Raw genomic sequence first — 144,179 nt, 5'->3', positions numbered from 1 at the left:
TGCTGCATCTTCCTCTTCCTCAGCTGCTTCTTCTTCCTCAGCTGCTTCTTCTTCTTCCTCAGCTGCTTCACCATCATCAATGCCACTGTCTGAGAGTCTTTGGATCAGCCGTTCCAGCTCCATTTTCTTCTCTGTGGTGGCTTTGATGGTTGCTTCCAGCACCTTGCATGTGTCTTTGAGTTCAGCAATCAAAGCATCCTTGGACACAGCACCTGAAGCAGCAGCTTTCCCTGATGTCGAGACAATGTCTGGGACATGTGTCCCCTCAAACAGTTTGTAATGCAGGGATAGAGGAGATTCTCTCTTCATCATAGAGTCAATGTTGTTTAAGATATTGGGATGTTGACTCAACATAATGCCACACAATACAGTTGGGAAAGCAATGGGTAATTTGACAGCAAAAGATTCTGAATGCTTAACAGTTTGATCAAAAATATAGTTTCCAAAATTAAATTTGGACTTGGTTCCAACAGCAAACAGAAATTTACCCAAACCTGTGGCAACAGTGGAAGTATGATTGGTGGGTACCCAGTTTGCTGCCCCAATCCTGTGCAGGATTGCATACTTCACACTTAGCTTCCCTGCAGAAAGCTTCCCTTTCTTTGGCCAATGCTGGACTCGTTTGGCAGTGATTTCCTTGGCAATTTGATGCTCAGAAACAGCAATATCCACCACTCCTTCAGTTGGTCTGCCCAGGTACTTGTTGATCACAGCAGGGGAGAATCTAACACATTTTCCTCTGACAAACACTTTCTGATACTCATCACTCTTTCTGTTTGTTATGTCAGAGGGAATGTTGACAATGAATTCCCTGACTAGACTTTCATAGCAATCTCCCAACTTGGTGACAGTTTTCATCAGTCCAGCAGCCTTGATGAGGTCCATGGTCTCCTTGCAATCCAAGGCATTTCTTCCCAGTTCTCTTTCTAAAGCAATCCTGCGTTGATATACAAATTTCCACCTTTCAACATTGCCAATGGAGTGGAATGAGATGTTGTCCAATGGTGCATCAGGGACATTTCCAGGCACCTTTTTCCCTGATTTCTTGGCCCTCTTGATGTCGGGAACATCTAGTTCGACATCATCATCAGAATCGGATGAGGAAATTTCTTTCCTCTTCTTGGAAGGGATTGCAACTTTGCTCCATCTGGATGTGGTAGGAGTGATTGGTGTGCTCTTCTTCTGTGCCATAGTTTTGATTCGTCCAGACCTAGTAATGGGGGTTTTTCCCTTTCTGCTTTGTAGTCTTTCTGCAATGCCAGGTGCCAACTTGTTGGCAATGGGTTCCTCATCAGATTCTACTTCTTCTAGGTCAATGAGGTCACCTGGAGCAGGTTCTGGTGCCCTTGGTGCAGGGGTCTCCTCTGTGGCTTGATCCTCTTCCTCTGTTGATTCCTCTTCACTGGGTGAAGAGAGGACTTCAGCATTTGGGGTGGAGGATGTTGGAACATCTGTATCAGCATCGGGGACAGAAGCATTTTTCAAAATGCTACTCACAATACTGCGGATCTTCTTATCCATCTCCGTGTCTACTTCCCTAGAACTTGTTGCAAGGCTAGGGTTTTCAGAAGTCTTCACTCCCTGTTGTCTTTTAGGGACCAGTTTCTCAGGAACAGGGGCTGAACCAGGAATCATTTGTATGGGTTGGATATTGAATTCACGTCGTTCCTGGTGTGATGGTGCTTTGGTGGATGATGGAGATGATGGTACAGAGGGTGAACCAGGAGCTGAAGTTTCTTTTGGTGAGGTAGCCATGGAGAAGCAGAGCCTTTGGAATGGTTTCGTGAATTTCTGAGAGCTGTTGGGGAATGCTGAAAACGGGATTACCACGAAAATATAAGTTTGAATGAGGAATGTAAAGGGTCGTGTGAAGCAACGGTCGAATTTGTTTTGGCCCAGTAGAGAACGCGCTATTAACGTTTGAGCACGTTCAGATAAAAGTAATTGCTATAAATCCTCTAGCAGACAAATGCCCAGCTTGCCCCTCAGTTTTTCAAACTGATTTGCATCCAATGCCTTTGTGAAAATATCTGCTATTTGTTCCTCAGTGTCAACATGCTCCAGTGTGATAACTTTATCATCAACAAGCTCTCTAATATAGTGATGTCTAATGTCAATGTGCTTGGTTCTGCTGTGTTGAACAGGATTTTTAGAAATATTAATAGCACTCAAGTTATCACAGTACAATGTCATGACATCTTGTTCGACATTGTACTCCTTCAGCATCTGCTTCATCCAAACTAGTTGTGAACAGCTGCTTCCTGCTGCAATATACTCTGCTTCAGCAGTAGATAGGGACACACAGTTCTGCTTCTTGCTGAACCATGAAATAAGATTGGTTCCCAAATAGAAACATCCACCAGAAGTGCTTTTTCTGTCATCTGCACTTCCAGCCCAATCAGCATCACAATACCCAACCAGCATTGAATCTGAACAATGACAGTACATAATCCCATAGTCACTGGTGCCATTTACATATTTCAGAATTCTCTTTACTTGATTCAAGTGACTTATCTTAGGATTGGCTTGATATCTTGCACACACACCTACTGCATAGGTGATGTCAGGTCTGCTAGCTGTTAAATATAGTAAGCTCCCAATCATGCTTCTGTACAGACTTTGATCAACACTGGTGCCAGCTTCATCCTTTGATAGCTTCAAGTGAGTAGGTGCAGGTGTTCTTTTATGGCTGGCATTTTCCATCCCAAACTTCTTGACAATGTTCTTTGCATACTTGCTTTGTGAGAGGAATATGGTGTCTTCCATCTGCTTCACTTGGAGTCCCAGAAAATAAGTCAGCTCTCCAACAAGACTCATCTCAAATTCAGATTGCATCTGTTGGACAAAATGTCGAAGCATCTCATTCGACATCCCTCCAAACACAATGTCATCAACATATATCTGTGCTATCATCAAGTTTTCAGCATCTTGTTTGACAAAGAGAGTCTTGTCAATTCCTCCCTTCCTATACCCTTGCTGAGTAAGGAACTCTGTTAGCCTTTCATACCAAGCTCTTGGAGCTTGCTTCAATCCATAGAGAGCCTTCTTGAGCCTGTATACATGATCTGGATGAATTGGATCTACAAATCCCTTTGGCTGCTCCACATAGGCTTCTTCATTCAGGTATCCATTCAGAAACGCGCTTTTCACATCCATCTGGTACAGCTTGAATTTGAGGATGCAAGCTACGCCAAGTAACAATCTGATGGACTCAAGTCTAGCAACAGGAGCGAAAGTTTCATCAAAGTCTACACCTTCAATCTGAGTGTAGCCTTGAGCAACAAGTCTGGCCTTGTTTCTGGTTATAACACCTTCTTCATTGGTTTTGTTCTTGAAGATCCACTTGGTGCCAATCACATTAGTTCCCTCGGGTCTAGGAACTAGCTCCCAAACTTCATTCCTTTTGAATTGCTCCAATTCTTCTTGCATAGCATTGATCCAGAACTCATCAGTCAGTGCCTCTTTCACATTCTTGGGCTCAATTTTGGAGACAAAACATGAATTGGAGACAATCTCAATCTCCTTTGATCTTGTAGTGACTCCTCTGTTTGGATCTCCTATAATCAGCTCCTTGGGGTGCATCTTCTGGATTCTAATGGAGGGTCTCTTGTCAGGTTGATTGATGTTTGGTTCATCTGTAGCAGAATCAGAGTTGTCTGCATTTTCTGCACTGTTAGCTGTATCTGCTACATTGTCTCCCGATGTTCTGACATCTTCCTCGACATCCTTCTTTCTTGCTGGAGTTAGATCATCAACAACCACATTGATGGATTCCATCACAGTTCTGGTTCTAGAATTGAATACTCTATATGCTCTGCTGTTTGTAGAGTATCCCAAGAATATTCCTGCATCACTCTTGGGATCCATCTTTCTCCTTTGCTCTCTATCTGCCAAAATGTAGCATGGACTTCCAAAGATGTGGAAGTGCTTGACAGTTGGCTTCCTCCCTTTCCAGATTTCATACAGTGTGGTTGGAGTCCCTCTTCTAAGTGTGACTCTGTTGTGGATGTAGCATGCTGTGTTCATGGCTTCAGCCCAGAGATTATAGGGAAGTTCTTTGGCATGAAGCATGACCCTAGCAGCCTCTTGCAAAGTCCTGTTTTTCCTTTCAACTATGCCATTTTGTTGTGGTGTAATGGCTGCAGAGAACTCATGAGTGATGCCTTCAGATGTGCAGAATTCAGTAAACTTGCTGTTTTCAAACTCTCTGCCATGATCACTCCTAATTCTCTTGATGACACAGTCTTTTTCTCTTTGAAGTCTTAGACTCAACTCTTTGAATACTTCAAAGGTGTCTGATTTCTCTCTGATAAAGTTGACCCAGGTAAATCTGGAGAAATCATCCACAACAACATAGGCATACCTCTTTCCTCCAAGGCTTTCAACTTGCATAGGCCCCATCAAGTCCATGTGAAGTAGTTCCAGTACCCTGGAAGTGGTCTGATGTTGAAGCTTCTGGTGGGACATCTTGACTTGCTTTCCAATCTGACATTCACCACAGATTCTGCCTTCTTCTATTTTCAGATTGGGAATGCCTCTAACAGCTCCTTTGTCAATGATTTTCTTCATGCCTCTTAAGTGCAGATGTCCAAATCTTTGATGCCATATTTTGACTTCATCTTCTTTGGAGGATAGACATGTGGAGGAGTAACTGGTTTCCTGAGGTGTCCATAGGTAACAGTTGTCCTTTGATCTGCTGCCCTTCATTAGAACTTCTCTCTTCTCATTTGTCACCAAGCATTCTGACTTTGTGAAGTTTACATTGAATCCTTCATCACACAACTGACTGATGCTGATCAAGTTTGCAGTCAGTCCCTTCACCAGCAGTACTTTGTCCAGACTAGGAAGTCCATCATGGGCTAGCTTTCCCATTCCAGTGATCTTTCCTTTAGAGCCATCTCCAAATGTCACATAGCTAGTGGAGCAAGGTTCAATGTTCACCAGGAATTCTTTAACTCCTGTCATGTGTCTGGAACAGCCGCTATCTAGGTACCAATCTTCCTTAGCTGATGCTCTAAGTGAAGTATGAACAACAAGACAAACAGTCTTGTGTTTTGGAACCCACATCATCTTCCTTCCACTGCTGCTACTTTGAGTTCCATGATGTGGATGGCCATGTAAATGATAACAAAAGGGCTTTATGTGACCATACTTGCCACAGTAGTGACACCTCCACTTCTTTCTTTTGCTCCTTTTCTGCTGCGTTCCATGATGTCGAGACCGATGTTGGGACATCGTGGCTCCAGTGCTATTTTTGGCAGGAACAAATTCTGTCATGGTTGTTCTGCCAGCAGATTTGTGATTAAATCCAAGTCCTCTCTGGTTTCCAACATTCTTCCCAAGCTGTAGCATCTCATCAAGCAAATCTGAGCCTTTATTCAGCATCTTTATTGATTTTGTCATGTTTTCCAGTTTAGAGTTCAGAAAACCAATTTCTCCTTTAAGTTCAGAGATTTCCTCTTCATGTGCCTCCTTCTCAGCCTCCAGATTTGCAATGACCTTCTTTAGTTGTGCTTCTTGCTGAAGAATCTTCTCACTTTTGATGCATAGTTCTCTATAGGATATAGCAAGCTCATCAAAAGTGATTTCACTATCTGTATCACTTGAATCTTCAGCAGATTCAAATCTCCCAGTGAGTGCATTCACATCTCTGTCAGAATCACTTTCTTGTTCACTCTCTGTATTATCAGACCGACATACAGAAAGTCCTTTCCTCTGCTTCTTGAGATGAGTGGGACATTCAGCTTTGATGTGTCCATAGCCTTCACACCCATGGCATTGAACTCCTTTGTTGTGACTGGGCTTTTCCTCTGACCTTTTCTGGTATTCACTACCTTTCCTGATGTCGAAAGGGATGTTCCGGACATGTGATTTCTGCCTCCTGTCCATTCTGTTCAGCACTTTGTTGAACTGTTTTCCAAGGAGCACAACTGCGTTAGTCAGACCTTCATCAGTATCCAGGTCATACTCGTCTTCTTCTCCTTCATCATTGGACACGAACGCCAGATTCTTGCTCTTCTTTTCAGTCCTATCCGAGAGTCCTAGCTCAAAGGTTTGAAGGGAACCAATGAGTTCATCTACTCTCATGTTGCAAATGTCTTGGGCCTCCTCTATTGCAGTGACTTTCATGTCAAATCTCTTAGGCAAAGATCTGAGGATCTTTCTCACCAGCTTTTCGTCTGTCATCCTTTCTCCCAAGGCAGTGCAAGCATTGGCAATTTCAAGAATGTTCATGTGGAAGTCATGAATACATTCTTCCTCCTTCATCTTCAGATTTTCGAATTTTGTAGCCAATAGTTGCAATCTGGACATCTTCACTTTGGAGGTTCCTTCATGAGTGGTTTTCAGGATCTCCCATGCATCCTTGGCCACTGTGCATGTGTTGATCAGTCTGAAGATATTCTTGTCAACTCCATTGAATAGAGCATTCAAGGCTTTGGAGTTTCCAAGTGCCAATTCGTCTTCTTCTTTTGTCCAATCTTCTTCTGGCTTCAATTCATCAGTGGGCTTTCCTTCTGTGTCCAGCATCTTGGGATGTTCCCAGCCTTTGATGACAGCTTTCCAGGTTCTGCTATCCAGTGATTTGAGGAAGGCCACCATCCTTGCTTTCCAGTATTCATAGTTGGTTCCATCCAGAATTGGTGGTCTGTTCACTGGTCCTCCTTCTTTCTCCATGTTCATCAGAATTTATCTCCCTAGATCTCACTCAGTGACTTCGAGTGCCCGCTCTGATACCAATTGAAATTCTGATACTGGGGACAGATGTCGTACAGGATGTCACGACATCGCGCTTCAGAACATGCAGAATGTATATGACCGTATGAACAGATTAAACAAGTGAATAACACAAGAGAATTGTTAACCCAGTTCGGTGCAACGTCACCTACATCTGGGGGCTACCAAGCCAGGGAGGAAATCCACTAAAATAGTGTTAGTTCGAAGATCTAACAGCCACTGTTTACAACCTTCTCACCTAACCACTACCCGTGCAACCTCTACCTAAGAGCCACTCTTAGATATGAGAACCCCTCTCACTCCCTCTCAATCACTCTCCCGTGTTTACAATTAAATCAAATACACACCAGAGATTACTCTCTGAACAATAGAGATCAACTCTACACACTCAGGTCCAACACTTGATGTTAGAGTAACATCAAGGTGGCTCACAAAACACTCAAGTCCCAAAACTCACAAAATAACTCTTCAATCCCGGACTTGGTCGAAAACTCGTGCAGCCTTCATGTTTATATAGCAGTGTGCGTATCTGGGCTGCAACTACTTGTGCTGGATGAGATCTATCATTTTCCTGAAAATCTGCACTTAAAGATCTAAAAGATACAGTTTGATCTTTTAGTTTTTATCTTTAATCTTTAATCCCTGAACGAACTATTCAAGTTTGTAATTCGAACTTTAATTATCTTTTAATTCATTCCTAAAGATAGATCGCCAAATCTGTTGCTAACTGCACATTAATCTGTTAAAGATATAACAGATTTATGTGTCCAGTATTTTCGGGCCGGATGTCAGGACATCGTGTCCGACATCGTGGATCCTGCAGCTTCAATTCTTCATTTGACATTTTATCTTGACTTATGCATTGTGCAGCCCAATCTGATTCCTTGTCATAACGTTGGACATCATGTGCAGCAACTCCAGCTTTCCTTCATTGTCTAAGTGCTTATGTTTTAACAAAATTTTAGCCAATCTTTTAAAGCTCAGTAAAGCTAAGCACTAACAATTCATTTTTTGTGGACAATATGAGTCATGTATATCATGGAGGTAGATCACTTGGGAGAAAAAGTAAAGTTAGGTTCAATGTAAGAAAAGAAAAAGAGTCTCTCGAGTGTCTCTTGATGAGAAAACATTGCTACAAGCACATAGATATATGCTTTTCAATAGCGAAAATGTTGACTCCTTTAAAAAGTAAGATACTTCCTTTCCATATTTATATTTAATTATTTAAATTTATTTTGGTACCTTACTACATTAATATTTTATATTTCTAAATTGTTTTTCCATAGAGAATGCATTGATCATATTAAGAGACAAAATCATTGACTATCACCATATGAAACTGACAAAATTCACAGTCAAACATTTTCTAATTGGTTTCATGAACAGGTAAGTGTTATGGAGAATTCATTTCCATTGTTGAATTTTGTAATCAATTAAAAATTTTCAATTTTTTTTAAAAAATAAATTTTTGTTATAGGTTGCATGCTTGGAAGAGCAAGGTACTAGTGACAAATGATATCAAGAGGTAGACATGTGATCCACTTGAAATGGCTAGAAGATATAGTGACTATATTGTTGATTTGAAATCAATGGGATATGATGCAAGTAAGATTGAGGAAGAAATGGTTGTTACCCTTCCGGATAAAAGAGTTGATCCTTCAAAGTACCATGATTTAGTACATCATTGGTGCTCCAAAAGAGGACATGTGTATGTATATATAAAGCCATTAATATATCATTTAGTATGACATTCATTCACTTTTTTTATTTGCTTTTCTTAAACTTGGTTGTAGAAAACAAGTAACAGGAACAAAAGAAGTCGCCCTGAGTATGAAGATCTACATTGTATAGGTACCAAGAATCTTTCAAGGTTTATTCATGAGGTAATTTTGTTTCTCTCAATCATATTTTATTTTAGTATGTTACATGATTATATGTTATAGTTATTCTATAGAACAAAGAATATGATTGAGACTTCATTGCTTATATTAGGAGAAAAGATAAAGGAATGCAACCCTCACGAGCTAAAATTTATATTGATACTCGGACTTGATGAGACAGAAGCATTGTGACTATAAAGGAAGCCCATGTGATTGTAAGGATTTCTATTTTAAAGAACATTATAACTTATTCATTGTAATTAATTGACCTTGAAGTTGACACATTAAATAATTGGTTTATTTTTATTTAAAATGAGTTTCATTTAGGATGAATTAAAGAAGCTCATGGTAGAGGCACAAAGTTCAAAAGGTTCTCAAATTGTTCCTAATTATACAAATTGGAAAAATGACATCTATTCAAAAGTGAAAGGACCTGACAAAAGAGGGCATGTACGTTATCTAGACAAACTTTCACCTAAAAGTTCATATACTTCATTTCAAAGTTCTACTGCAGAACATAGATTTCAAAAATTAGATAAGGTACTTGGAAATCTAGTTTCTTTTCTCCGAAGACGATTTCCATAAGATAAAAAAATTAATGATATTATAAAAGCGGTAGATCAAGAGGTATAAATCTATGTTCACATGAGTATTTTCTTTTGGTAAGTCATATCGATAATGGTAAGAAATTTCAATAGGAAAACTTAATAATATATAATTGAAATAAATCTATGTTCACATGAGTATTTTATTTTGAGATTCCAAAACCATTTTGTTAACTCGTTGGCAAGTACGCCAATTTGTCCAAGTAGTATTTTAAAATGGTAAGACCGAATGTCGAGTCCACAGGGACTTTGATTGTACTCAGAGTTTGTATATATCCTATTTTAAGCAATCAATGAACTAAATTTGATATTGGTCAAATAATGATATGGAATATAAAATTTGACAAAAATGAAGATAATTAAGCAGAGCACATTAAAGAGATAGAATACAAACACTCAGGGGGTGAGTTCACGACATTAAGGCTTTTCACTATTTAACGTTATTTCGATTATTACCTTTATCCACTAACCTACCCTAACCCTGATCCCTCATGTGAAAGAGCCAAAATTACCAAATTTCACTCCTAATCCCTTATGAGCCACATCAAATAATTTGCTTTAAGAATAAAGATGCATAAATAAGGCTAAATAATACCATTCTATCCCTAGACATGGATTACCTAGATTCTCTTTTCCAGTTCTTAGGAGATAAACATTTTCCAATGCATAAACCCTACAACACTACACGGGCATGGGTGATCAAGCCATAAACATGATATTAAGCACAGAAAAGAAACAATAACATCAAAATAACATTAAATAGATAGTTAGAATCATTACATCAAGAGTGTTTGGTTGCTGAGCTCCCAACAATGAGTGGTTTAGCCTTTCATGACAATGAGCGGCTTACTAATACAAAAAGGAAACAAGAGGTGTGGAAGAAAATGGAGGAAAGGATCCCCAAGTGAATGGATCTTCTCTCTTCTTTCGTGCCCGAGCTTCTTATTTTGGTCCCCCAAAAGAATACCTTTAATTTCTCCCTTTTTTCTCCTTTAAAACGCAGCACAATCATGTTTTTCGACATTGACTATGCGCTAAGCTGCCAGATGCGGGCTAAGCCTGGCCTCCAAGTTGGCTCCTCGTGCTGAGTGGTTGTTGACGCGTTGAGTGCATTGCTCCAGTTTTTCAACCCTCTTTCAGACCTCCTATTATGTAATTCTACAAAAAAGAAATACACCCCAAAACACTTTGAATTAACTAACTTTAGTATCTACTAGACAAAAACTCAGAAGAAGCTAAATTCCTAATGTTATAACACAAAAGAAGCAATAAAAAAGAGGAAAATTAGATAATTGCTATGTGATTTAAATATTCAAATTACGTAAGCATAGAAATTATCAAACTCCCCCATGACAGGTATCAAAGAAAAATCAACTATGCTTCACTCCTCCCAAGGCTAGTGTTTCTCTCAAGCACACAAGTGTTTCAGTTATGTGTATTTCATTTATTTCGTCTGAAGTTATAATCCCCAACTTTGCACATCATCTTATTCAATGCAATCACACACACGCGCGCGCACACACACACACATAATATGGATCACCAAGGACTTTATTAAGCTTGTAACGTGGTCAAGTTAACAAGGAAATCATGGTTTTTCTAGGATTCAAACACTTAGGTTCTAGGAGAGCATTCACCCATTCCCTATCTGCTTAAAGAACTAGTTTTTCTTTGACCTCCCAACCTTTATTGACATGCCACAATTAATAGCACATAGAGGGTTTTTTTGTATATATTTGCTTTCAACTTATATTTCCAATTTTTAGACGACAATAGGTACTACAAAATAATGTAGTTCTGGTTCTCTATGTGCTTGTTACTCATATCCTTGGAACACAATTTACCCAAACACTCCCCCAAATTTGGAACAAATTTGTCTTGATCCATAACAATGCTCTCCTATGGCCTAAGATAGGGTGCAAAAGATAGCATCTGCATTTAGCTCAGGGGTTCAATGACACATTCATTCACATTTAGGCTCAAAAGGGTGCAAAGGATTCAATCATTCATTAACACAGGGTAGTTGTTTGGTTAAGTGGCTGAAATTAAAATAAACAACAAGGCCTTGATCATATCCACATCATGTATGCACTCAAGCAATTTAAGAATCATGCAAAATCAAGAAAATGAAATCATTCGTTCTCTGGCAATTAAGGTGCACACAACTCACACGATAATGTGAAGCATTTAGTTTTTCATCCATAATTTCATGTCATGCAAGCTAACCAACTCACGCTCATTTAATTCACAAAACCATCACTCAACAACAATGCATGCTCACTCAAAAATAAAAATTTCACAACATTAATTACCAGTATGCAATGGCTCAGTCATGCAATCAATTCAACCAAACATGCCTCAAAATGTGTTAACTATCAGAGTTAACCAAAATGTATCAAAAATTAAACATAATAGGGAATTCAAATTTGACTAGTTAGAATCAAAATAACATTAAATAGATAGTTAGAATCATTGCATCCAGAGTGTTTGGTTTCTCAACTCCCAATAATGAGTGGTTTAGCCTCTCATGACAATGAGTGGCTTACTAATACAAAAATGAAACAAGAGGTGTGGAAGAAAATGGAGGAAATCATCCCCAAGTGAGTGGATCTTCTCTCTTCTCTTGTGCCTTAGCTTCTTATTTTGGTCCCCCAAAAGAACTCCTCTGACTTCTCCCTTTTTTTCCCCTTTAAAATGTTGTTAGACCCTAATTTCGTTCAGGGATGATCATTTGCTAATATTTTGGTTCTTGTTGGCCGAATTGAGATGCTTGACACCAGTAGTCGCGCAATCCATAAGGTTTTTTGACGTTTTGGTAAAGAATGCAGAAAATACCCAAAAGGGTCATTTTGAGGCTTTTTCAGACCCCTGGCTCGCCTAGGCCACCAGAAGACTTAGGGGTGAAGTAATCAACTCGCCTGGGCGAGCTGTTGTTCAACCTCCTCCCCTCATTTCCTATAAATAGGCGTGAGGGGGCTGAAGTAATGGGTTTAGACTTTCAAACATTGAAAGATTTAGTGAAATTAAGGAGAAGAAGGAGATTGAAGAAGAAAAAACGAGGCCAAGGCACTTCCGAATCGCATCCGTGACCGATTCCTACATCGTTCTTCGTCTGTTCTTCATTCATCAATTGGTTAATTTTTATTTTGAAGTTTTGAATTCGCTCTATGCACCCTTAGGGGTCCCCTCTTGCTTTTCACATCTTCATCTTCATTCTTCTACCATCAGTGATCTCATTTCTTTGTGTAAAGCGAGTTTTGACCGATCATTTGTGCCGTAATCTCACTTTATCACTGTAAAACAAAGTTTCAACCGATCGTTTATGCTGTAATCTCACTTTGTCACTGTAAAATAAAATTTTAACTGATCGTTTGTGCCGTAATCTTGGCTTATCATTGTAAAATAAATTTTCAACCGGTCATTTACTCTGCAAATCATCTTTTAATGAGTTTGAAAGTAAATAAGTGAAACCAAAGTTAAAATCAAAACAATACCAAGCTTTTATCCATAAAAATCGCTTGAATCCATTCAAGGTCCAACGCCTTAACGGTCTCTTTTACTTTTATCGGTTAAAATGAACCTTTCAAAAGTTTAAAATCAACCCTACGTGTAACTTTCTTCCTTTTAAGAACTACGTAGGTCTGAATTCCTCATCGCACTTGAGGATACATAGGAGCAAGGGCCACGCTCTTGTCGACCCCAAAAAATAAAAAAAACATAAAAAGGGAAAATAAAATAAATATCAAAGTCATGATTTTGCACACTCGATTAAAGGCGGCCATCTCTTGTGATGGATGCGTGGGGTGCTAATACCTTCCCCGCTCGTAAACAACTCCCGAACCTTTATTCTTAAAATTTGTAGACCCCCTTTTGGTTTTTTCTAACATTTTCCTCGAATAAACATTGGTGGCGACTCCTGTGCATTTTCCTTCCTTGGAAGACGCACTCAAGACTCTTGAGTCTCGCATCACCCTCCCACTGAAGGGTAGGTTGCGACAACTGGCAATTCCATTGGCGACCCTTTTTAGAGCGTTAAGCCATTTAATCTGTATGCAATATTTATCATGACTTGCTCTTTGCTTTGTTTCCCTTTCTTTCTTTTATGTTCTTTTATTGATATAACTCTTTCGATGCTTATGTATTTGGTGTGGTTGTTTCCTTATCACATGCATGTTTATAAATATTTGTTCATGCACACATGGGGTACACCTTTGCACACACGGTGAGTTATTAGGGCCATATACCCGGGTCCATGGGAAGATAGGAAGTGGAGGTTGATCTGTGGTCATGCCGAGTCTCCGACTCGCTTGAAGATAATGAAACCTCATCTAGAATTTTTTTTCTTTGATGATACGTTGTCGCTGGTAGTCCCTACCCCCACAATGTTTGATATCAAAGAGGATGACATCTCTAGAAAACTTTGAAAGATATGTGCGTCCACCTTGGGATTCATCACTAAATAGTAAACTTTTAGTCCTTCCCATTAGGTTCCTGAAATAGAGGCTCAAAGCAAACACACTATGTTTGTTTCCGTGATATTTCCATGCATATCTTTATGATGTCATAATTATGTGCGTCTTTCCTGTGCTTGCCATGTCGTTATGTCATTTCGGCAATAATTGATTGCATTGAGATGCTCGTTCTTCCAATATGTTTCTCTTTATGCTATCAACCACGTGCTCTCACGCATGCATACCCATACTGTGTCATCACTCGTGCATTGCATTTTGTCTCGTCATTCTGTCACGGGAAGTCAAAAGGTTCGCATCACCTTCTTAAATGCATGCATGGGGCGCCATGGTAATGACTGCAAATGAACCATGATGCCCAATACGTTGTAAGTAAGAAGAGATGGTCTTCTCGGCTCTTGTGTCTGTAAATAAAATGCATTTTTGTCATGCATAACATAAACGTTCCCTCATGCCAAAAAGAATTCGCCAAGGACTAACCGCCTGAATTCTTTTTGTGTCTCTCTTCTCCCTTTTCCAAAAGAACAAAGGACTAACCGCCTGAATTCTTTTGTGTCTCCCTTCTCCCTTTCAAAATGACACAGTCTGAGAATTCTTTTGATTCTTCCCCTTCCCTTAAACAAAAGATTTCAAAGAACTAACTGCCTGAGATATCTTTTGTTTCCCCTTCACAAAGTTTCAAAGGACTAATCGCCTAAGAACTTTGTCTTAACACATTGGAGGGTACATCCTCTGTGGTACAAGTAGAGGGTACATCTACTTGGTTTGTTGTGACTGAGAACAAGAGAGAGTACATCTCTTGTAGATCAGTTCAAGTGGAGGGTACATCTACTTGGTTGTTCAAAGAGAACAAGGGAGGGTACATCCCTTGTGGATCTTTGCTTGTAAAGGATTTTACAAGGTTGAAAAGAAATCTCAAGGACCGCAGGTCGCTTGGGGATTGGATGTAGGCACGGGTTGTTGCCGAACCAGTATAAAAATCTTGTGTTTGTCTTCTTCTTCCCTACACTTTTAATTTCTGCTGTGTACTTTAATTATCGCTTTTACTTTTGGTTAAGTTTCTATTTCTATTCTTTACTTTCTTAACAACATAGTAAAATCCCAAGAAGGATTAGATTTTTAATTAGTAAAGGTTCATTAATAATTAATTCAACCCCCTTCTTAATTATTCCGAGGCCACTTGATCCAACAAGTGGTATCAGAGTAGGTATCTTGTAGAAATTTTAACAACTTCAAGATTCATGGCCTCTTTAAATTCTTTGCTTTTCAAAAGTATTTTCAGGAACAGGTCAAATCTGAAATCATTTCAAGATTATGATGAAGACCAAGCCAACTTGTGTCTCATGACAAAATCTCATGAAAACAACAAAGAAGAATCTGTAAGGAAGAAGTGGTACATCAACAGTGGATGTTCCAAGCATTTGCCAGAGAGATGTATCTAAATTTACAACCATTTCTCCCAAGAAAAGTGGGCATGTTACATACGACGACAACAATATCAGTAAAATCTCAAAAGAGGTAACATCTAAGCCATATCTATGAATTAATGTATGATTAGTATTTTCAGTTAAGTTATTTTTGTAGCTAATAGAAAATAATTGTTGAAATTGTTTGATTGTGTTTACAATGTTTAATTAACTATATTTAGTTTTAATTTTGAATATGTATGATTAATTGAATTTTGTTTGAATTGATTAATGCTTGAATTGCTTATGTTTTATTTCTAGGATGATTAGATTCTGTTAAAAAATAAAAAAATGTTTTGACAAATTAGAATAATTGAATTAAGTAAATAATTACCATGATATGTGTTGATGATTGTTATTTGATATTCAAAATTTAGTGTTTAATTCTCTGGTAATCAATTACCACTATGTGTAATCGATTACAGTAGAACAGACTTAGTTCTATAAATTGAAGATAAATCCAAAATTATTTGATTATGTTAAAATTTATTATGATTAATTAACTATATTTAGTTTAAAGAATTTCAATATACATGATTGATTTTTTTGTCTTTGGTAATTGTGTCCAAGTAGTTGAAAGTTTGAAAATTAAAATTTGTAAGTTATTGGAAGTTTCAAAATTAAAATTTGGAAGTTATTGAAAGTTGAAAATGGAATTTACTGGAAGTTGAAAGTTGGAAGTGGAAGTTATTGGAAGTTAGAAATTGGAATTTGAAATTTAAAATTTAAAATTTGAAATTTGAAATTGAAATTAAAAAAAATATTTTTTTGGAATAGAAATTATTGTGCATAGTTAGTTGATTGATAATTTAATTAATTTAATTTGAAATGTTTGATGATTGATTGTGTTTGAGAGTTATTATGATTTTCTTTATTTAAAGGATATGTTGATTAAGATAATGAATATGTATTTTTTTATGGGTGCAAAATAGTTTGTTTTAATGTATGTTATGTGTTTAAACTTCATTATCTTGTTTACTTATTTGGTACTTAGTGAATTATGTTTTGAAACTTTATTAATACTTTATTTTCTAAAAGTTTAAAACTTGTTAGTTGCTTTATGTGGTATGGTTCTACTTGGTTACTTTTGATGACTTATTTGATACATATGTTTTTATGATTTGTGGATGATTTATGATCTTGTTTGATTTTTATAAGTTTTTCTCTCTTGTATGAATATATTTATTGTATGTTTATACATTTATGTATGATTTGACATGATTGGATTTTTTGTCAAAATTATATTGATATGCTAAAATAATTGAGATAAGTAATGAGTTACCATGTATATGTTCATAACTAATTTTTGTTACTTAGAATTAAGTTTTGATTCCTTGATAATAGATTTAGATTATAATTATACTTTGATTTCAAGCCGTGTATTTGGCTATGTCTTAAAAACACTTATTAGTATTATTGTTTTTCTTTGCATTTAGTAGTTTTTATTCGGTTATTATGAATGACTTTCTGGATTATATGGCATTCTATGAAGTATTATCTTTCTAAGATTGATAAATGGTTAAGTTATCTTGTTTGATTGTTTTTCTATTCTTTTGTATGACATTTATGTATGGCTTTTATATTTCTTACCTTTCTAAATTTGATAAATGGTTAAGTTATCTTGTTTGATTGTTTTCTATTCTCTTGTATGATTAGTCATTTATGTATGTTTTATATTTCTTACGCACTTTGGCTTTTTGTTGATGCCAAAGGGGGAGAGAAAATAAGGATTAAATTAAGAACTCACATAATTAAATAACTTAATTTCAAGTGAAGCTTAAACTCAAAAAAAAAAGGGGGAGAATATGGAGAGTTAAGTGAGTGATCGACTAGGAAAAAGAATGTGTATGTGTTTCTTGATTTTAGGGTTGTCATCATCAAAAAGGGAGAGATTGTAGAAGCAAGCTTCATGATGATGAATCAAGTTGATTCAAGAAGTTTTGATAATGACAAAGATGATGACAAAAACCCCAAAGAATGATTTCAAGATTAAGTCAACAAGTTCAAGATCAAGTTTAATTTCAAGTTTCATGAGAAGAAATCAAGAAGATTCAAGAATCAAGAGAAGTTTGATTTCAAGATTCAAGAGAAGAAGAATTCAAGTTTCAAGAGAAGAAATCAAGAAGACTTTACAAGGGAACTATTGAAAAGATTTTTCAAAAAACAAACATAGCACATTTTTGTTTTTCAAAAGAATTTTTCTCAAAATTTTCTAAGTTACCAGAGTTTTTACTCTCTGGTAATCGATTACTAGTTTACTGTAATCGATTACCAGCGGCAAAGTTTGATTTCAAAAGTTTTCAACTGAATTTGCAACGTTCCAATTGATTTCAAAATGGTGTAATGGATTACAAGATATTGGTAATCGATTACCAGTGCATCTGAACGTTGGAATTCAAAATCAATTGTGAAGAGTCATATCCTTTCATAAAAAGCTTTGTGTAATCGATTACATGGTTTTGGTAATCGATTACCAATGACAAGTTTTGAATAAAAATCAAAAGATGTAACTCATCCAATATTTTTCAAGTTTTTCTAAAGGTTATAACTCTTCTAATGGTTTTCTTGACCAAACATGAAGAGTCTATAAAAGCAAGACCTTGATTTGCATTTGAATAACACTTACAACCCTTACAAACAACTTTTCCACATATTCTTTTACAACCTTTGAATCTTTTTGAACATCTTCTTGAACTTCTTCTTCTTCTTCTTCCTTTGCAAAAGCTTTCTAAAGTTTTCTGGTTTCCAAACCTTGAAAACAAAAGTGTGCTATTCATCTATTTCATTCTTTTCTCCCTTTGCCAAAAAGAATTCGCCAAGGACTAACCGCCTGAATTCTTTTTGTGTCTCTCTTCTCCCTTTTTCCAAAAGAACAAAGGACTAACCGTCTGAATTCTTTTGTGTCTCGCTTCTCCCTTTCAAAACGACACAGTCTGAGAATTCTTTTGATTCTTCCCCTTCCCTTAAACAAGATTTCAAAGGACTAACCGCTTGAGATATCTTTTGTTTCCCTTTCACAAAGGTTCAAAGGACTAACCGCCTGAGAACTTTGTCTTAACACATTGGAGGGTACATCCTTTGTGGTACAAGTAGAGAGTACATCTACTTGGGTTGTTGTGACTGAGAACAAGAGAGGGTACATCTCTTGTGGATCAGTTCAAGTGGAGGGTACATCCACTTGGTTGTTCAAAGAGAACAAGGGAGGGTACATCCCTTGTGGATCTTTGCTTGTAAAGGATTTTACAAGGTTGAAAGAAAATCTCAAGGACCGCAGGTCACTTAGGGACTGGATGTAGGCACGGGTTGTTGCCGAACCAGTATAAAACTCTTGTGTTTGTCTTCTTCTTCGCTACACTTTTAATTTCCGCTCTGCACTTTAATTATCGGTTTTACTTTTGTTTAAGTTTCTATATCTATTCTTTACTTTCTTAAAAACATAGTAAAAGCCTAAGAAGGATTAGATTTTTAATTAGTAAAGGTTCATTAATAATTAATTCAATCCATCTTCTTAATTATTCCGAGACCACTTGATCCAACAGATCGAACCAAGCACCCTCTTTTAAGAAAAGGTTCTATCATGTCAAAATCAAGAGCCTAGAAGTAGCCAGTTGGCAAGAGCTAGGGCGACGGATGGATCAACTTCAACGTCAATCCTTCCGCAAGACAAATGGAAAAATCTGGGATTTGGCTAAGGTGCTTCACGTTTGGGGACTTTCAATTAGTACTGACCGTAGAAGAGTTTGAAGGGATCTAGGGATGCCCGCTAGGAGGAAGGAAGTCGTATCTGTTTTTTGGGGTTATACCCCTCCATGGCAAGAGTAGCAAAGGTGGTCAAGATCTCGGCGCAAGAATTGGACCGAGTGAAACAAATTAGAAATAGGGTGGCTGGGATACCAAAGAAGCACTTGGAAGAGAAAGCGAAATCTTTGATGGGTCGAGGAGAGTGGACTTCATTCATTGAGGTTTTAGCACTATTGGTGTTTGGGGTCGTCCTCTTTCCAAATATGGATGTGCTAGTGGATCTAGCGGCGATCGATGCTTTTCTTGCTTATCACCACAACAAGGAAAGTTCGGTCATTGCTATTTTGGCCGATGACTATGACATGTTTGACCGGAGATGCGAGAAGAGTAACACGAGAATTGTCTGTTGTACACCCACTCTTTATGTATGGCTGGTCTCTCACATTTTTTGTCATGAAAGTAGACCTGTCTATCCCTTATAAAGTCACCACATGTGTGCCAAGAAAGGGAAAGTAAATTGGGAGCAACTCTTGGCAGGTATGGTAGGGGCGTCTGTTAATTAGTTCCCCCAATGGAAGGAAGGAGGGGTCGGAGTTTTGTCCTCATGTGAAGGATTCCCAAATTTCCCCTTGATGGCAACCAGGGGTTGTATTAATTATAATCCCGTACTTGCCATAAGACAACTAGGCTATCCTATGAGAGGGGCGTCATCGGAAGAGAGTATCGCACATTTCATCACACGAGGCTTCAGTGGCCCCAATGCAAAAATGCTTCAAAGAGTCCGAAAAGCATGGAATGTGGTGCAAATAAAGGATAAGGAGCTTAGAGGAAGCAACAACGGTGTTATTGGTGGATATCATAGATGGTTGAAGGCTTAGACGCAAGAGATAACTTGGCTCTCGAAGCTAAAGAGTTCAAGTGGGGAAGAGGCTGAAGTCCCTAAGGAGAGCGAAGAAGTGCAAGCCTTAAAAGTGGAACTTGAAAGAACGTGAGTGGTCAAGGAAAATTTTAAGAGGATGGCCATTAGGGTTGGGAAAGAGTGTGACAAGCTGAGGGACGTCAACATGGCCATGGCCGAAGCATTAAAACAAGAAATGAAGAGGGCCCGAAAAGAAGAATGGGGCTGAAACAAGTTTCAAGGGGCTTTATGGGGCAGCAACAATGAACTCAAGCTTCGAAGGGCCAAAAGGGACGAGTCGAGGGTGGAAAGTATGATATTAGAGGACAAGTTGAAGGCTTGTCAAAGGTCGAAGAGAAGCTTGACCGAACAGTTGAGTAGGGCGGAAGAGAACATGTGGACAATCATTGACCAGTAAGAGAAGCTAAATCTAGCTGCTAGCCATGAGCAAAGACTAGAGGACGAGCATGCAAAAGTATCGGCTCTGCAAGTAGAAAGGGAAGCAAGAGAGAGAGTGATAGATTCATTACACGGAGAAGCTATGATGTGGATGGATAGGTTTTCTTTCACTCTGAATAGGAGTCAAGAGCTTCCAAGGCTGTTAGCCAAAGCCAAGGCAATGGCGGACGTGTACTCAACTCCCGAGGAAGTTCATGGGCTTTTCGATTATTGTTAGCATATGATCAAGTTGATGTCTCACATAATTAGGAACCGCTGAGGCACTTGTATTTATGCTTTGACTTTGAGAAGATAAACAATATTGTCTCTTAATGAAAATTAGATTTGATTCAACCCTATGTCTCTGCTGAAATTTCTGCATGGGTTCAATAACTTATCATTGTCATGCATTCATGTTTAGTTCGTTGTCGCATTACTCATTGCATTTTTTTCTTTTAGCAGTTATAGTCAAAGTAAACACCATAACCAAAAAAGACAAACGCGTTTTACGACACCCCTATCGAACCCGTTCCAAAACTAAAATCATGGGTGAGATAGAAGAAGTGCAAGAGAAAATGAAGGCCGATATGGAGGACATGAAAGATCAGATAACCTTCATGATGGAGAACAATGTGGCTGCAGTTGCCGCCACCAGTGCCGCTACTGAGGCGGATCCGACCCACCCATCTGCCATAAACCAAACAAGCCAACCAATCCTGGACATGGTGGGTCAGGGAGGAGAGGTGTTAGGCAGCACAGGCGGTCCCCACATGAGGCAAAATAGGAATTTTTTTCCCATATGACTTACCCCCCAACTATACACCACCCAACATAGTGCACATGCCCAACGAGAACACTTACCACTCTGTTCCTATTCCCTTTGAAGGCCAGCAACCCCAGTTGGGGCATACACCCTTCGCTCAGCCTGTGGGGGAAGCCCGTTAGGAGCCTTAGGATCATGCTCTGGGTGACTTCGAACCATACCCAATGTTCACCACTGAAGGACCGACGTGTAGTATGCCTCAGCCCAATGCCACGGGGGCTCCTCAACACCGCTCGCTGCAACCTCTGCACTTATCAGAGGGGAGACTGCCTTTGGTAGTGGAAGGAAGGGAGAAGCTGGATCTCATCAAGGAGAGGCTAAGGACCATCGAAGGGATTGGTGATTACCTGTTCGCCAACATGGTGGAGTTGTGTTTAGTGCCTAATGTCATCATCCCCCTGAAGTTCAAGGTGATGGATTTCGATAAGTACAAGTGGACTACTTGCCCTAAGAACCACCTATAAATGTACTGTTGGAAGATGGGGGCATACTCTAGAGATGAGATGCTCTTAATGCATTTTTCCAAGAGAGTTTGGCCAGGGCGACGGTATCAATACAACACCGACATGGCTCCTGATAGAACCCAATTGCAAAATATGAGCAAGAAGGAGCATGAGTCCTTTAACGAGTATGCCCGGAGGTGGACGGACCTGGCAGCACAAGTGGCGCCCCTATGATGGAAAGAGAAATGATAACCATGATAGTGGACACACTGCCAGTGTTCTACTATGAGAAGATGGTGGGTTACATGCCCTCTAGTTTCACAAATTTGGTATTTGTGGGCGAGAGGATTAAGGTAGGCTTGAGAAGGGGAAAGTTCAATTATGCCGCTCCCACCAGCACAAGCAATAGGAGGTTGAGAGCGAGTGGGGCCAAGAAGAAGGAGGGAGACACCCATGTTGTAACTTCAGCTCCTACATGGCCTAAATCCCAACAAACCCATCAAAACCCCACTTACCAATATTCCCCGCACCAACCAAGCTACTCGGCCAACGTTGGAATCTCTCCCAATCCGACGCCCGTCCAACAAAGGTTGCTCACTCAACCACAAAGGCCTCCCCTACAAAACTCATTTCTCGCATAATCTTGTCCTGCCGAAAACACCAATCTCAGCACAAGCGCCAATCTGGGAAAGAATTTTCCAGTAAAGAAGCTTATGGAATTCACCTCGATCCCAATGCGATATACAGACTTGCTACCATCCCAATGCCAATTCACTAATTGAAGTTCATGGCGTGAGAAAGGGGAAGGGGGATGTGTGCATGCAATTGGTTGATAAGAGCCCAAGAAAATCCAAGCCATTGGTGATCAACTTCACCAGAGATGTTGCCACACAAAAGTCCCGAGGTTTCCAACCTATCCCAGTTGAGAACCCTGCCCCTTTTCCTTACAAGAGTGACAAAGTGGTGGCGTGGAGGTACGCCACACAAGGGCCCGACAAATGGAAGGACGCATTTGTCGCGCGTGCTAAAGATGATTTATCCTCCACTAAGGTCACAAACATCTCTGGCATGAGCAACATGACTCATAGTGGGCGGATCTTCGCAACACCCGAGCCACCAGTGCGATCCAAGGACCCAAAGGGGAAGGCAAAAAAGGGCATGGAAGAAAGCGATAAGGCAGGCCCGATTCTGGATGACGAGGTGTCGGCTGGAAGATTTGCCAAGGAAGAAGACAACTTCAGCAAAAAGGGAATATCCGCTGAAGAAGTAACCGAGTTCCTGCAAATCATCCAACAGAGCGAGTTTAAGGTACTTGAACAACTAAATAAAACCCCAACTAGGATTTCTCTATTGGGACTGGTTATGAACTCTGAGCCTCATCGGGCGCTATTGGTCAAGATTTTGAATGAAGCCCACGTAGCACAAGACATATCTGTGGAGGGTTTTAGGGTCATAATCAACAATATCACGAACAACAATTACCTCACATTCGCTAATGAAGAAATACCCATCGAAGGTCGGGAGCACAACAGAGCGTTGCACGTATCCGTCAAATGTTTGGACCCCATAGTGGCCAAAATGCTTATTGACAATAGCTCTTCCCTTAATGTCATATCCAAGGCTACTTTGGACAAGCTGTTGTTTAATGTGTCATACCTAAGGCCAAGTTCTATGGTAGTGTGGGCTTTCAACGGCAGCTGCCGAGACGTAAGGAGGGAGATTGATCTCCCAATTCAAATCAGACCCCACATATGCCAAATTACTTTCCAAGTGATGGACATAAATCCTGCCTACAGCCGCTTATTAGGTCGGCCTTGGATTCAATCGGTTGAGGTGGTCCCTTCAACGCTACGCCAAAAGTTGAAATTTATGGTGGAGGGGCAATTAATTATAGTCTCAGGAGAAGAAGACATTCTTGTGAGTTTTCCTTCTTCTACGCCCTATGTGGAGGCCACGGAGGAGTCCTTGGAAACATCCTTTCAAGCATTGGAAGTGGTGAGCAATGCTTACATGGAGTCTCCCCCGGTACAACCACGGTCATCTGGGGCCACATTGATGGTAGCTCGGGTGATGTTGGGACATGGATATGAGCCTAGAATGGGTTTGGGCTGAAATGGAAATGGCATGGCGAGTTCGGTAGAGTTCACGGGGTACCGCAGAAGGTTCAGACTGGGATATAAGCCTACATGCGCCGACGTGAGGAGGATTGCCCTAGAAAAGAGGGGAAGATACATGGGTCAGCCACAAGGGCTGCAAGTGAAAGGGGTTCCCTTATGTCACATCGACAAAAGCTTTGTTTATGTGGGTTGGATGTGCGAGGGATGAGTCACCATGATACATGAAGAAAACCCTCAAGAGCAACCAAATTGGGTGCGGCCATGTCCTCCGGAATTTGAATTGGGGAACTGGCGAATCGTCAAACAACCCGAAATTTCCATGGCGAACTTAATGTAATTCGTTATTCCTAACCCTATTATTGGGCCTAGGCTTTATGTTTTTTCTCCCTGTTTGGGCATGTATTTTTGCTGTGATTAAATGATACAAATTCAACAATGAGTCCTGTGAAGGTAATGATACCGAGGACCCAGACGTTAATTTTAAGCAGCTGGTAAATCAAGCTGAGGAAGGGGAAGATGAGGATTGGGGGCTTCCCCCAGAGCTAAAAATAATGGTCGAACAAGAAGATAGGGAAGTGAAGCCACACCAACAAGAAACGGAGATTGTAAACTTAGGTGTGGGTGAAGAAAGAAAGGAGGCCAAGGTTGGCACGGGCATGTCCACACATATCCGAGATGAATTAGTGGCTCTGCTACGAGACTACCAAGACATCTTTGCTTGGTCATACCAGGATATGCCCGACTTGAGTCTCAACATCGTATAACATAGATTACCTTTGAATCTTGAGTGTTCCCCGGTAAAGCAAAAGCTAAGGAGGATGAAGCCCAATATGTCCTTGAAGATAAAAGAAGAGGTGAAAAAGAAATTTGACATTGGCTTCTTGGCTATGGCTCAATACCCGGAATGGGTCGCCAACATCATGCCAGTCCCTAAGAAGGATGGGAGGGAAGGTGCGAATGTGCGTGGACTATCGGGATCTAAATCGAGCCAGTCCAAAGGATAACTTTCCTTTACCGCACATCAATATCCTCGTAGATAACAAGACCAATTTTTCCTTATTTTCTTTCATGGACGGATTCTCGGGCAATAAACAAATAAAGATGGCACCGTAGGACATGGAGAAGACGACCTTCATCGCCCTGTGAGGAACTTTCTGCTGCAAAGTGATGTCCTTTGGGCTTAAGAACTCTGGGGCAACGTACCAGCGGGCTATGGTAGCATTATTCCATGACATGATGCACAAAGAAATTGAGGTCTACGTGGATGATATGATTGCCAAGTCAAAGACCGAGGAGGAACACCTTGTCAACTTATGAAAGTTGTTCAAGAGGCTGCGTAAGTACCGATTAAGGTTGAATCCCGCAAAGTGCACTTTTAGGTTTAAGTCGGGAAAGTTGCTCAGTTTTATCATGAGCTAGAAAGGGATAGAGATAGACCCAGAAAAGGTGAAAGTCGTCCTCGAAATGCCCGAGCCACGCACTGAGAAGCAGGTCTGTGGTTTCCTAGGACGTTTGAACTACACAGCGAGGTTCATATCATAGCTGACCGCCACTTGTGAGCCTCTCTTCAAGCTATTGCATAAGAACCAGTTTGTCTAGAGGGGCGATGACTGCCAAGTGTTGTTCAGGAGGATTAAGCAATGCCTCATGAACCCTCTTATGCTTGTGCCACCGGTGCCCGGAAGACCCTTTATCCTATATATGACTATGTTGGATGAGTCGATGGGGTGTATGTCGGGGCAGCATGACGAGTCCGAAAAAAGGGAACGGGTGATTGAGGCCTCACCCAAATCAAATAAACATTAAAATGCAGTAACTAGGAAGTGATCCTAGGTCGTTTCCCAACGAGCAATGATACACCAAATGTCCATAACAAATAGTAGGAAAATAGTAACGAATTGGGGGGGGGGGGGTTGTTTGCTTTTGTAAATTAAACAACGAATAGATGTGAATTAGAAAATATCAGAATTAAAACACATTGTTTCCCCTTGATTCACAAGCAAGTCTCTTATCCTAGGTTACGAGAGTTTGTCCTTATTTAGTTCAACCACTTAATCCAACCCTAAATTAAATTACTAAGCAAAATTTAACATAAGGCATTCATTATGTGATTAAGCAACACATACACCGATTACTCATAAATGATCATTAAGCATGAACATAAATTAAGCACAGAGACAATTAATCAAGCACTAAGCATGCATGAATTAATAGCAACAAATTCAGAGTAATTAGTGAAGAGGAAAAACTGAATAGAATTTAACAGTAATAATAGAACTTCAAAGAGAACTGTGCTTGATCCTTAAGAGAAAACAACGTTGGGGACTTAGCCTTCCATTAATCAATAGAGAATGAAATTATAGGTTGAAGAACGAAAAGTCAGAACTGGAATTGCCAAAAACGAAAAAAAGGAGAAAGAGAAGAGAGACCTAAAACTAAAAACGAAAAATAGGAGAGAGAAAAAGAGAATGGCCTAAACTAGAACCTTGGTGTTGTTATATAGTTTTCCAGCCCCAAAGCTTACAAATCTATTTTAAATCCAAGCCCATAAATAAAATAAAATCAAATCTAGATAAGATAAGATAAGATAAGATCTAGATGAAATAATATCTAGATGAGATCAAATCTAAATAATATCTAGATAAGATAAAGTCTAGATAAGATAAAATGTTGTAGAATAAAATAGTCTGTCCTCTTCAAGTCCAAGCGCAATGCTTCATTAATTCCTGAAATTAGATTAAAAACATCAAATTAGCTGAATGGGCCCAAATAATAAAACTGCCTAATTAATTTGACAATTAAGATTAATCAGTACTTAAAATGGTGCAAAAAGGGTTAAGAAATAGGAGAAAATAATGGCACATCAAAACCCCCCATACTTAGCCTTTTGCACTCCTGGGCAAAATGAAATAAGGAGCAAAATCCAAGGATATCAAAGAGAGACAAACAAAAACATTTACATATTTCTCAATGAACATCAAGGAATGAAAGGAATGGGTAACATCTAACATGAAGAGATCCAAAGAGTCAAGACATTCGTGAAAATCATCCAAGCAACCCAATCATGGCAAAATAGTTAATCAGCTCAAGAATGAAAAGTGATAAAGCCTCACAAGATATACACTCTATCTCTCAAGTGTCGGGGCTACTATTTACTCTCGACGCACCCATGGAAAAAAACACCACATAGACTTGGCAAAATTCTAAAATTGACAAACCACTTGACAAAAACATGCACATGAGGATCAAAAGGTATTTAAAGGTTGTAATGGGGCGAAGGACAAGGTAGGGGAAAAAAATATGAAATAAGTAGCTAAATCCCAAAGGAATAGAGGAACAATGGGGAATAAGTGGAAATTAAGCACAAGTAGTAAATCCAAACCCACTAATATCAACAAAATCAACCAAGGCTCCCAAATCAAGTCCTCATAACAAGACCTCATTTATTCAACTTCACTTCTTTTCTTCTTCTCTTTTTTTTTTTGTTTTTTTTTTAACAGTACGAATTTGCAGCAATTGAAATTTTTTTTCATTTCTTTTCTTTTTTTTTAAACAGTACGAATTTGAAGATTAAAGCAAGAACTAGGCAATATATATATAAATCAAGCATGGCCAAAAATCATATCTTCCAATGAAACATACTCCCCCACACTTATTCCCAAAACAATTCCAAAGCTCCAAATTCCTTAAGGGTAAGGTGATATCATGGTTTTTCACTTAAGGCTTGTAATGAGCTTCAAAACAAAGAAAGGGGAACATAGGCTCAAAGGGGCTATCAAAGGAATTAATTCAAGGTAAGTCCATTTGGCTAGAAGCTTATAAGAACAAAAATGCCTAAATCATTTCCAAATATGAATGTGAATTAGGAAGCATCAACAAGAATCAAGCCAAGGCTATTGTGCAAGCAATCAATGGGGCAAAACACACCAAAAGATTATGATGATGGATGGCTCAAATTCTCACAAAGGTAAACTTATCACTTTCAAATTGAGCTTTCAAAACTATCATGACATGTAGAGGAAAAACAAGGATTTCAAATCACAAAATGTCAAGAGACTTTTATTTTCATAACAAGTACCCGTTTCTTGAACATATCCTATAATTCAAAGAAAAATATGCAAAGTTGTACATGCAAATAGAATTGACCTAAAATATTAAACTAGAGACCCAACAAAACTAACAAAACTAACAAATTTAACACAAACAAAACTAACAAAACTAGCAAAACTAAAACCAAAGAATACTCCCCCCCATACTTAAGCAACACATTGTCCTCAATGTAGCACAATTAAAAGATTAAAATCAATTAAACCATCAAATAGAATCGGACAAATGTAATAAAAGTAAAGAAGGAGATAGGAAAAGAAAAAACTCCCTAAGTCATGGTGGAGGAAGAGTAGGGTGGAGTAAGGAAGTCTCTTCCACCACTATGTCCACTAAAGAAGGGTTTGTGAGGAATGGCTTAAGTCGGTGTCCATTGACCTTTAAGCTCTTGTTTATGGAGTCACTTTTGATCTCAATTGTACCATAAGGAAAAACATTAGTAACAACAAAAGGACCAATCCACTTAGACCTCAACTTACCACTCATGAGTCCAAGCTTAGAATTATACAATAACACTTTTTTCCTAACCATGAAGTTCTTCTTAATTATCATGCTATCATGGAACTTCTTGGTCTTTTCTTTGTAGAACTTGGCATTCTCATACGCTTCTAGGCGGATCTCATCTAAGTCACTCAGTTGCAACTTTCTTTCCTCACCAGCTTGATCCATAGAGAAGTTGTAGGTCTTCACTGCCCAGTATGCTTTGTGCTCAATCTCAACTAGAAGATGACATGCATGTCCAAAGACAACCCGATAAGGAGACATTCCTATAGGTGCTTTGTAGGTAGTCCTATGTGCCCAAAGAGCATTATCTAGCCTAGTACTCCAATCTTTCCTGCTTGGCTGCACAATCTTCTCTAAAATTCTGTTGATCTCCTTGTTAGAAATTTCTGCCTCTCCATTGGTTTGGGGGTGGTATGGTGTGGATACCCTGTGTACAACCCCGTACTTTTTAAGCAAGGCATGCATTGATTAGTTGCAAAAATGGGTTCCTTGATCACTAACGATTGCTTTAGGTACTCCAAACCTACAAAACAGATTAGATCTGACAAAATCTACAACAACCTTAGCCTCATTAGTTCTAGTGGGCTTGGCTTCCACCCATTTTGAAACATAATCAACTGCAAGGAGAATGTAAACATAACCAAAAGATACAGGAAAAGGGCCCATGAAATCTATACCCCAGACATCAAACACCTCACAAAATAGCATAGGTTGTTAAGGCATTTGTTGTCGCCATGTAAGTGCACTTCCTACTCTCTGACACTGCTCACAAGTGCTACAAATCTTCCACGCATCTTTAAAGATTGTGGGCCAATAAAAGCCATAGTCAAGCACTTTGCGAGCTGTCCTTTGAACACCCAGATGACCTCCCGGTGCGGAAGAATGATAGAACCGCAGGACTGAGTCAGTCTCATGATCTGGAATGCATCGTCTAATGACTTAATCATTGCACAATTTCCACAAGTAGGGGTCATCCCAAATAAAATGCTTAGCATCACTTTTAATTTTATCTTTTTGGGCCTTAGATGCTAACGGAGGAAAAACAGAAGCAACTAAATAATTTACAATGTTTGCAAACCAGGGAGTAGAAAGAGAATCAGAAATACTATACAATATATGTAAATGATCATCCGGGAAATCATCCTGAATGGGTGAGTCCTCATCAGACACATGTTTGATCCGACTCAAATGATCAACAACTAAATTTTGTGCTCCGCTCCTATCACGGATCTCCAAGTCAAATTCTTGGAGCCAAAGCATCCATCGGATCAACCTAGGCTTTGAATTAGCCTTCTTCAACAAGTACTTTAAAGCTGCATGGTCAGTATAAATAATAATGCAAGTACCAAGCAAATAAGAACAAAAATTTTCAAGAGCAAAAACTATGACTAGTAGCTCTTTCTCAGAAGTAGTATAATTCGCTTGGGCAACATCTAAATTCCTAGAAGCATAATATATCACCCTAGGCAATTTATCAATTTTCTGAGCAAGGACAGCGCCTAATGCATAATTGGATGCATCACACATAAGCTCAAAAGGGACTGTCCAGTTGGGTGTGTGCATGATGGGGGTGGTAGTCAATGCTCTTTTGAGGCAATCAAAAGCCTCTTTGCATTTATCATTAAAGTCAAACTCCACCTCCTTTTGCAACAAGTTGGATAGTGGAAGGGCTACTTTGCTAAAATCTCTTATAAAGCGCTTGTAGAATCCTGCATGACCAAGAAAAGACCGCACCTCTTGCATGCAAGAGGGGTAAGGCAATTGTGAAATAACAGAAATTTTTGCAGGATCTACTTCAATGCCTTTATTGGAAATAATGTGGCCTAAAACTATACCTTGCTCAACCATAAAATGACATTTTTCAAAATTTAGAACAAGGTTAGTTTCAGTGCATTTATTCAAAACCTTTTCTAAACTATCCAAACAAACATCAAAAGAAGATCTATATATAGTGAAATCATCCATAAATACCTATATGCAATTTTCTAAAAAATCACTAAAAATACTAATCATGCACCGCTGGAAGGTACCAGGGGCATTGCACAGGCCGAAAGGCATTCTCCTATAAGCAAAAGTGTCGAAGGGGCAGGTGAATATGGTCTTTTCTTGATCCTCAGGAGCAATTGTGATTTGCATATAACCAGAAAAACAATCAAGGAAACAGTAGTGAGATTTACCTGCCAGGCGTTCAAGCATCTAGTCAATGAATGGCAGGGGAAAATGGTCCTTTTTGGTAACCTGGTTTACCCTCCTATAGTCGATGCAGACTATCCAACTGTTCTGCACCCGAGTAGGAATCAACTCCTCCTTCTCATTTTTTATCACGGTGAGGCCGGTTTTCTTCGGGATGACCTGGACGGGACTCATCCATTGGCTGTCGGAGATAGGATAAATGATGTCAGCTTGCAAAAGCTTGGTTACCTCCTTCTTGACTACATCAAGAATTACCGGGTTTAGTCTTCTTTGTGGTTGTCTTACTAGTTTAGCCCCATCCTCTAAATTTATTCGATTCATACATGTGGATGGGCTAATACCAGGAATGTCCGCCAGGTTCCAGCCTATAGCCTTCTTATGCTTCTTGAGAACTGATAACAGCTTCTCCTCTTGCTCATCAGCAAGGGAGGCAGATATAATTACTGGAAAACTTTTGCTATCATCCAAGTAAGCATATTTTAAATTTGATGGTAGAGGCTTCAATTTTAGTGTGGGTGGCTGGATAATGGTAGAAAGAGATGGTTTCTGAGCCTATACCTCATAAAGAAAGTCAAAGGTATGTGTACTTCCTGAAACATGGTTAGTTCTATCTGACTCTAGAAAATCAATCTCAAGAGGTAAAACATCACCAGACATGTAATCAATATAAATTTCAGATTCACTCTCAACATCAAATTCAGACATATGATCAAGTACAAATTCAGATTCAATGCATGAAGAGTGACAGGCATGTAGATTAGAATGAAGATCAGTCATGTATTCATCAACAATATGGTCAATTATTTCAACACGAAATACAGAAAGATCTTCAAATGGGTGTTTCATAGCATCAAGAATATTAAAATGAATAGTTATATCACCAAACTCCATAGATAGTGTGCCTGCATATACATCTATCTTAGTTCTAGCAGTTTTCATAAAAGGTCTGCCTAGAATGATGGGAACTGATCCTTTAGATAATCCCTCCTCCATATTCAAAATATAAAAATCAACAGGGAAAATCAGTTCACCAACTCTAACTAAGACATCCTCTATGAAACCAGCAGGATAGGCAACACTTCTATTAGCTAAATTAATTACCACATCAGTTGACTGCAAAGGACCTAAAGATAGAGAATTAAAAATAGATAGAGGCATAACACTAACAGAAGCTCCTAAATCTAGCATGGCATTGTCAAACTTACTATTCCCTATAATACAAGGTATGCTGAATGTACCTGGATCTTTACATTTTTCAGGGATTTGGGGAACAGATTTACCAATCAATACGGAGACATTTCTGCCCATACTAATTCTTTCACTTCCTTTAAGCTTCTGCTTATTAGTGCACAGCTCCTTCAAGAATTTAGCATATCTTGGAATTAGTGCACAACTCCATTTTTTTGTTGGAAATTGCTCTTGGAGGGAATGGAAGAGGGATATGTTGCTTCTCTTTAGATTCACTTGCATAGAAATTGTTAGGTAACTTACTCTTTAAATTTTTGTCATCATCTTTTTCTGGAGTAGAGTGAAGTTGGGCAGGTTCATTTGCAAATGAGGAAGATGCTACTGGTTGAGGTTCTTGACACTGCTTTCCCGACCTCAATGCAATGGCACTCACATTTTTTGGATTCTGGACAGATTGAGAAGGTAATCTGTCAGAATTCTGGGACTGTTGTTGATTTAACTATGTAGCCAATTGTCCCATCTAATTAGTTAAGCTCTGAATGGAGGCTCTGGTCTCTTGTTGAAACTGCATGTTTTGCATAGTCATTTTCCTCACAAGTTCTTCAAGGGAAGGTTGCGGAGGAGCCTCAACTGTTTGTTGTTTCTAGGGTTGTTGTTGTTGTTGTTGTTATTGTTGGATTGGTGGAGGAACGTATGGTCTGCTTGGGCCAGCAGCATTCTGAAAATAAGGCTTGTTGTTGTTGTTGTTGTTGTTGCTACTGTGAAGGATTCGACCATCTAAGGTTGGGATGATTCCTCCACCCGAGATTGTACCTGTTGCCGGAGAGGTCATAATTGTTTTGTTGGGGCTGATTTTGCTGTTGAGGTTGAGGAGGTCTGTTGTAGATGTTTGCAGCATAAGCTTCAGGCTGTTCAATTGCTTCAGATTGTTGCATAGAAGGGCAAAGGTTCGTGTGGTGGTCGGCAGAGGAGCATAAACCACAGAGTCTGGCGACAAGTACAGATTTTTTATTCATGGCCAGTTGGGTTACCAGGTTAACCAAGGCATCTAGTTTACCTTCAAGCTTCTTAGTCTCGGCTGATGAAGATGAATTCGTGGCTACTTGATGCACTCCTCTAATGACAATAGCATCACTTCTGGCACTAAATTGTTGGGAGTTTGAAGCCATCTTCTCAATTAAATTTATGGCTTCAGCAGGGGTCATGTCTCCAAGGGCTCCACCACTGGTAGCATCTATCATACTTTCCATGTTACTGAGTCCTTCATAAAAATATTGGAGGAGAAGCTGCTCAGAAATCTGGTGGTGAGGGCAACTGGCACATAGTTTCTTAAATCTCTCCCAGTATTTATATAAGCTCTCTCCACTGAGTTTTCTAATGCCAGAAATATCCTTTCTGATGGTCGTGGTCCTGGAAGTAGGGAAAATTGTTTTCTAAGAATACTCTCTTGAGGTCATCCTAGCTCATGATGGATCGTGGAGCAAGGTAATAAAGCCAGTCCTTTGCCACTTCCTCTAAAGAATGAGGAAAAGCCTTCAGAAATATGTGATCCTCCTGGACATCTGGGGGTTTCATGGTGGAGCAGATAATATGGAATTCTTTCAGATGTTTGTGTGGGTCTTCACCTGCAAGGCCATGAAACTTTGGAAGCAAATGGATCAGTCCAGTTTTAAGAACATATGGGACATCCTCATCAGGGTATTGGATGCACAAGCTTTCGTAGGTGAAATTAGGTGCATCCATTTCCCTTAGAGTCCTCTCACGGGGTGGAGGTTGTGCCATGTTCTTAGAATGTTCAATATTAGAATGTTCAAAACAATAATGCTCAAAATGATGGACAGGATGCTCAAAAGGTACTGAATGATGTCTAACTAATCTATGAAATGTCCTATCTATCTCAGGATCAAAGGGTTATAAGTCAGATGGATTGCCTCTAGTCATACACTATATTCAGCATGCACAACTAGTTGCCTTCTTATGCAAGTAACAATGTAGGTTTAAACTACAACTACCATTAAATGATATCCAAATGACTTGAAATTTTGTGAGCAACCTTATAAAATGATGAGAATATAGCACAAAAAATTTCAAACGAAAATTCAAAGTCTAACTATAGAAGCTAAAAATGGTAAGTTGAGAAAAATAAGAGAATAATACTTGGAAAATAAAAAAAACTTTTGACAGAATCGCAATTTTTGGAAGAAGGAGACCTCAGCCGGCCTATAGACCGCTGCCATGGCATGGGAAATTTTTTTCTACCCCAAATACATATATAATAATAGTGATTCTGATAACCGAAGCAAAAGTTATGTCTGTTTGAAGTTTTGACAAAAATCAAATTTGCTACTTTTTTGGAACTTTCAAATCTAACCAAACTAAGGGCTCCAGCTATTTTTCCCACAAAATATGGATCAAAAGAAGTGACCACAAAAAAATTCAGCCAAAAATAACAACAATAGCTACCAAAACAAAAAATCCCAATTAATTCAGCAAGGGTGGTCTTTAAAATCTGTCGCTAAGGGATTTCCACTACCACCCTGTTTTCCAGTTCAACAAAAGTGGTCGCTAAATCCGTCACAAATCACTATTCACAGCAACATTCAAAACTGAAACAGGGGAAGCGCTAAACAGAAAAACTAAAACAGAACACCACACTAAACAAAATAACAAGACTCTAAACACACTTAACGCAACACGAACACAACACTAATACAACACACGAAAGCATAAAACAACTAAACATAAAACACAAATTACTAGCTATTATGAACCTTTGGACACTGCTCCCCGGCAACGGCGCCAAATTTGATCGAGGTCATACCCAAATCAAATAAACATTAAAATGCAGTAACTAGGAAGTGATCCTAGATCGTTTCCCAATGAGCAATGATACACCAAATGTTCATAACAAATAGTAGGAAAATAGTAACGAATTGGGGGGGGGTTGTTTGCTTTGGTAAATTAAACAGCGAATAGATGTGAATTAGAAAATATCAGAATTAAAACACGTTGCTTCCCCTTGATTCACAAGCAAGTCTCTTATCCTAGTTTACGAGAGTTTATCCTTATTTAGTTCAACCACTTAGTCCAACCCTAAATTAAATTACTAAGCGAAATTTAACATAAGACATTCATTATGTGATTAAGCAACACATACACCAATTACTCATAAACGATTATTAAGCATGAACGTAAATTAAGCGCAGAGAGAATTAATCAAGCACTAAGCATGCATGAATTAATATCAACAAATTTAGAGTAATTAGTGAAGAGGAAAAGCTGAATATAATTTAACAGTAATAATAGAACCTCAAAGATAACTGTGCTTGATCCTTAAGAGAAAACAACGTTGGGGACTTAGCCTTCCATTAATCAATAGAGAACAAAATTATAGATTAAAGAACGAAAAGTCAAAACTGGAATTGCCAAAATCGAAAAAAAGGAGAAAGAGAAGAGAGACCTAAAACTAAAAACGAAAAATAGGAGAGAGAAAAAGAGAAGGGCCTAAACTAGAACCTTGGTGTTGTTATATAGTTGTCCAGCCCCAAAGCTTACAAATCTGTTTTAAATCCAAGTCCATAAATAAAATAAAATCAAATCTAGATAAGATAAGATAAGATCTAGATGAAATAATATCTAGATGAGATCAAATCTAAATAATATCTAGATAAGATAAAATTTTGTAGAATAAAATAGTTTGCCCTCTTCAAGTCCAAGTCCAATTCTGGATTCAAGCCTAATGCTTTATTAATTCCTGAAATTAGATTAAAAACATCAAATTAGCTGAATGGGCCCAAATAATAAAACTGCCTAATTAATTTGACAATTAAGATTAATCAGTACTTAAAATGGTGCAAAAAGGGTTAAGAAATAGGATAAAATAATGGCACATCAACGGGTTGTCTATTATTTAAGCAAGAATTTCACGGCATGTGAAATGAACTACTCTTTGCTCTAAAAGACATGTTGTGCCCTGGTGTGGGCAACCCACTGTTTAAGGCAGTACATGTTGAACTACCCCACTTGGTTGGTATCTAAAATGGACCCAGTCAAGTACATCTTTGAAAAATCCACTCTCACCTGACGGATCGCTCGGTGGTAGGTTCTGCAATCAGAATTTGACATATTTATGTCACTCAAATGGTGATAAAGGGGAGTGCCTTGGCAAATTACCTGGCTCAACAGCCCATCAACAACTACCAGCCTATACATCCACAATTCCCGGATGAGGACATCATGACCTTGTTCGAGGAGGAAGTAGGGGATGAAGATAGGGACAAATGGATTGTGTGGTTTGACAATCAATGTATACCCTTCATGACTAGGTTAGGTTTTGACTGCACAAACAACATGGCTGAGTACGAGGCGTGCGCCCTTGGGATCTAAGCGGCAATTGACTTCAAGGTCAAGTTGCTCAAGGTATATGGGGACTCAGCCTTGGTAATCCACCAGTTGAGAGGAGAATGGGAGACCAGGGATCATAAGTTGATACCCTACCATGCCTACACCAGGAAATTGATAGAGTACTTCAATGATGTGTCCTTTCACCATATTCCTAGAGAGGAGAATCAGATGGCTGATGCCCTTGCCACTCTGGCATCCATGTTCCAACTGACCTCGTACGGGGATTTGTCGTACATCAAATTTATATGTCGCGGCAAGCCTGCACATTGTTGCTTGATAGAAAAAGAGCAAGATGCTAAACCTTGGTACTTCGATATCAAGAAATACCCACGGGAGGCCTTTGACAATGAAAAGAGAACATTGTGAAGGTTGGCAGCCGGTTTTTTCCTAAGTAGAAATATCCTGTACAAGACGAACCATGATATGGTTTTGCTTCGATGTGTGGATGCCAGGGAGGCTGAGCAGATGCTAGTGGAAGTGCATGAGGGATCCTTTGGAACATATGCCAACGGACATGCCATGGCCCGAAAGCTTCTAAGAGCATGGTATTACTGGCTCACTATGGAAAATGATAGTTGCATCCATGTGAGGAAGTGCCACAAGTGCCAGGCCTTCGTTGATAATGTCAATGCTTCGCTCATACCTTTGAACGTCTTGGCAGCACCTTGGCCATTCTCTATGTGGGGTATAGACATGATTGAAGCTATTGAGCCCAAAGCTTCAAATGGACATTGTTTCATTTTGGTCGCCATTGACTACTTCACCAAATAGGTTGAAGCGGCTTCGTACGCCAGTGTGACTAGAAGTGTGGTGGTTAGGTTCATCATGAAAGAGATCATTTGTTGGTATGGGTTGCCCTGGAAGATTATCACTGATAATGCCACCAATCTAAACAATAAAATGATGAAGGAAATGTGTGAGGATTTCAAGATCCAACACCAAAATTCTACGCCTTACAGGCCTAAGATGAATGGGGCAGTTGAGGCTGCTAATAAGAATATCAAGAAAATAGTTCAAAAGATGACTATGTCATACAAGGATTGGCACGAGATGCTCCTGTTTGCTGTGAATTATGAAGGACCTTTTGTTGTGAAGAAGGCGCTTTTGAGAGGGGCATTGTTGCTTGCCCGCATGGATGATGAAGAATTGCCTTCGCCCGTGAATTCTGATATCGTCAAACGATATTATGCATAATACCTAGGGTAGCTAAGAGGTTCAATACATGATTGTTCTCCAAGGACTCGCTGGGATCTCCAAAGTCTTAAGATCCTTTGTAAACCATGATCACAACATTAATGAATATTGGATTAATGATTTGCATCTTAACTTCCTGTGTTGTGTCTTTTACTTCTTAAGAACATACACTCTCGATCTTGCCCACTGAATTTGGAGCCATTTGGCTCAATCAACAGGGTGCCATAAGCGTTTTAAGTAAAATTGAACACGATAACACTTGTTTAATTGTTGCACTTAAACATCCAAATCATAAGCATGCATGCATTCGCATCTTTTCATCCTGCAAATCGGAGGGAGAATAAAGAGTCTTTTTGAGTGATGGTCAATACCACACCAAAATTAAGACAAGGGTAAGTGAAAGGTAATGCAGGCATTTTGTGGTGTCGTTTCACATTTGTTGCATGATGTTGTTTCCTTTGTTCAAAGCTTAGGGGCAGGTATGAGCAGGTGCTAGGCCCATGATCAATTAATGATCATCCCACATCCGGCTAAAGACGTTAAAGAATCGCTCCTAGGAGGCAGCCTAGTATCTCTAATTTTGCTCTTTAAAATTCCTGCTTTTATTTATCTATTTTCTTGAATTATATTTGAATTTACCTAAGTTTATTTGCAACTATAGGATTTTAGAAAATATATGCCTAACAAGGAATAATCCAACTCTTGCAAAGGGGTTTTGCAAAAAAAAAAAACAAAAAAAAATAGCTCCCCTGGGAGAGCGTGTCTGATGTTGGTTTTAAAAGAGGGGGGTGAAGTCATTCTTCCCCAAAATTCAAAAAACACCAAGTGCTTACAAGAGTGCATGAGTCCAGCAGCCCCAAGCCTCCATTTGTGCATTTTTGCTTTTTGTTTTTCATTTTGTTCATCTCCTACAAGTAAGTACCACCTTCCTTTGAATTTTGGCTTTCCATTGTGGTATTTTGGTGCTCTAGTTGTCTATTTTTTGCAAATTTCGTGAGACAAGTTATGTATGAATCCATGCTTTGTTTGCTAGATTTGGGGGCTGTAAGGGATGGCCATAGGCCTATCTTGGATTCTAGTATGAATTGGCATGTCATATTGTTCTTGTTCCTTATTTTTTCATGCCTGAACATGCGCCCACCAACCGTTCGGTGAAATGCCTCATTGACCTTTGCATGTGATACTGTGAAGTTTGAATTGTGGAATGAATTTGTGCATGTATGGTTGTCATTTGGAAGGTATGGGCAGCTTAAGTTTTTAGAATAACATGCCAAAAGCATGACTTAGGCATAGGAATCTAAGTTTTGTCTTGGAGGCAAAAATGCATGAATTGCATGAATATGGGAGCATCACTGTTTGGATTTTAGACTAATATTCGGACTGGCTACACTATAATAGGCACCTTGCATCTAGGTAGCTAAAATGCTTTTAAAAAAATGTGTATGTCATAAAATAATACATGCACCAATGTATGATTGTATTCTAATTACACATTGACACTTGCATTTGGTGGAAAGAAATATGCAACATTCAAGTTTGTTTAGCTTTTGTTGTGTTTGAGATAAATGAAATGATGACTGGTATTTCATGCAAACTAACTTTGCGAATGTGTCCTCACAGGAAGTGGCTCCAAATAAGGTTCCAGCTAAGAGGGCAAGGAAAGATGCCGCTGGAGAAGGTTCCAATGCGGCCCCATAAGTGGATGTGGAGTTTGACAGACATCGGTTCCGAAGCGAGGAACACCAGCACTGTTTTGAGGCAATTAAGTGTTGGTCGCTCCTCAAGGAGAGGTGGGTCCAGTTGAGGGAAGGAGAGTATGCCGAATTCCAGGAGGAAATTGCCAGGAGGCAATGGACTCAACTTGTAGCACCCATGGCTAAGTATGATCCAAAAATAGTCATGGAGTTCTACACCAATGCGTGGCCCATGAAGGAGGGAGTCAGAGACAAGCTCTCTGTTAGTTTTCTTTTACAACTAACTTTTGTATAGAAAAGTTTTCCAAAATGTATATATTTTCCCCAATTTATGGTTCTTTTGGTAGGATTGTAAATATTTCTTGTTTAGTTTTTATATTTGCAAAGTACAGACCTTCCTTATTTCACTTCAATTTTAGGAAAAAAGGAGAAATTTTGGAAGGTACTGAAGTTGTTGTCTCGCTAAGCCTGATCCATGCGCTTAGCGAGATTCATCCGCTAAGCGAGACATCAGCCCTCTTAGCGAGTAAGAGGAATCTTAGAGAGAATCTGCCTCGTCAGCACGCGCTCAGCGCGTCACCTGCTCGCCCAATGAGATTTTTGTCTCTTCTTGTGCTAAGCGTGCCTGGCTCGCTGAGCCAAAATTCACTTACTCGTGCTTAGTGCGAAAATGGCGTTAAGCGCGCCTTCGAGGACAAAAAGCCTTTTTTAAGCCTGAAGTGAAGAGAAAGAAAGGGGGTCTGAATAGACTGAGAGCTTGGCAGGAGAACAGAGGCAAAAAGCAGAGCAAGGAAGCAAAAACCTTGGCTTTTAGGAGAATTTTAGGTTGAGGAGTAATTTCTAGGTTCCTAGAGGTGGAGGAGATATCCCTACTACTTTGTAATCTGGTATTTTCTCTGAAACCCTTTTGCTGCTTGTGAAAGGTGCTCCCTTGTAATGGAGGGGTAAAATCCATTGTTGGGAAATTCTGCTGAGTACTTGATGTAAATACTTATCATATCTATTTGAAGTTGATTTATGTGTTTGTTGTTTTTATCCGTGCTTAATTATCGCATGCTTGTGGCCTAATCACCCATTTGTATATGCTGTTAGGAGCTTTAGCATTCGAAAATGTATTACATCCTTAGAACTGGATAGAACTAGGCTAGGTTATTGTATAATCTGGACACGGAGTATGGTAATTTAGTTTTTATTATGCTATAGTCGTAACGTTGTTCGGTTAGGCTAAGTTCAACAATAGACATTTGAGAACGAGGTTTAATTAGAATTATTCCAAACTCACAAGACATCGATGTTTGGTATTTTAGCTCTCAGCATAGAACACAAAAATAACTTTGAATAGAGAAATACATTTAATTGCGTCAAGTATCACAGTAGGAGGACCCAACGCTTTTACATATTTGTTTTTACATCCACTTGCTCATATTTACTGTTTTCAATTAGAATGGAAATCACTTTTGTTTTTAATTCATGATAATCAATTCTTTGCATAAATGTCTGCCTATCAAATGATGTTTTGCCAAATAAAACAAGTTCCCTGAGTTTGATACTCGGTTCTTACCATTTTATTATTACTTGCATGACTCGATACACTTACTGGTTAGATTTAAGCATCCATATTAACAAGTAACACCGGGGTGTAAACACTCTCCTAGTTGCGGGGCCAATGGATCTCCTTTGATGAGGATGCCATTAATTAGTTCCTGGGGCATCCGTTGGTCCTGGAGGAGGGCCAATGCTGCGAATTCAGCCAGAGGAGGAGCCAAGCCTCGGGGTTCGATAAGGAGGCCATCAGTCAGCGACTGTGTGTTCTGGGGTAGGACTTTTCCCGAAGCGTGGCAGGGAGACGGGTGCGGATCATGCGCACTAGCATGACCACCCTGACATAGATTTGGATGACATTGTTGCTCAGCAATATCCTCCCCAACGATCATAATTCCGACCTCCCCCTGCCAAAGTGCCAGTTGGTCTATGCCATCTTGACCCGGGTGAGTGTTCATGTGGCCCAGTTGATCTCAGATGCCATATATCAATTTGCAGGGATCACACCTCCTAGACACCCAATGGACCCAGAGAAGTCCAATAGAGCACTGGGGTTTCCAGCTTTGATCACAGGCCTTTGCCAATTCTATGGGGTGTCGGTTACTCCCACCAAGCTTATCTAGCCTCCAATCAACAGGACCTTAATAGAAAAATATTGCATGCCAAGGCAAGCACAACAGCAGTAGGAGGAGTTCCAGCAGCAGCTGACTCAGGATGCACCGCCACCACCTCTACGGCAGCCACCACCTCTGGATTCCATCTCTTCTCACCTGTAGAAGATAGAGCTCCAGATGCACACGTATATGCAGCATGTGACTAGCCAGCAGGCAGCTAATCATAGGGGTCAGGTGCAACTGAATGAGACCTTCTACCGGTACACCCTGCACCAACAGAGCCAAGACCCCAGTCCTTTCCTGTGGCCTACCCCCGAGCAGTTCGGGGCCACAGTTGCATGGCCTGGAGATGAGCCCGATTTTCAGACAGGGGTAGGACCCATAGGGGCCCCTGGAGACAAGGATGGAGCTTAGGAGGATGAAGATATGGCTAATGTATTGGACTACTTCCTTTGAGGAGGCAGAGGTGCATGGCTAGGATCACCTAAAAACTATGATTTTGTCTTTATTTTGTTGTTATCGCTTTCAATTTTTATTTGTTAATTCATTGTGATAAACCTAGACTTTACGCTATCGCTTTCAATTCTTGTTATCTCATTTTGATAGAACTGGACTTTATGTTATCGCTTTTAGTTTTTGTTATCTCATTGTGATGAACTTTACCGCTTCTAGCGTATTGTCGTACTATTGCATTGTGATGGTTTGTCTGAATCAAGAAAACTAAGCAAAAAAAAAGGGTCTTGTGTATTGGTTTCTTTTCATTCACACGTCTTTTGTTCCATTGATAAAGTGTAATCTCGGGTAACAACTTTCCTGGGTTACAAACCTTTTCTATAAAAAAAACAAAAAAAAAAGGATAAGAAAAACTAAAAACCAACATGCTTTTGAAAAAAAAATGATCGCCAGTTTTCTTTGGGAAAATTCATGGATCAAAACACAAAAGGTTTTCGAAAAAAAAATGTGCACCTAGAGGGTGAACGCAATGAAAGGTTTTCCCGAATGTCAAAATGGACTCAGATGTTTGTATGACTTGATTAAAAGAGCGATCTTTGAAACACTGGTTTGATTTGAAAGGGGAAACAAACCCTAAGCCTTAGAGTTCGCATGGCCACAAAGCCTTATGTTTGAGTGTCCACAAGGATGTGTGCGTTGATTAATTTTGCATGAATTTCTAATTATCATAATATGTGTTTCATGGAAATGATTGGGGCATTCCCTTATTCCTGAGCCATTTGCCAAACAAATGTCCGACATAAATCATGTCCCGCCATTTGTAGGCCTTTTAAGCCAAACGTCAACATTTTGGCCATAACCTTGACCTAGGATGGAAATTTCAAACCTTACCCTAAGAGAAGAGAACAAAAGGATTTTCCAAAAGAAGCTTCTCTTACCTTGGTTTAGAGATGTGCGAGAAAAGAAAAAAAATAAAAAGAAAAGAAAAAGAGAAAGGAAAAGAAAAGAATCAATCAATCAAAGATTGAAGAAAGGAAAATAGAACAGAAGAAAAATGGGTCTTTGAACCAAACAATGTCTAAACAATGTGCAGAATTTCCCAAAAAGAAAAATATAAAAGAAAGGAAATAATAACTTGGTTGAAACTTGGGGGGTGTAAAGCGATCACCTACTTTAGTTACAAACTGAATCTTTGTGTCCTCTTTCGTTCCACGCCGAACCAAAGAGAAAAGGAAACAAAAAGGGGAAAGGCCAGAACAACCAAAGCCAAATTTCCTACCAAAATCCAACCCTATAAAGTCCTATTGACCCATGATGATTGTGCATATTATCTTTGATTTGATGGGAAATGACTTGCAAAGTCAATCTATGACATATATGTGGGATGGAATTAAGATAAAACACTTGCCTGTGTGAGATTTTATACACCTTGAGCAGTTTTCCTCTATTTGGTTGGACCCAGTGTCTCTTCTAATGCTCTTTTAGAGATGAAATGCTAATGTCTTAGATCTCATTTTTGGTTATGAGAAATTCTATCCCCATGCTTTCATTCCCCAATAGTCACATTTGTTTTTCTTCAAAAAAAAATGTGTCATTCTAATCGGTTTGGGGGTTTGTTTCTTTACTAAGTGTGTTCGCGTTTTAGTGAAAGATTTCAAAGACTTCAATGTCTTTTGTCAAGACTATCACAGTCTTCTTTACTTTTCAAAGACTATCAGAGTCTTTTGTTTTGCAGAGACTACCAATGTCATCTGCCCTTTACTTTTCAAAGACTATCAGAGTATTTTGTCTTGCGGAGACTATCAATGTCATCCGCCTTTACTTTTCAAAGACTATCATAGTCTTTTGCCTTGTAGAGACAATCAAGGTCATTTGCTCCTTTACTTTTCAAAGACTATCATAGTCTTCTATCTTGCAAAGACAATCAAAGTCATCTGCTCCTTTACTTTTCAAAGACTATAATAGTCTTTTGTCTTGCAGAGACAATCAAGGTCATCTGCTCCTTTACTTTTCCAAGACTATCAAGGTCTGTTGTCTTGCGGAGACTATCAATGTCATCCACCTTTACTTTTCAAAGACTATCAAAGTCTTTTGTCGTGCAGAGACTATCAATGTCATCTGCCTTTTATTTTTCAAAGACTATCAAAGTCTTTTGCCTCTAAAACTATCAAAGTCTATTGGCTTGCAGAGACTATCAATGTCATATGCTCTTTATGTTTCAAAGACTTCAATGTCTTTTGCCAAGACTATCACAGTCTCCTTTACTTTTCAAAGACATCAATGTCTTTCATCAAGACTATCATAGTGTAGAAGCAAATGACTTTGGTGTTTTGATGATGATCATGATGATTTGATGCAAATGATGCAATGATCATGATGATTTGATGCAAATGATGCAAATGGGCTTTTCAAGTTTAAATTCAAGACAATGATTCAAGAATACAAGCCACAACATCAAGATGATTACTAGTATTTTAGGAAGGGAATTCCTAATTGATATAACAAAAGGTTTGGCCAAGTAATGCATGTTAAAAAGTGTTTTTCAAGAGATTTACTCTCTGGTAATCGATTACCAGAGGATGTAATCGATTACCAGTGGCCAAAAATGCTTTACAACAGCTACTAAATATTTGAATTCAAATTTTAGACTGTGTAATCGATTACACAATATTGGAAATCGATTACCAGCAGTTAATAAACGTTTTAATTCAAATTTTAACACCTGTAATCGATTACACAAAACCTGCAATCGACTACCAGAGGAGATTTTCAGAAAATAACTTCTAAGAGTCGCATCTATTCAAATGGTTTATGAATGACCATCAAAGGTCTATTTATATGTGACTTGGAAACACGAATTGAGAGAGAGAGTTTTCATTGCCCAAAACGTTTTATCCTCTCAAAAGATTAAGAGAGTTTTTCTTAATTGAAATGTCTTATCCTCTCAAAGATTCCTTGGTCAAACACTTGCATATTCAATAAGGAATTGTGATTGATCTTCATTGTACAATCTATCTCTTTCAAGAGAGATTTCTTCTTCTCTTCTTCTTACTTCTAAAAAGGGATTAAGAGACCGAGGGTCTCTTGTTGTAAAAGAATTCTGAACACAAAGGAAGAATTGTCCTTGTGTGTTCAGAACTTGTAAAAGGATTTTACAAGAGAGTGGAAAATCTCAAGTGGGTTGCTTGAGGACTGGACGTAGGCACGGGAAGTGGCCGAACCAGTATAAATCAAGTTTGCATTTCTCTCTTTCCTTAAACTTCTTTTATTTATTACTATTTATCTTTGGCTTTAAAGAAGTTTATTTTGAATTGTCTTTTGAGTAATTCATGTTAAGGGTGCATTGTTAATCTAAAAAGAGAGAGTAAAATTTTAATTGGGGAATCGTTCTTGTTATCTTAATTCAACCCCCCCTTCTTACGATAACTGAGGTCATTTGTCCAACAAGTGGTATCAGAGCAGGTTTCTTGTATAAAGTTTAAAAACTTCAAGAATAGATATGGCCTCATCCAACTTTCCATTTCTTGAGGGAAATTCTATTAATAGGCCTCTTATGTTCAATGGCGAGGGTTATCACTATTGGAAAACCCGAATGCAGATCCTTATTGAAGCCATAGATTTAAATATATGGGAAGCCATTGAAGTTGGTCCTTTTATTCCTACAAAGGTAGTGGGAAATGCAACTATAGAAAAACCAAGAGAAGAATGGAATGATGATGAAAGAAGAAAGGTTCAATACAATTTAAAGGCCAAAAATATAATCACTTCTGCATTAAGCATGGATGAATTTTTTAGAGTCTCAAATTGTAAAAATGCAAAAGAAATGTGGGATACTTTGCAAGTAACCTATGAAGGCACAACTGATGTCAAGAGATCAAGAATAAACACTCTTATACATGAATATGAAATGTTCAGAATGTTTCAATATGAGACCATAGAAGATATGAAGAAGAGATTTACTCGTATAGTTAATCATCTTGCATCATTGGGAAAAATATTTCCTAATGAAGATCTTATTAACAAAGTGTTGAGATGTTTAAGCAGGCAATGGCAACCAAAAGTAACAGCAATTGCAGAATCAAGAAATCTCACTAATATGTCTCTTGCCACTCTCTTTGGAAAACTTCAAGAACATGAAATGGAACTTATGAGACTCCATCAACATGAAGAGAATGATATAAAGAGAAAAGGAATAGCACTCAGAGCCTCATCATCTTTTATTCAAGAAGAAAGTGACAAAGAGGACTTGACTGAAACAGAAGAAGATGATGATGATTTCAAACTCTTTGTGAAAAGGTTCAATAAATTTCTGAGAAACAAAAGAAATAAAAGGGAATCAAACATCAATACAAAGAAGAAAGAAGAAGACTCCTCCTTAGCCCCAACATGCTATGAAAGCAATCAACCTGGGCACATGAGATTCGATTATCTTGTCTTTGAAAGAAGAAGTGAAGAATCTGACAAGAGGAATCTCAAAGAAAAGAAAGCATAAATCACTTGGGAAGAAAATGACAAAAATTCTTCAAGTGATTCAGAAAAATAAAATCATAAATCTGGGTATCATGATGAAAGACTATGAAAACGAAGAAGAGCAAAAGCGATACATTGATAGCAATTTCTCCAAACACATGGCATGCATCAAAGTTTATTCATATTTCTCACCAAGATAAATGGATATGTGATTTATGGAGACAACAAACAAAGGCCACTTGATCAACAAGCCCAACAAGTAATATTAAATGATACCAACAGGTCACTTGTCTTTGATTGATTACTTTGATGATTTTTGTCTATAACTGTTAACTTTTGATTGAGTTTTGATGCTTGATTACTCCTTAAATATTTGTTTAACAAGTTGATTTTCATTAATATTTTTCATTGATAGTTATGTTGATTGTCTTTGATTATGTTTTGATGATTGCTTTTGTTTGATTGTGTTTAATTGTAAGTATTTGATTATATTTGATTGGTGTGTGTTAATTGTTTGATTAATACTTGTTTGAATGAATTAAATACATATTAGTGATGATGATTGATAGTGTTAGATGTATTTAGCATAGACATAGGTAATTCTTTTGAGGAACTAGCCTAGTTTATGCTCTGGTAATCGATTACCAATCAGTGTAATCGATTACACAAGAACAGGCAGCCTGTAATCGATTACAACATCCTGTAATCGATTACCAGAAGGCTTATTACTCCTATAATCGATTACCAAGCCTTGTAATCCATTACAACTCGTCCTCGTCTATAAATACCTACAAAACTAGTGTTGCTGCGCAGCCAAGGCTTCTCCTCGTGCCTCCTCTATCCCTAAATCTTCAAACCTTCATATCTTACTCAAATCTTCACCAAAACACGTCCCGTAAAGCCCAATCTTCCTCTTTTTCACTCCTCTTTCACTTCCACCAATTGAAATCCACTAAAACTTCATCAAATGGTAGAACCATTGAAGAAGAGAAAGGGATCATCCTCCACTGCCGCTGCTGTTGCCCATCGCCACCACGGACCATCCGAAGCACCCACAACACCTATTCATCCCTCTTTGTCATCTCCAAGATCATCCATGTTGTTTTCATTTGATGATCAACGTCTACGGTACCTTTCTCAATTTTCTTCTAGGATCATCTTAGACCCTAAGTACCTAGACGTAGATTTCTTTAATGATGAAACGTTTGATTGCTATCAAGTGTTTCAAAATTCTGGCCTGGTTGATTTCATGTCCTTAAAATTGTCACATTATCCTGAACTTGTAAAGGTCTTCTATTGCAATTTAAAAATTCAGGATGGCATTATTTCTTCTGAGGTGCATGGTATTCCTATGATCATTGATCAGTCATTGTTCTTTTCTTTAACTCATTTACCCAGTCAAGGTGAACCTTTTGAGAGCACCATTGTTGATGACTGGAAATTTGATTATTCTAGTCATGATGCTCGCCGTATGGTCTGCAATGACCAGGCTGAAATGACCGGTAGATTGCTGGCCGGATCATTAACTTTTGATAATCGCATCATGCACTATATAATTGTTAGAATTTTGCTTCCCCGGTCTTCAAATTTAGCACAAGCCTCTGAGGAGGATTTGATTCTAATGTGGGCTTTTCTTATTGGTCGTCAGATCGACTAGGCCCACTTGGTTCGGTACCGAATGCATAAGGCATTACGGGCCAATGCACCTCTCCCTTACCCACAATTGATAACTTTGTTTCTGCGTCATTTTCAAATTCCGCTTGATGATGAACCATTTGTTCAAGTCAAGCGTTCCTTTGCAATTGGTGCTGGTGCAGTGACTTCCTTTGGTTACCGTAAGGATTGGAATGGTCAATGGCTGAAGAAAGACGTACTCCCTCCTCAAGATGAGCGTACTCCTTCACCTCCTCCTCAGCGAGATGATTCAGCTCTCATGATTGAAGTTCTTTCTGAATTACGGGGTCTTCGTGATCATCAATTCCAAAACATAGGGGGAGTGAACGCCAATTTTATATATATACATTGCTTGCTTGTATCTTGATTTCAGGACGGTCATCATCAAAAAGGGGGAGATTGTAGAAGCAAATGACTTTGGTGTTTTGATGATGATCATGATGATTTGATGCAAATGATGCAATGATCATGATGATTTGATGCAAATGATGCAAATGGGCTTTTCAAGTTTAAATTCAAGACAATGATTCAAGAATACAAGCCACAACATCAAGATGATTACTAGTATTTTAGGAAGGGAATTCCTAATTGATATAACAAAAGGTTTGGCCAAGTAATGCATGTTAAAAAGTGTTTTTCAAGAGATTTACTCTCTGGTAATCGATTACCAGAGGATGTAATCGATTACCAGTGGCCAAAAATGCTTTACAACAGCTACTAAATATTTGAATTCAAATTTTAGACTGTGTTATCGATTACACAATATTGGTAATCGATTACCAGCAGTTAATAAACGTTTTAATTCAAATTTTAACACCTGTAATCGATTACACAAAACCTGTAATCGATTACCATAGGAGATTTTCAGAAAATAACTTCTAAGGGTCACATCTATTCAAATGGTTTATGAATGACCATCAAAGGTCTATTTATATGTGACTTGGAAACACGAATTGAGAGAGAGAGTTTTCATTGCCCAAAAAGTTTTATCCTCTCAAAAGATTAAGAGAGTTTTTCTTAATTGAAATGTCTTATCCTCTCAAAGATGCCTTGGTCAAACACTTGCATATTCAATAAGGAATTGTGATTGATCTTCATTGTACAATCTATCTCTTTCAAGAAAGATTTCTTCTTCTCTTCTTCTTACTTCTAAAAAGGGATTAAGAAACCGAGGGTCTCTTGTTGTAAAAGAATTTTGAACACAAAGGAAGGATTGTCCTTGTGTGTTCAGAACTTGTAAAAGGATTTTACAAGAGAGTGGAAAATCTCAAGTGGGTTGCTTGAGGACTGGACGTAGGCACGGGAAGTGGCCTAACCAGTATAAATCAAGTTTGCATTTCTCTCTTCCCTTAAATTTCTTTTATTTATTACTATTTATCTTTGGCTTGAAAGAAGTTTATTTTGAATTGTCTTTTGAGTAATTCATGTTAAGGGTGCATTGTTAATCTAAAAAGAGAGAGTAAAATTTTAATTGGGGAATAGTTCTTGTTATCTTAATTCAACCCCCTCTTCTTAAGATAACTGAGGCTATTTGTCCAACACATAGTCTTATTTACATTTCCAAGACTATCAGAGTCTTTTGTCGAGACTTCAATGTCTCCGTTACTTTTCAGGACTTCGAGGTCTTTTGTTTGATGTACCTGATACCTCTTACATTCTTTCTTTTGAAAGGTTTCACTACTTGGGTTTTCGCTAGTGGCTGGTCAGATGGCAAGATCGCTAGGATGAAATTAATGTCCTTATCTTTATTTACCTTTACATTTTCAATAAAAATATAAGTAAATAGGGGCAACTGTCAGACCCTAATTTCGTTCGGGGGTGATCAATTGCTAATATTTTGGTTCTTGTTGGCTGAATTGAGCTGCTTGACACCAGTTGTCGCACAATCCGTTAGGTTTTTCGTCGTTTCGATAAAGAATGCGGAAAATGCCCAAAAGGGAGGGCAAAAGGGTCATTTTGAGGATTTTTCAGACCCATGGCTTGCCCAAGCTAGCCGCTGGCTCGCCTGGGCCACCATAAGACTTAGGGGTGAAGTAACCAGCTCGCCTAGGCGAGCAAGGTTACTTCAGGTTGAAGCAACAGCTCGCCTAGGCGAGCTGCTATTCAACCTCCTCCCCTCATTTCCTATAAATAGGCGTGAGGGGGATAAAGTAATGGGTTCAGACTTTCAAACATTGAAAGATTTAGTGAAATTAAGGAGAAGAAGGAGAAAGAAGAAGAAAAAATGAGGCAGAGGCGCTTCTGAATCGCATCCGTGATCGATTCCTATATCGTTCTTCATCCGTTCTTCGTTTGTCAACCGATTAGTTTTTATATCGAAGTTTTGAATTCGCTCTATGCACCCTTAGGGGTCCCCTCTTGCTTTTCACATCTTCATTTTCATTCTTCTACCATCAATGATCTTATTTCTTTGTGTAAAGCAAGTTTCGACCGATCATTTGTGTCGTAATCTCACTTTATCACTGTAAAACAAAGTTTCAACCGATCGTTTGTGCCGTAATCTCACTTTGTCACTATAAAATAAAATTTCAACCGATTGTTTGTGCCATAATATCGACTTATCATTGTAAAATAAAGTTTCAACCGATCATTTACTCTGTAAGTCATCTTTTAATGAGTTTGAAAGTAAATAAGTGAAACCAAAGTTAAAATCAACACAATACCAAGCTTTTATCCATAAAAATCGCTTGAATCCGTTCAAGGTCCAACGCCTTAATGGTCTCTTTTACTTTTATCGGTTAAAATGAACTTTTCAAAAGCTTAAAATTAACCCTATGCGTGACTTTCTTGCTTTTAAGAACTACGTGGGTCTGAGTTTCTCATCGCACTTGAGGATACGTAGGAGTAAGGGTCACGCTCTTGTCAACCCCAAAAAATAAAAAAACATAAAAAGGAAAAATAAAATAAATATTGAAGTCATGATTTTGCACACTCGATTAAAGGCGACTGTCTCTTGTGACGGACGCGTAGGGTCCTAATACCTTTCCCGCTCGTAAACAACTCCCGAACCTTTATTCTTAAAATTTGTAGACCCCCTTTTGGTTTTTTCTAACGTTTTCCTTAAATAAATGTTAGTGGCAATTCCCGCGTGTTTTCCTTCCTTGGAAGGCGCACTCAAGACCCTTGAGTCTCACATCGTCCTCCCACCGAAGGGTAGGTTGCAACAAACGTTGCACAATCATGTTTTTCGACATTGACCGTGCGCTAAGCCTGCATGTGCTTGATATTGGTTCTTTGATTTAATACTTTGCATAAGTTGTTGGTATTGGTTCTTTGATTTAATAATTTTGTGCTCCTATTGAAACTTGTAGGACTAGACTTAGTTTATGTTAGAGCTTAAGAGCATAAATACGAATATAAAACTGCTAGCATTAAATGCCCTTTCTTTCTAGCATATATTAAGCGAGAAGAGAAGGAGGTATGTGTATTTCTAGCATATATTAAAATATGTACATAGGGATATATTTCTTTTATTATGGTTAAACCATTTTGGTTGTTTCAATTTATATACTCAATTCATAGCCATTGATTTCTCCCTTTATTACCCTCTCAAGTAACATTAAAAATAGCTACCACAATAAGGAATTTTGCAATCCTGAGTAGAGAAGAAAATCTTTAATTAGTCTAGCAGAATATATACTAAATTTAGACATAATATAATCTAGGCTTGATATTGTTTTTGTTGATACTTGATGGTCATTTAATTTGCATAAGTTCGTCAATGAGTTTGGGAATTGTAGTTATTTATTTGATTATTGATGTGTTCATTATGGTGCTTTTTTTTTTATTATTTGCTGGGTTGTTTTGAGATACTCTCATGGACTTCTTGTAACTTCCAGTCCTGCGCAGGTAAAGAACCTCCCTCTCTTCTCACTTTATATATGTTCAATTAGTTTATTCTTCTTTCCTTTTCATTCCTCAAAATTTCTTCTAACATAGTTGAAAATTTGATTGCTGAAGAAAAACCAACAATAAATAATTAGATTTTGATAGACCCAACAATACATATTAAAGTTCCTCACGGATTTTCATTTTCATTTTATGGATCGACGATAATATTTTTTTTTGTTACATGAGATATGCATTTTTTTTGTTACGGATATATGAGACTATAGTATTGCTGTCCTTTTATACGAGACACTAAGTTGATGTTTGTGATCATTCAAGGATTCACTTTATAGATGAATTACAATGTAATATTTTTTTATGAGATATTAAATTTGATGTTTGTAAAACCTCAAGGTTTTTATTTTTTTTGTTATGGATGGATGACAATATTTTTTTATATGGTAATTAAATAGATAGTTATATAATTATGTATGACTTTACTAATAAAATTTAATTTAACTATTTATAATTGTCTTAAATTTTTATAAAAATTTAATTGGATTATAACTATTATCCATAGTTTAGGTGTATGTTATAGTGACACAATACATGTTGGCATATGCAAATAAAATTATTTCCAAAATTACAATAAAATGTAAGTATAGACTATAATGACACACAATACATGTTGACATATGTTAATTATTTATTCCCACATTTGTTAGAAAGTGTAGGTATAGACTATATTGACATATTATATGTGGTTAAATCCCTTCCAAAATTCACACTTAAATTGTGTGTGGGCATATTTCATATAGATTGATACCTACATACATTATGCATATAGTGACATTTTTTGTGTGTCACTGTAGTTAACATTCATTGTAGTGAATTAATGTTGAGAGCAATACTTGAAACTATGTTACTAGACCACCTACAAAACTATATAGCAAACAAGAACAAAAAGAAATAGTGATTATGGAATGTGTGCATAATTCCATGCACTTAGTTTCCAATAATCTCATTTGCACGAACATTATCCTTAATTCTATCAAACCCAATTTGTGAACTTCTCCCATTCTACTTTGACCTAGTTAGAGAGGCAATAAGAATTAAAAAAAAAAAAGGGTTGTGCAATTTCCAGGCTATTTTAATAAAATAAAAATTAAAAAGGAAGTGTATTAGTAATTAGGAGAAGTAGAAATAGCAATTCCCATATAGAATCTTGACATACTTATACAATTTTTGAAACTCCTAACACGACACATTTTTGGATTTGTAACTCTACAATTGATGTAAAAAAATACTTTTTAGATAAATTCTTATTATGATTGATCTAACTCTACAATCAATGTAAACTTAGAATATTTAAGGTTAAATTATAATTTTGATTTTTCTATAATTTAAAATTTTTTTATTTTAATCTCACTATTTATAAATCAAGACATTTAGTCTCCATATTTTTTAAAATGAAACATTTTGTTCATTTTTTCTATTGATAGTTAGTTGAATATCTAAAGTTAAATGTTGACTTTGATGTATTGTATTAGTGTTGAAGTGACACTTATGTCACTCTTTGACACAAAGCTTATCTAACAAGGGGTTAAATAAATTAAAAAAACAAAAATAGGTAGGAGCTGAATTCGTGGCCTTTTATTTAAAGAAAAAACAATAAACCACTAAAACACATGCTTTGTTTACTTAATTTTATAAACACAATTTTACATGTATCATTAGTTAAGAGTTATCAATTTTTTCAATTATCAAAATTTATAAATTAAAATAAAATATTTAATATTTAAATATGTTTAATATTTAATTTACATGTATTTATTTTTATTAGAAAATTTCATTTTAATATAAATTAATACATTATTAAATATAAAAAAAATTATTTTTATTTTATTATAATTTAAAAAAGTTACATAAAATAATATATAGATTATTTTTTTAAAAAATATTATATGTAATTTATACATATCATGTAAATTTAAAATAATATTTATATAAAAAAATGAAATTTTAATACTTTTTATAATTAAAATAAAAAAATTATTATTTACATATGAAAATAAATATACATAATTTTTATAAATTACATAGAATGATTTATGTAAATAGTTTGCATATCAATTTATGTAATTTTTTGTATTTATATAATATTTTTTAAAAAAATTATTCAAATAATTTTATAGTTAAAATGAATATATCAACATGTAAGTTTATTAAAATTTTAAAAATTAAAAGTTTATTAATATATATAAATATAATAAAAATAATTTGCATATTGAAAAAACTTTGCATAATTTGTATAATTTACATATTGATTGATAGAATTATATTGATTTATATAATTAGAGTAAAATTAATTTGTATATTAAAATCAGTTTAAAAAATAATTTATGTAAATAATTTATATATTAATTTATGAAATTTAATTATAAATTGGTAAAATGAAAATAAAAATATGAAAAATATTCATAATAAAAATATATGAAATGATATAAAATAAAATTAAAAACATTCATATATTAAATATTTTTTAAATATATAAATTTTTATAGTTTTAAAAAAAATTAATAACTCTTGAATAATGATACATATAAAATAGTATTTATAAAGTTAACTTACCAAAGCACGTGTCTTAGTTTTTTATTCTCTTATCAAGATTCTTTTTATTTTTCACTTTATTTAACTCATTGTCACATAAGCATCATGTTAGCAACTTACACAAGCTTTAGGTCAACACCAATATGTCATATCAAAGTTAATGTTTGAATTTGAACGATCAACTGACAGGATGATCAAAATTACTTATTGTCAAAAAATATCTTGGTTTTGAAATAGGGAAATCAAAATCACATATTTAAAATTATAAAAAGACTAAAATTATAATTTAACCAATATTTTACCATGTTTAATTTGAACATCACAACACACACATAAAGACAGACATAAACTAAACAAAGATTTTGATTTCAAGGAGGCAAAAAAAAAAAACTACATACATAACATACAAAAAAAGTTGAACATATAACTAACAATTCTTATTAATATAAAACATAATTGTATTGAGTATACAAATAACATGGAAAAGAAATATACTAGATAGACAATTTTTATATATATTTTTGGGAAATTATATATTTATTTATGATAATTAATTTAAATAATCTTCAACAAGTTTGGAGGTGACCATGGTCCCACAAGGTGAACCCATCCCTCCACCACTGGATGGGTAAGAGGGGGTGGTGCTCCGACAGGTGGTGGTGGTCCGAGGCTTGGTAGCATTTGACAAGAAGTCCAAATGTGTCAATTTGGTTTATCAAGTTGCGGGAATTGCTTAGGGCACCTAGCATTTTTGCTGGGGCATCCAGCAAAATAGTGAAAGGGCGAAAATGCCCTTCACTTTTTCACGGATCGACGATCCGTATGATTCATACAGATCACCGTGTGAATCATACGGATCGCCGATCCATATGAGTTTTTTTTTTTACATACGGATTGGCAATTCGTATTGGGCCTATGCATTCCCAATCTGTATGTGGCCCATAAGATTTTTTTTATTTTTTTTTCAAAAATATAATTTATGATTTAATTTAAAATTAATGATCCAAGCAGGGATCAAACTTATGTCTCCTGCATTATTAATAAAACACTTCAAACTAACCTAACTAAGCTAATAGATACATTATGTTTTAAATAAATAGTGTCACTATAAATAATAGGCACAAAAATTATATAATGAGTTTTTGAATATATAAAATATATTTTTCAAATCTGTTTAAATTTTAGTAATCTTGTACTTTATGATGCAAAATCCACTATTAAAATTTAGTTTTTTTTTCTTCAAAAAAACCAATACCCATTAAATCTAATAATCAACTAATAATGGTGTAAATTACACTTGAAAGACACATAAAATTCTAAATATATATTTTTTGAACATAAAGTAATACAATTTTACAAAAATATCCTTAATTTAGTATCAACTCTTAATTACTAGTTTTTTAAAAATTGTTTACAAAATTTCTGGAACTCCACAAAAATAGGGCCTTAACGACCCAGTTTATATACTATCGTGATAGTAAAAAATTTTAAAAATTATTTTTTAAGAAATTTTTTATTTATTTACAAAATTTGATAATTAAACAAATTTGATATGTAATTGAATGATGTATTTAGATGTTTATTATAATGATTAAAAATTAAATAAACATGATATTTAATTGAATGATGTATTTAGATATTTTTTATAGCAATTGATAATTAAATAAATTTGATATTTTTTTACATATGTAAATAGTTATTAAACCTATGATTTTTTATTTATAATTTATATACGTAAACAAATTAATTATTAGATAAAAAATAATCATCACAAAATTTATTATGTAAATTTGCATGTACATTAACTATAAATTAGAAATTTTAGTGTTATATATAACTACACTATTTGTTAATAATATAATGTGTTTATTAGATCAATTGGCATGAAGAAAGGAGGCTTCTCTGCAGCATTCTGCAAAATGAGGAAATAAAATAAAAACCTTAGATAACTTAGGATGCCCCTACACTATGTGTTAATGACAAAAATCCAAAAAAAAAGGACCAAACCATCATGTAAATAAGGAGATTTAACAAGATTTCCAACATTAGTAGAAGGGGCTAAACTAAGATATCTTGGGAGGCCCCTATATACTATGTCCAAATACATGGACTTTTTGTCACTTGGATCATTGTTATAATAATAATTTTAAGTTCCCTTTAAACCTCTTATTATTCTCCTTCTAAAACATTTAAAGAAAGAAAACAATTCTTTGAATTTTAAAATTGAATATATTGATTTTCGTTCAATATTTTCTTTATAAATTAATTAAAGATAAAAATATAATAATAATATATGAACACATCAAAATACAAATACGTATTTAATATTTTTCATTTTTTATTTATTCTCTAATCTTGTTTTATTACTTATTAGGTTTATATTTCACTCTCTTTTCTAGTGCCTGTCTATCAACATGTAAATGTTGACAAAACATTAAAGATATATCAATTGGTCTTTTCCTCAATTGTCAATTAGGTTACTAGTGAGAAAGATTTATCAACTCCACCAGCTCAGCAGAGGCAGCCATAGTGTAATACAATAATTTCCAAATGCAAGCCTTATGCATTTGTACAATTGCTGCTCACCCTCCACCACCCTCTTTCTAATATTTTTTTATCTCTCTAACTCGCTGTTAGTTTGAGAGAAAATAAAATGAAAAGGAGAAACAAAATTTTTAATTTAAATTAAAAAAATGAAAGGAAATTTTGTCTTTAAAAATGTTCTTTTTTCCCTTTATTTTAATTTTTCAACTAAATGTATCAAATTCATATGTTTTCCTTCTCCATTTTCTTTCACCTGATATGAATCTAGAATTCTTAATTAATTTATCAATTATTTATTTTAATTTCTTAATTTAGTTTTAGGTACTTATAAAAAAATAAATTTTATTTCTTTTCTATATCTTTTCTATGTGTAGAATATAGAATTCTTTTATTCCTTAACTTTTTCAGTTAATAAGGTTAAAGATATAAACTGTAAAGACACCACCATTAATTGCATGAGTGCACCTTCTCATATATATGTCATACAATAATGCCTTGACACAGTGAACGTAATTAAACTTGGATAACTAGGTGTGCCACACATTTTTACAAATTGTTATATATACACTTTAGCATGATATTTGTGGTTGTGAATATTAATTTAGATACACATTCAGACTATATGGGTTGATAATCATGTTGTTAGTATAAAATATTTATTAATTTTATTGATGATTAATTTTTATCAAAAAATCTTATTAATCATTAGAGAAATCTCTCATCTCAATCATATTTTTTTCTATCAATAAGATTAAAATCCGAAATCTTACTTAAGGATCCAAATTCAATTTCTTTCATCCAACATGTTATACATTTAAATTATATTTAATAGTTAAAATTAATTTAATTAAAATCAATTCTATCAAAGTTTAAAATAAACACACTAATATCTTATTTCTTAGTGTGAGCCCACTCGTTAAAATCTTGGACACAAGTGACATAACTGGAGATGGTGGTGTGGGGGCAGGCAAAGAGATGGTTAAGAGACGTGGAAGAAGATTTACCTGTCTGGCTGAGGCATCTCTATAAGTGAGCATCTGGGCTAGGGCATGGATGATGTAGACAGTGAAGCTAAGGGTGTTGTTTGGGGCACCCAACAACGTGAGTGAAAGGGTTAAAATTTCCTTCACCCTTTCTTATAAAAGCCAGTAGTGATTCGTCCGTACGAGTCACTATTCATTTTCTTCTTCACGCCGTTTCTTCTTCTTCATACGAACTGCTTCTTCTTCTTACGTACGAACTGCTTCCATGGTTGCTGCTGGTGGCTTTTGTTCTTGTTGCTGCTGGTGGCTTTTGTTCTTGTTGCTGTGGTGCTTTCGCCTTCTTGATCGCCTTCGAGGTTAGTGAATCCTTCTCCTTAGCTATTGTGTATTGTATTATGTTTTGGTTTGTATTCGTTGTGCGCCTTTGTGGTTGTTGGTTCTTCCATGCCCCTGCTTCTTCGTTTTCATTCTCATGCCCCTGCTTTTGTGTTTTCTTTCTCTCCCCCACCATGGTTTTTTTTTAAACCCATACGGATTGTCAATCCGTACCCTTTTAAAAAAAATTGGAAAGCGTTTATACAAAAATTTGATTTTGTTGAAATGTAAATTTTTGCTGTGATTTATTTGTTGTTTCTTATGGTTTAGTAATTTTTTTGAATTGTTAATTTATTATTTGCCTGTAGCATTTGTAGTAGTAAACATAGTTATTTAACATTTATAGTAGTGAACATAGTTATTTAGTTTGAAATAGATAGGATGAAAAGTCGTGTAGGTGAAAAATTTAGAAAAACTATATACAGTTGGTTACTTAGTTCCAAATAATTTTAAAATTGATTTAAAGTTAAATTTATAAAATTTAGTTACGTATTAAAAATTATTTGAAACAAAATTTGAATGATTGAAAGGGAATTTTAATTATTGTTTAAATTGTTAGTTATTTTTAGACAATGAATTTTTAGGAAAAGAGTGAAAACTAAATTGAAAATATTTTAAGATGTTAGTTAGTAAAAAAATAATCGAAAGCAAATTATAAAAAAATTTACAGTTTGTATTTAACTTAAAAAAACGATTGAAAAAAATATACAAAAAAATGTTAGTTAGTTTTTAACAAAGATGAATACACATTTTAAAAATTTTGGAAATTGTTAGTTAGTGAAAATAAAGATTGAAAACCTATTTTAAAAAAAATTAGATATTGTTAGTTATTTTTAGAGAATGATTGAAAACAATAATTAAAATATTTAAAAATGTTAATTAGTCAAAATAATGATTGAAAACCTATTTTTAAAAAAAATTGAAATTGTTATTTTCAGAGAATGATCGAAAACAAAAATTAAAATATTTTAAGATGTTAGAGTTAGTAAAAAAATGATTTAAAGGAAATTGTAAAAAAAAATTACAATTTTAATTTATGATTGAAAATAAAATTTAAGATATGATATGTTAAAATGTTAGTTAGTTAAAAAAATTATGATGCAAATAATGGTTAGAACTAGAGGTCTTGGTCGGGCTTTAGGTCAAGCAATAGGAAAAGTCTTGGGGAGGAGAGACGCGAGTAACAATGATGCCCCCCAACGGCGAAGGCCTACTGCATCAACCCATAGACAGTGACAACAAGAGCGTGTTGTCGAGGACCCTCCTACAGCCGCGGAGGAGTTGAACGAAGAGTAGCCAGAAGCACCTGTTGAAGAAGTTGTTACTAATGTTGAGGGTTTTCAAGGCGGAACCCATGACACGTTAGTTCTCAGAGATTTTGAAAATCACATTACTTTGAGAGTCTAGAATGGAAAGGTATGTAATTTTTAAAAAACATAAAGAATGTAGTTTACTAGTTAATAATTTTTTTACATGATCGATATTTTGTTTGCAGGAATGTCCTGAGCTGAAGTTATCTTCCCATGGAAGGAAGATGGCTAAGTTCTGGAGACCTGCTCCAGATATTGAAGGCCTTTTGGCGGCCAGTGGACTAAGTCCTTTGATCACCTGTTCCCTAGATATAGGCAACCGGGGACTAATGTCTGCTTTTATGGAACGCTGACATAAGGAAACTAGCAATTTCCATTTGCCCATCGGAGAGGTGACTATCACCTTGGATGGCGTCGCGCCATTGCTACATCTGCCTGTTGTAGGGGCGTTCCACAACTTCGAGCTACTTCATGCTGACGATGTTGTCGATATGTTGGTGGAATTACTCGAGGTCAGCGCTGCAGAGGCGAGAGCTGAGACAATTCAGTGGCATGACTCTTATGTTCAACTATCGTGGTTGCGCAACATGTATGAGATGAAGATCGAGGCATGTCACTGGATCGTAGTAGCATGAGCGTATTTGTTGCATCTGCTTGGATGCACACTCTTTGCTAACAAGAGTGCCACACACGTGCACATGGTATTCTTGGATGCAGTGCGTGACTTGACGTAGAGTGGGGGTTACGCTTGGGGCGCTACTGCACTTGTGCACATGTATGATAATTTAAAGGACATGTCCAAGAGCACGGCGAGGAAGCTTGCAGGATATATCACTCTATTACAAGTTGTTGGTTATAGGAATCGTGGTAAAGTAGGCTCTTCAAATTTCAAGTCTTCTGCTAGCTTGGCTAAAGTAGCTTCTGATATAACTTCACAAACTGCTGCTTTGCAGGATAGTTCAACTTGAGATCATTTTCGTTTGTCCAAAGACCAGTACAATGCCATCATAGCTCTTCTTCAACAGACCAAGGATTCTTCTACTATCACATTCAGCATTATGTGGTTAATCAGTCAGGTATTGACCCTTTTCTCTGGATTCTTGACAATGGTGCCATAAATCACATATCTCCTAATAAATCTTCCTTTTCCTTTCTTAAGAAAATCAAACCTATTCATGTTAGACTTCTTAACAATAGTTTTATTATTGCTTTCTTTGCTAGTGATATTCACATAGGTGATTTGCTTTTGAAGAATGTTCTATATATTCCCAATTTTTCTGTTCACTTAGTTTCTATTTATAAACTACTTCATACCATTGATTGCTTAGTTCTTTTTTGTAAATCCTTTTGTCTCATTGTGTAGACCTCCAACTTCAAGATGATTGGAGTTGCTAAGCAACACCATGGTCTTTTTCATCTGCAGGATTCTAGTGATTTGAAGTCTTTTTTTTTTTTTTAGATTCTTGTATTGTTTTGGACAAAAATTCTATAATAGATTCTATTGTAAATGCTACTGATAGGTCCATGTTATGGCATTCTAGGCTAGGCCATACCTCAAATAAAGTTTTGCAACAGCTATGTTCTCAATACAATGAAATTTCATTTGATTCTATTAAGCCTTGTGATACTTGCCATTATGCTAAGCAAAAGAAGTTGCCCCTTTCACTTAGTACTACTGTTAGTTCAAAGTTTTTTGAATTATTCATGTTGATATTTGCGGTTCCTATTTTGTTCCTTCTTTTGAAGGTCATAGATATTTTTTAAATGTTGTTGATGACTTCAGTAGATTCACTTGGATCTATTTATTAAAGACTAAAAGTTGTGGTTAAAACTGTTCTTCCAAATTTTACACTCTTCATTCAAAATCAGTTTGTAGTTAAATTGAAGAAATTAAGATTAGATAATGGTAGGGAATTCTTTTTAATAGATTTTCTCAACTCCCATGACATCTTTCATAAGACCTCTTGGCCTGAGACTCCTCGATAGAATGGTATTGCTGAGAGAAAACACCAACATCTTTTAAATGTTGGACGTGCTTTGTTATTTCAATCTAAACTCTCTATTCATTTTTGGTTTTATGCTATTAGACATGTTGTCTATATTATCAATCGGTTACCATCCTCTTTTTTACTTCATAATAAAACTCCTTTTGAACTTGTTTTTGGTTCTAAACCTGATTTCTCAAACCTCAAAACTTTTGGTTGCTTGGCTTTTGCTCACACTTTAGATTCAGGCAGAACTAAGTTTGATAAAAGGGATTCCAAGTGCATTTTCATTGGTTACAAGGCTAGTACAAAAGGTTATCTTCTCTTTAATCTTCATTCTCATTCCTTTCTTGTTTCAAGAAATGTGATTTTCTATGAGAAAGTTTTTCTTTTTACTGTTGACAACACTGATCATGGAACTTTCAATGGTGTTTCTACTGATTTGTCTAATTTTGATTCCCTTGTTGATGTTGATATTTCTACTCAAACTCAAGATTTTCATCAACATTTATCTTATCAGAATCATGTATTAGACCCTTTGTCCATATCTTCTACTGAATCTGTTTCTCACAGTGATACACTTCCAATCATTGTAGGTCCTGTAAGATTTTCTACTAGACTTAAGAAATCTCCTAGTTATTTGTCTAATTACCATTGTGACAATATTTCTTCTCATTTTGCTTCTACTCATTCTACAACTCCTTATCCTTTGCAATCTAATCTTTCTTATTCTAAATGTTCTTCTAATCATACTTCTTTTTGCATGTCTATATCTTCTCATCCTAAGCCTCATTCCTTCAAAGAGACCGACAAACTTGATTGCTGGAAAGAAGCTATGATGGCATAACTGCTGGCTCTTCAGGCTAACAACACTTGGTCTTTGGTTCAACTTCCTTCAAACAAACCTATTATGGGTTGTAGATGGGTTTAAAAAGTTAAGTACAAAGCAAATGGTACATTGGAAAGATATAAAGCTAGGTTGGTAGCTCAGGGTTTCACTCAAACAAAAGGGGTTGATTTCTTTGAAACTTTTTCCCCAGTTGCCAAATTGACCACTGCACGATTTCCCTTATCTGTTGCTATTGCAAATAATTGGTTTCTTCATGAGGAGGTTTACATGAAGCCTCCCCCTGGTATGCCCATTTTTATCCTAGTCTTGCATGTAAGCTGCAGAAATCATTGTATGGCCTCAAACAAGTTAGTAGGCAATGGAATCAAAAGTTGGCTTTTGCACTTCTTTAACTTGGCTATGTTCAAAGCACTTCAGATTATTCCTTGTTTGTCAAGCAAACTCCTTCTTCCTTTACAACATTATTAGTTTATGTTTGTCATACCCTAATTTCGTCCGGGGACCATTGTTTGATGGCATACAACCTTTGCTTGACCGCTTTGAGGTACTTGGCACCCATTGTTGCACAATACGTGAAGTTCCATAACGTGTCAGAAGTCAAAAGAAAGCATTGTTGCACGAACCGTGAAGTTCCCTAACATGCCGGAAATAAAAAGGAAGCATTGTTACACAATCCATGAGGTTTCGTAACATTCCAAAAGCCAAAAAAGGGATGATTACGTAATCTGTAAGGTTCCGTAACATTACGGAAGGAAAACAAGTATCTGGAGGAAGCAACCTAGCTCGCCTGGGCGAGCTGAGCTCGCTTGGACGAGCTGGGTAGCAAGCTTCTCCGTCTTTTCCCTATAAATAGGGGGAGGAGGGAAGAACAAAAACGTTCAACCCTCCTGGTATCTGAGGATCACTTGAAATTAGTGAGAAAAATCGTTTCCGTGAAGAAAATCTAAGTTGAGGCACTTTCGTAACGCGTCCGAGACATTTTCGTAAGCAAATCCATGAAGGTTTTCCTCCGTTCTTCACCGTTCTTCATCCGTTTTTCGTTCTTCAACGGGTAAGTTTCCAAATCCGAGACTTTTAATTCATTTCTTGTTTTTTTGGCTTTCATCTTTATTTCGTTCAATTTCGGTTTCTTTTCTTCTATTTTTAACGAGCTTTAACCGATCGTTTAAGTTGTTTTCTCGTCTAATAAATGATGAAATGAATTTCAACTGATCATTTATGTTGTAATCTCATTTAATCACTGTTAAAACAAACTCTAACCGATCGTTCACGCTGTAACCTCGATTAAACCAAAAAAAGGCAAAATAATAATAAAATAATCAAAATATCTTTAAATAAAATAATAAAAAAAATCAATCGGACGTTTTTCTTTGGAAGTTTCCTTGAATAAATTGACTAATAACCAAAGTGAAACTAAGGCTAAAATCAACTCACAAATCAAGCTTTGTCCGCAAAAATCACTGAAACCGCTTTAGGGTCCAACGCCTTAAACGGTCCTCTTTGCTTTTATCGGTTAACATGGACCGTTCAAAAGCATAAAATCAACATGTAACTTTACCGCATTCGCGAGAACTACGTAGGTCTGATTTCCTCTTCGATGGAGGATACGTAGGAGCAAAAGCCCCGCTTTTGTCGACCTCGTGAGATGGTTAGAGGTTCAATGCCTTAGCTTTCTCACCAATTAAAATGAATCATTTTAAGGTCCAACGCCTTAAATGACCCTCTTCCAAGTTAAAAGAATCACTTGATTCGCCCCTTTTGAAAGAACTACGTAGGTCTGATTTCCTCTTCGATGGAGGGTACGTAGGAGCAAGAGCCCCGCTTTTGTCGACCTCAAAAATAAAAAAGGAAATAAAAGTTTAGATACATAATTTCACACAATTCTAATCTAAGGCTGTTGTCCTTTGGGACAAACGTGAGAGGTGCTAATACCTTCCTCAAACGTAAAGATAACTCCCGAATCTGGAATATTCTTCATGACTGGTTTCCTTTGGTTTTTCTAACGTTTTCCTTTCAATAAACGTTGGTGGCGACTCCACGCATTTTCCTCCTATGGAAGACGCACCCGTGAGCCTCGCCTCGCTCGCCCGCAAAAGGATAGGTTGCAACAGTTGGCGACTCCACTGGGGACTGTTTTTGTGAGTTAGGCCTATTTTAGGAAAGTGTGGAATTATGAAACTTTGTGTGTGCGTTTTTTCTTGAATTGTGTAAAAATAATAAATGTTGTCTTTTCCACATTTTTACACCACATTCTAAGCACCCACGGGTTTGAGTAAAAAAGGGGCCCTATACCCGGGTTCATGGAAATCTAAGGAGTGGAGGTGGATCTATGGTCATGCTAGGTCTCCGACTTGCTTGATAATAGTGAAACCTCATCTAGAGCTTTCTCTCTTTATAATGTGTTGTCGCTGGTATTCCATACCACCGCAATATTATTATCTTGAGTGATGATACCTCTAGAAAATAGCCATGTGAGATATGGATCGTTGGGAGTAGTTATTAGAGACCCCTAGATATTATCCTATAGGTCCCTAAAATAGGGGCACAAAGCAAACACGTTGCGTGCCTTTTAAACACTACCATGCATATAACCTAAATGTCATGTATGCCTTTGCTGTATGATTATTTGTGGATATTGCCATGCTGTGTACATCCCCGTGTTATGCTTTTGCGCGTCTGCATCATGTCGTTACGCACGCATTGTATGTTGGTCTCGTCTTTTGTCATGGGAAGCCGGAAGGTCTATATCACCTTCTTAACTACACACATGGGGTACTGCGTCCTCGAATACGCAAGTAAGAGATAATTTTCTGGGCTCTCGTGTCCGTAAATGCATCCATATCATGCATCACATAAGCATCTCTTCATGGCATCATAATGAACATATCATTCCTGCATTTGTCCGTTATCATATTCCGGCATCACATTTTGCACGAGTCATTGCATCATCATGCATATGAGTTTAACATACTTTTTGTTCTACAAACCGCATACCTTTTGTTTTCATGTTTGCTCATGCATGATCCTTGCATTTTCCTCTGCAAAACAAAAACAAAAAAGGGAAGCACGAAAATTCATGATGCATTCTTAGTTGGATATATTCGGTACCATGAGCCAACCATGCTGGGATCATAAACCCGTTTCACTTAAAAACAAAATGATTGAACATGGCACCTAATGCATGGTTAACTAGGAAATGATGTTTCTTCGGACATCTCAATTTCATAATTACATTTTCCATGCATAGCTTAAAGGATTCCCGAGTCTTTCATGTCTATGAAATTTTGTTGAAGTATTAGCGATCAGAATTGCTATTCCTTGGATTATAAGGTTGAACCAAGCTCGTGCTTTTACGAAAAGGTTCATCAAGTCAAGTTGAAGTATGGAAGTAACCATCTTGCAAAAAATTGGGGCAAAAGATGGGTCAAGTTACATCGCTGCTTCGTCTACTGCCAAACACATTTAGGACTGTTGATGTCCTTGTTACTTCCAGTTTCACCTTGACAAAAATGTAATGGACCATGTTAAAAATCTAAATTGATTCAACCCCATGTCCTGCGTAAAAATTCGCAATACTTCAACTGTGCATCATTCACATACATCCATGGTTTTCAATTGTTGCATTGTTCATTGCATTCTTTCCTTGAAAAAAAAATGAACTTAATCATTGTTATAAAAAAGAAAAGAACATGCTTCACGGTGTCCTTACCGAACCCGTGCTAGAGGTAGAGTAATGGGTAAAGTAGAGGAGGTGCAAGAGCAGATGAAGGTCGACATGGAGGCCATGAAAGAGCAAATGGCCACAATGATGAAGGCCATGATGAGCATGAAGAAGATAATGGAGGCCAATGCGGTTGTAGTTGCCGCTACCAGGGCTGTTGCTATGGTGAACCCGATGCCCCCATCTGATCTCAACCAAATGAATCATCCAACCTCAGATATGGTGGGCAAAGATTTGGGAAGTACGGATGACCCCATGATGTGCAAATTCAAAACGAGCACGCCTTCCCGCCACATGGCTTGCCTCCCAACTATACGCCACCCAATGTGGCGTACACTCCCAATGAGAAGAATGTCAATAACTCCATTCCTATACCCATTGAGAGCCAACAACCCCAAACTGATCATGCACATGTCTCTTAAACCGTGGGGGAGACACATGAAATTCCCCACCACAATCTAGCCGACTTCGAGCCTTGCCTCGGATATGCCACTGAAGGGCAAGCAGTTGGTGGTATACCCCTGCAAAACACTTTGGAGGGCCCTCAGTATCACCCACAACTACACCTCTTGCATTCAACAAGTAAAAACCCTCATGCTATGGAAGAAATAGGAAAGTTGGATCATCTAGAGGAAAGGCTCAGGGCCATTGAAGGAGGTGAAGATTATGCCTTTGCTAACCTAGAAGAGTTGTTCCTAGTACCCAATATCATCACCCCTCCCAAGTTCAAGGTGCTGGACTTTGACAAGTACAAGGGGACTACTTGCCCCAAGAACCATCTGAAGATGTATTATCGGAAGATGGGGGCATACGCAAAAGATGAGGAATTGCTGATACATTCCTTCCAAGAAAGTCTTACTGGGGTAGCTGTTGCCTGGTACACTAACTAGGAACCTTCCCGAGTCCATTCTTGGAAGGACCTAATGGTTGCCTTCGTTAGGCAGTGTCAGTATAATGGCTTCAGATAGGATGCAACTACAGAACATGTGCAAAAAAGGGGCACGGATCTTTCAAAGAATACGCCCAAAGGTGGAGAGACCTGGTAGCTTAAGTGGCACCTCAATGACGGAGAAAAAAATTATGACAATTATAGTAGACACATTACCAGTATTCTACTATGAAAAGATGGTGGGCTACACACCTTCAAGCTTTGCGGATTTGGTCTTCGTTGGGTAAAGGATCAAAGCGGGTTTCAGAAGAGGAAAATTTAATCATCCTGCTTAGACGAATGAGAAAATTGGGGCAAATGAAGAGGGTGAGAATGAAGGAGAAACCCATGCTGCGACTTTCGTTCCTTAATAGAAAATCCCCTACCAGCTCAACAAACATCATTACTCAGCCAATACCGAACCTTCTCATTGCCCACCACCCAGTCATCCACAAAGGCCATCCCTAAAATCAACCACAAAGCCTATCTATCGCGCTTCCAATGACAAACATCACCTTTAGCATAAACCAAAACACCAACCAAGAAATGAATTTTGCAGCGAAAAGCCTGTAGAATTCACCCCAATTTCAATGTCCTATGCTGACTTGGTCCCATATCTACTTGATAATTCAATGGTAGCCATAACCCCAGCCAAGGTTCATCAACCTCCATTTCTCCGTGGATACGACTCGAAGGAAACATGGAGGAGTTCTGGGACATTCCATTGAGCACTGTATGACCTCGAAGCGAAAGCCTAATTGATGCGAGCTGGCTGAAATTTGAGGAGAACCGCTTGTGAATCCTAACATTGAAAAGCGACACCACACGTGGGGCAATTTTGAAAGCTGTTGTTAGATGTCTCAAATGACTCATTAGGATTTTTCAATTTTATTCCATTATTGTAAACCACAATTACAATGATAAATAATATGGATAAATTTGACATCCTTGTCTCTCTTATCCTCTCACAAACACATCTTTTCTTATCCAACTTCCATCGAAATGTGAGTGCTAGCCATTGGTTTGTTTGCTTAAGCGACCTGTGCTCCTGAATGTTGACTTCCAAGACCATTCAATCAGTGATTACTCGTCTTGCACGTTGGTGGGGGTGCCATAAAACAATGAGTAAAGTTCAAAACAAATAAGTTTCAAAATAAAAAAAAAATAAAAAAAGCATTTGATTGACTGTGTTTTCAAGTAAAGATATAGACATTCATGTGAGCTCATTCTATCATTCCTGAAAGTTTGTCTTTTTGAGAGAGAAGTGAGTTATCAAGAATAGGAGTTATTTGAATTAATCTGCCAACTGAAAAAATCCTTCAACTATTTCTCGTCCTTGGAAAACTCTTTTTTCAAGAATCAACCGCTTCTTTCATTCTTCCTTGCTACCGGGTTGTGAAAACAAAGATGGATACCTCAGAGCCCTACATTGGGGCAATGAGGGGCATCGTGCATGAACCTCAAGTGAACCTAGGGGTAGAGTAGAAGTTCTCACCCAATAGGTTCCCTGCTACAAGGTCATGACGAAAGACAACGATTGGTACCTCAAAGCCTTACACTGGGGCAATGAGGGGCACCGTGCATGCGCCTCAAGTAAACCTAGGGGCAGATTAGAGGTTCTCACCCAATAGGTTCCCAGCTACAAGGTCATGACGAAAGATAACAATTGGTACCTCAAAGCCTTACACTGGGGCAATGAGGGGCATCGTGCATGAGCCTCAAGTGAACATAGGGGCAGATCAAAAGTTCTCACCCGCCGATGTTTTTAAACAAAAAAAAGGGGGACAAACCCTGGAATTTCAATGGATTGATTAAATGTCAAACAACTCCATTGCCGTCACTCCAAAATGGTCAAGTGACTAAATCAAATAGAACACACACTCTGAGGGAGTTCCCGGAGATATTTGCAAAAGATAGGATAAGGTTGCATGAATTATCACCTCTTTCAAAAGGACAGTCAATTTGTGTTTTCCAAAAAAAATTTAAATCAAAATCAAAATCAAAAATAGGGAAAGAATCATGAACATTGTACAACTTTCCATTACATTGCATTGTTTCAAATGAAGTCCGCACTTACCAAATTTCATGACAAAGGTTGCATATATCTACATCCCTAAAAATCATGTTAACTACATAGATTTCCTACATCTAATGTCCAATCTTGTGAGTTTGGGATGACCGACCCTCTCGATGAGTCAATCTCTTGCTTTCTCATAAGGGTGGACCCTTGGGTACTACTACCCTCACCTTTAGAGGGCTGCACACCCTTACCTTCAGAGGACTACACATCCTGGCCATCAGAGGGCTACACGTCCTCACCTTCAGAGGGCTACATGCCCTCGCCTTCATAGGACTACATGCCCTCGCCTTCATTGGGCTACACGCTCTCACCTTCAGAGGACTACATGTCTTCACCTTTAGAGGACTACATGTCCTCACCTTCAGAGGGCTACACGTCCTTGCCTTCGGAGGGCTGCACGCCTCCGCCTTTAGAGGGCTATGCGTCCTCACTTTCAGTGGGCTCCATATCCACACCTTAAGAGAATTTAAGGTCCTCTGCCCTTAATGCTTAATCGAGACTTGTGCTCCCGGTTAAGGGGCCAGTAGTTTCCTTTTATCAGTTCTTGGGCCACCCCCTGATATTGGAGGGCGACCAACTGTGTGAGCACAACCAGAGAGGGAGGCTATCATGCAACTACTATGCATACTGGGGTAAGATTTCACCCGTGCCACTGCAAAGAGTCGAGTTTGGATCATGTGCACCAACATGACCACTCTTACACAGATATGGATGACGTTGCTACTTAGCAACATTCTGTCCAGCGGCCACAATGCCGATCTACCCTTGTGGAGGAATCGCACCCACAAAGACTCCCAGTGGACCCGGAGAAGTCCAACAGGGCCCTTGGGTTTCCAGCTCTGGTTACGGGCTTCTGTTAGTCCTACAGGGTGCCCGTTCCCCCCAGCAAGGTCACGCCATCATGACATAGGTAAGTATGCACATCGCTCAACTGATTTCTGATGTCACCTATTATTTGCAGGGATCGCACCTGCAAGACACCCAGTGGACCCGAAGAAGTCCAACAGGGTCTTGGAGTTACCAACTCTGATTACAGGCCTCTGTCAGTTCTACGGAGTGCCTGTCGCCCCCAGCAAGGTCATCAGGCCCCCTACTAATCGAGCTTTCATCAAGAAGTATTGCGCCCCCAGGCAGGCATAGGGTGAAGCACCACAGCAGCCTGGGGATGGCCGGCAGCGGGCAACAGACTAACCGCCACCACATCTAGAGTTCACCTCAGCTCATCTACAAAAGCTGGAGCGTTGCCTACGACCTGTGGTCGACCAGCAGGCGACTAAGTCCAAAGCCAAAGATAAGCAAAAGTACTAGGTCCGTGACTGACAAGTCATCACGCGTCCAGCTCAAGACGTTAAAGAAGCGCTACTAGGAGGCAACCTAGTACCCTTTAAATTTCTGCTTGTTATTTGATCACCCTTTGTTTCTCAAGTCATAGTAGGACACACCTAGTTGCTCATGATCCTAGGAATTTAACTAAAACAAGCACAAGCTCGGAAGGTAGTCATACCTCACAAAATATATATGTGTATGTTTAGGTAGCAAGATACCTTAGATATGCATGTATATAGCAAAAATACCTCACAAAATATATATGTATGTTTAGGTAGCAAGATAACTTAGATATGCATGTATATAGCAAAAATACCTCACAAAATATATATATGTATGTTTAGGTAGCAAGATAACTTAGATATGCATGTATATAGCAAAAATACCTCACAAAATATATATATGTATGTTTAGGTAGCAAGATACATGGGATATGCATATATATAGCAAAAATACCACCCAAAAATATACATATGTTTAGGTAGCAAAATACCTCATGAAAAAAATAGAAAACAAAAAAATAAGTTGTCTAGCTGAAAAAAAACCAACATGCTTTTGAAAAGAGATAACTTCCAGCTTTTCTTTGAAAAATTCACTGATCATAACCAGTTTTTGAAAGAAAATGTGTGTAATACACCTGAAGAGTGAATGCTGTGAAAATTTTCCCGAACGCCCAAAATGGACTCAGATGAATGCATAAATTGATAAAGGAACATATTTTGGAAACACTGGGTTGACATAAATAGGGAAAATGAATCATGAGCCCTAGTGTCACATGACCATAAAAACTTGATGCTTGAGTGTCCACATGGGTGCAAGCATGACCAGTTTTGCATAAAATTTCCTAATCATCATTGTTGCATGTGTATCATGGAAATAATGTGGGACATCCCCTTTATCCCTGAACCGCTGGCCAAACCCTGACATATATCATGACCATCCATTCTACAAGCCTGAGCCAAAATCCCAACTTATCATAAACCTTGACCCAGGGCGAGAATGTCAATCCTTGCCCTCAGAAGAAAACAAAAAAAATGGAAAAGGAAAATTCCCAATCAAAGAGTGGGAGAAAGCAAAAAAAAAAGAAAGAAAGTTCCTGATCAAAGATCGGAAGAAAATATAAGAAATATGCAGAAAGGTCTTTGGACCAGACAATATCTGAACAATACAGAATTGTCACCAAGTAAACAAGAAAAAGAAAGGAAACCACGACCTAAAGTGGTCCTCTCCCTTTGATTGCCAACCAAAATCCTGTGCGCTAGCGACTTTCTCGCCCCGCACTAAACAAAAACAGAAAAGGAAAAGGCAAAAACACTCAAAGCCAAATTCCCCACCAAAAAATCCATTCCCAAAAAAAAAGTCCTATTGATCTATGATCACGCATGTAATCTTTGATTTGATAGGAAATGATTTGCAAAATCAAGTCATGACATATCTATGGTTCGGAATTAGGATAAAACACTTACCTATGTGAGATTGATACACTTTGAGTGATTTTCTCCTGTTTTTGTTGGACCCAATGTTTCCTCTAAATGGTCGTTTAGAAACGAAATGCTAACATCCAAAATCTCATTTATGGTTATGAGAAAATTTCATCAGCATACTCTCCTTCCCCAATAGACACATTATTTTTCATCAAAAAATCATATGTTGCTCTGATCAGTTGGAGGTTTTGTTTCTTTACTAAAGCATGTTCGTGTTTTAGTGAAAAAACATTGAGATTATTTTAGTCTCAAAGTTATCAAGAACTATGTAGGTCTGAGTTCCTCATCACAAATTGAGGATACGTAGGAGCAAAAGCCCTGCTTTTGTCGACCACCCCACCTTTTGTTACCGTGACCCAAGAGTCCGGTGGCATGCGAAGCCACATGACCGTGGGATCCCCAGATTCGTATTCTTTTCATTTTTATGTCTCTTGAGGGACTAACGTTTGTTTTTCGTTTGTCTTTTGTTTTGTGCATACATTTTGTTTGGATTGTTGCGTTAGTGCTTATTTCGTTATTGTCAATAATGTTTGTTGAGATTCCGGAACCGTGTAGAGTTTTCATTTAGGAACGTCATCCTAAAATAAAATGAACAAACGTCGTGATAATGCCAAGAATAGAAAAAGAAAGAGGCGTTGGGAACAAAATGTCATATCTGTATATAAAGAAAATAAAAGAATTTTTTGTATATAAACAATGTGTGAAAAGAAATTCTTGTATATGAGCAATGAGTGTATATAAAGGAATTTTTTGTATAAACAACGAGTGTATATTGAAAAAGGAAAAGGAAATCTTTGAAAAGGAATAGAGGTTTTATATAGACCATGTCGATATAAAGAGAAAGAGTTTTTCAATGCGTGTGTATATAGAGAAAAAAGTTTTTTTTTCGCGTATATGAACGTAGGTGTACAGAGAAAAAAGCTTTTCTCATAGATAACGATGGATGTATAGTTTTTTGCAAACATGCATAAGAAAAAATGAAACAAAAAGAAAAGAGAAAGAAAGACCTCGAAGGTTGGCATGTTATGGTCGTAGGAAGCACAAATCATTCGTAGAGAGCAAACGTATCTTTTGGAAACAAGAAATTGACACTAAGAGTTTATTTTCCAAAATAACCGAGATAGGAATGGATGGATTCATTGAACCAATGAAAGAACATGATTTGGAAACGTTGGGTCTACTTACGTAAATCCCAAGCCTTAGTATCACAATGCCATAAACTGGATGCTTAAGTACCCACCTAGCTGTATGCATGACTAATTTTGCACGTTGTTTCTAAATCATCATTGTTACGCGTGCCTCATGGAAATAATATGGGAGTTTAACTCAAAACCGACACCCTGACACATGAATTTGTTTTGCCCCAAATATCAAAATCGGGCACGCACGATGAAAAGACCATGTTAAGACACAACCTTAAGCTACTTTGAACCTTGGCCCATGAAGAGAATCCTCATCCTTTCCCCTGAAGAAGAGGACAGCAGAATCTCCTCAAGGGAGAGCGAATAACGAATGCTAAAACCCGAATTCCCAATCAAAGATCGAAAAAAAAGGAAGAAATGAAAAGAAAGAAAAGAAAAGGAAAAGAAGGATTCCCGATCAAAGATCGGAAGAAAGTAAAAAGGAAAAGATCGGAGGAAAACAGAATAATTCCCGATCAATAAAGGAAACCAAGAAAGAGAACAGAAGATCTTCAGACTAGATAAATTTTTGGCGAGGTAAATGACCGCCGGCAAAGGGAAAACCCATTTTGAAGTGGTTCTTGCTTTGGGATTGCCATTCAAGGTCGCTCCCGACTGGCAATGTCCCGCCCCACATAAACAAAGAGGAAAAGACCGAAACATCCAGCTTCCTCTCCAAAAACACTACCCTCGAGAAAATCCTATTGATTCGTGATCGCGCGTGTAATCTTTTAGTTCGATAGGAAATCATGTGCAAAATAAAGTCATGGTGCAGCTATGGTTTGGAATTAGGGTAAAACACTTACCTGTGTGAGTTTTTTATACACCATGAGTGATTTTATTCACAGTTTCAGTTTGACCCGACGTTTCCCTTGAATGTTCATTTTAAAGCTAAACGTTGACATCCTACCCTTCATTTTCGGTTACAAGGAAAACTATTTTTGCATAAGCATATTGTTTCTCTAAAATATGGTGCTCTCGTGAATGATTTATTTTTCCTTGCTAAAGCATGTTCGCCTTTTAGGTGAAAGAACCCGGTGGATCATTCGGTCCCACCATAAAATCTGATTCGGAGCCCCATGAATTGATTGCAATTCATGCATCCTCCACCATCGAGTCCGGAGCCCCACGAATTGATTGCCTAGCGTTTTTCGTGCATCCTCCACCATCAAATCTTATTTGGAGCCCCATGAATTGATTGTCATTCATGCAACCTCCACCATCGAGTCCAGAGCCCTACGAATTGATTGCCTAGCACTGTTCGTACATCCTCCACCATCAAATCTTATTCGGAGCCCCATGAATTGATTGCCATTCATGCATCCTCTGCCATCGAGTCTGGAGCCCCATGAATTGATTGTCTAGCGCTATTCGTGCATCCTCCACCATCAAATCTTACACGGAGCCCCATGAATTGATTGCCATTTATGCATCCTCCACCATCGAGTCCGGAGCCCCACGAATTGATTGCCTAGCGCTGTTCGTGCATCCTCTACCATCAAATCTTATTCGGAGCCCCATGAATTGATTGCCATTCATGCATCCTCCACCATCGAGTTCACAGCCCCACAAATTGATTGCCTAGCGTTGTTCATGCATCCTCCACCATCAAATCTTATTCGGATCCCCATGAATTGATTGCCATTCATGCATCCTCCACCATCGAGTCTGAAGCCCCACGAATTGATTGCCTAGCGCTGTTCATGCATCCTCTATCATCAAATCTTATTCGGAGCCCCATGAATTGATTGCCATTCATGCATCCTCCACCATCGAGTCCAGAGCCCCACGAATGCCTAGCGCTATTCGTGCATCCTCTACCATCAAATCTTATTCGGAGCCCCATGAATTGATTGTCATTCATGCATCCTCCACCATCGAGTCCGGAGCCCCACGAATTGATTGCCAAGCGCTGTTCATGCATCCTCCACCATTAAATCTTATTCGGAGCCCCATGAATTGATTGCCATTCATGCATCCTCCACCGTCGAGTCCGGAGCTCCACGAATTGATTGCCTAGCACTGTTCGTGTATCCTCCGCCATCAAATCTTATTTAGAGCCCCATGAATTGATTGCCATTCATGCATCCTCCACCATCTTATTCGGAGCCCCATGAATTGATTGTCATTCATGCATCCTCCGTTATCAAGTACGGAGCCTTTGGTGAGGGGAAAATAGGGTTTTTTGTTATTTTCCCAATCGGTTCCTTCACCAAACATGTGTATACGTATATATTATGTTATTTTTGTTTGTTTGTTTGTTTTGTTTTGTGTTATACAGAGAAAGAAGAAGGAGAAACGGGAGTCACTTATTTCAAATCGTTTTGGGTTGGGACTATTGTGATTGAGATCAATTAAATTCCCATGATGGGCAAAGGATGACCTTCAGGAGGCATCATAGATTAATTACGGAAAAGGAATAAGACGGACGAAATCAGTGTTTTATCTTTGCTTTCCTCCTATCTCCGATAAAAGGTAAGTAAAGAGGGGCAACTGTCATACCCTAATTTCGTCCGTGGACCATTGTTTGATGGCATGCAACCTTTGCTTGATCGCTTCGAGGTACTTGGCACCCATTGTTGCACAATACGTGAAGTTTCATAACGTGCCAGAAGTCAAAAGAAAGCATTGTTGCACGATCCGTGAAGTTCCGTAACATGCCAGAAATCAAAAGGAAGCATTGTTACACAATCCGTGAGGTTTCGAAACATTCCAAAAGCCAAAAAAGGGATGATTACGTAATCCGTAAGGTTTCGTAACATTACAAAAGGAAAACTAGTATCGTTACGGAATTCGTAAAGTTCCGTAACGTTACGGAAAAAGAATCAGCAAAAAAAGGCAGGGGGTGTATTTAGTAAACAGGGGGTGTAAATAGCAACCAGGCCCACTTGGGCCTTCCAAGAAATTCCTCTAGAAGGCGGTGCCTTTTGGAGGAAGCAACCTAGCTCGCCTGGGCGAGCTGGGTGGCAAGCTTCTCCCTCTTTTCCCTATAAATAGGGGGAGGAGGGAAGAAAAAAAATTTTCAACCCTCCTGGTATCTGAGGATCACTTGAAATTAGTGAGAAAAATCGTTTCCGTGAAGAAAATCCAAGCCGAGGTGCTTCCGTAACGCGTCCGAGACGTTTCTGTAAGCAAATCCGTGAAGGTTTTCCTCTGTTCTTCATCCGTTTTTCGTTCTTCAACAGGTAAGTTTCCAAATCCGAGACTTTTAATTCATTTCTTGTTTTTTTTTTGCTTTCATCTTTATTTCGTTCAATTTTGGTTTCTTTTCTTCCGTTTTTAACGAGCTTTAACCAATCGTTTAAGCCGTTCTCTCGCCTAATAAATGATGAAATGAATTTCAACCGATCATTTGTATTGTAATCTAGTTTAATCACTATTAAAACAAAATCTAACCGATCGTTCACGCTGTAACCTCGGTTAAACCAAAAAAGGACAAAATAATAATAAAATAATAAAAATATCTTTAAATAAAATAATAAAAAAAATCAATCGGACGTTTTTCTTTGGAAGTTTCCTTGAATAAATTGACTAATAACCAAAGTGAAACTAAGGCTAAAATCAACTCACAAATCAAGCTTTGTCTGCAAAAATCACTGAAAACTGCTTTAGGGTCCAACGCCTTAAACGGTCCTCTTTGCTTTTACCGGTTAACATGGACCGTTCAAAAGCATAAAATCAACATGTAACTTTACCGCATTCGCGAGAACTACGTAGGTCTGATTTCCTCTTCGATGGAGGATACGTAGGAGCAAAAGCCCCGCTTTTGTTGACCTCGTGAGATGGTTAGAGGTCCAATGCCTTAGCTTTCTCACCAATTAAAATGGATCATTTTAAGGTCCAATGCCTTAAATGACCCCCTTCCAAGTAAAAAGAATCACTTGATTCGCCCCTTTTGAAAGAACTATGTAGGTCTGATTTTCTCTTCGATGGAGGGTACGTAGGAGCAAGAGCCCCGCTTTTGTTGACCTCAAAAATAAAAAAAGGAAATAAAAGTTTAGATACATAATTTCACACAATTCTAATCTAAGGCTGTTGTCCTTTGGGACAAACGTGAGAGGTGCTAATACCTTTCTCAAACGTAAAGATAACTCCTGGATCTGGAATATTCTTCATGACCGGTTTCCTTTGGTTTTTCTAACGTTTTCCTTTCAATAAACGTTGGTGGCGACTCCGCACATTTTCCTCCTATGGAAGACGCATCCGTGAGCCTCGCCTCGCTCGCCCGCAAAAGGGTAGGTTGCGACAATGTTGTTGATGTTGTCCTTACTGGAAATAGTCTAGTTGAAATCAATGCAGTCAAACAACAACTTCATGATCAGTTTCACATCAAAGATTTAGGTGATTTAAAGTTTTTCTTGGGCTTTAAGGTTGCACGATCTAAGACTGGCTTGATTTTGAATCAGAGAAAGTATTGCTTAGAATTACTTTCTGAATTTGGTCTTACTGGTTGCAAACCAGCCATTGCTTAGATTGAACTCTGATGAGGGAGATCTTATAAAGGATGTCACTTCTTTCAAGAGGCTTATTGAAAGACTTCTTTACTTAACCAACACCCGACCAGACATTGATTTTGCTATGCAATAAGTTAGTCAATTTGTTTCCAAGCCTAGAACTCCTCACTTACAGGTTGTCTTAAGAATTCTGAGATATTTGAAAGGTGCTTCGGGCTTAGGTCTTTTTTATCCTATTGATAATGACCTGAAGATTCAACTTTTCTCTGATTCTGATTGAGCTAATATGACATTTTATCATAAATTGGATATGAATTTAATAATAGAAAGATATGACCTTAAAAGTGTTGTTCTTACAAATAGAAAAATCTATTTGTGTATAATTCATTTTACGAGAGATAAGAAGAGAATAAAATAAAAGTATAAGATAAAATGAGAAATATGATTATAAAACGAGTAATAATATAATAAAAAGAGATAAAATCCCATTAGTTATAGAAGGTATAATAGCTCTTAAAATTACGCAATTTCATTTTTTATGAATTTAATGAACAAAACAGAGAACAAAATGATAGCTTGTTTGACTTGGGTTTTACCTGGTGAATGAGCATGAGGATGACGGCGGCGTCATGAAAGCCATTCTTTGGGAGGAGAGAGAATGCATTGGAGTTGTCAAGGAGCTCATCACCGAATGCCCAATAAACGGCGACGGCGAAAGGAATCGTTAGAGTGAAAACTTACAAAGTGGCCAGACAGTAGATGGATTTGAACTTTCGGGGCTGCCTCATGGCATGCATAATCTCCCTGCAACATTATTATGCACAAAAGATCTAGGAAAAATAATCACAACAAAAGTCGATATAGAAGCTTCTAAATAAAAATAGAGAGCAATAAGTTTTCAAATAATAATATCATTAGTTTCTAAAAGTAAAATATTAATGCACATAGCCACAAACATAAACCGTAAAATCTTCAGATCTATGTTTAAAAGGAAAATGAGGGTTAATTTTGGATCTTACTAGACAAATTTGTATTCACGTTTATTTAAAGATTTTTATGTTGTTAAAAAGTTGCTACTTAAGGCTTTTGATTTTATATTATACTTTTGTGTCATGAACTTGAACACTTTCGTGGAATTAATTACAATTAGAACTTTGTGTAGGTTGGGAACAAAAGTCAAAAGATACAATATGAACCAATCATCCAATAAAACTGCAATTTTTCACAATCCTAAGTTTACTTAATTTAGAAAAGAGAGAGAGGTATAGTAAGAAAGTAGAAAATGAAGAACATTCAAATACAAAATATTCCCAGATATAAGGGGCGATGGAAGTATCACTTTTCTAGCCAAAAGTAGTAAAATAAGAGAAAGTGGGTTTTGCATGATTTTGTTTTTTGAGCAGATCTCTAAAACCGATAGAAATGACAAAAGATGCAAATAAAAACCTTTTAGAAAAACAGATAAAAACATAGTGAAGGAAGACAGAGGATAGATGATAATGCTGCTAAGGAAAAGGTAAACTTACACAGTCACAACATGTCATCCAAACGTGTAGAGTATGTTAGTGGCTCCAGTGAAGTAAAGTATTAGCTTTGTTGGACCTGAGTGTGTCACACTTTCTACCTGCAAACATGATTTGAAAGACGTTGAATATCATAAAACATAATAATTGACTATTTGTTTAGTTGTTTCAATACAATTATGGTATATCACAAAAACTGTTGCTAACTTGCTATAGAAAACTGTTATGTTTCTAGTATTTGAGGCCTAGAGTCCTCCTGAAAGAGAGATAAAGGAAAGGAAAATTTTTATTGTTATTGCTTGCATTTCTATTACATTCTTGATTCTTATATAGGCACCCAAATGCTAAGATGATTATTCTTTCCTCAGCAGGTCCTAAGGTGCAATAACAGACTTGATAACAAAATGAAGATCCTGACAGACAAGATATCCTCCCTATCTAATGAGAACCCGCCAACTTAGCGCTTAGGATCAGAATTGGTTACGAAATCTTCCTGCTTGTTTTCCTTTTGGCTCTGTGGGTAGTGTTTGTCTCCTCCTTGTCTAATTGCAGTCCCACAATGTTGTGTTCTTGTGTGCGCTGCATCATAACATTTCCTGACCCATAAAAAACACCTTGTCCTCAAGGTGTTGGGCTTCAAGCCATGGCCTCAAAAGTCAAATCGGGATCCCAACACTACTAGAAAAAATGGATTTTAAGTCGGTTATTAAGCCCATGTCACGACTGTTTTCAACTGTCGTTAAAGCCGACGTCGTAAAATGTATCAGACAATTTACGATAGTTATAAGAACCGTCGTTGTAGGTTCTGAATACTAAGATGGTTCAAAATAACCGTCTTAGTATGTGGTAAAAATTATGACGTTTCATTAATAACCGTCTTAAAGTCTACAGATTATTTCGGGATACTAAGACGGTTCCGAGGACCGTCTTAGATTCAAAAAGCCATATTTTACATTTTAAGGCGGTTTTTATGACTGTCTTTGTATGAACATAATTTTACGACGGTTGTAGGAAACCCTCGTAGATGGCATCAAGACTGCAACATACTAAGACATTTTGCGGGAAACTTCTTCGTATGTGTTGCCATTTTACGACGGTTATGGAAACCATCTTTGTATGTCTACATTATGTTGTCATTTTACGATGTTTATGAGAACCGTCTTTGTATGTCTATTTTTTTTTATTTTTTTCGTTTTTTGATGCTTTTTTTTTTACGTTGGTCTCTAGTACCTATAAATTAAATAAGACGCACATAATGCCAACCAAAAGCATCATCATGATTTTCAATATTTATATAATCATTTATGTACATATGACAAGTGTGAAAATATTGGACCATTAATTATAGAAATAGATTTGAAATGTATCCTCACAAACATACAAATAAAATGCATCTTACAAGCAAATAAATGGGATCAAGATTCCTGGTATACATTTGAAATCTAAATGTTTATACAGAATCAGATTTTTACTACTATGAATTCTTACATGCATTTCAATTACTTATGTAACAAGTGACCAAGAGCACCATCCAGAAATTAAGGTATTTACCCTATGAGTGTGCTGCTACCTCCCCAACATCAGCATAGTGAGCACATTGATGTGGCAAATGCAAAAAAAATGACAACTTTTTTTAGTAAAAATGAAAAACTGAATTCATCAATTTTAAAATGAAAAAAGTAAGACAAACATTGACTAAAAATATAGAAATCATAGACACTTTTTTTTTTTTGCCTTAGGAGCATTTTTTTAACTTGTAAGATAAGGATTACCTTTTAACAAGATCAGCAGGTAGAGCTTGCTCACTCAAAACACAATCCTTTTCAAGTTGATGCACAAGAGAAATTGACAAATTGAGAAAGAGACACATGAACCTGGTAAGCTGAAGTTGATGCACCAAACACAAAACCAGGAAGTACGAAGATCATATCTAATCAAATGTATCCTAATTACACGATAGTAGGAATGAAATCTGAACAATAGCATCAAATGACATGCATCCTACATAAGTCCATGCAAATTGAATACCCTTTTTTGAATTAATGATCCTCTAATGTATCCAACATACAAAGTTGCAACCATAATTGTTCTAATTCTTTGATGAAAGCACAGGAAAAATGTAGTTGTACATAATACAAATCAAATTTAGCAACTGCTTTTCCTAAAAGTTAAAAAGTAAGTTGCCCATTTCTGCCGAACTGTTGTGATGGCCTCTACGTCTAACGGTGATCCATCAAAAAACCACTACAAAATTAACATTAGATAAAATTATTAGTAACTTAAGAGATATTAACCAAAGTTACAATCGTAACTCCATGCATTATGTTTACCTTGTGCCAGTCATCCTTCAAACTCGCAGTCACGATGCACCACATCCAATGCATCACATAATATCCGCACTCAAACCCTCCACTTTGAACATTACTCTACATATAACATTTTTAATGGTTACTTAACATTCAACACTTAAAGATGTACAAACGGTTCATTACAAACAGGTCCTAATTACCTTGGGTTCAACCCACCTAGGTGCACCTTGATTAGACATGCCTTGAAAAGAATTGGTTATTGTCTTTATTGCACTAGTTAAAAAAAATAGCATATATATGACAACCATTTTTGCTGTATATGTAACAACAATTACCAACTGATGCCATGATTTGTATATTTGAATAGAACCTGTTAATTGCGCCTTTGATGTAAATATCAGGCTTCTTCCTCAGAGAACAAAACCAAACGATCGTGTTTTCCCTTGGGTGGAGAACAAATAGTTGCCGATGTGCCCTGAATTGGACAATTATAATAACATAATTGTACAACAAAAAAAAAAGACCTAAATTCGAAGAACAATTGAACTTACTGATGCAAGTAAGCTCCTAAATACAACTGCCTTTGTGATTCCTTGAACCATGTTTCAATGTATTGTTGGCATTGTTGACGTCTTTCCTTAGCATTTTGCATAGATTGAGGCTCCAGAAAACCATACAGTGACTGATTAGCTTTGCTTCTACCGCACTCATTCATAAATCTATTTGGAAGACAAGTCATGATTATTTTAAATGTTTTACATTTAAAAATAATGGTTATTAGGTAATCAAACATAAAGGTTGCAGGAAAATGACTTACATGGTCCACAACTATAGTATCGCTATGTTTAAACACTTGTCACCTGATATTATTTCCGCTAGATCTACATGTGTGATGTAAAATTTTGCCCCAATATCAGGAAGTCCAAATTGGCTCGCCTCCCACGACACTTCCACTGGATTTTGGTACACATAAAACAATATCTTCATCAACTCTCCCAATGGATCGGATTCACCTGCAAGCTTTGCATCACTACTATGTTCATCTGGCTTCCGCACATTAAGGTCTGAATCCTAAATGGTATCAGAAAATAAGTATTAAATTTAATCAACAACTTAACAAATATTACAAGTGTGTATTCAAATGACAATTTGGCAGCTGGATTATTATATTACTTACATAAGATAAAGGTTTCACTAGATGTCTAGGCCATCCAATGAATGAGTTCACGACGTCCCTGACATACTGAATCTCTGAAGTAGGTAACGGGACAATGGCTTCACCATCGTATACAGTGTCAACACACACCCTTAGTACATCATCTCCATAAGCAACAGTGTGTATCGTGCCACCTACTCCAAAGACCTTTCCCCCTGCCACCAGCTGTGTACTGTCACCACAAACAATGTATAAGCCCATACTACATGTATCAAATGTAGACCGCTCGTTACCAACAACATTATTAGCAGCTTCAGCACAACTCTCTTTCGTGCTAACACGTGCAACAAATATGTCAGGGTTAGACGGTCTTGGGGGAGCTGACTGTTGCGTATGAATTTGGGATAATTCAGTCTTGATCGCATCCAACTCCATTTTCATCTTGTCCATACAGTCTTTGTTCTCATCTTCTACCTCTTTCTTCACTTCTTGCTTAATAGTTTGTATGATTTCAACCAATCTTTCGGCGGTGATCGCAGGCGAAGAACTGTGGGACGCACAGGAAGCATGTCCAAAGTAGCTGGTTATGGTCACACCATGTCCACCAACACGAACACGTCCAGGATGCTCTGGACGGCCAATGGCAGTGTTCAGGATGTCTTGACGACCATGTGGGACTAAAGCTCCTTGTTTAGCTTGTTCTTGTAATTCATCCTGTGACATTGACAACAAATTAACTCGTTATTATGGTTACAAATTACAATTTATAACTGTGGAATATATTCAACTTACAATTTTGTCTGCAATTTCTTGAGCTGCTGTAGATGTCATTTGCCCAAATTTGTTTGTCCTAGCCTTTTTCCACTTCTCATGTCTCGCAATAGGGGAATGGAGGGTCGACGACCATATCTGCATTTTGACTATTGTCACCTTCATTCAGTCTTGACTTTGTTTTCTCGGCCATTAATTTTTTTTCAAGCACATCGTAGCCTCCACGAGAGAGTACGTGGGAGATTCATTGAATTTTTGAATTTCATGTGCTTTTTTGCGTATTCCCTGTCAGCATTTTCAAATACAACTAAAAAAATAGACATTAACAACTAAATTACGTAACTAAAATGTTCTGTAAAAAGATTAAAATTTAAACCTTCCAAGTAGGGGTCTGTCGAGTCTTTGCAAATTCTTCCCATGTATTTCGATCAATACCATACTTAGTAGATGGATCCTTGTTTTGTTCATCGTCATTCTCAGCATATACATATTTGGTTGTCAGGGAGGACTTAAATTGCCTCCATCTGGTCCCAACGGTGGACATAACCTTCTTTTTTGCAGTTAAACCTTCAGGGATGTCAAATTTGGCCAAAAATAATAAATAGACAAAGTTAAATTTGTTACTGCATAGACCACATTTCCACCTCAATTAAATAATATATATACCAGCCACTAGAAGGTTGCAAGCTGCTTATAAAAAGTTGACAGAACAGTCTGGTGTACCTATACCAACCTATCTTAAAGAATTAAGGGAAGTGCAAACAATTTTCTCTTATGCTTTTAAGCTAATGCAAACAATTTTAGACTTTGGCAAACCACACTTTTTTGGTCTTAATGTTTTTCATAATCCCTATTTTCTTTTCATCTCTTCCAGACTGCAGTTGCAAGTGAGAGGAAATTACTGCTGTACATTACTAAAAACTACATATATGGAAGCATTTTTCCCTTGGAAAAAAATGGATTTCTCGTATTAATTAATAAAGTGAAAACGACCTTTTTCTCTCAATTTTTTTGGGGGAAGGGGGTATATAAATAAATATAGTACAATTTGCAAGTTTAAAAATGTAATTTAGTTGCAGTACAAAGGGTGAGATTAAAAGTGACACACAAAGATTCACAACAAAATAACATGGATCCACCTCTGCAGAAAAAGAAAAACACTCCACCAACTATATATTTAATAATCTAATGTAAGATATGTTGCAGGGTGTATGTTTCATTGTTTTTATCGTTTGACCCACTGCACTGCATCTGTTTCTACATCATCATCATCACCCACACACATCATGCTAACTATTCCCACTCCACCAAAGGGTAATTTGGTAGTGGTGGGTGTCTTATCATCCTTTGCATATGATTAGAAGTGGGCCATGCTACAGGAGTTATTAACTTAGATAAAGCATATTTAGAAATTTGTTCTAAAATTACATTTGAAATAAAATTTACTTTTTAAAATTAGTTTGTCATTTTTGCCTAACATATGAATTATGGACAGAGATGGATGCAGTGGGGGTCAGGCATGGGCCTTCCCCCTCCTTAAATTTTTTTATAACTGCTATATGTAATATTTTTGGGTATTGGAAACCCCCTACCCCCAGTTCATGTTGCCCCCCTCTTCTTATGAATTGGGTTAAACAAGTAGAGGGCATGCTTCTGTTTACAAATCCCAGTAGCTCACTTATCAAACTTGTTCAAGTAATAAAATATTGGATTCAACTACAGCTTCTTAAAGTAGCTTACTGGTTGTTGGTATTTCCGTGTCTAAATCAAAGAAGAAGAAGAAAAGAGAGAAGAAAATAACAATACTCTTAAATTAATGGCTCCTGGTATTTTTGAGTTTGTTTGCTTCAATTTCCCTGCTTCTAACTTCCCTCTATTTTCCTAGGAAAGCTTCGGAGTGGGTGGTAGGGGGTTAAAAGAAAATTAAGAGAAAGGTAGTTTTAGGAAAAGTAAAAGTGAAAGTAAGGTTAATAATTAATATAAATGTAAGTCGGGGGGGTGTTTGCATTAAATGTTAAAGTGTTTTATGTATGGGTGATGCTGGAATATTAATTACCCAGCATTAGCAACCCGTTTTTCTTTTCTTTGTTTATTCAAAGTGTGAGGGGGCTGAGGAGGTTGCTAGGAGGAACATGTAGCCCGCAGCTCTGGTGTTAATATTGACATAAATGTATCAAATCAACAAATATAAATAAAAGAATAGCATTTCAGTTGCTATAAATGCTGATTTAAATAGGCTTGTGTGTGTGTGTGAGAGAGAGAGAGAAAGAGGGAGTTTTCTCTTTTTGGTATAATGAAAGTAATAGAAATTTGAATTTCTGATTCCATTCACATCCAAAGCTCTTATACAATTTATCAATTGTAGTGGCTTAAATGGCTTGAGTTATAGGAGTGTGTAGCAACTTGTGTTTTTTTTTTCAGACCAGCTGTTGTAGTTTTTTGTGAAACAAAAAAAATACACAAGTTTATTTCATAACAATGAAATTGGACTGTTAAATTGAATTTCTTTATTCTTTATGAATTTAGCTCCTCTAATTAAAGCATGGACTGTACTTTATAAAACAAAATTACAGAGTAATAACTATTGATTATACAATCAATAGTTAAAAAAGTAATGGGCCATTTTCAAAAGAAAAGTAAAATCTTAGTACACCTTTTCACTTCTCTAGAGGTTAACATATTCCTACTTCAAAGGATTTCTCCTTTACGTAATTACTTCATATGCATTCTTGATTGAGCCCATTTGTCTAAGTCCAACAAGCCTTTCTTAACTCCTATATCCTCAACATTTATGATCTACCTTTGTGATGCCACCCTATTTTGTTAGGTAATTAGTTTTCAATGGTTGATTTCCTAGTCAATTATTATTTCTATACAATTTATCCATGATTTATATTTCAAAAACTATATTTTAAAGGAATCAAATATGTAATTTATATACTTTTTAAATAAAATTTGGAATCCCAAATCAAATTAATATAATATTCTAATAATGCGATAAGGATTAAGTTGCCTAACACAAGGAAGAAAGTATATGGCAAAAAGGTTAATTTGTAAATTCATTATTTCTATTAAAAATTTTATGGGAAGCTAATGCTTAAAAATGGGTAAGGATTTATTAAGTATCGTCCAAAGTTTTAAAAAGTCTTTTTCATTAGTGTTTAAATCCATGTGCTAAAATAATGTCGTAGCATTAAACAATTCAACGTTTTCAAAATATTTGTGATTTTTTTAAAATTAAACATAATTTAACTCTCTTCTTATGTCTTTTTATGGCTAATAAAGTCAAAGTAAAAGAAGACATTAAACTAACAAAAAAAAAATTTCTCTCCACTTTATTAATATCCCTGCATGTTGCAGGACATTAACTTGCTAATGTTGTGTTGCACTAGTGCAATGTCATATGTGAGTGTGTCAATTGGTTCGAGATAAGGATATGGACAATTTAAGTCAAAATATAGATGGCTTCTTGGGTGGATCAAAGGGTCATGAGGTAACACTATTTTCCTAAGTTTTCATTCCCATTAACACATCATAGAGATGTTGGTTCAGCGTCTTCGACAAATAAAACGCAAAACTCTTCGATGCAGCAAATAACCATTCCAAAACAACAACCAGTATTCCGCACAAAATATGAGATTGGTTGCTAAACTATAGCAGTCAATGTTCAGTAGCTTACAAAGTAATTGTTCAACAGCATATGTATAATCCCACCACTTCTAGAATAGTATTTCATTGTTTTATTATATTTAATTTTTTAAAACAATATTGTAGTTGTTATATCATAAATAAATTTCATTAAGTACTTTTAATTTTAATTATTTTTTTATTTTGTTCTCAATGTATATAACTAATAGTCTACGATCTATTTAACTTTTTTGGCTTGCACTTTTATTTAATGTCTATAAATAAGACTTATTTTCTATCAGCAACCCATAATAATTTATGGATTCATCCCAGGGAAGACATGACTAGACATCTAGTTTCACAATACCAGATTTCTCAAAACATTTTATTCTGCAGATAGATGCATTCAATAAAGGGTTCAGGACTGTTTTGCTGCATGAAGGCCATCCAGTAGCTTTCCTGTCAGGCTTTATCAGAACAATCACAAAATAAGTCATACCTTATCTCCTGCAGGCCACTTGCAAATATTACTAATTACCACAAAGGTATTCACGCCACCATTGTCTCTGACCAGGAAGACATTTTTTGGACTGGATTGACAATGTTTCTTATCAGCTACAATTGGACCCCCACCCCCACGGTGTCGCATCCATCCAATATTTCATGTCTCTCTCCCAAAGATGGGTACATCTCCCTATGAGAGATTGATCTCTGCTATTATTCTTGTTTCTAATTGCAAGTTTTCTTTCCTCTTGGTTCAGTAACCATGATAATTCAGATTGAGGAAGAGGAGCGATATTCAATACTAATCTTATTCAATACTAATTCATTTGGGAGCGATATTCAATACTAATCTAATTGCAAGTTTTCTTTCCTCTTGGTTCAGTACAACTGCCAAGTTTGCTTTCCTTGCAGTCCACCACCACATGAAGAGAAAATTAAAGGCACACAAAGTGACAAACAGAGGAGAGGTCGTTTTCTATATATTCTGGATTCAACAATAGAATAATCGAAAATGTTCACAACCATTTACCCAGTTAGAATGTTCTTTTCACACTAGCAAGGCCACATTGCTGCTATTGTTCTTTCTTAAACTCGTGACCAAACTAGTCATAATACCCGTAACTTAATACTTTTCAAGAATACTGCTTAAATGTTCATAGGTACAGTATATTGTATATTGTATGAGTATTTTTTAAATAATATAAAAACACATTTTGTAATTGAAATGAGTACAAATTTAAACCGCCATAAGCTGAAACGATGTGGTGCATCTTATATATATTTCTTAGAATTGAGTTCTGAGAAGAAACTAAGATCGACGATTTAATTATTCATTTGGTTCTTATATATATTTATATAATTTTAAAATTTTGGTTTCTAGTTCCTGTATTCATACTTTTTAAATCTGTTTTAGTATCCATAAAGACTAAAACAGATTAAATAGTGTAAGTGTAGGAAGTAAATCATAAGAAAATATGTAACTATAAGATGAAATGAGAAATTAAATCAATTATGTTTTGTACATAGCCATTTTATTTTGTAGCACTCTAAGACCCTCGTGGATAGTGGACATGATGATGTTGAAGCCATGACAGGGTCTGACTGAATGCTCAAGTTGGCTTCAATTCAACATCACTGTGGGAAGCACAAATGGGCACTCCCTAATTCTCAAGATAAAAACAAAAAAAGACCATGACAAAAGCTGCACTATGAGTGAAGGAATGAAACCCCATTGCAAATTGCAGGAGCACTGAACAAACTACAAAAGACATGCCTTACATGCCGAATCACATTGGTACAAAACAACTTAGGGGAGGAATTGCCAATAATCTTATAATTACTAATTAGAGGGACTTTCATGTTACAAGTTGCTTCTTGGCATGATGAAATGTTTCATTTTAAGATGAAAATTTTGCACCGGTTGGACCCTCCAAGCACAGCACTTTGACATGTGGAGAGCCCCTCCACAATAATGATTGAAGCTAACGAATAAAAGCATAATAATACTACTATATCGTTTGTTTTGTTTTGTCAGACCCTTTCTTTGGGCTCTATAGTTGTGTCAACTTATTTTCTCCACAATCTACCAATAAAAACCCCTCCAATTCCCTTGACTTTTTTTAAAGCTCTATTTTTCGTCTCTTTCATTTCACCAATCCAACGAGGCGATTTAACATCATACAAATATCAAAGCTTCCTCTTAATTTTTTTTCTCTCGTTAACAATCTGCCCCGCAAGTTCCAAATTGCAAGGCTTGATGCAAAGTTGACTTGCTACCATACCTGAAGATAGATAGATATTCTGGCCACGATTTGACAGTTATTTATATTGCCATGTACGTGTATCTTACTCATCGTTTCAGCTTATGGCGGGCACTAGATGCTCTCGCCCAATTGTTTGGTACTGATTGGGTACTCACTACTACTACTACTCACGATTTTAACATGTGCTACCCAACCACCAATCTTCCCTTAGTGTGCTAGCTAGCTACTATCTTTTGCAATATCTACAAAAATTTTGAACTGATCTATACTTTCCCCAAATCAACTGACATCAATAATTTCTGCTGTTCAAAGTAAGTCTGTAACTATAATAAATTATTGTTGTCTGCATTGTTTTGTATTATTCATCACACGGTGTTGGATCCAATTAGATGATATTTCATTAGGGACAAATTATTTTTAAAGTAAATCAATCAAAATTTATCTTTAAAACTAAATTAAAAGTTAAAAATGAGTTATTTTAAAAATAATGTCACCTTAAAAAGAAATGTTCCTTCGAATCCTTTGGATTGGTACATATTTTTTTGTTTTGCTTACATGTTACTTTAAAATTAAAATTTTAAAATAAAATAGAAATTATTTTACGTTCTCTATTTATTTTACGTTCTCTGTTTTGCTTACATGTTACTTCTAAATACTTTGGAATAAGTTACTCCAATAATAAATATCTAGTTACCAGTTTAGCGTACTTACCAAAATGTCATCCCATACAAGAACTTTTAGAGTTTCTGGGACATCCTTCCAAGTAGTATGAACGATAGGGATTTTCTCCCGTGCCACTACCCCCAGGTAACTATGAAATTTTTCTTTATGAGGGCCAGATCCTCTACCAGTAGAAGGGTTGACATGGACAGTTGGTCGTGGTTGATCTAAGCTTTTGGCAGTCAACCTTCGCATCCTGGTAGTTTGTCTAGTCTTCTTTTTTGTGGTTTCCGTAGGAGAATCTGGTGGTGGCGGGGACCTCGGGGATGTTGCCATGCCTGCATAGAAATACAGAAATTAATTAAGCCAACTAAATTACCACAACATACATGTATCAAATAGTAATGAACTACAAATAATAAGAAATTTAAAATGACAATGGATAAGGTAGACAAAATGGTGTTATATACCGCATTCAAGTAGATGTATTTTCCCATAAACCTTCGTCATGATCGATACGATTTGCATATACATCATCCTCCTCATTTTCATCATTTATGGCAGGCATTTCTGTGGAGAAGGTTGGCATGTCGTTAACATCAAGGGTTGAAGCATCAATATCAGGAGAGATACCAATTGTTTTCCCCTGAAGAACAACTGACCATCTTGAGTCGTTGGGATCTTCAACATAGAACACATGTCTTGCTTGTGCTGCCAGGATGAATGGCTCATCCTTATAACCAATCCTTTGAAGGTCAACCAAAGTAAACCCCATTTTGTCTTGTCAGACACCTGCATTTCCATTAACCCATTGGCACTTGAAAATAAGCACTCTAAATTCACCATAATCAAGCTCCCAAATTTCCTTGATTAGTCCATAATAAGGCACGAATGCTCGAATAGGATGGTTATCTACAACACTACTAAAGTGGTCCGAATGAGCATCAATGGTGACTCCACTGTTTTGTACAACACTGTGATCATCCTGCGATTTTGTGTAAAATGAATAATTGTTGATATCATACCCCTTCCAAGTGAGGACATTCAGATTAGGCCCAACAGCTAACATTGTTAATGTCTTAGAAGAAGTGTCAATTCCAAAAATTGTTTTTCTAAACCAATTAATGAAACTCCTATTGTGCTCTTGCAACACGCGCATCATATTCATGTTTGGGTGACAAGCTGCAACATATTCTTTGTGAGCATCTAAGTATGGTATAACTTCAGCAGTGTTGTTTAGTACATATAAATGCGCTTGTGAGACCTGTTCCCGATCCATGGTTACAACATTGAATCCTCGTGTACCCCTTCCTTGCCAGGTGGACTCGTGACGACTTTCAGGAAGACCAACAGGTGAACCATTTTGAATGTACTCAGAACAAAATTCAATGGCTTCTTCAGCCACATACCTTTCAACAATGCTTGCTTCGGGGCGATATTGATTCTTCGTATAACCTTTCAATATCTTCATGTATCACTCAACCGGATGCATCCAACGCAGATAAATGGGCCTGCACAACCGTATTTCTCAAACTAGATGAACAACCAAGTGAACCATTATGTCAAAAAATGTAGGTGGAAAATACATCTCCAATTGACAAATGATAATGGAATCCTCATTTTCCAAATCATCCAACTGCTTCAGGTCGATTACTTTGCTGCAGATGGCATTGAAGAAAAAACACAATCTAGTTATTGCAACCTTTACTTTGTCAGGCAATATACCCCGGATGGCTATAGGCAATAATTGTTGCATTAAAACGTGACAATCATAAGACTTCAAGCCAACCAATTTCATATCACTCACTGATACAAGGCTCTTTATATTTGAAGAGTATCCTTGTGGGACTTTGACATTTTTTAGACAATGACAAAAGCTTTTTTTCTCAGTCTTTGACATTGTATGAGATGCGGGCGGCAAATAAGTTCGAACACCTTTTGAAACTGGGTGCAACTGTTGTCGTATGCCCATCTCTACTAAATCTTGACGACATTTCAAACCATCTTTTGTCTTGCCTTTAATGTTTAGCAATGTCCCAACTAGACTATCACATACATTTTTCTCAGCATGCATAACATCTAAACAATGTCTGACATCTAAATCACACCAGTAAGGAAAATAAAAAAATATAGACTTTTTCTTCCAAATCTGGTTGTGGGACCCATCCTTTTTTTGCGTCTTCCCATATATAGTGACAATGCTCTTCACCCGATCAAAAACTTCATGACCTGACAAAGGAATCGGTGCACTGTCAAACTCAGATGTGCCATTAAATGCCTTCTTTATTCGCCTGTATAGGTGAAAAGCTTTTAAAAATCTTCGATGTCTTGTATACACTGTATTCTTTCCATGCTTTAATTGGATGTAACTTGTGTCTTTCTCACATATAGGACATGCGTGGTGGCCTTTGACACTATATCCACTCAAATTCCCATATGTCGGAAAGTCGTTAATGGTGCAAAAAATCATTGCACGCAACCTGAATGTCTCCTGAGTATTCCTATCATACACATCAACCCCTTCTACCCATAATTTCCTGAGGTCTTCAATCAACAGAGCAAGATAGACATCAATGTCATTTACTAGCTGTTTGGGATCGGCTATCATCATACACATCATTATGTACTTCCGTTTGATGCACAACCAAGGAGGAAGGTTGTAAATCATCAGCAAAACAGGCCAGGAACTGTGGTTGCAGCTCAAGTTCCCAAAAGGATTCATTCCATCGGAGGCGAGATCAACCCTTAGGTTTTTTGGGATCTTGTCCAAATTCCAGATACAACTCATCAATTGACTTCCATTGAGGAGAATCAGCAGGATGACAGAGCAATCCATCTTTAATCCTTCCATCAGCATGCCATGTTAGGTTTTTTGCGTCTTATGCATTAGCAAACAATCGCTTAAACCTTGGTATTACTGGCAGATACCAACACACTTTTGATGGACAATCTTTGTATGTGCTTGCATCAACACGTCAAACTTCACTTTGTAACGTGATGCTCCACATGTAGGGCAGCTGCGCATTTAAGCAAATTGATGTCTATACAAAATACAATCATTAGGGCAAGCATGTATTTTGTGGTATTCCATACCCACAGGGCATAATATCTTCTTTGCCTCGTAATGGTTCTTGGGTAATGTGTTATCTACAGGGAGCATATTCTTCAATAACAAAAGTAATTCGTTGAAGCTTCTGTCACTCCACCCAAATCTTGCTTTCAAATTCACCAAACCTAAGACCGCTGATAACCGTGTGTACTTTGTGCATCCCATATACAATGGAGTCGTAGAATCAGTATCTAAGCTTTCATAGTAAGGTGAATGTGCTTTCCTAAAACCCTCTTGTCCAAGATCACGTAGCATGTCTTCTATATGATCACCAACTTCTTCGTCAACTGGAGCAGTCGGCGGGGTTGATGACATTTGTGGTAATTCACCATGCCAAATCCATTTCGTATAATTTGGACTGATACCATCACATATAAGATGTGTTCTAATGTCATCCAAAGATTGTCTCATCCATTCAAACAATTAACACATGGACATAAGTATAGTCCACCAATGGGTGCTGCATTATGTTTGACAAATTGCAAGAAATCTTCAACTCCATTGTTATCCTCGTCACTTATGTGTGGTCTTGTCATCCAACTTTGATCCATTTTGGTGTACTGCCATAGCCCGCACATTAACCGATATGCATGTCAACCTCTCTTTTTCATAAAAAGGTATGACCCTTGTCACAACTTACCCTTTGGCGGGAGGGCGACGCGTGACTTGCGGGTGTGTCTTCCAAGAAAGGAATACGCGCAGAGTCGCCACCAACGTTTATTTGAGGAAAACGTCGGAAAAATCGGAAAAGACGTGATCTATGAACTTTAAGTGAAAGGTTCGGGAGTTGTATTTACGCATGGGGAAGGTATTAGCACCCCACGCGTCCGTCACAAGAGACGGCAGCCTTTAATTAAATGTGCAAACATGACTTCAATTTTATGTTCCCTTTTACGTCTTTATTTCTTTTTTATATTTTTTATCTTTTTGCGGTCGACGAGGGTGTTTCCCTTGCTCCTACGTATTCCTTAATTGCGATAAGGAAATCAGACCTACATAGTTCTTTGTGAACAAAGTGTTTGGTTAAGTTGTTTTTATCCTTTTTGCAAAATATGTTTTTATTGAATGAAAGGTCATTTAAGGCGTTGGACCATTAAACAATCTTTCGATTCTTTTGAAAAGAGAGAAGACATTAAGGCATTGGACCATTAATGAGCTCTTTATTTTTGAAAGAGGTAATAAAGTTTACATGTTGATTTTAGGCCTTTAGAAATCTACACTTAACCAATAAAAGCGGAGAAGACCATTTCAAGGCGTTGGACCTTTGAAAATGGCTTTTTTAGGCGATGACAAAAGTTTGGTTTATAAATTGATTTTAGCCTTAGTTTCACTTTGGTTATTAGTCGATTCGATCAAGAAAGAGAAATCCCAAAGAGAAACATCCGATTGCTTTTTTTGGTTTATTTTACTAAAAAATATTTTTTGATTATTATATTATTATTTTACCTCTTTTTGGTTTACAACGTGGTTATGGCATGACCAAACGGTCGGATTTCATTTTAACAGAAATTAACGGATATTACAATTCAAATGATCGCTGGAAATTTATTTTATTTTTTGATTAGGCAAAAAAATGACTAAAGCACGTCAAAAGGAGGTACGGAAAGTAAATGAAATGAAAATAAAAGCACGTGAAACAAATGAGGACCACTAAGGGTACATAGAATGAATTGAAAAGTTCGATTTCAGGAACTTACCGGTTGAAGACCGAAGAACGATGAAGAACGAACGAAGAACGTCGAAGAACGGTTGAACATCTTCGCGAGATCACCCACGGAAACGTTACGGAAGCGCCTCGGCTTGGATTTTCTTCACGGAAACAATTTTTTTCACTAATTTCAAGTGATTCTCGAATTACCAGGAGGGCTGAACATTTTTCCCTTTCACCTCTCACCCTATTTATAGGAAAATGGGGGACAAGCTTGCCACCCAGCTCGCCCAGGCGAGCTAGGATGCTTCCTCTAGAAGCAATCACCTTCTGGAGGAATTTTCTGGAAGGCCCAAGTGGGTCTGGTTGCTATTTGCACCCCCATTTTTACTAAATACATCCCCTTGCTCTTTTTTGGTGATTCTTTTTCCGTAACGTTACGAAACTTTACGAATTTCGTAACGATGCTTGTTTTCTTTCCGTAATGTTACGAAACCTTACGGATTACGTAATCATCCATTTTTTGCCTTTCGGAACATTACAGAACTTTACGGATTGCGCACTAACACTTCCTTTATTTTTCGGCATGTCACGGAACTTCACGGATTGTGCTACAATTCTTTCTTTTGACTTCTGGCATATCACAGAACTTCACGAATTGCCTAACGATGGGTGTCAAGTACCTCGAAGTGGTCAAATGAGGGTCGCATCCTAACAACGGATGCTCCCCGGACGAAATTAGGGTATGACAGTTGCCCCTCTTTACTTGTCTTTTATTGGAGATAAAAGGGAAGTAAAGATAAGACACTAATTTCGTTCGAGCGAAACACCATTCGGCCAATGAACCTCCCTGCCAGCGGAACCTACAAAAATTTGAAAATGATCAGTACTGACACATCATCTTGATACTGTCGAATTTGTTCCTCTCGGTTGATACAAGACGCAGAATGACCATAATTTGTCTATGTGTTTTGTTGGAAATGATCGAGCCTGGGCGGCGAGATACAAAATGACCATAATTTGTCTCTGCATGCCACCGGACACGATCGCCTCTGGATGGCGAAAAGGTGCACGAAATGACCATAATTTGTCTCCACCCACCTCTCGACTTAGTGTTTTTGAATGACAAAGGGCGCAAAATCTGTCTCTGCGTGTTTACCCACTCAGCTTGTTCCCGAATGATAAAGGGCGCAGAATCTGTCTTTGCGCGTTTACCCACTCAGCTTGTTGTTCCTGAATGATAAAGGGCGCAAAATTTGTCTCTGCGCGTTTACCCACTCAGCTTGTTATCATGCTTTGAGTCTTATAGATAGCAAAGGAAAGTTTTAAATGGATAACCACTCGGGTATCTCCGCATGTCACGTGACTCCAGTGTCAGTATGACAGAAATTGTCTGCGCGGAAGATGACGTAAATCTCCGCGTGTCAACGGGCTTGTTGGTCGCGATTGACAAAGGGTGAAGAAGACGATGTTGGTCTCTGCGTGCTATCAGGCTTTGAGTCTTAGAGATAGCAAAAGAAAGTTTAAACGGATAACCACTCGGGTATCTCCGCATGTCAAGTGACTCCAGTGTCAGTATGACAAAAATTGTCTGCGCGGAAGATGACGTAAATCTTCGCGTGTCAACGGGCTTGTTGGCCGCGATTGACAAAGGGTGCAGAAGACGACGTTAGTCTCTGCGTGCTATCATGCTTTGAGTCTTAGAGATAGCAAAAGAAAGTTTAAACAGATAACCACTCGGGTATCTCCGCATGTCACGTGACTCCAGTGTCAGTATGACAGAAATTTTGGGGCGGCCAACAAAAGCGAGGCTCTTGCTCCTTCATATCCTCAATGAGGAACTCAGACCTACGTAGTTCTGGATAACTTGTGAGACTAAAAATAGTCTCGGTGTTTTCTTCACCAAAAGTGCGAACATGCTTTAGTAAAGAGAGAAAACTTCCAACTAATAAGAGCAACATATGCTTCTCGGATGAAAAACAATGTGTCTACTGAGGAAGGGGAGTATGCTGATGAAATCTTCTCATAACCACAAATGAGATTTTGGATGTTAGCATTTCATTTCTAAATGACTATTTAGAGGAAACACTGGGTTCAACAAAAATAGAAGAAAATCACTCAAAGTGTATCAATCTCACACAGGTAAGTGTTTCATCCTAATTCCGAACCAGAGGTATGTCATGACTTGATTTTGCAAATCATTTCCTATCAAATCAAAGATTACATGCGTGATCATGAATCAGTAGGTCTTTTTCTTGGGAATGGGGTTTTTCTTGGTGGAAAATTTGGTTGAGTGTTTTTGGCCTTTTTCTTTTCTGTTTTTGTTTAGCGCGAGGCGAACAAGTCACCGACGCACGGGATTTTGGTTGGTAATCAAAGGGAGAGGACCACTTTAGGTCGTGGTTTCTTTTCTTTCCATATTTACTTTGGTGATAACTCTGTATTTGTTCAGATGTCGCCTGGTCCAAAGACTTTTCTGTATATTTCTTCTGTTTTCTTCCGATCCTTGATTGGGAATTTTCTTTCCTTTTTTGCTTTCTTCCAATTCTTTTGATCGGGAATTTTCTCCTTTTCACCTTTTCTCTTCTTTTTTTTTCTCCTCCCCTTTTTTGTTTTCTTTTGAGGGCAAGGTTTATGGTGAGTTGGGACTTTGGCTCAAGGCTTGTAGCATGGCTGGACATGATATATGTCAGGGTGTTGGTCTGGTTTAGGGATAAAAGGGGATGTCCCACATTATTTCCATGACACAAATACAACAATGATGATTTGGAAATTTTATGCAAAACTAGTCGTGCATGCACCTATGTGGACACTCAAGTGTCGAAAAAATTTTTGGTCATGTGATGCTAGGGCTCATAATTCATTCTCTCTACTTTAGTCAACCCAGTGTTTCCAAAATACGTTCCTTTATCAATTTGTGCATTCATCCGAGTCTATTTTGGGTGTTCAAAAAAACTTTCACAGTATTTACCCTTCAGGTGTGTACACACATTTTTTTTTCAAAAACTAGCTATGATCAGCGAATTTTTTTTCTTCAAATAAAAGTTGGAAATTATCTCTTTTCACGAGCATGTTGTTTTTTAGCTAGACAACTTTTTATTTTTATTATTTTCTTTTTCTTTTTTCTTTCTTCTTTTTCTTTTCTTACTTGCTCTCTTTTCCTTTTCCTCTTTTTCCCTTTTTAAGTTATTTATCATTTCTTCATTTCCTCTCTCTTCTTTCTCCTTTTTTTTTTTTTCTTTTTTTCTCTGAAAAGGTCGTGCGAACGAGGGCGCACACTACCTACTTACGTCTAACCCCAAGGTGAACGAAAAATGCACGAAAATGGTAAGTCGCAAAAATGGTGACGAAATAACTGAAAGCCATAACGCCAAAAATTTCTAACAGAAATGAACAATAATGATATTAACGTTAGTAACCATATGAACAAAACAGAAAATAGTAATGTCAACAACAATATGGGCAATAACAGAAAACATTAATAGCAAACTAAACAAAACAAAAACAGATATGTAAAAAAAAATGCGGTGACCTCGGTCACGTGGCTCCGCTTCCTCCCAAGAAATCGAGCAAATCCGTCATCTCCTCATCCATGCGGGCCTCCTCTCCATCGTCGAGAGCCTCTGCGGGCGCCTCCCCTGCCTGGGTCTCAGGCCAATCTCCAGGCCATGCAACCTCTGCCCTGAACTGTTCTGGAGTAGGGCACAGAAAAGGAGCGAAACCCTGCCTCTGCAGACTGAGGCTGAGCTGGTAGAGGCACTCATGGGTCTGCACGTGCCCCCTGTGGTTGGTCGCCTGTTGGCGAACCAAATGCCATAAATACCGCTCCGTGTCGAATGACCCAGCTGGATCAGCCTGATGAGGTGGCGACGGTGCGTCTCCCTGTGCCTGTCTAGACGTGCAATACTTTTCTCGGAGCCATTTCCTGCGAGGACAAACATTTCGAAAGTTAGTTTACAAGAAAACACTTATTTTAAAGCAAAAATGGCATGCTAATCTTTGTGATTTAGAACAAACTTGTGCACACATTTCCTTAATGTAAAACATTTATGAACGTGCATATGCGTAAAATATCCTACTATTTATATCAACATACAAGGATATTCAAAATATTCTATTTACCACACATATATATATATTTTTTAAAAGAATACATATACATATGCTCAAAATATTGTGTCAAAATTACACATGTTCATATCCTAAGCATTTCGCTACCACAAACTACCTACGCACATTTGAAGTATTTTATTAACATACAAACTTTTGTTGTTTCATTCACATTATTTATACACATATGCACATCGGAGAGCCAATCTCACGTCACGCACATACTTGCATTTGAAAAGGAACTTTCATGCCATCTATCTACACTTGAGGAGCAATTCCACATCATATATTCATTTGGGAAGCATTCTCGTGCCATTTTTGACATGGGTACATTTTTTTTGAAAGACTCCTTATGCTACCTATATACATATTTCGAAAGGCATTTTTACGCTACCTATCCACAAATATACATATTTTGAAAGGCATTTTTACGCTACCTATCCTACGCATACAGATTTTGAAATGCATTATTTACTATTCACTCACACTTTGCAAGGTATTTTTATGCCATATATTCACACATATACATACCGTTGAAAGGTATTTTCCATGCTACCTAGGTGCAAGGTATTCCTCATGGGGCAGCCAAATTTAAATTCTAATAAAAAACCTCCCAAACACGTCCTAATATTCATGCCTTTTTACATTCAAAACCAAAATTTAGATTCCTAGGCATAAGTCATGCTTCCTTGCATTGAAATTAAAAGCTTGGGTTCCTAGTTCTAGAATTGCATTCGGGCACTCATTTTAAATCCTTCATGCTGTCCCTATATATATAAAACAGTCCCACAATCCCAAGCTTACAAAACCATGCTCATATGTCATTGAGGCATTTCAACGAGCACTTGGTGGGCGCATGTTTAGGCATGAATAGCAAGAGAGTGGGGGCAATGTGGCATGCCCCATTTCTTTAGGATGCACCCTAGGCCTAAGGCCATCCCCTACAACCCCTCAATTCAAACCAATCAAGCATGAAAACAAACCAAAATTGCCCCACAAATTTGAGCACATTCCCACAATTTAGAGCACCAAAAGAAGACCAAAATACACCAATGGAAAGCTAGAAAGCTCAAGGATGAGATACTTACTTGTTGGAGTGAGTAACAACACTAAGAATGGAAGAAAAAGTGAAAAAATGGTGGCCTAGGGGTGAAAAACCCTTAATTCCCGTGAACTCTCCTTTTTGAATGAGGGGGGGGGGGGGAAGTTTTTGAGAGTAGAAAACGTTCCCCTCCCTCGTTTTTTATATTTTGGTGCAAGGGTTGCTCGCCCAGGCGAGCTAACCTGCCATTTTTTTTAGGGAAACATAAGCATGGCCCTCGGCGTTCGCTTATTCGAACCCACTCAAGGTAGATTAGGCATTCACTATTTATTTTAAACAAACAACAGTAATAATTACTGTGAATTTTTAAAGGATACTAGGCTGCTTTGCAGCGGCGCTTTCCGTTTGTTCCGGGCTAGGCAAAGGAAACAACAATGTGTGGCGAATCGTGACCGCGTCGTTGTCTTACCTTGATTGGTTTCTGCCTTTAACTTTGTCTCGACCTCTGACTGTGGCCTAAGACGATTCTGCCCCTGTTATCACAACAATATGCATGCGTATGTGTATGCATGAACGTTTTCAAATGCAATAATCTTATTGGTGAAAGTTGGTTAGGTTCAGTTTTGATTAAGCGCTTGGGGCACCCCATGAACTGAGCGAAAGGACTCAGGTTATTGCAAACTAACACATGGTTTTGAAACCAAAGTAAGGACTGAAGCCTCAAACCCATGTTCTCTTCTTTTAAAAGATTGTGACGAGAGATATACAATAGGCGGGAATCCCTGGGGGAATCCAAGAAGACACACACAAAAATAAAAGAACATGCAACAACATCCTTAATTGCCCCAGATTCTAAGCATAATATCGCTTGACAACATCAGAGTTCACAGGTAAAGGTAGCTCCTCGCCATCCATGTTGGTAAGCACTAGGGCTCCTCCGGAAAAAGCCCTTTTCACAACGAAAGGCCCTTCGTAGTTCGGGGCCCACTTCCCTCGATTATCTTTAACAACATGGGACATCTTTTTCAGCACAAGGTCTCCCTCATGGAACTTGCACAAGTGTACCTTCTTCTCAAACACATTCTTCATTCTTTGTTGATACAGGCGCCCATGACTCATGGCCGTCAAGCGCTTACCTTCAATAAGGTTGAGTTGGTCATAGCGTGTTTGAGCCCACTCTGATTCTTCTAAGCCCGATTCTGCTAATATCCTCTAGGAAGGGATCTCTACTTCAAACGGGAGTACCGCTTCCATTCCATAAACCAAGGAATACGGCGTTGCCCCAGTAGAAGTTCATACTGAAGTTCGGTACCCATGCAAGGCAAAAGGCAACATCTCATGCCAATCTTTGTATGATACTGTCATCTTCTGAATAATTTTCTTAATATTCTTGTTGGCTGCTTCCAAGGCTCCGTTCATCTTTGGCCGGTAGGGCATGGAGTTATGATGCTGGATTTTGAAATCCGCACACATTTCCTGCATCATCTTGTTATTCAGGTTGGTGCCATTGTCAGTAATGATCTTCCTAGGGAGTTCGTACCGACAAATCAGCTCCCTCTTTATGAATCTGACCACTACATTCCTCATGACATTGGTGTAGGAAGCCGCCTCGACCCACTTGGTGAAATAATCTATCGCCACGAGAATGAAGCGATGACCGTTCGAAGCCTTAGGCTCGATGGCCTTGATGACATCTATTCCCCACATGGAAAAAGGCCAAGGGGCGGACATGACATTCAGAGGATGTGGCGAAGCATTGACATTGTCCGCGAACGCTTGACACTTGTGACATTTCCTTACATGGACGCAACAATGACTTTCCATGGTGAGCCAGTAATAACCTGCTCTCAGGATCTTCCTGGCCATAGCATGCCCATTGGCGTGTGTTCCAAACGAACCCTCGTGGACCTCCTCGATCATGTGGTTCGCCTCTTTGGCATCCACGCATCACAGGAGAGTCATGTCATGGTTTCTTTTATATAGTACGCTCCCACTCATGAAGAAACCAGCCGCCAATCTCCTCAGTGTTCTTTTATCATTGTCGGAAGCCTCTGGTGGGTACTCTTTTCTTTCGACATATCGCTTGATATCGAAATACCAAGGCTTACCATCCCGTTCCTCTTCCACCTGGCAACAATGTGTGGGTTTGCCACGACACCAGAACTCAATGTATGGTAGATCCCCGTGCGGCGTTAGCTGGAACATGGACACCAACATGGCAAGCGCATCAGCCATTTGATTTTCCCCCCGGGGAACATGATGGAATGAGATCTCATCTAAGGAATTAGCCATCTCCTTGATATAGGCTTTGTAGGGTATCAGCATGGGGTCCCTAGTTTCCCATTCCCCTCTCAACTGGTGGATCACCAACGCTGAGTCCCCGTACACCTTGAGTAGCTTGACATTGGAGTCAATCGCCGCCTAGACGGCCAGGGCACATGCTTCATACTCAGCCATATTGTTGGTGCAGTCAAACCCCAGCCTGGCTGTGAAAGGTATACATTGATTGTCTGGAGAGACAAACACTGCTCCAATGCCATGGCCTAGAACGTTTGACACTCCATCAAACCACACGGTCCATTTGTCCCGGTCCTCGTCTAGTTTTTCCTTAAACAAGGCCATGATGTTCTCATTCGGGAATTCGGGATGCATGGGCTGATAGTCGTTGAGAGGCTGCTGAGCTAAATAATCTGCTAAGGCGCTTCCTTTTATCGTCTTCTGGGTGACGTAAACTTTATCAAACTCGGATAACAATACTTGCCACCGGGCGATCCGTCCCGTAAGAGCTGGCTTTTCAAAGATGTACTTAACCGGGTCCATCTTGGATATCAACCAGGTGGTATGGCTCAGCATGTATTGTCTTAGGTGATGGGACGCCCAGACTAAAGCACAACACGTTCTTTCGAGCAGGGAGTAATTCATTTCACGGGCCGTGAATTTCTTACTCAAGTAGTAGACAGTGCGCTCTTTCTTTCCGGACTCGTCATGTTGCCCCAGCATACATCCCATCGACTCGTCCAAAATCGTCATATACAAGATGAGAGGCCTTTCGGGTACCGGCAGCATAAGCACAGGAGGATTCATGGGACACTTTTTGATCCTCCCAAATGCCTTTTGACAATCCTCATTCCAACGGTCGGTTTGGTTTTTGTGTAAGAGTTTGAACAACGGCTCACAAATAGCAGTGAGCTGTGATATGAATCTGGCAATATAATTCAAACGTCCCAGGAAACCTCGGACTTGCCTCTCAGTACGGGGTTCCGGCATCTCAAGGATGGCCTTCACCTTTTCGGGGTCTACCTCTATCCCTTTCTGGCTTACGATGAAACCTAGCAATTTCCCTGATTTGACCCCAAAAGTGCACTTAGCGGGGTTCAACCTCAATTGATACTTCCTAAGCCTTTCGAACAACTTCCGCAGGTTGATAAGGTGTTCATCCTCGGATTTAGATTTGGCAATGATGTCATCCACATAGACCTCGATCTCTTGGTGCATCATATCGTGGAACAAAGCTACCATAGCCCGTTGATAAGTTGCCCCGGCATTCTTGAGTCCAAAGGACATCACCTTGTAACATAGCGTTCCCCACAGGGTGACGAAGGTAGTCTTTTCCATATCCTCTAGCGCCATCTTTATCTGATTGTAACCGGAGAACCCATCCATGAAGGAAAATAAAGCGAAATTGGCTGTATTATCCACAAGGATATCAATGTGCGGCAAAGGAAAGTTGTCTTTGGGACTAGCCCGATTCAGGTCTCAATAATCCACACACATTCGCACCTTCCCATCCTTCTTAGGGACTGGTACAATGCTGACAACCCATTCTGGGTACCGAGCGATAGCCAAAAACCTAACGTCAAATTGTTTCTTTACCTCTTCTTTTATCTTCAAGGATGTCTCGGGCTTCATTCTTCTCAGTTTCTATTTTACTGGGGGATACTCGGGATTTAGGGGTAATCGGTGTTGTACGATGTCAGAACTCAAACCGGGCATATCTTGGTACGACCAAGCAAAGATGTCTTGGTAGTCTCTTAGCAGGGCTGTTAATTCTTTGCAGATGGGTGTGGTCATACCCGTGCCTATCTTTACTTCCCTTTTTCCACTGCTAGTTCCCAAGTCTACTAGTTCTGTCTCTTCTTGATGAGGCCCCATTTCTTGGTCCTCATGGGCGACTATCCTTTCCAACTCCGGGGGAAGTCCCACATCCTCGTTCTCTTCATCTTCTGCTTGATTCATTTCTTGCTCGAAGTCGATGGGCGGGTCTCAAGTATTAGTACCTTCGAGGGACTCGTCGTCGGATCTGGCGTTTTATACATTGTCGCAACCTACCCTTCGGCGGGAGGGCGACGCGTGACTCGCGGGATGCGTGTTCCACGAAAGGAATACGCGCGGAGTCGCCACCAACGTTTATTTGAGGAAAACGTCGGAAAAACCGGAAAAGACACGATCTATGAACTTTTAAGTGAAAGGCTCGGGAGTTGTATTTACACGCGGGGAAGGTATTAGCACCCCACACGTCCGTCACAAGGGACGACAACCTTTAATCGAATGTGCAAACATGACTTTGATTTTTACGTTCCCTTTTATGTCCTTATATCCTTTATACCCTTTTTATATTTTTTCTCTTTTTGTGGTCGACAAGGGTGTTTCCCTTTGCTCCTACGTATTCCTCAATTGGGATGAGAAAATCAGACCTACGTAGTTCTTTCTTATGCGTGAATCAAGTGATTCTTTTTACTTGAAAGGTGATCATTTTAAGGCGTTGGACCTTAAAAATGACCCATTTTACTTAACAAGAAATTGAAATGATAAACTTCAAAAACCTATTTTTATGGACGAGCTTGACTAGGCGAGTTGATTTTAGCCTTAGTTTCACTTTAGTTATTAGTCAATTCGGTTAAGAATGAGAAATCCCAAAGAGAAAACGTCCAATTGATTTTTCGCTTTATTATACTAAAAGGTATTATTTTTTTTATTTTTTTTATTATTATATTTATTATTTTACCTCTTTTTGATTTCCAACGTGGTTACAGCACGACCGAACGGTCGGAATTCATTTTAACCGAAGTTAACGGATAATACAATTCAAACGATCGGTGGAAATTTATTTTATTTTTAGTTTAAGCGACAAATGACTTAAATAAAATGGCTTAAGCACGTCAAAAGGGGGTATAAAAAGTAAATAAAACGAGAATAAAAATACACGAAACACAATGTGGACCACCACGGGTACATAGAATGAATCGAAAAGCTTGGTTCGAGGTACTTACCCGTTGAAGATCGAAGAACGATGAAGAACGAATGAAGAACGTCGAAGAACGATCGAAACCTTTGCGAAATTCCTTACGGAAACGTTACGGAAACGTTTCGGAAGCGCCTCGGCTTGGATTTTCTTCACGGAAACAATTTTTCCAAGCAAATTCGAAAGAGAGAGAAGTGCCTAAGGGGCTGCACCCTTTTCCACTTCACTTCCTCCCCTATTTATAGCAAAATAGGGGAAATGCTTGCCGCCCAGCTCACCCAGGCGAGCAGGGTTGCTTCCTCCAGAAGCAACAGCCTTCTGGAGGGCCCAAGTGGGCCTGGTTGCTATTTGCACCCCCATTTTTACTAAGTACACCCCCCTCTGCTTTTTTTGGTGATTCTTTTTTCGTAAAGTTACGAAAACTTACGAATTTCGTAACGATACTTGTTTTCTTTCCGTAATGTTACGGAACCTTGTGGATTACATAATCATCCCCTTTGTGACTTACGGAATGTTACGGAACCTCACTAATTGTGCAACGATGCTTCCATTTGATTTCCGGTGTGTCACGGAACCTTACGGATTGTGCATCAATATTTTCTTTTGTTTTCCGGCATGTCCCGGAATTTCACAAATTGCCTAATGATGGGTGCCAGGCACCTTACAAGGACCAAACAAAAGTCACATGTCATCAAGCAAAGGTCCCCGGACAAAATTAGGGTATGACAGTTGCCCCTCTTTACTTGTCTTTTATTGGAGATAAAAGGAAAGTAAAGATAAGACACTAATTTCGTTCCTCTCGGTTGACGAGAGTCGCGGGTGACCATAAAATCTCCGCATGCAAATGACTTGTTGTTCCCGAGGGAACAAAAGGTGCAGAAGACGATGTCAGTCTCTGCATGCTATCAAGCGTTCTGTCTTACAGATAGCAAAAGAATGTTTATACGGATAACCACTCGGGTATTTCCGCCCGTCAGCGTGACTCAAAAGTCAGTATGACAGATCTTGTAAGTGCGGAAGATGATGTAAATCTCCGCGTGTCATCGGGCCCGCCACCTCTGGATGACAAAAGGGTGCAGAATGACCATAATTTGTCTCTGTGTGCCATCGGACACGACTGTGTCTGAATAGCAAAGGGGTGCGGAATGACCATAATTTTTCTCCGCATGTCATCGGGCTCGCAGCCTCTGGATGACAAAAGGGTGCAGAATGACCATAATTTGTCTCTGCGTGCCATCGGACACGACTGTGTTTGAATGGCAAAGGGGTGCGGAATGACCAAATTTTGTCTCCGCATGTCATCGGGTCCGCCGCCTCTGGATGACAAAAGGGTGCAGAATGACCATAATTTGTCTCTGCGTGCCATCGGACACGACTGTGTCTGAATGGCAAAGGGGTGTGGAATGACCAAATTTTGTCTCCGCATGTCATCGGGCCCGCCGCCTCTGGATGACAAAAGGGTGCATAATGACCATAATTTGTCTCTGCGTGCCATCGGACACGACTGTGTCTGAATGGCAAAGGGGTGCGGAATGACCAAATTTTGTCTCCGCATGTCATCGGGCCCGCTGCCTCTGGATGACAAAAGGGTGCAGAATGACCATAATTTGTCTCTGCGTGCCATCAGACACGACTGTGTCTGAATGGCAAAGGGGTGCGGAATGACCAAATTTTGTCTCTGCATGTCATCGGGTCCACCGCCTCTGGATGACAAAAGGGTGCAGAATGACCATAATTTATCTCTGCGTGCCATCGAACACGACTGTGTCTGAATGGCAAAGGGGTGCGGAATGACCAAATTTTGTCTCCGCATGTCACATGACCTCAGGGTCAGTATGACAGATCTTGTGGGGCGGCCGACAAAAGCAAGGCTCTTGCTCCTGCGTATCCTCCAATGAGGAACTCAGACCTACGTAGTTCTAGATAACTTGTGAGACTTGAAAAAGTCTCCACCGGAAGATGCTGACATCTCCGAAAAGGGCGCACATGACCACATTGGCCTCTGCTCATCAATCACACTTGGGGTCACTGAATGACGAGGTGCGGATAACTGGAAGGTGTCCTCGCGGGTTACCAGCTCTTGGGTCATGGCAACAAAAGGTGGTGTGGTCGACAAAAGCGAGGCTCTTGCTCCTACGTATCCTCCAATGAGGAACTCAGACCTACGTAGTTCTGGATAACTTGTGAGACTTAAAAAAGTCTTGGTGTTTTCTCCACTAAAATGCAAACATGCCTTAGTAAAGAGACAAATATCCCAATTGATTAGAGCAGCATATGCTTTTTTGAGTGAAAAACAATGCGTCTACCGGGGAAGGAGAGTCCGCTGATGAAATCTCCATAACCATAAATGAGATTTTGGATGATTAGCATTTCGTTTCTAAATGACCATTTAGAGGAAACACTGGGTTCAACAAAAATAGAAGAAAATCACTCAAAGTGTATCAATCTCGCATAGGTAAGTGTTTCATCCTAATTCCGAACCATAGATATGTCATGGCTTGACTTTGCAAATTATTTCCTATCAAATCAAAAATTACATGCGTGATCATGGATCAATAGGACTTCCCTTGGAAACGGGTTCTTTTGGTAGGTTTTCCGGCTTTTGAGTTTTTTTGGCTTTTTCCTTTTCTGTTCTTGTTTGACGCGAAGCGAGCAAGTCACCGACGCATAGGATTTTGGTTGGTAATCAAAGGGAGAAGACCACTTTTAGGTCATGGTTTCCTTTCCTTCCTTTTGTTCATTTGGTGACAATTCCGTATTGTTCGGATATTGTCTGGTCAAAAAGACCTTTCTGCACATTTCTTCTAGTTTCCTTGATCAGGAACTTTCTTTCCTTCCTTTTTTACTTTCTCCCATTCTTTGGTTGGGACTTTTCTTTCTTTTCTTTTTTTCTTTCTCCCACTCTTTGATTGGGAATTTCCTTTCCTCTTCTTTTCTTTCTCTTTGATTGGAAATTTCCTCTCCTCTTCTTTTTTGCTTCCGAGGGTAAGGATTGACATTCTCACCCTGGGTCAAGGTTTATGGTGAGTCAGGATTTTGGCTCAAGGTTTGTAGAATGGCTAGACATGATACATGTCGGGGTTTGGTTTGGATCAAGGATAAAAGGGATACCCCACATTATTTCCATGACACAAATGCAAAAATGATGATTTGGAAATTTTATGCAAAACTGGTCATGCATGCACCTATGCGGACACTCAAGTGTCAAATTTTTATGGTCATGTGATGCTAGGGCTCAGGATTCATTTCCTCTATTTTAAATCAACCCAATGTTTCCAAAATATGTTCTTTTATCAATTTGTGCATTCATTCGAGTCCATTTCGGGCGTCCAGGAAAATTTTCACAGCATTCTCCCCTTAGGCGTATACACATTTTTTCAAAAACTAGTTATGATCAATGAATTTTTTCAAAGAAAAGTTGGAAGTCATCTCTTTTCAAAAGCATGTCGGTTTTTCAGCTAAACAACTTATTTTTCTTTTCTTTCCTCTCTTTTTTTCTTACTTGCTCTCTTGTTTTCTTATTTGCTCTCTTTTCCCTTTTTTTATGATTTTTATTTTTTATTTTTTTGTTTGTTTTATTATTATTTTTTTGGACGATGTTCCTAAACGAAGAACTCTACACGGTTCCAGAATTTCAAACATCATTGATAATAACGATATAAACACTAACGCAACAATCCAAAAAAAAATGTATGCGCTGTACAAACGACAATCGAAACAACAAAAACAAACATTAGTCTCTCAAGTCAAAACATAACATAAAAAATGATAAAAGAAATATGAAAGAAAACATGAATCTGGGGATCTCCCAGTCATGTAGCTCCACTCCCTCCCAAGAAGTCAAGCAAATCGGCCATCTCCTCGTCCTCGTGGGGCTCCTCTCCATCGCCGGGAGCTTCTGGGGGCGCCTCTCCTGCTTGGGCCTCGGGCCAATCCCCGGGCCATGCGACCTCTGCCCTGAACTGGTCTGGAGTAGGGCATGAAAAAGAAGCAAAGCCCTGGCTCTGCATGGTGAGGCTCATCTGGTACAGACAATCATGAGTCTACACATGTGCCCGGTGGTTGGCCGCCTGCTGGCGAACCAAATGCCGTAAATACTGCTCCATGTCAAATGACCCAGCCTAGCCAGCCTAATGAGGTGGTGGTGGCGCGCCCGCGGCCTGTGGAGCATCCCCCTGAGCCTGTCTCTGGGTGTAATACTTCTCAATAAAAGCCCGGGTGATGGGCGGCCGAATCACCTTGGTAGGTGCAACGGGGACTCCGAACGACTGGCAGAGTCCTGTGATCAATGCGGGAAATCCCAAGGCCCTGTTGGACTTATCTGGGTCCAAAGGGTGCCTAGTAGGCGCCATACCTGCAAAAATATAAATGGCATCAGCGATTAACTGAGCCACATGGATGCTCATCCGCGTCAGGATGGCGTACACCAGTTGACACTTCGGCAGGGGGAGGTCGGAATTATGATCGGTGGGCAGGATGTTGCTGAGCAGCAAAGTCATTCATATCTGAGTTAGGGTGGTCATGTTGGTGCGCATGATCCGCACCCGTCTTCCGGCAGCAGTCCGGGCAAAATCCTACCCCGGTATACATAGCAATTGGGCGATGGCCTCCTCATCGAACCCATCAGACCGGTTCCTCCTCTGGCCATACTCGCACTCCTGGCCCTCTTCCAACACCAACGGATATCCCAGGAGCTGGCCGATAGCATCGGCATCAAACGGGATCCACTGACCCCTTACCCAGGACCTCATGTCACGCACGCCCTCCTCTGTTGGCCAAGCATTGGCATAAAATTCGAGGACTATGTCTGGATCGAACTTGGCCATGGGGGTAACCAGTGATGCCCACCGCCGGCGACCTATCTCCTCTTGGAAATCTGTATACTCGTCGTCCCTGAGCTGGACGCGTCGCTCCCGGAGAAACGACCATCCTTTGATGGCCTCGAAGCGCTGCTGGTGTATAGCGCTCCTAAAGCGGTGACTGTCATACTCAGGAGCGGAACTAGTTCCTTCGGCCGCCTTATCCTTCCTGGACCTCTTTGAGGCAAGCTTCCTCGGGGCCATTTCCTGCGAAGGCAAACATTTGGAAAGTTAGTTTTACCAAGAAATGCTACTCTTAAAACAAAAATGGCTTACAACCTCCTTTAATAAACACAAACATCAATGTAAATTTAGAGCAAACTCATGCACATACTTCCTTACGAGCATTCACTCGCACAAGATATTCTTCTAACTAAGGAAAATGCACCCAGGCATAACCAAGGCACCTTCATCACCTAGATTATTTATATGTACTTCCGAGGTGTATTTGTTACCTACATCACATGTACTTCCTTGGCTAACTTTACATACATGCATACTCAAAGCATCTTGGTTACCAAAAATTGCACACGTGCACATTCCGGTATTTCTAATACCTATGCATATACAAACTTTGTGATGAATCTTGGCTATCTACACAATAAGGTGCTACATTTCATGCTTTATTCAAGTGTTTTTGCTACCTAAAGCCGCATGCAAATTCAAGTATATTTTCTTTTGCTGACTAAAATTGCATTCAAATTAAAAGGTATTTTTGTAATGTATTTTCTTTATATAACATGCAACATATATATATTTTTTTGTGAGACATTTTGACTACCCAAAATTACATGTACATACATTCAAGTATTTTGATACCACACCCAAAGTGTAAATTGCCAAAGGTATTTTGCTACCTATTCTAAACCTACACATTTATGATGAGCAAAATTCCTAAACATCTAGGCGTAGGGAAATTATTGTAGCGTGGCTCATAGCTGATTGCTGGCCAAAAAGGGTAACTTTATGCACCTCCTCTTGTGTTCTTTTGCATAAAAACTTTTGGTTCCTAGGCCTAGGATATATGTGGGGCAATTACTCTAGCCCTTTCGGAACCGAATGCATGTCCCAAAAAATAGAAAATATGTGCAAACCAAAATGCCCCACGGGTTGTTTCCCTACGAAAATCACACGCTAATGCCATTGAGGCATTTCACCGAACACTTGGTGGGCGCGCGTTTAGGCATCAATAGCAAGAAAAAGGGGACAATGTGGCATGTCCCATTGCTTCAAAATGCATTATAGGCCTAGGCACATCTCATACAAACCCCCAATTCAACCCAATCAAGCAAGAAAACAAACCAAAATTGCCCCCACATATTTGAGCACATTCCCACAATTTAGAGCACCAAAAGGAGATCAAAATACACCAATGAAAAGCTAGAAAGCTTAAGGATGGAACACTTACTTGTTGGTGATGAATAAAAGCGCAAAACAGAATCGAAGAAATGCGAAAAATGATGACCCTAGGGCTACAAACTCGTAAATCCTGTGGGTATGGCTTTTGAAAGGGGGGAAAAGAAGTTTTTGAATGCAAAAACGTCCCCCCTTTCGTCACTTTTATATTTTGGTGTAGGGGTGGCTCACCCAGGCGAGCTAACCTGCATTTTTTTTTTTTGAGAGGAACATTAACCATGTCCCCTCCTTCCTTATGGGTTAGCGTTTTTCCTAACTTGAACTTACTTAAGTTAGAATTTAGGCGTCGACTTATTATTATTATTATTTTCTTTTAAAACAAACAGTAAAAGAAAACTGCGAATACAAAGGATATGGGGCTGCCTTGCAGCGACGTTCTCTGCCTGCTTAGCGCAGAGAAGGGGCAACGATCAGTCGGTCGTGACTCCATCCCCAGTTGCATCCGTTCCTAAGTACCTGCAAGTAATAAACAACCAGGTTTGGCCAATCTTGACCGCGTCGTTGTCTTACCTTGACTGGTTTCTGCTGTTCATGTTTTGTCCCCACCCCAGAAGGTAGCTCAAGATGATCCATCCCCTGTTTTACCACAACAATATGCATGCGTATGCGTATGCATGAATGTTTTCAAACGCAGCAAATTTTAGCGAAAGTTGGTTTAGGTTCAATTTTAATTAAGCGCTTGGGGCATCCCATGAACTGAGCGGAAGGGCTCAGGTGATCACAAATTAACGCAAGGTTTGAAACCAACGTGAGGACTAAAGCCTCGAATCCACGTTCATTTCTTTGAGAGATACAGTAGACGGGGAATCCCTGGGGAAATCCAGAAAACACAAAGATAAAGAACATGCAGCAACATCCTTAATTGCCCCAGATTCTAAGCATAATATCGCTTGACGACATCAGAATTCACGGGTGAAGGTAGCTCTTCGCCATCCATGTTGGTAAGCACCAGGGCTCCTCCGGAAAAAGCCCTCTTCACAACAAAAGGCCCTTCATAGTTCGGGGCCCATTTCCCTCGATTGTCCTTGACAGCATGGGACATTTTCTTTAGCACAAGGTCTCCCTCATGGAACTTGCGCAAGTGTACCTTCTTGTCGAATGCATTCTTCATTCTTTGCTGGTACGAGCGCCCATGACTCATGGCCGTTAAGCGCTTGCCCTCAATGAGGTTGAGCTGGTCATAGCGCGTTTGAGCCCACTCTGATTCCTTTAATCCGGATTCTACCAAGATCCTTAATGACGGGACTTCTACCTCAAACGGTAACACAGCCTCCATCCCATATACCAATGAGAACGGCGTTGCCCCAGTTGACGTTCGCACTGAAGTTCGGTAACCGTGTAACGCGAATGGGAGCATTTCGTGCCAATCTCGGTATGACACGGTCATCTTTTGGATAATCTTTTTGATATTTTTATTGGCCGCTTCCACGGCTCCATTCATCTTTGGCCGGTAGGGTGTGGAATTGTGATGCTGGATTTTAAATTCCTCCCACATTTCCCCCATCATCTTGTTATTCAAGTTGGTGCCGTTGTCTGTGATAATCTTCCTTGGCAAACCATATCGGCAGATTATCTCTTTCTTAATGAACTTGACCACTACACCCCTCGTGACGTTGGTATAGGAAGCTGCCTCGACCCACTTGGTGAAATAATCTATCGATACGAGGATGAAGCGATGACCATTCGAGGCCTTGGGCTCAATGGCCCCGATGACATCTATTCCCCACATAGAGAAAGGCCAAGGGGCGGACATGACATTCAGAGGATGCGGTGGAGCATTGACATTATCTGCGAACGCTTGACATTTGTGGCATTTCCTTACATGGACACAACAATCACTTTCCATGGTAAGCCAGTAATAACCTACTCTTAGGATCTTCCTGGCCATAGCATGCCTGTTGGCGTGCGTTCCAAACGAGCCCTCATGGACTTCCTCGATCATGTGATTTGCCTCCCTGGCATCCACACACCGCAAGAGTGTCATGTCGTGGTTTCTCTTATACAGTACGCTTCCGCTCATGAAGAAACCGGCCGCCAACCTTCTCAATGTCCTCTTATCATTGTCGGCAATCTCTGGCGGGTATTCTTTGCTTACGACATATCGCTTAATGTCGAAATACCAAGGCTTACCGTCCCGTTCCTCTTCTACATAGCAGCAATGTGCAGGTTTGCCACGACACCAAAATTCAATGTAGGGTAGATCCCCGTGCGGCATTAGCTGGAACATAGACGCCAAAGTAGAAAGCGCATCCGCCATTTGATTTTCCTCGCGGGGAACATGATGGAAAGAGATCTCATCAAAGGTTTTAGCCAATTCCTTGATATAGGCTTTGTAGGGTATCAGCTTGGGATCTCTAGTTTCCCATTCCCCTCTCAACTGATGGATTACCAACGCTGAGTCGCCGTACACCTTGAGTAGTTTGACATTGGAGTCAATCGCTGCCTGGACGGCCAGGGCACATGCTTCATATTCGGCCATGTTGTTGGTGCAGTCGAATCCTAGCCTGGCTGTGAAAGGTACACATTGATTGTCCGGAGAGACCAATACTGCCCCAACGCCATGGCCTAGAATGTTTGACGCTCCGTCAAACCATACGGTCCATTTGTCCCGATCTTCGTCCAATTTTTCCTCAAACAAGGCCATGATGTCCTCATCCGGGAATTCAGGATGCACGGGTTGATAGTCGTTAAGAGGCTGTTGAGCCAAATAATCTGCTAAGGCGCTTCCCCCGAGAGGACATCCTAGAATTTCCTCAAATTCTTCAATGGTTGGTACCAACTGGAAGTCTCCAAACGTGAAGCATCTCAAAGGCTGGTCGTAGTATTGGGTGAGTGATGCAATGGCTTCTATGGATATCTCTGCTATGGTCAACTCTAAGATCTTTCCGTAAATCTTGCGGAAGGCTTGCATTTGGAGAGGTTCCATCAACCGCCCTAATTCCTTGATGCTGGTGGTATCTAGGCCTTTAACTTTGACTTGGTAAAACCTCTTGCCGGTTTGATTTGTCCCCATGCTTACTAAAGTGAGACAAAAAGCCGTGCAAATCAAAACTCCGACATCTCATGGGTGGAATGGATGAATGCATGAAGGAATGCATATGACACAGATGTAATTTAAGAATGCGGGTGCCCGGGACATTGTCTCCTTTTTAGACACAACGTCCCCTTTGACTGGCTCATGTTGGACGTAGCCATAGGTTGTTTCCCCTTGTTGCTGGAATATGGCTTTAGAGGGGATCAAGACAGAACCCCTATGCATATGCAAAAGGCGCAATAGTATGACAATATCCACTGAGCATAAGCAAAAGGGTATATGATATTTATGCATGGCAGTGTGAATAATGGCACGCAGCGTGTTTGCTCCGTGCCCCTATTTAAAGGACCTATAAGGGAGAGAACTAACTAGGCATTTAGTGATAACCCCCAAGGTAGTCATATCTCTTTTGATGGTTTCTAGAGGTATCATCCTCTTCGAAGAACATATTGCAGCAGTAGGGACTACTAGCAACAATAAGTTTTCAAAGAGAAAAGCTTTAGATGAGGGTTCACTGTAATCAAGCAAGTCGGAGACCTAGCATGATCACAGATTCACCTCCACTCCTTATGTTCCCATGAACCCGGGTATAGGGCCCTTTTTTTCACTCACAGTGTGTGCAAATAGTGTTGGTGTTTGTGTGCATCAAATGAATAAATATTTACTTCATGCATACATTTTAAAACGCACTAAAAGCAACAAAGAGTTTATATACACAAGAACATAATGAAGGGAAACACCCAAAGGAGTAAGTCACGGTAAAGCATTGCACAAGATCAAATGGCCTAACTCTCTAAAAAACAGTCCCCAGTGGAGTCGCCAACTGTCGCAACCTACCCTTCGGCGGGAGGGCGACGCGTGACTCGCGGGATGCGTGTTCCACGAAAGGAATACGCGCGGAGTCGCCACCAACGTTTATTTGAGGAAAACGTCGGAAAAACCGGAAAAGACGCGATCTACGAACTTTTAAGTGAAAGGCTTGGGAGTTGTATTTACGCGCGGGGAAGGTATTAGCACCCCACACGTCCGTCACAAGGGACGGCAGCCTTTAATCGAATGTGCAAACATGACTTTGATTTTTACGTTCCCTTTTATGTCCTTATATCCTTTATACCCTTTTTCTATTTTTTCTCTTTTTGTGGTCGACAAGGGTGTTTCCCTTTGCTCCTACGCATTCCTCAATTGGGATGAGAAAATCAGACCTACGTAGTTCTTTCTTATGCGTGAATCAAGTGATTCTTTTTACTTGAAAGGTGATCATTTTAAGGCGTTGGACCTTAAAAATGACCCATTTTACTTAACAAGAAATTGAAATGATAAACTTCAAAAACCTATTTTTATGGACAAGCTTGACTAGGCGAGTTGATTTTAGCCTTAGTTTCACTTTAGTTATTAGTCAATTCGGTTAAGAATGAGAAATCCCAAAGAGAAAACGTCCAATTGATTTTTCGCTTTATTTTACTAAAAGGTATTATTTTTTTTATTTTTTTTATTATTATATTTATTATTTTACCTCTTTTTGATTTCCAACGTGGTTACGGCACAACCGAACGGTCGGAATTCATTTTAACCGAAGTTAACGGATAATACAATTCAAACGATCGGTGGAAATTTATATTATTTTTAGTTTAAGCGAGAAATGACTTAAATAAAATGGCTTAAGCACGTCAAAAGGGGGTATAAAAAGTAAATAAAACGAGAATAAAAATACACAAAACACAATGTGGACCACCACGGGTACATAGAATGAATCGAAAAGCTTGGTTCGAGGTACTTACCCGTTGAAGATCGAAAAACGATGAAGAACGAATGAAGAACGTCGAAGAACGGCCGAAACCTTCGCGAAATTCCTTACGGAAACGTTTCGGAAGCGCCTCGGCTTGGATTTTCTTCACGGAAACAATTTTTCCAAGCAAATTCGAAAGAGAGAGAAGTGCCTAAGGGGCTGAACCCTTTTCCACTTCACTTCCTCCCCTATTTATAGCAAAATAGGGGAGATGCCTGCCGCCCAGCTCGCCCAGACGAGCAGGGTTGCTTCCTCCAGAAGCAACAGCCTTCTGGAGGAATCTTCTGGAGGGCCCAAGTGGGCCTGGTTGCTATTTGCACCCTCATTTTTACTAAGTACACCCCCCTCTGCTTTTTTTGGTGATTCTTTTTTCGTAAAGTTACGGAAACTTACGAATTTCGTAACGATACTTGTTTTCTTTCCGTAATGTTACGGAACCTTGTGGATTACATAATCATCCCCTTTGTGACTTACGGAATGTTACGGAACCTCACTAATTGTGCAACGATGCTTCCATTTGATTTCCGGTGTGTCACGGAACCTTACGGATTGTGCATCAATATTTTCTTTTGTTTTCCGGCATGTCCCAGAATTTCACAAATTGCCTAATGATGGGTGCCAAGCACCTTACAAGGACTAAACAAAAGTCGCATGTCATCAAGCAAAGGTCCCCGGACGAAATTAGGGTATGACATACATAAAGAAGTAAACATGCAAATGGATGAGAATGGGTAGAGACGCAGGAACAGATGAAGAAAGATCTTTGTATCATAGATTCAGGAACAAAAGACACAAAGCCTTAACAAAAGGAAACTCTAAAGCCTAGGCCCAACTGTAGAGCTTTTAAAGCCATAAAAAGGTTTACATTATGCTTGTCGCGTAAATGTCTGGGCGCTCCTCCACTCCCCAATTTCCTAGTCGGAAATCAAGAAGGCATGGTCGTACCAAATCCGACCCACTCGGAGCATTATCTTCGCATATTGCAACGACTTGGCCTTCGTCCCCTAGACCCGCGCTTATAAAGCTCCTACTTATGTGGCAGGGCGGGTTTCCTTCGTCTTCTTGTCTTAATCGTGAGCCTTGACTTCCGTTTTCCTTCCCGCAACGCTTTTCCTTATATCTGCCTGTGTGGGTTTGTAGCCTAACCCAAACTTCCCACGATTTCCCTTGGCGCTTATCAGGCAAGTTATGCCACCGTTGTCCTTTCCTAAACCCATTCTGGGCTCGTAACCATTCCCTAACATTACCCGGGCCACCATTACTGCCATATCTGATAGGCAAGGTTGCCCAGAGAAGGAATCCACGGAGGAAATGCTTACCACCTCGAAAGACTGGAAAGCGGTTTCTAATGACTCCTCCGTGGTCTCCACATATGGCATAGAGGATGGGCAACTCACCAAGATGTCTTCCTCGCCCGATACGATAACCAAATGCCCTTCCACTACGAACTTCAATTTCTGGTGGAGTGTAGAGGGAACGACTCCCACTGAATGGATCCACGGGCGTCCCAACAGGCAGCTGTAAGGGGGGTTAATATCCATGATTTGAAAGGTAACCTGACAGGTGTGAGGGCCTATTTGTACTGGGAGGTCGATCTCTCCCCTAACCTCTCGACGGGTGTCGTCGAAGGCACGAACCGCCATGGAACTTGGCTTTAGATGGGAAGCATTAAACGGCAATTTCTCCAAAGTGCTTTTGGGCATCACGTTTAAACTGGAACCATTATCAATGAGCACCTTGGCTACAACGTGGTCCATACACTTGACTGATACGTGCAAAGCCTTGTTATGCCCTCTTCCCTCGGCAGGGATTTCTTCTTCGGCGAAGGCGAGATAGTTGTTGGCGGTGATATTATTGACGAGCCCTCCAAAGCCTTCTACAGAGATATCTTGGGCCACATGGGCTTCGTTCAAAACCTTTACTAGCAAAGCCCGATGAGGCTCCAAGCTCATGAGTAATTCCAACAGTGAGACCTTGGCCGGGGTTTTGTTGAGCTGCTTAATAACCTTGAACTCGCTCTACTGAATTATGCGGAGAAACTCACTGGCTTCCTCTAGCGACACCTCCTTCTTGCCATAACCATCCCTTTTCTCCGGAAGACCTTTCACTGGAATATCCTCATTCGGAGTGAGGGGTGTTTTATTATCTTGTTCTTCCACTACCTTTGCCTTCCCCTTGATGTTCATGGGCTGAATTGGTAGGTCGGGGGGCGCAAATACGCGACCGCTTCGGGTCACACCGCTCAGCCCCGTGATATTGGTTACCTTGGTCGACAATGAACTGATGTCGGTGGCTTCTTCTTCCTCTTTGTTAGGAGGTGTGTACCTCCATGGGACTGCATGGCTGTTTTGGTATGGGAAAGGGATAGGCTTAGCTGCCGAGGGGTGTCAGGGCTTTTACGAAACTGCGCCCTTGGTGAAATATATCACCAAAGGTTTAGGCCTTCCAAAACTTCTCTCATCCACAGACTGCATACATATATCCTGCTCTTCTCTTCCCTCATCAGCGACTTCCAGTCGGCCTTGATCTATCATTCGCTGCAACAATTCCTCTACTGCCAAACATGTTTCCATGCTATGTAGCTCGCCGGGATGCAACAAACAAGAGTCTTGTTTATGCCCACTGTGGGGAATCACACCTCCCTTTTGTAGGGCCTCAAAGATAAACCTCCTAGGGGTTGCCACGTCCTTTAAAGGTTTAGACCTGCGCGGCCTATCTAACTCAATGGCCTTAACCGCTCCCCCTCCATGATTGGCGAGCAGGTTGGTTTTCACGTTGGGCCGATCCTCTTAGAATGTCAGCCATCCAGTATCTATCAAATGTTGGACCTTTTATTTAAGGGCCAAGCATTTTTCGATGGAATGCCCCGGGGTATTCCCATGGTACTTGCAAGTTGCGTTAGGATCATACCACTTTGGGAAAGGGGGTTGGAAGATCTTCCCGGGAGTTATTACGGCCAGTTGGTTGGCGATGAGGGATGGCAAGAGGTCTTTATACGTCATTGGGAGTGGGGTGAATTCTTGAATTGGCCTCGGGGGAAAGTTCCTCATTGCGTTGGAATTGTCGACCGGGCGAGTCGTGGTTGGAGTTGGAACTTGGGGGGCCTCCCTCTGGACGGGTGCCTTAGGCTGCACGGGTGCTGAATTAGAGGAGTTCCCAGCATGAGCTGAGAAGCTCGGATGATGTTGCGCGTACTGATATGTACCATGAGATGTCTGCGGGGGTTTGACCCATGCGGGCGCCGAAGTGACGGCGTGGGCATCTCCCTCCTTCCTTTTTGCCCCAGTTGCTCCAATTCCTTTAGCATTGGCACTTGTGGAGGAAACGTAATCGAACTTTCCTCTTTTCAACCCTACTTCGATTGTTTCCCCGGCGAATATTAGGTCCGTGAAGCTGGACGACATGTATCCTACCAACTTCTCATAGTAAAACACTGGCAAGGTGTCTACCATCATGGTGATCATCTCCCTTTCGACCATGGGAGGGGCCACTTGTGCTGCCAGGTCTCTCCACCGCTGTGCGTATTCTTTAAAGGTCTCACCTTCCTTCTTGAACATATTCTGTAGCTGAGTGCGATCGGGAGCCATATCGAAATTATACTGATATTGCCTTAGGAAAGCAGTAATCAGGTCCTTCCAAGTATGGATGCGGGAAGCTTCCAGATTAGTTTACCAAACAACCGCGGCCCCGGCCAAGCTATCTTGGAAAAGGTGTATTAATAGTTTCTCATCCCTAGACTGCCCGCCCATCTTGCGACAATACATCTTGAGATGGTTCTTGGGACAAGTCGTCCTTTTATACTTGTCGAAGTCTGACACTTTGAATTTTGGGGGGATAACAACATCCGGTACCAAGCAAAGATCTGTCATGTCCGCGAATGGATAGTCACCAAAGCCTTCAACAGCCCTTAATCTCTCCTCGAGGAGATCGAGTTTCCTTCTTTCTTTGGTCGCCGGGGGTGGTCCTTCTGTGGACAAGATTATTGGTTGTGCTGTGAGGTTGGGCTGAGGCAAAGTGTTGGGTACCGGCCCCTCGACGGGGATCGGGGGGTAGAACTCGACATCCCCTTAGGCATACTCTTGATGATCTTCGTGGACCTCGTCGGGCTGTCGAGGAGACTCCCCTTCAAGGATGGGGGAAGAGACATGACCAGCATCATCTTGCATGATTGGCGGCATGTAATTAGGTGGAAATCCATAAGGGTAAGCCGCCCGGTTGTATCCCAAATGGGGGTTGCTGTTGTGCCCCAGTGTGCTCCTTCCTCGTCCTACCGCACTTGGGGGAGGATGGTGCGCGGTAGCTAGGAGAGTTGGGTCTGCTTCGGCAGTCGAACTAACAGTGGCAGCAGTGGCCACATTTTTCTCCATGAGTTGCCTTATTCCTAACATGGCCTCCATCATGGAAGCCATTTGTTCTTTCAGAGCCGACATGTCGGCTTTCATCTGTTCCTGTGTCTCCTCTTGATCACCCATCATTCTAGATTTGGATCTGGTGCGATAGGGATGCCTTGGGGCACGTTTAGTTATGGTGTTTTTCCCTAAAAAAACCAAAAGTGAGGAGTAGGAAAAATAATGAATGCATGTTTAGAGATAAAATGCAGGAGTGATTTGATTCGCACTGACTTTTTGGAGTAAAAACATGGGATAAACTCATTTTATTCAAAAGTTATAACTAGTCAAGATCTAAGTGACAATACAAGTTCCCTAGCGGTTCCTAATTATATGGGCCATTAAATCTATCATATGCTGACAATAGTCGAGAAGTCCGTGGATCTCCTCGGGAGCGGAGTAGGTTTTCGCCATTGCTTTAGCCTTGGCTAGCAATCGGGGAAGTTCTTGACTCCAATTCAAAGTAAGAGCAAATCGGTCCATCCACATGGTTGCCTCTTGGTGTAACGAGTCGATCACCCTTCCTCTAGCCTCCTTTTTCGCGTACACTTGGGCATACTCGTCTGCCACCCTATGCTCGTGGGTCGTAGCTATACTTAGTTCTTCTTGGTACTTGGTGATGATAGCTAACATGTTGGTCTCTGTCTCGCATAAACGCTGAGACAAGTTTCTTTTGGACCTTGAGCAAACGACTAACTCTTCTTTTAAAACCATGCTATGTGCTCGTGATCGGTCTCTCTCTTCCCTTCCAAGCTTGAGCTCACTGTTGCTACCCCACAATGCTCCACGGAATTTGTCACAGCCATGCTCTTCCTTGCGAGCCCTCTTGGTTTCTTGTTCAAGGGCTTTTGCGGTAGCTGCATTTTCTTCTCGTAACCCGGCACACTCTTTCCGGACGTCTGTAGCGACCAACTTGAATTTTTCTTTGGCAAGTCTCGCTTTTCCTAGTTCGGTTTTCAAAGCTCGGACTTCTTCATCCTCTTCCGGAGCTTCAAAGTTTTCTTCGTTGATAATCTTTAACTTGGCGAGCCAATCTAAACCTCGTGTACGAACTTTCAGCCATTCATGATAACCACCAATGATGCCATTACAAATGCCCCTAAGTTCTTTATCTTTCCTTAACGGGCTTTCCCACACCGTATGGACTCTTTGTATAACCTTGAAATTTTGCGCGCCAAAATCTCTCACAAGGAAAGTGTAGAAGCAAAGTTTCATGGTGAATCAAAGGTGATTCAAAGGTGTTTTGATGATAACAATGATGATAACAAAAGATGATGACAAAGGTGATGAACAAAAAGCTCAAAGATCAATCAAAGAACAACTCAAGTGAATCAAGAACAATTCAAGAAGTTCAAGAAAAGAATCAAGAAGAACTCAAGACTCAAGAAGAAAGCCTAGAATCAAGAATCAAGATTCAAGATTCAAGATCTCAAGAATCATGATTCAAGGTTCAAGATCTCAAGAATCAAAATCAAGATTCAAGACTCAAGATTCAAGAATGAAGAAAAGACTCAATCAAGATAAGTATTAAAAAGTTTTTCAAAACTTTGAATAGCACATGAGTTTTTGACAAAACCCTTTACCAAAGAGTTTTTACTCTCTGGTAATCGATTACTAGATTGTTGTAATCGATTACCAGTAGCAAAATTGTTTTCAAAAAATTTTCAAATTGAATTTACAACGTTCCAATTATTTTCAAAAAAGTAATCGATTACAGTGTTTTGGTAATCGATTACCAGTGCCTTTGAACGTTGAAATTCAAATTCAAATGTGAAGAGTCACATCTTTTTACATAAAAGCTTTGTGTAATCGATTACACTTATTTGGTAATCGATTACCAGTGACTGTTTCTGATAAATCAAAAGATGTAACTCTTCAAAAAGGTTTTGACTTTTTCAAATTGGTTTTAAGTTTTTCTAAAAGGTATAACTCTTCTAAATGGTCTTCTTGGTCAGACATGAAGAGTCTATAAAAGCAAGGCTTTGATTTGCTTTTCTATACACTTGAAAAATTCATTCTTTCACACTTTTACTTTTCCAATCAATCCTTTACAAGCCTTGAATCTCTTTGAACTTCTTCTTCTTCTTTGTACCAAAAAACTTTCTGAAGTTTTCTGGTTTTCTAAACCTTGAAAACTTGTGCTATTCATCTTTACATTCTCTTCTCCCTTTGCCAAAAAGAATTCGCCAAGGACTAACCGCCTGAATTCTTTTTGTGTCTCTCTTCTCCCTTTTCCAAAAGAACGAAGGACTAACCGCCTGAATTCTTTTGTGTCTCCCTTCTCCCTTGTCAAAGAATTCAAAACGACACAGTCTGAGAATTCTTTTGATTCTTCCCATTCCCTTATACAAAAGTGTTCAAAGGACTAACCGCCTGAGAATTCTTTTGTATCCCCATTCACAAAGTATCAAAGGTTTAACCGCTTGAGATCTTTGTCTCAACACATTGGAGGGTACATCCTTTGCGGTACAAGTAAAGGGTACATCTACTTGGGTTTAACTGAGAACAAGAGAGGGTACATCTCTTGTGGATCAGTTCTAGTGGAGGGTTCATCCACTAGGTTCATTAAGAACACGGGAGGGTACATCCCTTGTGGATCTTTGCTTGTAAATGGATTTTTACAAGGTTGAAAGAAATCTCAAGGACCGCAGGTCGCTTGGGGACTGGATGTAGGCACGGGTTATTGTCGAACCAGTATAAAAACTTTTATGTGTTTGTTTCCTTCTTCCCTACTCTTTTACTTTCCGCTGTGCATTTAATTTCCGCTTTTACTTTCTGTTAAGTTTCTCTTCTACTCCTCATTCTCTTAACAATTTAGTAAAAGCCTTAAAAGAGTAATTTTTAATTAGTAAAGGTTTAGGAATAATTAATTCAACCCCTGCCCCCCTTCTTAATTATTCTGAGGCCACTCGATCCAACAGAAAGGAGACAGGCTTTCTTTCGTCGGTGCTCCCCTCATGGGGTACCCTAACTGTCTTATAGCAAGTGCAGGATTGTAGTTAATGCAACCCCTCATTCCTATCAACGAGATGTTTGGGTAGCCCCCACATGAGAAGAGAACTTCCTCTTTTCCTTCTTTCCATCGTGGAAACCAATTGACTGTTCTGCCTCCTGTCCCAGCCAAGTGTTTGCTCCAATCTACTCTTCTTTTTTCGACACACAAGCGATGACTTCGGAGCAGACATGGATGCCTTATGTCTTGTTGGAATAAGTGTGAAGCCAACCATACACAAAGAGCGGGTAAACAACAGATGATTCGTGCACTACTCTTTTCGCACCTTCGGTCAAATGTGTCAAATAAGTCCGCCAAGACAGCTACCACCGGGCTCTCTTTGCTATGGTGATATGCAAGGAAAGCATCAATTGCAGCTAGGTCGACCAAACCATCCACGTTTGGAAAGAGGACAACCCCATAGATTAGCAATGCTAATACATCCATAAACGAGACCCACTCCTCTTGATTCGCCATATCCCTCACCTTTCCTTCTAAGTACTTCCGTGGTAGGCCCACTACGCCGTTTCGAGTTTGCTTCACGCGGTCCAATCCTCTCGCCGAATCCCTGACCACAATTGCAATTTTTCTCAAGGAGGGAAGAAAGCCAGAGAAAAGATACGGTTTCCTTCCCCCAAGAGGACATCCTAGAATCCCCTCAAATTCTTCAACGGTCGGTACTAATTGGAAGTCTCCAAACGTGAAGCATCTCAAGGGCTGGTCATAGTATTGGGTGAGTGATGCAATGGCTTCTGTGGATATCTCTGCTATGGTCAAATCTAAGATCTTTCCGTACGCCTTGCGGAAGGCTTGCATTTGGAGAGGTCCCATCAACCGCCTCAACGCCATAATGTTGGTGATATCTAGGCCCTTAATCTTGACTTGATAAAACCTTTTTCCAGTTTGATTTGTCCCCATGTTTACTAAAGTGAAACAAAAACCCAGTGCGAATCAAAACTCCGACATCTATCATGGGTGGAATGGATGAATGCATGAAGAAATGCACATGACACAGATGCCATTTATGAATCTGAGAAATTGTCTCCTTCTTACATACAACGTCTTGGGGTAGCACAGTGCCCGACGTATGTATTTAAGAAGGTGACACAGACCCCTCGTTGGTTTGCAAAAGAGAGGGGATCAAGACAGAACCCGTGCATGATGTATATGCGAAAGGCGCAACACGGGAGTGTACAGTATGACAATATTCACAAAATATAAGCAAAAGGGTACATGACGCTTATGCATGGCAGTGTGAAAAAATGGCACGCAACGTGTTTGCTCCGTGTCCCTATTTAAGGGACCTACATGGGAGAGAGCTAAAAAAGGTTTTTAGTGATAATCCCCAAGGTGGTCATATCTCTCTTGATGGTCTCTAGAGGTATTATCCTCTCCGAAGAACATACTGCAGCAGTAGGGACTACTAGCAACAATATGTTTTCAAAGAGAAAAACTCTAGATGAGGGTTCACTGTAATCAAGCAAGTCGGAGACCTAACATGATCACAGATTCACCTCCACTCCTTATGTTCCCACGAACCCGGGTATAGGGCCTTTAGGATTAATATATGAACCATTAGGATTAACCTAATAGTGAAAAATTTAGACAATGTATATGAGATCTTAACTTCAAAAATCAATGCAACCATTATATATATAATATATAAAGTAATAGTATTTATATGATAGACACTTTTATTATTTTTCTCTCTCACATGTCGCATAGCACATCAATTTTTATGTATATTGACTCGAAAAGCAAAAAGAATTTGACCCCTGCCATCCATGAAAAAGGTGCTGAAAGATAAAGCAGAGAACGACGAATCTCCGTTGGTGTGGGCCTTACTCTGGGCCATTGGGGGCCCAGTGGCAGAAGAGCTTTCAAGAAACTATAAGTAGGCCTGAAGGCTGGCTAGTGACTCACACAGTCACAATGATTGAGATGGAGATTAAGTTGTAATAAATTAGCTTCGACTTAGACCTAGACATGTGTTTAAAGATTGTACAAAAGCAAGGCAGATTTCTGACAGGGTTTGTGAGATTAGGATTGATTCACAGAGCGACTCTTAGATAGTAAAAACAAAATTAAAGATAGTACGGATAACAAAAATATATTTAAGCATATATATATATATATATATATATATATATATATATATATATATATATCAACAATTTTGAACTAAAAAACAAACCAACTTTATTGTTTAGTCAGAGGGTTAACCTGGTTGTTGTTTAGTGTAGGTGTCCAATATACTTGGTCCTCTCCCGTCTATAGTTGCTGCTCCTTCTATCTGAGAATTAACAATTACTTCTTACAGATCAGTGAGTTTAACAGAAGAGATCTCAACAGTTTGTAAAAAAATTAATTTATAAGTTAAACCTTTGATATGTACTAACAAAATAAACCACAAAAGAATTAATATACAATTTGATTGATCATTACAAGTACAACTTAAGTTGTTTTGGAAACCATAACTTTACAATTACACCTTTGAAACTTGAAAGATGAAGTTATTACAAGTTGACAAGTAGAAAGGATCAAATTGTTAGCAAGTTGAAACTTTGATACCGAACTTTATAATGATCATTTTAAGGGACCAAAACAACAAAATTTGTCACACACCGAAATGTATATTATATTTATTAACATGATGCATTGTTGTGTGGTCACTAGAACCTCGTAAGTTGCTGACCCTAATCCAAATAGAAAACCAGAAGGAAAAACACTCCTATTGAATGGTGCAGCATAATGGCTTGGCTACACCCTTGGTGGTGCACTATCAATGCTACCAGCCATCGTAAGTGTTTAGAGTTATGTTGTTCTATATTTTTAATTCATTTACTGTATAATATGTAAGTAAAAAAATTTACTCAACTTTTTTTTAAGCTACTCAGCAGCGTACACACAGCCTTACAAGTTACAATCATTTTACAAGAGTCAACTTACCACACATTTTTTTTATGAGCTAGCTTGTATCCACAATTGACAGCAACAAACTATTCTTTCAAAAAGTACTAAGATTTATCGGCCTCAAGATCAATCATTATAAATATCTGTCAATATGTTAGTGCCTCTTCTCACAGATTAGTATCATTTAAAATGCAAACAAATTATAAACAGAAGTAATTGCTACAAGTGATAATTAACCCAAATTCAATTGAATGTATGAGTATGAAGGTAATTTTTTACATAATACACCACTACAAAAATAGTTTTTACATATACTCTTTTTTTAATGTATGAGAATTAAATCCGATATAAAAAATTTATAAAACTCATACGTATTCTTTCTCAATCAAATAAATTAAATTCCTTAAATAAAATTCTTTATATATTATGATCCAAGTACACATAATCTCAACAGATCATCCTCCTTTGAAAAATAGTATAACACATAAAGAAGTTTCCATGAGGTAACTTCATTCTTGCTGGTTCAATTAATTAATTTACAAAGGACACCACCATGCTAATATACTATTGCCATTAATCCCGTTAAAATTTGAAATCAAATTAAACATTTTTATCATTATTAGTAATATTTTTAAGACTTAAATACAATCAGTTAATTCACTAAAAAAGTACATATAAAATATTTTGTACAAATATAAACAATAGTATATAATTTTAATATCAAGAGTGGTTACAAAAGATTATATTTTGATGTTATTTATGTTCCCCAAATGTAAATCACAATATTTTATTTAACTATAAAACGTTTTATTATACTAGTCAAAGAAAATTTGTCCATATTTTATTTGGAAGAGTTCAAATTATTTATTTTTTAAAGTATATCCTGAATAGTTTATTTGGGAAAATAAAAAATAATGAAGCACTAAATGTGCCCAATAGCAAGAAGGCAGAAGCAAAAAGTTTGTGAGATATCTTAGCAAGCTTCCATGCTAGCTGTCGGGTGCCTAAAGACGTTAAAGGTGTGGATGTAATTTTTCCAAGACTTAATTATTAATCAGTTCCTTCAATCAATCTTATATAATTTGAGGTCTTATTTTCTAAATGAAATGATTTGAGTTCAATCTTTCCTTATAATCAACCATGATAGAGGTCAAAAAAATATGGGAAGAATTTAAAACATTTGTGGCAATTACTATGCTTCTCCTGTATTTGGTCTATTTTACTACATAGGAATGAAATTATCTTCAAGAATTATACTATAAATTAATTGGAACAAAGTGTTGCAACTAATCAAAGTTGAAGCTGGATTTGGATCAAGTCAAAAGTTTCAGGTTCTTCATCTTTTGTCGGGTGATATTTAAACCAAATGAGCTTTTTTTTTTTTATCTATGCCTAGGAGGTCAAAGAGTTTAGGAAATATATAAATGTAAATTATTGTCGACGTTCTATTTGAAAATGGCTGGGAGAACCTTTTATACTCCTTCCCAATAAGATTTTGACTAATAAAAGAAATAAACCAGAGCCAACAATGCCTCACTAATGCAAAGAATAAGCATAAGTTTGTCACAAGTACATGTCAATCCAAGAACCTGAAAACTTGCTTCCAAGAAAATACCAGATCCAATTTGACACAGTGATTGCAGTACGTGTACAAGAAAAAATAAAATCAAAAGAAAAAGTAGAAAGAAGAAATTTAGAAGCAAAGGATTTCACATCTTGTCAACTTAGCTTTTGAGGCAATCGCTAAAGGAATATAGGTAGGCAAAAAGCATAATGAAGGAGAATCCATCAAATTAAGGATGCAACACAAAACAACTTACAAATTAAAACATCAACCCTGAAAAGGTAATCTGTACTTCCAGGTATAAATAGTAATATTTTCCAACCTTAACCAACCTGATGACCAATGACCACCCTTTTTAACATTAAAAAATATCAAAATATACTATTAGAATCCACACTGCATTCCAGCCTCCACAATTAGCAAAACGGTATGGGAATTGTTACTGATCTTTCTGGCGGGGCTAAAATTCAGTAACCAAAATAAAATTCTACAATAATAAAGTTGACAACCCCAAAATAAATATTTGACACATGCCTATGTTCAACTTCAACATAGGGTAAAATATTATATAAATAAACATGATCACGGATTGAACACAGAATGAGAGAGAACAAGATCTGAAAGAAATTGAAGTAAAGCATCAATTTACAATCAGCTGAGTCCTTTAGATTAAAACCTCATTTTACAGTAAATTCGCAAAATTAATTTTCTTCAACGAAAGCATGAACAAACAGGATAATCTAACTTCAATAATGTTGAGCTCATTCTTTTTTCTAATTTTACTAACCAACAAGATAACTCAAAGCAACTAAATTTCGATTATTTTAAGAAAAATCTGACATTACTTTAGCTTCAGACAGATAATCAGCCCTTAGACAATTCCCAATGAGCATTTTTTTATCTCCCAACAACATGCATCACCTGTGCTCTATTGGAACTCGATACATTAATAAAGTATGAAAGCAGAATCATTGCATGCTATTACTGTCAAATCATGTGTAAATCTAATCCAAAATGGGTACATTAGAAGGTTATACTAATATTTAAATTACGTTATTATCATAATAAGTCTTTGAAACGTGTAAGTTTCATGTGTGCTGGAAGAAAGAAGAAAGTAGTCCATCTCAAGCAATGAGCATTTGGATGCCGAATCACTAATTCACACATATGAATCACAACACATATCATATACTAGTACTATATCATATCATTTCTAGTTTCCAATACTACAAATTATAGATAGCATTTCTGCTATATTCCACAATAAAATATTAAGCCTGAGAGTATACTTTTTTAGCCTCTAATGTTCATGATAAATAAAAGAATATAAGTTTGACAAATGATTATCAGATTTGAATTTAATATCTAACAAAAAATAATCTTTATAAATAAAATTTAGGTGTCAAAGCAAGTAAAACCACAGTCTTCAAAATATTCACTACCAGTATTTGTTTCTGAGTTGAATAGCTAGCTAGGGAAGCAAAAAGAAAACAAACCTTTTATCAGGAGAAATGTTCTCCAACAATTAGAGAACCAAAATATACCAGCTGGAGAATATTGATCAAACCAGCGGGCATAAACATTACTCAAACGAATTTTCTGTGGAAGATTTTCAAACAGAAAGTTGTTCAAAATACGCATGCACTTACAAGCCTATACATATTGGGGAGCTGAAAGGGGCGTCAAAAGGACCAAAGTAGTAAGGAAAAACATTTAAACTCAAGGGTGTTTGGAAAACCAACAATCATCTATTGTTTGGTCAGTGTCTTAAATCGAGGCCACTATTTGAGATGTCATTTAAGAACATCTGCAATGTCAAAATTAAAGAGCCAGATGCAGAAGACCGTTGCTCGTCAAACTTGACACATTCGCAAGCAGGAAAAGCATAAGAGAAAAATAAAATGAGATTAAAAAAATATTAGAAACTAAGAAAAGCGTGCGGAGAGAACAACTCCAATGTCAAACAAAACAAACCACACAAGTCCATAGAAGCTAGCAATTATACATTGTTAATTAGGGGAAATTAAATATAGTGTAGCATTGACCTTGTTCAACTAAGCTTCGGCTTTCTAATTTCTCTACTTTCTGAAAAAAGATAGACATCCTTGCTATGTAACCATGCCTCTCATGATTGATGCACATGTTAATTAATACTATATAACCTAACAACTCTTAACTAAGAAAAAAACTAAATCAATATAGCAAGCAATAGAGCAATTTTAACTAAGAAAAAAGTAGCTATACTTAAGCCAATCAATTTCCTTCCAGCTCAATGAGTTCCAATTTTGTTTCCATTAGTAAGTAAATTAAGAAACATCCAACAAACATTAAAATATTCAACTAATTCACTACATGACCCAAATATTTTGATGCTTAGAACGGTAAAAACCAAACCTGTTGCTCAAACGCTAAGCAAAGCCTTCTCAACTCCTCCTGTAGCTCTCTCTAGAACAGCACGAACCTACACGCACACCCGAGCAATCAGACAAGAAATTCAAAACCCAAAAACCATTATTAAATGAAATCAACTAGAAATATGCAAACACCATGAGTATACTAATTACAGTGGTGAACACCATGAGTATAACCAAAGTAATTGAAAAAATAGCAAAGGAATCTGAGATTGTGTCCTCAGAATGTCTTCGTTTGAGAGAGGGAGAAAGATAATCGAAGAGTAAAAAGGAGATTCGTGTTAGGTTTGGGGAATTGTTTAACGAAGGGATAGATTGATGACAATATACGGTGCGAACGAATTCAAGTCGGGACCAAACACGCAAAGGTTTCGAGTGACAAAGATGGAGTTCATCCGCTTTGGTGTCGTCAGACCCACCACCATCGGTGCCATAGTCGATCTTCTGGCACTTCCTCTCATTGAAAATCTCGGTCTTCTTGCGCTTCCTCAAATCTTTGAGGACACCGAATCACTCTCTTATTTCACCTCTGTTTTCAAACTCCAAAACATTAAAACCCCCAAATGGCCAAACCCTCAACACAATTGGTAGCTTTTCCTTTCAGCAATGAGTATCGGTTCGATACAGAACAAGGAACAACGTGCAAAGAAGTATACATTAGAAGTAATCAAATGGAAGAAAAGTAGGAGAACATACCTTCAAGTAACATTCACAAAAGGAAAAGCTTAAGTGCCCTCGGTATGACTTTGTCTGTGCTATTTTGTTTGCTAGATACTTTCTCTGTGACTTTGTAAAGAAGTGTCGTTGATAACAATGTTCAAAATTTGAGTTCTTCTTGGCGTTGGGACACTTTGTATGTTGGGGGTTTTTGTTTCGAAGAGACCGCGAAAACGGACAAAAGGGTGCGCGGGGTAAGAAGGAAAGTAAGAGTTCTTCGTCAGCTAGCTAGGGTATACCAAAAGTGAAAATGATATACAAAGGTGGTCTTCCGTAAAAATCGTCATTGTCTTACTTCCTCATAATTACAAGATTGTCACTGAAAGACATTCTAAGATGGTCGTCTATAACCACGTTAGAATGTACGACGTTAAAGACAAAAGTTTTCTCCTTTATTACAAAATTGCCACCGCTCCGTACTCTAAGATGGTTTTTAACAACCGTCTTAGAACTCAAGTCTTAAAAAAAACACTTTTGTAGTAGTGCAAATTAAAATGGATGAAGGAAAATAACTCGTGCGCGAATGAAGGTTAGTGTTGCAAAAGCGAAGCCATTTGGCGGTGTCGAGCTCCTTGTCCTTGACCTTGGCGATGAACGTGACGGAAGGGGATAAGCCGAGGTCGGAGAGGAGGATGCGGTGGCTGGGGAACTCCGCACGGATCCAGTGGATGGCAGTCAAGCAGAGGCTGGAGAAGGACACCTGGGGCTTGCTGTTTTCGGGGAGGTGGGCGGCAGCAATGGTAAGCGGAGCCGACAAGGGTGCGGAGTGTTGCTGTATGAGTGCAGGGCGTGGAGGCGGAGTTGGCATGGACGACGGAGTTCACATGAGCGTATGTGTGAGGAGTGTCTTAGCAAAGGAAGAAGATGGAGGTGTGGGTGAGTGGTGTTGGCTGGTTTCCAACACAGTAATGCGTTGAATGAGTTCATCTAGTTTGGTGGTGACATGGAATTGGTTAGAGGCTAGCTTGGCTATGGTTTCTTCCATGCGTTCCATTCTGGTTTTGGATCGAGTTGCTTCAGCCATGGTGGTAGTGCTCAATAAAAGCACCAAACTGTTATGTTCCTAGTGTTCGAGGCCTAGGAGTCCTCCAGAAAAGGAGATAAAGGAGAGGAAAATTCTTATTGTTATTGCTTGCATTTCTATTACATGTTTGATTCTTATATAGGCACCCAAATGCTAAGCTGGTTATTCTTTCCTCAGCAGGTCCTAAGGTGCAATAACAGAATTGATAACAGAATGAAGATCCTGGCAGACAAGATATCCTCCCTATCCGATGAGAACCCACCAGCTCGGTGCATAGGAGCAGAATTGGTTACGAAATCTTCCTGCTTGTTTTCCTTTGAGCTTTGTGGGTAGTGCTTGTCTCCTCCTTGTCTAATTGCAGTCCCCCTGTGTTGTGTTCTTGTGTGTGCTGCATCATAACAAAAACTGATTCAATTATCACTTGGCCATTGATGATAGCTGCTATAGCAAGGTACCAAGTTGTGTAAGTGGTCATTCCCAGACCCAAAAATGACCAGATTTGGTAATTGTGGAAGGAAGGTATGAACACCATGGTTGCACAGCATGCTCCAAAAATGTATGTCCATGTCCGTTTATGTAGTAGATGTTACTGTTTGCATAAAACAAAGGAGCAACAAAAAAGAAAAAAATAATAAAAAAGCATAAAATTTGTTGCAATACGACGAGAACCCACTTTAGATTACTTGAAGTTGCTCTAAAAAATCGAAGCAAAAGTGTCACCTTGCACATGCTATAAGCTGTATCACAGATCCAAATAGGAGGAAGGTACAATTGAAGGCTAGCCCCACTGCTTTCCAATATCGACCAAGTAACCCATTAAGGACCTCGAACCACTGAAATCCAGAACAATAATGCACTTCCGATTAGTCACTATAAACAGATATTAGATAGTTTTAGACCTCTTGGTTAATTTTTACATGACTCTTTCTTTTTTATCAAGGAATTGGTGTAGAATATTTGTTAGTTTTATTTATGATTAACTCATGTTTAGGAATCCGATTAAACACTTTTAGTACAATAATTTCTCTCTTTCAATCTCATTTTTTCTCATTCATATGACTCAAAACTAAAAATTTCACTTAACGAATTTCAATTTACTTTCACTTGGACCGATTAACGATGTGTTAGTATTTTTATATGACATCAAATTAAATGTTATTAAATTTTTTTAAAAATATATATTAAATTTGAATATAAGTCATAAATTTTTATATGATTTTAATAATATTTTTTTCTAACAATTAATAAGAAAATGTTGATAAAATCTTTTTGTAACGTTAAAAAATGTCGTCAAATATAAATAAATATTATTAATATGTTTTAGTCACCTTTTATGATAAGTTATTTGTACTGCTTATGTTACTAGCCATGTGTACTAGGATAATCTTGCATCACCTAAATAATATTTCCGAACAAGGACACTCTAGGACACGGTATATATAGACAGAGTCTTGAGAAGGCAAAACAACACAACACACTAACCTGAATAACATGGTTTTTGAAGCTGACGTTTTCCTTTTCCTTCCTGGTGCGATACTCTATGTAGAGGACACTGACTAGATAAGCAGTCCAGCTTCCAATAAGGCCATAGAAGATCTGAAGCAAGATGCCTGATACCATGCCAAGTTGAGCGAACGAGTATGGTAGTGTCAAGAGCACTTGAGCAACCTATAAAATGAGAGCAATCACTACTAAATCAAGAACTAAATAAAAGGAACTAAAAGAGTTACTTTATAAAGTTCATTTTCTTGTTTTTGTATTTTGGTGATGAGTATTTGAGTCTATTGGGTGTGTTTATTTACTTGATTTGAAGCACAGCTGAACCATGCATCCCAAACAGAACCACCATGCTAAAGGAGGCTCTTAAAGTTGAACATGGAATGGTCTTGCTCCTTTTCTTCCCTTGTGCTTGTGCTGCCACCTTCATGCTCTGTCTGGTTGAGGTTTGTGACTATTGCGTCCTCTCCTTGCTTCTGAGACAACATTGTCTCTGATATCCACAAAAACAATGTCTATATCCTGGTGGATCTGAAATACATAAAGGACACTAAATTTGACAAAAACCATGACCAAAAAAATGAAGTCCCAGAAAATGAAAGCCAAGAATGACCCCAAATGTAGAATAACTGAAAATTCCTTAGCAGAATTCCAAATAAAAAATAATAACAAAAACAGACTTTCAGTTACCCCACACAAATCCAAAAGAAAAGAAATATGGGGAAACATTTTGAAAAAAGTTTTTACTAATGGGTTTACTTATGTTAAGAACCAAAGGGATACCTAGCATTCGAGTAGGCATGGCAACGGGGCCCGCCCCGGACCCGTCCCGATTTTGACGAGGAAAATTCGAGTTGACCGGGGTCGGGGTGGGGATCGGGGTCGGGTTTTCCCCGATAGCCAAATTCGGGTTCGGGTTCGGGGTCGGGGATGGGATTCTCAATACCCGCCCCGAATCTGTCCCCGAACCCGTCCCGCTAATAATTAATATATATAACATATTAAAATATGAAACTATTAGATTGAATTTTATGTTAGTATTGAATTGAATTTTATGTTTTATTTAAAATTATATTTTTTATTTTATGAAAAATTATATTTTTTTAATAAAATTTTATAAAAATGTCGGGGATGGGGCGGGCTGGGAAAACCCGACCCCCGTCGGGGACGGGGATGGGGGGTGTGTTTACACCCTCGTCAATTTCGGGGGCGTGGGCGGGGGTGGGGTAAACAAAACCCGACCCGCCCCGTTGCCATGCCTACATTTGAGACCTAGGTGCCTCCAGAGAAAAGGTAAGGAAAGAGAGTATTGTATTATTGCTTAACCATTTTCGGAGTACATTGTTAGTATTTATAGAGTTCTTTGTAGTTGTTCTGATCTAACAATTCTCTAATGGTTTGTTGGCATCTAGCCTTGGAGGAACGAAAAGTTACAAAATAGAAAAAAGAGGATCACAATCCTAACGGATTAGTACTCTCAGCCGACAAAGGATCTTCAGGAGTGCCACTACCATCAGAAGCAATGCTGTCAGGACACTCCCTACTCCACTACTTTCTTACGAAGTCCTTGAGGTAATATGGTTTGCGAATTTCCCTTTTTAGCCTTGGTCCTTCTCCCTTCTCTGTTTCTGTATTCTCTTGCCATGCCCTTGTTGTTTGCTGTGTTGTTTCTGCATTTTATTGCTCCCATGCTGCATTCTCCTGTTGTGTGAGTTTGTTCTCAACATCCCCTTGCACTTCCAAAATAACCCGTCCTCAAGGTTATAATCCACTTTCAGTTGTGCCCAAGGTTCCTATGATGTGTCTTCAGGGAGTAGACCAGCCCATTGCACGAGGACAAGTAATTCACTATCCTTCTCTGACTGAGTCCACTTAGTGTCCAGGATAACTAGGGGAGAAATGAGTGGCTAGTGTTCTTCCGACGAAGCTGGTAGACTAAGAGGGACCTCTGGCGGGGTGGTTGATGGAGTATATGGCTTGAGTAGTGAGCAGTGAAATAGTTTATGTATGCGTGATGACTCTGGCAGCTCAAGCTTATAGGCTACAGGCCCTACCCTTTGCACAATGCGAAAAGGCCCATAGAACCTTTTGGCCAATTTTGAATATTGACTTCTAGTAGCCGTTGACTGACGTTGAGGTCGTAATTTGACCAAGACCTGTGTGCCTTCCTCAAATTGAACATCCCTTCGTTGTTTGTCCGCGCTCTCCTTCATTTTCTGTTGAGTCTTTAATAACTTCTTTGTCAAACTAGAAATAATGATGTCACGCTCGTTCAACCAATCATCCACTGCCGCCACATTGGAATCACCGGCCACGTACTGAGGGATATTAGGGGGCTTCTTGCCAAAGGTGATTTCATATGGTGACTTGTCGGTAGTGGAGTGGATGGATGTGTTGTACGACCACTCCGCCCACAGGAGGAAACCAAAATTTAATACTAATAATCTCTTTTCAATAACCTAGGTTAAGATGTCTCTTTCTCTTAATGCTTGAAGGAACAAAATTCAGCTGATAGATCGATCCTTCTTCTACTGAGTGTCTTTGCTCTTGTAGCTTTTTGTTATTTTCTTTTCTTTCTACTTTTTCTTTGCTCTCAGTTGAGCTTTGTACACTGCCAGTGATGGAGTTGGGATGAGTATAAATCCCTCGCTCATAGATAGTGGCGGAGGAAATGAACTTTATAGTTTTTGTTTTTGTTTCAGAGACCTGAGACTGAAATATATAAATAATGGAAAATGATGAATGCGTATCACTATGCACTGATTCACAGAGAAAAAGAGAAAATTATAGAAATGATAAAGTGACATAATGTGACAGAAAATAAAAGATAAAAATAATGTGTTAATAAAGTATTTGTGAGATTAACGGTATCATGCATAAGTTTGGTTTCCTCTCAGTTTAACCACACCTTAAAGAAGGAATCAAGGTGGCAGATTGGCTTGCTAAAGTTGATGCTTCATCAACCAAAACACTCTTCAATTGCTGATGCCTTAACAATTCTGGATCCTAGGGGTAGCTAAGTCTGGTGTCTTTTGTTTTCTGTTTTGTTGCTTTTGTATTTTCCATTGATAAAAAAAGTATTTGTGAGATTGAGGTATTCTCTTATAACTACCCGTGTATAAATAGAAGGGAGTGTTCTGGTTTTAAAACAAGAGCATATATAATGTGAGAACTAAATTTAGATGTTTAACTCTTTTTTAGTGGTTTGCTTATTGTCAGTCATATCATATGAGATTTACGAGCATTCGTTAATACTTTAATGGAAAATTTAAATTATTTGAGTCCTTTAATTTAACTCATTTTTGTTGAACCTTATTTGCCTATATTCATACAACAACTTCTATTTTGATTTGAAAAAATGTTTTCTCAATGATTTAGTAACCTTGGTTGTAAATTTTCTTATAAACAATTTTTACAATAAGAACTTATTTGTTCCAATAATATCTTAGATGTTAAGAACCAACATAAATGGGTCAACAAAAATTTGTTCAAATGATAAGAATAGAATCAGACTCATACCTCACAAAGAATGTTAATTCAAATCTTATTACTAATTTAAAGGATTTTGTTAATTAATAAATAATTTATAAGTATTTTTGTAAATATTCTTTTAAGTTTTGATGCCTACGATGACCATAATAAACTCTCAAAATTCAATTCGCCCACTTAAGCTTATATATATATATATATATATATATATATATATATATATATATATATATATATATATATATATATATTAAAATACTTTGGAGTTGCTCTAATTAATATATATATCGCCAAAGAATAGTAAATCATGAAAGTGTGAAGCAACCAAGCAAATATGTGTAATAATTTTCTGGCCTTGTTACTTTTTGTGACTATCTTTTTTGGTAATTATTTGTTTAGTTCGTAAACATTTTATAATTTTTGTTTTTATTCTTTAAATTTGTTTTTCATCTTTATTGTTAGTCTTTGAATTTTTCTCTGCCCTTACTTTTAACTACTATTTTAAGAAACTGAAAATAAGAGTACAAGAAAAAAATTAAAGAACTAAAAACAAATGATAGAGTTCAGGGAAAAAACAATTTTTTAAAAAAATTTAAGAACTAAAAACATAATAAATCCATTTTGTTCATCTTTCTAAACTTAACGGTGAAAGCTAGAGGTGAGAAGGAGGAAAACTCAATTCAATGATTGTTCCAAATACTGATTCGACTGTTGGAAGTGTTCGATGACAGATATCTAAGGTATTGAGACCTTGTTCGGATCAATAAGAACAGGAGTGACTAATTAATTCCCTCTAATTTTATGGAAAATATTGTCTTTGGAGTGGATTGGGATCATCAAGAGAGAAATGAAAAAAAAAAAAAAAAAAGAAGAAGAAAGGAAAAGCAAAAGATGAGATAAGTACGAACTTAAAAAACTTCCTTGAGCTTAAAGAAAATGATTAATCGGGATTTGATATTTATTATTATAGTCTTTATACATTTCTTATCGAAAAAGGATCTTTGAAACCTTCAATTGAACTTGACTCATGTACCCCCCAATTTTATTCATGTTACTGTAAATATATGTCTAATTTTCTTTTTCTTCTTATATGTATCTCTTAATTTTTATATCAAACAAATTAACTGCTTTCTTTCTGTTTTTCCAATCTAAATTCATCCGAAAATAGAGCACCAGTCAGATACTCAGAACATGTTGCTTAATTGTCCGTCTGCTCCTATGCCCCATTGCTCACAGATCCGAATCTCAATCAATAATTCATTGTTTCAAAAATTGAAAATCCCGATTAATTTTTTTCTTTTAGCTCAGGGAAATTCCTAAAGGATCCCTTCAATTATTTCCCTATATCTGGATCAATTAGTATCTCTAGATCACATATTATCGAAGAGAAAGGTACGAAGTTAAGTTTTTTAATTGATGATTGTTTAATCACCAACTTCCCTATGTTTCCTAATCGGTTGCAAGATAGTGACTCCATTGTCCGCATGCTTCGTGGCGCACACGTCGTAGTAAGCTGGTGTCCCCAAACGGAATCCGTCAATTGATAGTAATTTTTTGCGACATTTTAAGACCACAAATAAAATAATTGCCAATAGTTTTCAAAACATTATGTTGTTGACTATTATTTCCTCTGTTTCTTTTTAATTGTTGAATTTCAAAAATATTTTTATTTCTATTTATCTATCATTTATAAAATTTAAGATCACATTAGTTATTATTTTCTAATTATATCCTTACTTTTTCTCTTAATCTTTAATTGATTGATTTATGTATGTATGTATTGTGAAATAAGAAGAAAGGGATAAAATAAAAAATCACATAATTATTTTAATAGCATAAAAAAATTATTTGTATTTATTGTTTTCCAAAAAAACAACTTTAAACGACCAATAAAAAGAAACAGAGGAGATAGTAATTAATTTTAAAACAGATTCATTTTGATAATTAATTTGTAAAAGAGTCCCAAAGTAATCAATTACGGATGATAATAATCTCTCTTTTCGTTCAATTATTTTGCATATTATAAATTAAATTAAATTTTCATGGCAAATGATAATCAGTACTTTTAGAATATTAATTAAAAAAATTTAAAATAGACATTTTTGGTTAAAAAGCATCATTGATATGTACTTTTACTATGATTTCAATTCATACCCAATGTGAAGTTCAACAAAACTTTATAGTTTGAATTTCTTAAAAAGTTTAACGGTACTGAAATTTTATATGTAATAGTGTTTGTACTAATGGTTTACGTTTTCAAATATTGTGAATGACTCTTTAATAGTGTTTGTACTAAAACAAGAAATTTCTTAATGAAATTCCCTCAACATTCAATACCATAGTCTAACCTTCACAGTTTATTTAATAGAAGATATAGCTTGTTATCAACCCTAAAAGACCAAATTTCAAGTTATTAGCAGATACAATACTATTCCAATTTTTTATCAAGTTGTAGGTGTTGTTGAAATTGCTACAAATTTCTAGAATATTCTTAAATATAATATGTATGAATATGGTAGAACAATCTAGAACTATAGTGTGTATGAATATGGTAGAACAATCTAGAACTATAATGTGTATGAATATGGTAGAACAATCTAGAACTATAAGTGTATGTATAAGATAGAAGAATCTAAAACTATCATGATACTAATCTATCATGAAAACTCTAGAAAGACCTAAAGTAATGTAGAAACATTCACCATCATTGAGAGGTTTGTGACTTGAGCCTATAAATAGGCAATTGATATGTTGTAATTGACAATCCATGAAATCAATGACATAGCCTTCTTTCTAAAACAATTCTCTAAAACTATCAATTATCAACTATCATCTAATCAACTACCAACAGTGGCATCAGAGCTACGTTCGATCATACATTGGGCGTAGTTATCTTACCTACCTACCATTCCAAAATCCTCCCAACTACTTCAAAAATTTCCTTTGTACTATTAAGCAACTCTAATAATATTTTTTTCTAAGCTATGGATAACACTACTCAATCATCAACTATTTCTGTCCCTATCTTCAATGGTGAAAATTATGATTTCTAACGTGTTAAAATGGAAACATATTTTTCATCTCAAGATTTATGGGACATAGTAGAAGTGGGCTTCACTTTTCCCGCGGATACTTCAGCTCTTAATGCATCTCAAGAAAAAGAGTTGAAGAAAAATAAACAGAAAAATTCAAAGGTGTTGTTCACCTTGCAACAAGCGGTGACTGATCCAATTTTCCCAAGAATTGTGGGAGCTAAGACTGCCAAAGAAGCGTGGAACACATTGCAGGAGGAGTTTCAAGGAAGTGTTAAGGTACGTGCCGTTAAACTTCAATCTCTAAGAAGATATTTTGAACTATTGAAGATGAAGGAGTCTGAGACAGTTAAAGATTACTATTCTAAAGTTAAAGAAATAGTTAATCAAATGAGAGCTTTTGGAGAAGATATTCTTGACAAGAAAATTATTGAGAAAATTCTAATTACTATGCCCCAAAAGTTTGACCCAATCGTGACAACGATTGAGGAAACCAAAGATATGTCCACTCTATCAAAGACAAAACTTGTGGGCTCTCTTGAAGCATATGAGCAAAGACTGTATAGGCATAAAGAAGATACACTTGAAAATGCCTTTCAGTCAAAGTTTAAATTTCAGCCCCAAAACAAAGAAAATGGAGGAAAGAAAAATTATGGAGAAACTTCCAGAAGAAGAGAAGGTTCTAGGAATTTCCTTAAGAACAAAACAGATAAAAATCCTCCATGCAATATATGCAAAAGGCAAGGCCACGCAGAGAAAAATTGTTGGTTCCGTAATATGCCACAATGCAACCATTGCAAGAAGTTCGGGCACGTAGAGAAAAATTGTCGCAACAAAAATAGGCATCAAGCCAATATCGCAGAGGAGCATGATCAAGAACAATGTACGTTCTACGCCACTCAAGACTCAATAAAAGAAAAGGGAGGAAACTGGTACTTGGATAGTGGATGTAGCAATCACATGGCCAAGGATAAGACTATTTTTAAAAGTATTGATGAGTCTGTCAAAGTCAAAGTTCAACTGGGAAATAGAAGTGTGGTTGAATCAAAAGGCAAAGGCACTATCATGGTGGAGACAAATAAAGGTACGCGACTCATCCATGATGTCTTACTAGTTCCCAGCCTAAAAGAAAATCTTCTAAGCATTGGCCAAATGATGGAGAGAGGCTACACACTTCACTTTGAAGGAGGTGTATGCAAAATCATAGACAACAAAAATAAAAGGTCTGAGATAGCCCAAGTAAAGATGAATAAGAGCAATAGAAGCTTCCCTCTAAATTTAAAATATGCAACAAACATTGCCATGAAGGTACAAGTTGATGATTCATGGCTATGGCATTGAAGATTTGGCCACTTCAACACACATGCCTTGAAGTTGTTACATGAGAAGAACATGATGAGAGATCTTCCAAGCATAAAGCAGAACAATGAAGTGTGTGAAGGATGTCTCATTGGTAAGCAACACCGATTTCCTTTCTCAACAAGCGGAGCATGGAGAGCGAAAGATCTATTGGAGCTGATACATACGGACGTTTGTGGACCAATGAGGACGCCATCACATAGGAACAACAGGTACTTCATACTCTTCATTGATGACTTCTCTAGAATGACATGGGTATATATTCTAAAAGAAAAATCATAAGTCTTTGGAGTATTCAAAAAGTTCAAGGCCCTTGCTGAAAATCAAAGTGGAAAATGGATAAAAGTACTAAGAAGTGATTGCGGCAAAGAGTACACCTCTCGCGAGTTTGAAAGATTTTGAGAGGATGAAGGCATTGAGCGACAACTTACAGTCGCATATTCTCCTCAACAAAATGGAGTGTCCAAGAGAAAGAATCCCACAGTTATAGAGATGGCTAGATCGATGCTCAAGGAAAAGGGACTACCTAACACATTCTGGGCTGAAGCAGTCTACACTACTGTTTACATACTCAACAGATGTCCAACTAAGTCTATAAAAGACAGACTCCAATTGAAGCTTGGAACGGGAAGAAGCCATCAGCAAAGCACCTAAGGGTCTTTGGATCTATATGCTACATTCATACTCCAGACGTGAAGAGGCACAAGCTTGAAGACAAGACTATACAAGGTATCTTCCTTGGGTATAGCAATATCTCTAAGGGTTACCATGTCTACAACTTGCAAACTAAGAAACTCGTCATCAGTCAAGATGTTGAAGTTGATGAGTACGCTTCTTGGAATTAGGATGAAGAAAAAGTGGAGAAGAACGTTCTTATACCCGCTCAACTACCTCAAGAAGAAGCTGAGGAAGAAGACCCAGGTGAACCACCTTCACCTACACCACAACAACAAGATCAAGAACTATCATCACCAGAGTCTACTCCAAGACGAGTAAGATCTTTGGTGGACATATATGAAACCTGTAACTTGGCCATACTTGAACCTGGAAGCTTTGAAGAAGCGTCAAAGTAGGAAGTATGGGTCAAGGAAATGGAAGAAGAGATACAGATGATCAAGAAAAACAACACATGGGAGTTAGTAAATCGTCCCCATGGAAAAGATATCATTGGGGTTAAGTGGGTCTATAAGACAAAGCTCAACCCTGATGGCACCATACAGAAACACAAGGCGAGGCTAGTAGCTAAAGGTTACTCAAAACAACCCGAAATTGACTACAATGAGACATTTGCACCAGTAGCTCGTCTTGATACCATAAGAGCTCTAATAGCTCTTGCGTCACAAAAAGGATGGAGTATCCATCAACTAGATGTCAAATCCGCCTTCCTTAAAGGTGTACTTGAAGAAGAGATCTGTGTGGAGCAGCCACAAGGATTTGTGTCTGAAGGCAAAAAAAGAAAAGTGTTAAGACTAAGAAAAGCACTCTACGGTTTGAAGCAAGCACCTCGAGCATGGTATAGCAGAATCGATCAGTATTTCATGGATCGAGGATTCAGGAGGAGTAAGAGTGAGCCTACACTTTACATCAAGTCTCAAGGTCAGTACACTCTCTTACTCTCTCTATATGTAGATGATCTTATCTACACGGGAAACAATACTAAGATGATGATGGAGTTTAAAGAAGACATGATGAAGACCTTTGAGATGATCGACCTTGGTTTGATGAGTTACTTCCTCGGCATAGAGGTAAGTCAGAGAAATGAAGGGATATTCATCTCGCAAAAGAGATACACAGAAGGCTTACTTAATAAATTCAACATGTATGATTGCAAACCTGTTGCTACTCCACTCATAACAAATGAGAAACTACACAAGAATGATGGAGCACTAGAAGCTGATGCATCCAAATACCGAAGTCTAATTGGAAGCCTCCTATATTTGATAGCTACACTGCCTGACATAATGTATGCTACAATTCTTCTATCAAGATTCATGCAAAGCCCAAGTCAAATACACTTTGGAGCAGGAAAAAGAATTTTGAGGTATCTACAAGGAACAAAAGAGTTTGGTATATGGTATACTACCGAAACCAACTCAGAATTACTTGGCTACACTGACAATGATTGGGCAAGTTTGGCAGATGACATGAAGAGTACATCTAGCTATGCTTTCTCACTAGGATCAGGAATGTTCTCTTGGGCATCGAAGAAGCAAGCTATAGTAACACAATCAACAGCAGAAGCAGAGTACGTGGCAGCTGCTGAAGCAACGAGTCAAGCTATATGGCTTCGTAGGATACTTGAAGACATGGGAGAAAAACAAGATGAGCCTACTAAAATCAACTGCGACAACAAATCAGCAATTGCAATGGCGAAGAATCCAGTTCATCACTGCAGAACAAAACACATAGCAATCAAGTATCACTTTATCAGAGAAGCTGAAGCAACTAAAGAGATCAAACTCGACTACTGCAGAACAGAAGATCAAATTGCAGACATATTCACGAAGGCTTTGCCGAGACCAAGATTTGAAGAATTACGAGCTATGCTCGGAGTCACAAAAATTTGCATCAAGGAGGAGTGTTGAAATTGCTACAAATTTCTAGAATATTCTTAAATATAATATGTATGAATATGGTAGAACAATCTAGAACTATAGTGTGTATGAATATGGTAGAACAATCTAGAACTATAATGTGTATGAATATGGTAGAACAATCTAGAACTATAAGTGTATGTATAAGATAGAAGAATCTAGAACTGTCATGATACTAATCTATCATGAAAACTCTAGAAAGACCTAAAGTAATGTAGAAACATTCACCACCATTGAGAGGTTGGTGACTTGAGCCTATAAATAGGCAATTGGTATGTTGTAATTGACAATCCAAGAAATCAATGACATAGCCTTCTTTCTAAAACAATTCT

The 144,179-nt window shown here is 38.3% G+C and overlaps 1 non-coding gene and 1 pseudogene across 1 annotated transcript; one reads left to right on the top strand and one right to left on the bottom strand.

Annotated features, from left to right (window-relative positions):
- The first annotated feature begins 32,900 nt into the window (after positions 1 to 32,900).
- On the top strand, positions 32,901 to 33,007 carry LOC112997852 (small nucleolar RNA R71). Its single transcript, XR_003262918.1, has one exon. It is a non-coding gene; the product is annotated as a small nucleolar RNA R71 (small nucleolar RNA).
- A 27,297-nt stretch (positions 33,008 to 60,304) lies between these two features.
- On the bottom strand, positions 60,305 to 133,861 carry LOC100776090 (auxin transporter-like protein 4; annotated as a pseudogene).
- Between the last annotated feature and the right edge of the window lie 10,318 nt (positions 133,862 to 144,179).

This window comes from Glycine max, chromosome 1, assembly GCF_000004515.6.
Source record: "Glycine max cultivar Williams 82 chromosome 1, Glycine_max_v4.0, whole genome shotgun sequence".
Taxonomy (NCBI): Eukaryota; Viridiplantae; Streptophyta; class Magnoliopsida; order Fabales; family Fabaceae; genus Glycine; species Glycine max.
The sequence above is the reverse complement of the archived record's forward strand: the minus strand, read 5'-3'. Positions and strand labels throughout refer to the sequence as shown.